The 121,896-nt window shown below is 39.5% G+C and overlaps 3 protein-coding genes across 8 annotated transcripts in view; 2 read left to right on the top strand and 1 right to left on the bottom strand.

The window, feature by feature from the left end:
• Window positions 1-535: 535 nt before the first annotated feature.
• On the bottom strand, window positions 536-22,231 carry LOC133562365 (antizyme inhibitor 1-like). Of its 3 annotated transcripts, none has more exons than XM_061916510.1 (12): window positions 22,037-22,231; window positions 13,383-13,507; window positions 10,164-10,375; window positions 9,858-10,031; window positions 8,910-9,082; window positions 7,200-7,334; window positions 6,580-6,661; window positions 5,764-5,838; window positions 5,490-5,655; window positions 5,241-5,359; window positions 1,445-1,659; window positions 536-1,379 (listed from the first exon to the last, which is right to left on the bottom strand). In XM_061916510.1, the coding sequence occupies exons 3-12, from the start codon at window positions 10,263-10,265 to the stop codon at window positions 1,265-1,267; spliced, it is 1,356 nt and encodes a 451-aa protein (XP_061772494.1). In that variant the 5' UTR covers window positions 10,266-10,375; window positions 13,383-13,507; window positions 22,037-22,231; the 3' UTR covers window positions 536-1,264. The 3 variants fall into 3 exon arrangements, with proteins under 3 accessions (XP_061772494.1, XP_061772493.1, XP_061772495.1); XM_061916509.1 differs by lacking the exon at window positions 22,037-22,231 and adding an exon at window positions 18,696-18,933; XM_061916511.1 differs by lacking the exon at window positions 22,037-22,231 and adding an exon at window positions 18,696-18,932 and having other exon boundaries at window positions 5,241-5,356.
• Window positions 22,232-24,131: 1,900 nt separating this feature from the next.
• LOC133562366 (V-type proton ATPase subunit C 1-A-like) lies at window positions 24,132-71,295 on the top strand. Of its 2 annotated transcripts, none has more exons than XM_061916514.1 (13): window positions 24,132-24,268; window positions 45,146-45,302; window positions 47,654-47,721; window positions 51,917-52,002; window positions 52,164-52,258; window positions 53,860-53,951; window positions 55,666-55,764; window positions 57,230-57,298; window positions 57,495-57,587; window positions 60,491-60,584; window positions 65,005-65,102; window positions 65,221-65,347; window positions 70,472-71,295. In XM_061916514.1, exons 2-13 carry the CDS (start codon window positions 45,171-45,173, stop codon window positions 70,568-70,570), a joined length of 1,152 nt encoding a protein of 383 aa, XP_061772498.1. In that variant the 5' UTR covers window positions 24,132-24,268; window positions 45,146-45,170; the 3' UTR covers window positions 70,571-71,295. The 2 variants fall into 2 exon arrangements, with proteins under 2 accessions (XP_061772498.1, XP_061772497.1); XM_061916513.1 differs by lacking the exon at window positions 24,132-24,268 and adding an exon at window positions 42,321-42,479.
• An 11,024-nt stretch (window positions 71,296-82,319) lies between these two features.
• Window positions 82,320-121,896, top strand: part of spire1b (spire-type actin nucleation factor 1b) — a 106,361-nt gene continuing 66,784 nt past the window's right edge. For all 3 annotated transcript variants that reach the window (XM_061916508.1, XM_061916506.1, XM_061916507.1), the window contains exons 1-2: window positions 82,320-82,836; window positions 99,246-99,274. In XM_061916508.1, the coding sequence (XP_061772492.1) occupies window positions 82,527-82,836; window positions 99,246-99,274 (339 nt within the window). In that variant the 5' untranslated portion in view covers window positions 82,320-82,526. The remainder of the gene's footprint in view (window positions 82,837-99,245; window positions 99,275-121,896) is intronic.

Genomic DNA, 121,896 nt, shown 5'->3' with positions numbered 1-121,896 from the left:
GAAGAAGATTCGATTCAAATTCAAATCGATTTTTCCCCACACCCCTAATAGCAAAGCTGCTTGAGGCTGAGCCAATCAGTGGACACGATACTGAACAGCACACTCTGTTCGGTCTGGTCTTCTCGTGGCCAATAACATGCATTATTATGCTGGAAAATGCAACATTTAGGCCACTAATGTTATAAAAAGGGCTTTAAAAAAGCGATGTTGCGTCTTTAGAAGAAATTTATACTAAAGATGTTAATACTCATTCAGTTTTATATTTAGGACAATATATCCTAAAACATCTACAACCTAGCTTTGTTATTGTAAATTGATGTAACATCTAATATATCATTAACAATTGTACTTTTAGAACATACCAAGGGCTGATAAAAAGAAAAAGCTGCATGGCGCTCATAGCCCCTGATCACACTTTAGACACCCAGTAATACAACATCGTCTGCAAACTGGCTTTAAGTTGACCAACAGTAATTTTCAGCTGTGACGTCAAAGTGCACGTTTGTATGTTATTGACTGAGAATAACACGTTAGGTCTGGTCAATTACGTTTTTATTTCATCTGTAAGCATCAAGCATGGAAACAAGCTATAAACAGGCAGGGAGACAAACAAACACAGCAACTACACATTCTAATTAACTTACACTTATACGTTTAGGCCAAAACACTGAAAACAAAGTGAGATTCCAGGTATTATAAATAACCTATTCCATACTAACAGATTTACCATAAACACTTTGTTTCATGTAGAGCGCATGCTAACAATAGACCTGCTTTTCTAAGTGACATATCAGCGCTTCAGTGTTCTGCGAGGCGGCAAATGGCAGAAGAGAATATTGCACTATTTGACTGGTGTTTCGGCAAACAGTGTACTACTGATTTACAGCATCAAACCCATGACATATACAGCTTCATGTACAAACTTCAATACTTTTTAAGTGAAATGTCAAGAAGTTCTCTTTAAAAGAAAGTTTAACGTACAACTAATTCAATTCATAAATAAAAACAAACTGTAGGTATGGTTTAAATACATTGCTCACAAGACTCACTTTACAACACTATCAGGCAAATCCTTTTTTTTGATTGATATTTTGTCATTACTCAGCATAAAAAGCGGTATAGTAAGAGACTCATCCATGTTGTTGCATCAGAGATTACTTCTGTTATAATTACATAAAGCCCAGGGCACTGATGATTGAGAAGTGCACCCAGCAATGGTCAAATTTATCTTGGTGGGAAGAAACAGCAGAAAAACTGGGACCTGCTAAGCCGGGATAGAGAGAGCAGCTTCTGTTTGGCAGGCATTGAAGAAATAGGGGACCAATGACAAGCTCTTCAGGGTTGCCTCCTGGTTGACACCTGTGTCCTGCATCTCATACCTGGTTGAGGATGGACATGTGTCACACACTGTAAGGATTACATTTCACAACAGTCAGATCCTTACCAGTCTCTGGAGGAGACCACATAGACTACAGTTGGTGTGGAGGAGTCAGAGGTGCCAAGAGGCTGGCCCAGACAGTAGGTTCCTGCGTGGCTGAACAAGAGCCAATCTCCAATGTTGAGCTCAGGCAGAAGGCAGTGATCCATTACCTGGTCCAGATCATCACCAGTGGGACCCCACAGGCTGCTGCTGTACACTGGAGCATCCGCACTAATGTTCTGCCGGCACAAAAATAATAGAAAAGCCACCTTTGTTAAAGGCCTACTGAAATGAGATGTTCTTATTTAAACGGAGATAGCAGGTCCATTCTATGTGTCATACTTGATCATTTTGCCATATTGCCATATTTTTGCTGAAAAGATTTAGTAGAGAACATCAACGATAAAGTTCGCAACTTTTGGTCACAAATAAAAAAGCCTTGCCTTTACCGGAAGTAGCAGACGATGTGCGTGTGACGTCACGGGTTGTGGAGCTCCTCACATCCTCACAATGTTTACAATCATAGCCACCGGCAGCGAGAGCGATTCTGACCGAGAAAGCGACGATTTCCCCATTAATTTGAGCGAGAATGAAAGATTTGTGGATGAGGATAGTGAGAGTGAAGGACTAGAAAAAAAAAGGCAAGGGCAGTGGGAGCGATTCAGATGTTATTAGACACATTTACTAGGATAATTCTGGAAAATCCCTTTTCTGCTTATTGTGTTACTAGTGTTTTAGTGAGATTATAAGGTACCTGAAAGTCGGAGGGGTGTGGCCACGGGTGTGGTGACCGCCAGTGTCTACGGTGGGAGGAGGTAAGAGAGTCCGCAGCTGCAGGAGGACGCAAGCTCCGCTCATGTCTACGGTAAGAGCCGACTTATTACAATAATTTTCTCACGGAAACCTGCGGGTTGACATGTGGTAGAGAACCATGTCCGCTTGAACGCTCTGTTCCATAATAAAGCTTCACCTTCGGGAATGTAAACAAGGAAACACCGGCTGTGTTTATGTTGCTAAAGGCAGCAGCAATACACTGCTTCCCACCTACATCTTTCTTCTTTGACCTCTCCATTATTAATCGAACAAATTGCAAAAGATTCAGCAACACATATGTCCAGAATACTGTGTAATTATGCGATTAAAGCAGACGACTTTTAGCCGTGCACGGTGCTGGAAGAACATGTCTGCTACAACCGGTGACTTCACGCGCACGCGTCATCATTCCGCGATACTTTGCGGGAAATTTAAAATTGCAATTTAGTAAACTAAACCGGACGTATTGGCATGTGTTGCAATGTTAAGATTTCATCATTGATATATAAACTATCAGACTGCGTGGTCGGTAGTAGTGGGTTTCAGTAGGCCTTTAAAAAAACTAAAAACAAAAAACATTTTCTAAAAACGTTTAATCAAAACATTCACTCATGTGGGTTCCACTGTGGACAGTTTTTCCTTGTAAGAAAACTAGAACGTGACGACAAAAGAAAACTAGCCGCCAAACAATACTGTAAAAGAAAGTGGACTCACATTTTAAGTAGAAGAGATTTGACTTTTGTTTTGACTAACAAGTTTAGTGGAATCAATGTTTCTATGACATTCGTTTAGCATGCCGACGGCCACAAAAACATTTGGTGATTCTGTGAGTGTCACTTGTTACAATTTTGTACAATAGATGACATTGTAATGTCGCTTGCTGCAGAAAAAGGTGTATCAGGAGGGATCCGTGTTGCCAATTTAGCAACTTTGTTGCAATATTTTAAGAGTATTCAGACCCGATTCAATTTTATTTTTAAAAAAGACCCCTACCACAAAAAGAAACAGCAAAAGAAAGTTACATTTGTATTTCTAATAACTTTTCAAGGCAAGAAATATAACAAGAACACATTTGGCTAGCTTGTGTTACCATTAGTGGTTTTACCATGAATTGGACCCTGACTTGACTTTTGTTGAAAAACTTATTCAGGTGTTACCATTTAGTAGTAAATTGTACGGAATACGCACTCCATCCCATCCATTTTCTACTGCTTATTCCCTTTAGGGTCGCTGGTGCCTATCTCAGCTACAATCGGGTGGAAAGCGGGGTACACCCTGGACAAGTCACCACCTCATCGCAGGGTCAACACAGATAGACAGACAACATTCACATTCACTCACACACTAGGGCCAATGTAGTGTTGCCAATCAACCTATCCCCTGGTGCATGTTTTTGGAAGTGGGAGGAAGCCGGAGTACCCGGAGGGAGCCCAAGCATTCACAGGGAGAACATGCAAACTCCACACAGAGAGATCCAGAGCCAGGGATTGAACCCTGACTACTCAGGACCTTCGTATTGTGAGGCAGACGCACTAACCCCTAATCCACCGTGAAGCAATTGTACAGAATATGTACTGTACTGTGCAATCTACTAATAAAAGTATCAATCAATCAATCAAACAGTATACATTTGTGTTAAATCGTTCTATATTCCTCCCAAGTCCTTATGTTTGTATAGTAAAAGTTTTTGAGGGCTGACTAAAATGATTGGTGTTTACGGCCACTTACCCTAACTCATCAAAACGTACGCACAGAGAGCGCGTGCACACATACATAAGCAGTCCAAGAGAAGCAACAAACAATTTGCAGTCATGTTTTTTATGATAAAATATACATTCAATGATTTGCTATCCGAATTGCTATTTCTAGCTAACCACACCCAAAGCTAATGCACATGCATGTGTTACATATGTACGTAGTTACGTCATTACGTTCCCGAAGCTGGAAAAGAGGCGGGATGTACGATGCTAAATACATTGAACAGTTAGCGCCCTCTAGACATCTGTGTAAGTGTTGTAAACATCCCCTTTAATGCAAGGTTATAAATCGTGCCTCAAGTAGCAAGCTGGGAAAATTGGTAAAGTTGTAAATTCCACATGCTACATAAAAATCCAGGCCGACTCACGCAGCGGATACAGGCAGCATAAGACCTAACATAGTTTTTTCCCCAGCATTTTCTGTTTGAGAAGTGGTGATTACGTTGAACTTAACATCTCAAAGATCGCACCAGAGCTGAAGGGTATAACCATCCCATCGGTCAGCATCGCAGTGAGAGTAGACATTGTAAGTCACCATTTTATGTTCTTGTTCTGACAATGAAGCGTTTAGCAATAGTGCTAAGTGATACTCCTCCAAGGCTTCCAAAGTCCGCTATGTTTAGTGGTAGCTTTGATTGAAACTTTTATTAGTAGATTGCACAGTTCAGTACATATTCTGTACAATTGACCACTAAATGGTAACACCCGAATAAGTTTTTCAACTTGTTTAAGTCGGGGTCCACGTTAATCAATTCATGGTAAACATGGCTAACACAGAAGGTATATCGAAATGCCTCGGAAAGAAGTTACAGTAATGCTTAAAATGACTAAGTTAACATGAATGTGGCTGTTACTACATCACATACATAAGGGTAAATACAAGTGTTCTTGTTTCACGTTAAGAGTTATGAAAGGCCAAAATTCTCAAAAAAGTGCAGTTTTCTTTTGAATAATATTTTATTGTTTTTCGCAGATTAATTACCATGAATTGATTAACGTGGACCCCGACTTAAACAAGTTGAAAAACTTATTCGGGTGTTACCATTTAGTGGTCAATTGTACGGAATATGTACTGAACTGTGCAATCTACTAATAAAAGTATCAATATATCAATCAATCAATCAATATGACTCAGTAGCTTCTGCTTATAATTTTTGACATATTGTTATAATACAGGTTATGGGGTAGGTGGCATTGTGGTCAAATTGCGAGGTAACACTGTGACTTTTTGTTTTGTGAAACAAACTCACCTTGTGAACAGTTGGAGCAGTGATGTCCGTTTCAGTGAGTTTACAAGCAAAGGATCCATACACTCCTTCATTCATGTAGTAGTGGAACTCAGGCTCATCATTGGGAGACGGATCATCTGCTTAATGGGGTCAAAAGGCGACGGATGCTTTCATTTTACAGTGGTGTTTTATCTATTTAGTCCAAATCTGAACTATGGTCCATCTCTCAGTATCAAATGTTTTATCTTCTGCTAGTATAAGGCTACTGACCATGTGCTTGATCTTGGCAGTCCCGCATCACCACCTCTTTGGAATTGATGTTGGTGACCAAAGTGAAAGCAGTTGACACAAAGTAGCTGCCAGGCTCAGCAATGATGGTAACTCCAGTAGAAGGTGGGAAGTAAAGGTCCAACATAGGCATGACTGCTTTCTTGATCTGCAAGAGAGATCTTTTTTATAAATAGTAGGTTGCAATGTAAAATAAATGTATACTTTTTACACACAATATGGCTGTAGAATAACTAAAAACACAAATTGTACTGACCAATTCCAGCTGGGTGCCTGAACCCCCAAAGACGCCTCCAATGTCCAAGATTTTCATTTTAAAACCAATTTCCTTCTACAAGCAAGAAGATGACTGAGTGTCAAACTAACAGTTATTTCCACAGCACAGAAAATGTTTGAACTGAGCATGTATAAAATCAGATGTTTTGTCAATAATAAGCTAAGTTTGTAACCGCAAATATTTACATTCATAACTAGAAAAGCACTAGGAGAGAACAGATCACCAAGCCCTACCTCTCAATGTTAAAAAAAGTCCTGAATACAGACAGGAAATGTTTGAGCTATGAATAGCAGAAAAAATGGAAGGAACCCTCTTGTCAGTCATCTACTCTCTTTGTGTCTGTTGGTGGAGGCAGGGCCGCATGCAGACACGTTAACGGATTACTTTACTGACAGACAGTCAAACAAAACCCAACGATGACTTAAACTCCTGGCAGAGGTAAAAATGTGTCATTCCTTAATTACTAAACTGGTCGGTTTAGTGTGAAGCTACACCCATAAAATATGACCATACGTGACACATGCTGCAGTATTAGTGTGTGATGCGCTCGTACTTAATTGTGGATTAAGGTCGATGCTGCTTTTTTAAAGGCATTAGGGGCTATTACAGTCACCTCAAAGGCAGACAAGAGCCTTCATGCAGGCTTTTTTAAATTTCAGGTTTATTTGAAGAGAGTGAACAATATTTTTGCAGTAACAAACTGTTGCTATCATTATTTGGATTTCTCTAGGCTGAAAAACTTTTGGGAGATACAAAGTATAGACATAATCATAAATCAAAATGATCTATACTCACCGCCATATCAAAAACACAACGAGCATCAGTGATGGCATTAGTATAAACTTTGTCCTCCTTGCACTTGCGGGGGATTAGGGATCTGAAAGGGACAAAAAAATAGTGGTTTGTAAGAATTTTGAACAAGTAATTTATCTTCCAACCTGATTTTAAACACATACGCTTGAGACAAAATACTGACATTGAAATAATTTAGCCAATTGTGATGAAAGTGGCAAAAGAAAGAGCTTTGCGCAAGTGCGCCATTTTTATTCTGTTGTAGTCAATAAAATCCTTATTTTTCTCTATCCTCTTGTTATTGGGCAGACTGACTCGTACATGCACATGCATGATTAAATCCTCCGCTGTTGCCATTTTTCTTAATAAGAATGAGTGTATAGTTCTAACCTGTGTTAGAATAAGATTATTAACTTATTGTTAATTTTTGAGTGGGCCATGACCCCTTTGTAGGGGAAAAGTTGGGCCCCGAGGTCAAACAGGTTAGAACCTCTGATGTATACCAAAAATAAGTGTTTTAAATGTAAAAAAAAAACCTTTAAAGTAGAGTTGGTGAGTACTGATTGTGGCCATGGGGCAATTAAAATTGTCTACGCATTATTTTAGATTTCTGCAAAGCTCACCTGACCCCGACCACCTGTACACCCAGATCCTTTGCACTCTCCAAAAGATGTCGACAGTCTTTGAGGGAACAACCAAATGACATGCTCAATTCATTGTGCTGGCTTGATGCTTCTGTTGACACTTGAAGCAGTAACCTAAATAAAAGGAAAATGTATGTTTCAATAAAAATATTCCCCCAAAATACCTACATTTCTATTGGCCAAAAAACAAATGATCGTCACATAAGAAAACTAATAGGAAAAAATAACAGTCTTCTGACATGACCTTCTCATTAAGCTTTCACTGTTTCTATCATGTATGTGATATGCATTAAATAATCGTGCTTATAATTTTGCATTTTTCCATGATCCTGTTAATAAATGACTATCACAATAAAGAGCCTATCTTCTTACCATACAATAGGAATACTTCTCTAAGAATGGCACAAAAACAGTCATAAAACGTATAACAGTTGTCTTGGGAAAAATAATTCCTTTTAATGATTCGAATAATCATTTGTGGTTGCCGATACAATTCAGGGACGAGATTTGTTTATTTAGAATGAAAAGATCTGAAAAGACTCAGTGGGTTGAAAACAATTCATTAAGTTCTTAGCCAAAATTTCCACCAGTGTGACTGTGGAATCAATACTAGTTACTGGAAAATGCAGGTAAAGTTTCCTATATTGTTGTTACTTCTTTGAAGAAAATTACATATAAATTAAATATGGACCGAACAATCAAGTGAACAACAAATAATGGTTACTGCGGTCACATTTTATTTGAATTAAGTGCAACAAACCCTTGAAGGTTGAATTAAAAAGAAACCTTTACTGCTTTCATTTTCAGTATTCCAAGAAATGTTCAATGAAAGTACAGTAAACAACATTTTAACAGTAGATTTACCAGCTACTTCTGCTTTTGTTTTATTAAAGATAGAAATAATACAATATTAATTTCAAAAATTAAGTTCAACCAACATTTCTTCAGGTTAGATTAGCAGTAAATGTACCTGCTACGTTTGCAGTTGTTTTTCAACATAGAAATAATACAAATAAAACATTTATTTAAAAAATTCCAACCAAATCTCTTGTGTCTAATAAGCAGTGATTTTACCTGCTACTGCTATCTTTTTTAATAAACAGCAATGCAGTAATATTAAAAAAAAAGTGATGGTAATCAACTAATACTTTGTCCTGCTGCTGCAGCAGAAACGCTGACTGCCAAGCGGAAGGCGTGTGTATAATCATATGGCTCCATCCTAGGTGCTTTGAGAGATTCATCTTGTGGCCATAGTATTTTATCTGACAATTACATATCCCACAAACAGTGAGAGATTTATTAAGAACATCGCTGTCTTTGCAAAAGCCTAAATGTTTCCACATACTGAACCACAATGGTGGCTTGTTAATTTATCATTTATTTGCTTCTCCTCTCTTATCGTTATACTTGTTTTAATGGCATCACAGACGGAAAAACAGACTTACATAACGTTTAACTTCTTCATCATTAAAAGTGCTAAAAAAAACTGTATAAAAAGTATTGCATTCTTGAATAAAATGTTTTCTTTTCTAGTATCGGTAAAATGCTTTTAAAAATTTAGTTGGATCGATATATTTATGGCAGGTCAACTTGCAAAACAGTTTGTTGTAGTTGAATCCTAATATAAATCGATAGAAAGATGTAGTGGACTAACTGTTGTTATTTAATTTTTTTTTGCGAATTACTTACTTGGCATTTGGATGGGAACGTGAAATCTTGCGCAGCTCTGCCTCATTATCACACATCATGAGGTCTATGCCATTCTTTGCAGCGTATTTAATTTGGGACACCTGTTTACAAACTCCACTGTAGATGATGTCTTCTGATGTAATACCATGGCTTTGCACCAGTTCAATTTCAGCCTGAAAACCAGACAAAGACAAGAGTTACTTACTGCAATGTGTGAAATCATATAAATCAATACCCTGTAACAAAGATAATTGGAACCCTTCATTCAGCTAAACACTTCAGACAAATATTTTTGCAACAAATTCCTAAAAAGACTAGAGTGCTGCTGTTGTATGGAGAAACCTGGACAACTCTAAAAACTATGGCAGATCCTTGCATTGATATTCAACCTTGCTAGCAAACAGAACACTGGGGCCAAATTTCTGATGAACATAACTGAGGCATTCTTTAAGGCAAATCCTTCTACTTTTGGCAGTTACATTTTTGTTTGTAATGTGATTTATGTAACTAAGGTATTACTGTAGCCTGTTGACTTCAGATGCAGTCAGTGGTCATTTGTGCAACTCCTTTAGAAATTCTAGTAGTGTTCCTCAAGGTTCCATTTTAGGTTCTCCTTTTTTCATTATTTGGCCATTTCAACAGGTGGCCCACAAGTTCAGTTTCAAAACTTTGGAGACCAAAATATTAACAGGGATTAAATAAATATATATATATATACACTTTGCCTGGCTTTTTTTTGGCAAAAGGTCCTTAAAAACAGCAGACCGTTCCTGAGGACTCTGGTTCTCAAGATCATACAAAATAAAACTAACAGTGAAGGGAAAAGCCTGGCCCTCATGTCCTTAATCTTCTGGAAATGTAGCCCCCACAAACATTGCATTAAACATCCCTGGACTACATATATAGTAAAATGTGTTACCCTCAACAATACTTTACCATGCTAATTACCTTGTTGTTACATATGAAACCAGTGCCAAGTGCCGCTAGCACTTCAATTACACCTGGGTTGCTGTTGCACCTGACAGTATAGAAGGGACGAATTTGGGTCATGTGTGTTCGCCAGCGAACGTGCTGTCTCAATATGACTCCTAGGTCTGCGACAAAGAAGGCTTTCTTCCCAGACTAAGGAAGAAAAACATTTCAGAATCAGAAAATACCTATTGTAAATTCAACAATATATGCAATTTAACATCTTCTAACATCATATTTTGTCAAAGTTGGAGTCATAAATCCATATTTAAAGGCAAAGTTTACCAAAGTTTGTTCATAAATGTGATTGTCAATCACATCACAGAGGGATGTGCCTCCTTCTAGAAGGCCCACTGTAAACTGTGGTTCATCTGAGATTCCTTTCATCCTCTCAACCGTGTTCTGTGTATCCGACAGGCATAAAGAATATGGCTGGTCCGAAGTGATGCTGCTCGCTCTCTCTCTCGAGCCCCCAGGTCCTAGGCTTATGCAACAAACTAGAAGAAAAGGAGAAAGGTTGTGATGATACATCAATTTTTTTAGATAGATTTCTGTAGTGGATTCTTTTAAATCTGTAAGTTAAGTAACAACTTTTCAATATTTCCTAGACAAATAAATACACTAATTTATAATTTAGGCTCAAATGTTAAATAGAAAGAAGTATTGATACATTGCACGTTGTTCTGACTTATAGGTAGTCTTTGCATCAGTTACAAAGCTGCATAGAGGGCGCTAACTTTGAAAGTGCGGCAAGCACTCTATCTGGCCCACTTCTGTTTTTGAATGTATTTATTGTTGAAGAGCTCTCCACAGCTCAAAAGTAATATTTACTTTTGTTTTATTTTTCTCTTTCGTTACTCTGTACAAGACACTGTTTGATTTTGCACGAATGAAAACTTTTATTGAATTTGATTTGTAATTATGAAATGAAAATATGTATTTTTTTTTATCGGTTCTTTTAAACTACTAAAGGTTTCACATGCTCACCAGTGGTGTATTTTTATTTTTAGCCAGTGACATACGGCAGAGTGGAACCTCGATTTACGAACCCCTTATTGCACAAACTTTTCAATCGAGAACAATGCTCTGGTGCGCAAACCTTCTCAGACATACTTGCCAACCCTCCCGATTTTCCCATGAGACTCACAAATTTCAGTGCCCCTCCCAAAAATCAAACAAGGAAGCTCTCTGGCTCTCACAGACCTGTAACTTCTTTAAGCTCTTCTGTCCTCCACTCGTTACCTGTATTAATGGAACCTGTTTGAACTCGTTATCTGTATAAAAGACACCTGTCCACAGTCTCAAACAGTCAGACTCCAAACTCCACTATGGCCAAGACTAAATAGATTTCAAAGGACACCAGGAAAATAATTGCAGACCTGCACCAGACTGGGAAGAGTGAATCTACAATAGGCAAACAGCTTGGTGTGAAAACATCAACTGTGGTGAATGACCTGCAGAGAGCTGGGACCAAAGTAACAAAGGTTACCATCAGTAACACACTACGCCGACAGGGAATCAAATCCTTCAGTGCCAAACGTGTACCCCTGCTTAAGCCAGTGCATGTCCAGACCCGTCTGAAGTTTGCCAGAGAGCACATGGATGATACAGCAGAAGATTGGGAGAATGTCATGTGGTCAGATGAAACCAAAATAGAACTTTTTGGTATAAACTCAACTCGTCGTGTTTGGAGGAAGAAGAATACTGAGTTGCATCCCAAGAACACCACACCTACTGTGAAGCATGGGATTGGAAACATGATGCTTTGGGGCTGTTTTTCTGCTAAGGGGACAGGACGACTGATCTATGTTAAGGAAAGAATGAATGGGGCCATGTATCGTGAGATTTTGAGCAAAAACCTCCTTCCATCAGTGAGAGGTTTGAAGATAAAACGTGGCTGGGTCTTCCAGCATGACAATGATCCCAAACACACCGCCCGGGCAACGAAGGAGTGGCTCCGTAAGAAGCATTTGAAAGTCCTGGAGTGGCCTAGCCAGTCTCCAGACCTCAACCCCATAGAAAATCTGTTGAGGGAGTTGAAAGTCTGTGTTGCTTGGCAACAGCCCCAAAACATCACTGCTCTCGAAAAGATCTGCATAGAGGAATGGGCCAAAATACAGCTACTGTGTGTGCAAACCTGGTAAAGACCTATATTAATCGTTTGACCTCTGTTATTGCCAACAAAGGTTATATTTTACAAAGTATTGAGTTGAATTTTTGTTATTGACCAAATACTTATTCTCCACCATAATTTACAAATAAATTATTTAAAATTCCTACAATGTGAATTCCTGGATTTTTTTTCACATTCTGTTTCACACAGTTGAAGTGTACCTATGATGAAAATTAAAGACCTCTGTCATCATTTTAAGTGGGAGAACTTGCACAATCGGTGGCTGACTAAAGTTTTTTGCCCCACTGTATATAAAATAAAATTTCATCCACCCATTGTGCGCCCGTTAGCACAAAAGTAATGAACAGGTTAAATGATTTCTTTCTGTGTTCTTTCTACAGTATTTTTATAGTTTTGCTACCGCAGTAGCTTTGGACTCCATGGAAAATCGAGGTGTGGTTTCAGGAAGTATTCACAGCGTCGTCCGCACTGTACAACATAATTTGCCATTGGCATTTACAATTAGTCAGTATGCCTGCAGCGTTGTGCAACACTGAAAGAGCATGTTAGAATGTTGATGTCCTAAACATACCAACAAAAACATGTAGTCTAGAACAGTGGTTCTCAAATGGGGGTGCATGTACCCCTGGGGGCACGTGAGATTTTTTAGAAATATTCTAAAAATAGCAACAAATCAAAAATCCTTTATGAATATATTTATTGAATAATACTTCAACAAAATATGTATTTAAGTTCATAAACTGTGAAATGAAATGCAACAATGCAATATTCAGTGTTGACTGATAGATTTTTTGTGGACATGTTCCATAAATATTGATCTCACAGATTTTTTTTTTTTTTTTACTAAATGTTTAGAAATAAGTTCATGAATCCAGATGGATCTCTATAACAATCCCCAAAGAGGGTACTTTAAGATGATGATTACTTCTATGTGTAGAACTCTTTATTTATAATTGAATCACTTGTTTATTTTTCAACAAGTTTTTTGTTATTTTTTACATCTTTTTTCCAAATAGTTCAAGAAAGACCACTTCAAATGAGCAATATTTTGCACTGCTATACAATTTAATAAATCAGAAACTGATGACATAGTGCTGTATTTTACTTCTTTATCTCTTTTTTTTCAACCAAAAATGCTTTTCTCTGATTAGGGGGTACTTGAATTAAAAAAATATTCACAGGGGGTACATCACAGAAAAAGGTTGAGAACCACTTGTCTAGAAAGTACTTTGTACGAGAAATGCTTAAATTAGAATTGCAGAAGCTATATTTAGTACACACACATCAATTGGCATCATACTGCAAGAGTATTTTGATGCACATGTCTGTCCTAGAAATAGATACACAATCTTACAAAAAAAAAAACTCACATGGATGAGTCCTAGGCGGGGGAACTCTTCCACTATCAGCTAGGATCCCAAGGTGGCTCGGAGTTGAAGTCAAATGGCTCCCGGTGTAGGGCCGCCCCTAGGTCCTTTGGATAGTTATTGTACACCTGCAATAATATACAGGAGGACAAGGTGCAATACAATCAGCCAAAGACGGGAACAATTCAGGCCCAATTACCCTGCATAAACATATTTATTAGGGGTGTGGGAAAAAATCGATTCAAATCGTGATTCTCGCGTTGTGCGATTCAGAATCGATTCTTATTTATATAAAAAATATATATTTTTATTTTGAAATTTTTTTATCAATACATTATCATTAGACATTTAAAAAACAACAACAATACTGTCACAATGGTTTACACTTGCATCGCATCTATATTGGGTTGCCCACATATGCGGTTCTCTCCAAGGAATCTCATAATCATCATTGTCGACGTCCCACTGGGGTGAGTTTTTTCTTGCCCTTATGTGGGCTCTACCGAGGACGTCGGCGTGATTTGTGCAGCCCTTTGAGACACTTGTGATTTAGGGCTATATAAATAAACATTGATGGATTGATTGATCTCATAAGCTTGACAACACACTGTGTCCAGTGTTTTCACAAAGATAAAATAAGTCATATTTTTGGTTTGTTTAATAGTTAAAACAAATCTACATTATTGCAATCAGTTGATAAAACATTGTCCTTTACAATTATAAAAGCTTTTTAAAAAAATCTACTACTCTGCTTGCATGTCAGCAGACTGGGGTAGATCCTACTGCAATCCTATGTATTGAATGAATACTAGGGGGGTAACGGTACGTGTATTTGTATTGAACCGTTTCGGTACGGGGCTTTCGTTTCGTAGGTGTACCGAACGACACGGACATATTCAGTAGCGCACCGCACGTTGTGTAAACAATGCACACCGAGGCACCATGAATTGATTAACGTGGACCCCGACTTAAACAAGTTGAAAAACTTATTCAGGTGTTACCATTTAGTTGTCAATTGTACGGAATATGTAATGTACTGTGCAATCTACTAATAAAAATTTCAATCAATCAAAAAAACAACACACGACATGCTAGCAACGACTGGGCTATGATAGACTGACCACACCTTCTCTTTTCAAGGGATATCAATCAATAAATCAATCAATGTTTACTTATATAGCCCTAAATCACTAGTGTCTCAAAGGGCTGCACAAACCATAACACAAACCACTACCACATCCTCAGTGGGCAAGGAAAACTCACACCCAGTGGGACGTCGGTGACAATGATGACTATGAGAACCTTGGAGAGGAGGAAAGCAATGGATGTCGAGCGGGTCTAACATGATACTGTGAAAGTTCAATCCATATTGGATCCAACACAGTCGCGAGAGTCCAGTCCCAAGCGGATCCAACACAGCAGCGAGAGTCCCGCTCACAGCGGAGCCAGCAGGAAACCATCCCAAGCGGAGGCGGAACAGCAGCGCAGAGATATGTCCTCTTTGCGGAGCTGTCCAGGTGGAGTTTCTCAAATGCCTCGAATGTCCGGCATTTTAAGTTAGGGCTGTGTGTATTTTCAATGTACGTTCAGGGTAAAGAAGGGGTTAAAAAAAACAAAAAGTGGTGCGTGCAGCAGCATTCGTGAGGGAGGGGCAGAGACAGAGCGCGAGACAGTTATGATAAACGCGCATGCGTCGCCAGGCTCTGCTTTTAACCCATAGATTTATCAGATTGTATTTTTATTATCTATAGCAGGGGTGTCAAAAGTGTGCGCCGGAGGCCATTTGGGGCCCACAGCTAATGTTTTAAAGGCCCACGGCACATTCTAAAAATACTATTAAAATAAACACAAAACATAAAAAAAAGTGAAATAAAAAAGCTTGAAGGCTAAATGTAATGTAGAAAAATTTGCAACGTTAACTAATAAAACAAAGCCTTTTTTTTTTCTTTCAAACTGTCATTGCTCAAAACATAATATTAAATCAAAATCAATGTTATTGTGAATTATTGACCTATCCAAGTTTCCGATTACTTCACATCAAATATTCCACTAAGAAAAATATTTTTGGTGGACGATTTAGCACGGTGTTGGTGGGATTACTGCGTCTGCCTCACAATACGAAGGTCGTGCAGTCCGGGGTTACACCTGGGGATAGGTTGATTGGCAACACTAAATTGGCCCTAGTGTATGAATGTTAAAAGTTAAAGTTAGAAAGTTAAAGTACCAATGATTTCCACACACACTCTTGGTGTGGCGAAATAATTCTCTGCATTTGACCAATCCGTTTTGATCACCCCCTGGGAGGTGAGGGAGCAGTGGGCAGCAGTGGGCAGCAGCGGAGCCGCGGCCAGGAATCATTTTTGGTGATTTAACCCCCAATTCCAACATTTGATGCTGAGTGCCAAGCAGGGAGGTAATGGGTCCCATTTTTATAGTCTTTGGTATGACTCGGCCGGGATTTGAACTCCCAACCTATCGATCTCAGGGCGGACACTCTAATCCAGGGGTAGGGAACCTATGGCTCTCGAGCCAGATGTGGCTCTTTTGATGACTGCATCTGGCTCTCAGATAAATATTTGCTTAACACGATAAGTAATGAATAGTTCCGCTGGTAATCACAGTGTTAAAAATGACGTTCAAAATATAAAACATTCTTTTGTATTTTAATCCATCCATCCCTCCATTTTCTACCGCTTATTCCCTTTCGGGGTCGCGGGGGGCGCTGGCGCCTATCTCAGCTACAATCGGGCGGAAGGCGGAGTACACCCTGGACAAGTCGCCATGTCATCACAGGGCCAACACAGATAGACAGACAACACTCACACTCACACACTAGGGCCAATTTAGTGTTGCCAATCAATTTATCCCCGGGTGCATGTCTTTGGAGGTGGGAGGAAGCCGGAGTACCCGGAGGGAACCCACGTATTTTAATCCATCCTTCTGTTTTCAACCGCACCTGTTCTAACAGTCACATTATTGGTAGGAAAAATTGTCTTTACTATCGCTTAGCTTGCGAATACCAATGTTATTAAAAAGAATAGGAGACTTATTATACTCTAAAAATGATGGTCTTACTAAAAAATGCACGCATTTAGTTGTATTCATTGTTAGAAAAATATTATATGTCTCTCACGGAAATACATTTGAAAATATTTGGCTTTCATGGCTCTCTCAGCCAAAAAGGTTCCCGACCCCTGCTCTAACCACTAGGCCACTGAATGTGAGTGTGAATGTTGTCTGTCTATCCGTGTTGGCCTTGCGATGATGAGGTGGCGACTTGTCTAGGGTGTAGTCGCCTTCCGCCCGATTGTAGCTGAGATAGGCGCCAGCGCCCCCCGCAACCCCAAAAGGGAATAAGCGGTAGGAAATGGATAGATGGATTTAGCAAAATAGTTAAAAAAAAATAATCAGAAAATTTATATTTTGTGTTCTACATGTGCTTTGTGGACTTGGAGAAGGCATTCGACCGTGTCCCTCGGGAAGTCCTGTGGGGAGTGCTCAGAGAGTATGGGGTATCGGACTGTCATATTGTGGCGGTCCGCTCCCTGTATGATCAGTGCCAGAGCTTGGTCCGCATTGCCGGCAGTAAGTCGAACACATTTCCAGTGAGGGTTGGACTCCGCCAAGGCTGTCCTTTGTCACCGATTCTGTTCATAACTTTTATGGACAGAATTTCTAGGCGCAGTCAAGGCGTTGAGGGGTTCCGGTTCGGTGACCGCAGGATTAGGTCTCTGCTTTTTGCAGATGATGTGGTCCTGATGGCTTCATCTGACCGGGATCTTCAGCTCTCACTGGATCGGTTTGCAGCCGAGTGTGAAGCGACCGGAATGAGAATCAGCACCTCCAAGTCCGAGTCCATGGTTCTCGCCCGGAAAAGGGTGGAGTGCCATCTCCGGGTTGGGGAGGAGCCCCTACCCCAAGCGGAGGAGTTCAAGTACCTAGGAGTCTTGTTCACGAGTGGGGGAAGAGTGGATCGTGAGATCGACAGGCGGATCGGTGCGGCGTCTTCAGTAATGCGGACGTTGTACCGATCCGTTGTGGTGAAGAAGGAGCTGAGCCGGAAGGCAAAGCTCTCAATTTACCGGTCGATCTACGTTCCCATCCTCACCTATGGTCATGAGCTTTGGGTCACGACCGAAAGGATAAGATCACGGGTACAAGCGGCCGAAATGAGTTTCCTCCGCCGTGTGGCGGGGCTCTCCCTTAGAGATAGGGTGAGAAGCTCTGCCATCCGGGAGGAGCTCAAAGTAAAGCCGCTGCTCCTCCACATCGAGAGGAGCCAGATGAGGTGGTTCGGGCATCTGGTGAGGATGCCACCCGAACGCCTCCCTCGGGAGGTGTTTAGGGCACGTCCAACCGGTAGGAGGCCACGGGGAAGACCCAGGACACGTTGGGAAGACTATGTCTCCCGGCTGGCCTGGGAACGCCTCGGGATCCCCCGGGAAGAGCTAGACGAAGTGGCTGGGGAAAGGGAAGTCTGGGTTTCCCTGCTTAGGCTGTTGCCCCCGCGACCCGACCTCGGATAAGCGGAAGAAGATGGATGGATGGATTTATATTTTGTTGTTTTCTTACTGTACCGAAAATGAACCGAACCGTGACCTCTGAACCGAGGTACATACCGAACCGAAATGTTTGTGTACCGTTACACCCCTAATGAATACAGAATCGTTTTAAATCGGAAAAGTATCGTTTTTGATTAGAAAATCGCGTCGAATCGAAAAAAATCGATATATAATCGAATTCTGACCCCAAAAATCGAATCGTGGGACACCCAAAGATTCGCAGCCCCAATAATTATCTTCATCAACTCCATGCAGGCTGAGTGATTTTACATACCAAGCTACAGGATAACATTTAGGTGGTGTCATAATATATAAAAAAAAGATACTTTACGTAATCTGAAGGTGTTGATTTTCGAGGGGTAGATTTAATCTGGCTAATCTCGATAGTAAGTGACGCATCATGCCTGTCGTGGCCTTGAATGGTCTGTAATAGATAGCCAGCCCCCCCAGCAGTCACAGTGACGTCAGAGCAAGCTTCAAGTTCACCCGCACAAACATTTCAGCTGACTTCTTTTGACGTCAAGCATGTTAGCACAACAGGTTAGCATTGGCTATCTGGAGACATAAAACGCAGGTTACGTATTACGAGCGACAAACATGGCACACATTAAACCGGGATAATACTTAAATAATGTGTTCATTTAGTCAGTATTTAATGGTGACAAGCAAACCACGCTGGCGTTATGTGGCGGCTTCATTCAAACGCATGTGTGCTAACTAGCTGGCTAGCGAGCAACAACGCAGGTCTACTTACGTCTGGAGAAAATCCGAGAGAGGGGCCGGAACGCTTTTTCCTTTTAGGCGGAATTTTTAACAAGTGGTGGGGTAACTATGAGAGAAAATAAATAATGTCATGCTAGGACTCAAAGTAAAAGAAAGAATAATTATAATCCAGTCAGCTTTGGTCGGTGTAAATTTCGACACATTCGTGAGGACTCCGGACGTCGACCGTGGCGGAAGTGTCTGCCTCATATCCGGTTAAAGTCTACAACAATAAAACAACTTCTGCTTGAGAAAATAAATACAATTTCGGACATTCGGTTTTACCGTATTTCTTGGAATTGCCGCCCGGGCGCTAGTTAATTTAAAACCTATTCTCACTCCTGCGCTTACCATGAATTGATTAACGTGGACATTGACTTAAACAAATTGAAAAACTTATTCGGGTGTTGACCACTAAATGCATTTAGTGGTCAATTGTACGGAATATGTACTGAACTGTGCAATCTACTAATACAAGTATCACTCAATCAATCAAAAACCAAAGGCATGCAGTAAAAGTAAGCGTGTGCTAATTATTATAAAACCTTTTCTCACTCTGGCACTTACCAAAGGCATGCAGTAAACATTTGAGTGTGATGTAAATCCTACTGAATAGCTCTAATCTTCTTCCCTTTATGCAATTTCAAATTACCGGTATTGAACTCAGCCTCCTCCATTTTGAAAATGATGACGGGGGAAGTGTCACTCGTGACGTCACAAGTTTGACCAGGCGGTAATACTACGCACGCGCTAATTATTTTGCGAAGTGAGTTTGACCCGGCAGTAATTCAAGGCAGGAGCATATATCATATGACTTACGTCAATTCAAGGAAATATGGTATAACAAATTTTTGTTTTCATCTAAACATTTGTTATCATGGACTGTCACGTTTGTGTTGGATCCACTATGGATTGAACTTTCACAGTATCATGTTAGACCCGCTCAACGTCCATTGCTTTCGGTCCCTTGGAGGGGCGGGGGTCGGGGTGGGGGTTTGCCCACAAATGCAGTCCTCTCCAAGGTTTCTCATAGTCATCATTGTCACTGTCTTCTGACGTTCCACTGGGGTAAGTTTCCTTTGCCCTTATGTGGGCTCTACCGAGGATGTCGTTGTGGTTTGTGTTGTGGTTTGTGCAGCCCTTTGAGACACCATTGATTTAGGGCTATATAAATGAACATTGATTGATTGATTATCATACGTTGATTGATAATTTTATAATGGAAGTACAGTTTACACTGGAATTTATTCAATCCACACTTTGATTGATTGATTGAAACTTTTATTAGTAGATTGCACAGTTCAGTACATATTCTGTACAATTGACCACTAAATGGTAACACCCGGATAAGTTTTTCAACTTGTTTAAGTAAATAAATTCATGGTACACAAACTCCATCAATTGCAATTTTCAACAGATGAGAAATATTTCTATCCTATTTACTAAATATGTATTGTATATACCAGAGGTTCTTAACCTTTTTGTCCTCAGGGCCCAACTTTTTCACTAAAGACTGCGCCCACTCAAATATTAACACTGAATTAGCAATTTTACTCTTTTGATTTTAATCGTATTGAATAATTACATATAACCTGCTTACAGTTTAACAGGTTAACAACTTTGTCAAATAATATTAAACAATGTGTTTATCATAAAGATTATTATTTATTTAACACATAAATCTTAGGCTGAGGTCAGTCTGATCACAAAATAAGTGCTAAACAAATATACTCCATAAGAAGGGACAAATACATAACTGATGAAAAATAAACTATGTAATGCTAAAATAAATAGGAAAAATAAGTAAATAAACCAAATTATTAATAATAACTAACAATACATATGTTTCTTCAAATAAAAGTACAGCTTCTTCACTTTAGTCATATTTTTTGCGCTTTTTAAACTTATCCACACAAACTCCATAAATTACAACCTTTAACAAATGAGAAATATTTCTTTGTTTCTGTCCTATTTACTAAATATGTATTGTATATAACAGAGGTTCCTAACCTTTTTGACCTCAGGACCCAACTTTTTCACTAAAGACGGAGGCGACTCAAATATTAACACTAAATTAGCAATTTTACTCTTTTGATTTTAATTGTATTGAATATTTACATATAACCTGCTTACAGTTTAACAGGTTAACAACCTTGTCAAATAATATGAAACCATGTGTTAATCATAAAGATTATTATTTATTTAACACATAAACCTTTGGCTAAAGTCAGGCTGATCACAAAAATAAATACTAAATAAATATACTCCATAAGAAGGGACTAATACATAACTGATGAAAAATAAACTATGTAATGCTATAATAAATAGCTAAAATAACTAAATTTACTAAATTATTAATAATAAATAACAATAAATATGTTTCTTTAAAAAAAAGTACAGCTTCTTTACTTTAGTCATATTTTTTGCGCTTTTTAAACTTATCCACACAAACTCCATAAATTACAACCTTTAACAAATGAGAACTATTTCTTTGTTTCTGTCCTATTTACTAAATATGTATTGTATATGACAGAGGTTCTTAACCTTTTTGACCTCAGGGCCCAACTTTTTCACTAAAGACGGAGGCCACTCAAATATTAACACTAAATTAGCAATTTTACTCTTTTGATTTTAATTGTATTGAATAATTACATATAACCTGCTTACAGTTTAACAGGTTAACAACCTTGTCAACTAATATTAAACCATGTGTTAATCATAAAGATTATTATTTATTTAACACATAAACCTTAGGCTTGAATCAGGCTGATCACAAAAATAAATACTAAATAAATATACTCCATAAGAAGGGACTAATACATAACTGATGAAAAATAAACTATGTAATGCTATAATAAATAGCTAAAATAACTAAATTTACTAAATTATTAATAATAAATAACAATAAATATGTTTATTTAAATACAAAAACAGCTTCTTCACTTTAGTCATAATTTTTGCGCTTTTTAAACTTATCTATGACTTGAGCTTTGTTTGAGATTGTCATTACTGCCACAAGTGGTAGAAGAGTGAATTACAACTAAGTACCACCAAAGCTGAGAAACAAATATTGAATGTGTGCTCGCAGCCCATCAATTGACCCCTGCCCTATGGTTAAGAAACACTGACTATACATTGTAATTAAAGTTAGTAATAATTTGGGTGCCATGGCTGGTTTACTCATGTTACTACAGTATCAAATATTTAAAACCTAATAATGAACTGTCAATCTATATCTTTTGACTCAAAAATCCATTATTACTGCAGAACAATAAAATGCATCATTTGATGTAGTATTTAACTTTATATAAAAATATTACCAGAACAAATTACCTTAATTGTGTCTTGATTTTGTATCCCATGCCTTTTTGATGAAGGTAAGATGCTGTCCAAATAAAGTTGACTTTTTTTCCCAGAAGTCAGAACAAACACTTTCAAATAATCAATCCACTAAGTTCCAATAATATGGATCAGTGTTTTTGTCATGTGCAAAATCAATCACTTCTCCTGGTTTTGTTGTGTCTTTGGTGAGTTGTGCTGATGTCTGAGCATTCAGACGTCTGGGAGCACTCTGTGTTTTTAAGGAGGTCAATTTGCATATGTCCCTCCTCAAAGGGAGAATGCCAAAGGGAGCTTAACTACTTGCTGAACATGACAGAAGTTTTTCTGGTGCTGTCGTCACTAGACAAGGTGCCCACGCGCACACACACATGCAAACACGCGGAAATTAGAGCAGTCCAACAGAGTGTCCAAAGTGAGGCCCGGGGGCCATTTGCAACCTGCAGCTTGTTTATTATCGGAGCATGCAGGAGAAGTGTAATAAAAACAAATTAAAGGTTGTTACTAATAACTACAGCTGTCAGAGGTAACTCATTAAAGGCCTACTGAAATTAGATTTTCTTATGTAAACGGGGATAGCAGGTCCATTCTATGTGTCATACTTTATCATTTCGCGATATTGCCATATTTTTGCTGAAAGGATTTAGTAGAGAACATCGACGATAAAGTTTGCAACTTTTGGTCGCTAATAAAAAAGCCTTGCCTTTACCGGAAGTATCAGACGATGTGCGCGTGATGTCACCAGTGTGAGGGCTCATCACATCCTGACATTGTTTATAATGTGAGCCACCAGCAGTAAGAGCTATTCCGACTGAGAAAGCGACGATTTCCCCATTAATTTGAGCGAGGATGAAAGATTCATGGATGAAGAAAGTTATAATGAGGCACTAAAAAAAAAAAAAAAAGTGACAACTCCGGGCGGCGGCAGTGGTAGCGTTTCAGATGTTATTAGACACATTTACTAGGATAATTCTGTAAAATCCCTTATCTGCTTATTGCAACCATGCAGGAGAAGTGTAGTAAAAACAAATTAAAGGTTTTTACTAATAACTGCAGCTTTGTAACTTATTAAAGGCCTACTGAAATGAGATTTTCTTATGTAAACGGGGTTAGCAGGTCCATTCTATGTGTCATACTTGATCATTTCGCGATATTGCCATATTTTTGCTGAAAGGATTTAGTAGAGAACATCCACGATAAAATTTGCAACTTTTGGTCGCTAATAAAAAAGCCTTGCCTTTACCGGAAGTATCAGACGATGTGAGCGTGATGTCACCAGTGTGAGGGCTCCTCACATCCTCACATTGTTTATAATGTGAGCCACCAGCAGTAAGAGCTATTCCGACTGAGAAAGCGACGATTTCCCCATTAATTTGAGCGAGGATGAAAGATTCATGGATGAAGAAAGTTATAATGAGGCACTAAAAAAAAAAAAAAAGCGACAACTCCGGGCGGCGGCAGTGGTAGCATTTCAGATGTTATTAGACACATTTACTAGGATAATTCTGGAAAATCCCTTATCTGCTTATTGCAACCATGCAGGAGAAGTGTAGTAAAAACAAATTAAAGGTTTTTACTAATAACTGCAGCTTTGTAACTCATTAAAGGCCTACTGAAATGAGATTTTCTTATGTAAACGGGGATAGCAGGTCCATTCTATGTGTCATACTTGATCATTTCGCGATATTGCCATATTTTTGCTGAAAGGATTTAGTAGAGAACATCCACGATAAAATTTGCAACTTTTGGTCGCTAATAAAAAAGCCTTGCCCTTACCGGAAGTATCAGACAATGTGCGCGTGATGTCACCAGTGTGAGGGCTCCTCACATCCTTACATTGTTTATAATGTGAGCCACCGGCAGTAAGAGCTATTCCGAATGAGAAAGCGACGATTTCCCCATTAATTTGAGCGAGGATGAAAGATTCATGGATGAGGAAAGTAATAATGAGGCACACAAAAAAAAAGGAAAAAAAGCGACGGCTCCGGGCGGCGGCAGTGGTAGTGTTTCAGATGTAATTAGACACATTTACTAGGATAATTCTGGAAAATCCCTTATCTGCTTATTGTGTTAATCGTATTTTTGTGAGATTCTAAAAGTCATACCTGAAAGTCAGATGGCTGCGGTGAACGGCAGAGTCTCAGAGAGAAGCCATGGAGGAGCCAAGCTCACAGCTGCTTTTTTGACAGCTGCTGCAGGATGTCCCATAATCCACTGAAGTCTCCGGTAAGAGCTGACTTAATATCACAATTTTCCCATCCCAAAACTTGCTGGTTGACGTAGAGAAACATGTGTGCTTGACCGCTCTGTGTTAAAGCTTCACGACAAACAAAGAAACACTGGCTGTGTTTCGGTGCTAAAGGCAGCTGCAATCCACAACTTTCCACCAACAGCATTCTTATTTATAGTCTCCATTATTAATTGAACAAATTGCAAAAGATTCAGCAACACAGATGTCCGAATTATTGTGTAATTATGCGATGAAAAGAGACGACTTTTAGCCGAAAGTGGTGCTGGGCTAATATGTCCCCTCCAACCAATAACGTCACAAACACGCGTCATCATTCCGCGACGTTTTCAACAAGAAACTCTGCGGGAAATTTTAAATTGTAATTTAGTAAACTAAAAAGGCCGTATTGGCATGTGTTGCAATGTTAATATTTCATCATTGATATATAAACTATCAGACTGCGTGGTCGGTAGTAGTAGGCCTTTAACGCGTGTGATTAATCACAAAAATATTGCATTCATCATCTATAAACGCAGATTAATCACACAATTTATTTTGATTAATTATACTCCTTTTACTCAAGGATGGAGCAGATTTTTTGTTTGTCCAGCAGATGGCGCTATTATGAAACACAAAAACAGCATCAGTGCAGTGTCAATACAGCTAGTGAGTGTGCCACACACTTGCTGAATGGGAAGAATTTAGCGCAATTTTAAAACATTTTCTATCACAGTTATAATATACACACAGTTGAGTTTACTCAAAAGAAGGGAAAACATCTCCAAATATTTTTTGCATTAATACTTGTTTTTCAATTCTAGTTATATCAGGCACACATATTTTACTCCACCGCATCTGAAAAAATATACATACTTTTTTACATCAATATATGTTTTCCTGTTACAGGTATGTAATGAACACAGTCATGTCTTACTCTGCCAATAAAAAAAACAATAAAAAAAATAAGTGCAAAAAAATGTAATAATTTAATCTGTTAGAAGCACAAAAAAAACATTCTCTGTTTGAAGGGAAATAACTACAAATATTGTTTGTATTAATCATTGTTTTTCTATTTTAGTAAATAATCAACACATGCAGTTATATTTTACTTAACAGTATATGAAAGGAATACTGGAAAACATATTTTTATGACAGTTATACAATGCAGACTGTTATATTTTATTCTGTCATTTATTCCGTCAAAAAAATTAAATGAATGAATATTTTGGCATTAATAATTGTTTTTTTTTCTTGTAATGATATTATGTTTCAGTTTTAATGCTTCAATTTTAAGATAGGGACAGTGCACTCTAATGAAAATCGATATTTACTTATTGTCAGGCTTGTCCCTAACAGTTTGGTCTATTTCTTAGTTTTTCCTCTGCATTTGTCTTTGTTTCCCGTCTTTAGTTCCTGTCAGCACTCTTATTTTGGTTGTGTTTCCTGTTTTTCTCCCTGAGTGCTGTGTCCCCTCAGCTGTGGCTGATTGGACCTGGCCACACCTGGTGTCAATCAGCCACTATTTGAACCTGTTTCTTCCTCCAGTCAGATGCTGGATTATTGTCGTGCCGTGTCGCGTCGATGTCACCACTACCCGTCTTGTCGCTTGTAGCTTTGTCTACATCTGTTCACTCTGCTTATGCCATAGTTCCGTCGTGTCACAAGTTTGTTATCCGCCTCGTGCGCGCCTTTTGTTTGTACCCTTTTGGTTTGTTCTTGTTTTAGTGTTTAATTAAATCATGTTTACCTGCAAAATGCCTGCCGCCTTCTCTGCATCTTGGGGTTCGTCACCAACATACTCTGACACTTGTGTCTGTAAACATGCCGGATTATGGCTAAACTGCTATAACGCACATATGCAGTCGTATTTTACTCCACAGTGTTTAAAAGGAAAAAGATACAAATGTTTTTTGCGTTAACATTTTTTTTAATACAGTTATATAATGCACACAGTTAAATTTCATTCTGTAAAAACATACGAGTATTATAATATAGTTATATTTTACGCCACAGTATCTGAATCCTGCGATAAGATGGCGACTTGTCCAGGGTGTACCCCGCCTTCCGCCCGAAACGCAGATGAGATAGGCTCCAGCGACCCCCCGAGACCCCGAAAGGGACAAGCGGTAGGAAAATGGATGGATGGAGAATCTGAATTTTTTTTTCTGTCACGGTTATAAAATGCACTCAGTTACATTTCACTGTAGTTTAAAGGCCTACTGAAATTAGATTTTCTTATTTAAACAGAGACAGTAGGTCCATTTTATGTGTCATACTTGATCATTTTGCGATATTGCCATATTTTTGCTGAAAGGATTTAGTAGAGAACATCGACGATAAAGTTCGCAACTTTTGGTCGCTAATAAAAAAGCCTTGCCTGTACCGGAAGTAGCAGACGATGTGCGTGTGACATCACAGGTTGTGGAGCTCTTCACATCTTCACATTGTTTACAATCATGGCCACCAGTAGCGAGAGCGATTCGGACCGAGAAAGCGACAATTTCCCCATTAATTTGAGCGAGGATGAAAGTTTTGTGGATGGGGAAAGTGACAGTGAAGGACTAGAAAGAAAAAAAAGATGAGGGCAGTAGGGAGCGATTTAGATGTTATTAGACACATTTACTAGGATAATTCTGGAAAATCCCTTATCTGTTTATTGTGTTACTAGTGTTTTAGTGAGATTATATAGTCGTACCTGAAAGTCGGAGCGGTGTGGTGACCGCCAGTGTCTCCGAGGGAAGCCACGTTTCTCGACAAGGCAAGGCAGCCGGGCTGGGATTTTTTTTTTTTCCCTCCACGGAGTAAGCATCCGACGGTCGGTGGCGGCCGGTGGGAGGAGGCAAGAGAGTCCATAGCTGCAGGAGGAACGACGCAAACTCTCCGCTCATGTCTACGGTTGGAGCCGAATGTAAACAAGTAAACACCGGCTGTTTTTTTGTTGCTAAAGGCGGCCGCAATTCACCGCTTCCCACCTACATCTTTCTTCTTTGACATCTCCATAATTTGTGAAAAAATTGCAAAAGATTCAGCAACACAGATGTCCAGAATACTGTGGAATTATGCGATTAAAGCGGACCACTTATAGCCGTGATCGGTGCTGGATCAAAATGTCCGCTACAATCTGTGACGTCACGCGCACGCATCATCATACGCGTCATCATTCCGCGACTGTTACGATCCACTGCTCGGATCTGTACATACTCTGGTTTATTGTTCCATTTTTATATCACTCTGTTGTTTGACGTCTTTATTTCCTGTTTAGTCTGTCACCATGGTAGCTCATTAGTTCACCTGCCCCTTATCTATGCACACCTGTTTCTTCTGATCACCTCCCTTATTTAAGCTCGCCCCTTTTCGTTATTCATTCTGGGATCCTAATTTGCCTTCGTGCAACAGAGACGACATTTTGTATGTATATTCCTCTTTTCACGCTACGCTTGTACTTCTATTTCCAGCTCTCACGCTGATGATTTTGTTTTTCCTTTTTGCCGATTGTATTGTACCGTATGTCCCGGCAAGAAATCTGCGTTCAAAAGACTCCGGCTTATTAGTGATTCCTAGAGCTCAAAAAAAGTATGCGGGCTATAGAGCGTTTTCCGTTCGGGCTCCAGTACTCTGGAATGCCCTCCCGGTAACAGTTCGAGATGCTACCTCAGTAGAAGCATTTAAGTCTCATCTTTAAACTCATCTGTATACTCTAGCCTTTAAAAACACCTCCTTTTTAGACCAGTTGATCTGCCGCTTCTTTTCTTTCTCCTATGTCCCCCCCTCCCTTGTGGAGGGGGTCCGGTCCGATGACCATGGATGAAGTACTGACTGTCCAGAGTCGAGACCCAGGATGGACCGCTCGTCGGGACCCAGGATGGACCGCTCGCCTGTATCGGTTGGGGACATCTCTACGCTGCTGATCCGCTTGAGATGGTTTCCTGTGGACGGGACTCTCACTGCTGTCTTGGAGCCACTATGGATTGAACTTTCACAGTATCATGTTAGACCCGCTCGACATCCATTGCTTTCGGTCCCCTAGAGGGGGGGGGTTGCCCACATCTGAGGTCCTCTCCAAGGTTTCTCATAGTCAGCATTGTCACTGGCGTCCCACTGAATGTGAATTCTCCCTGCCCACTGGGTGTGAGTTTTCCTTGCCCTTTTGTGGGTTCTTCCGAGGATGTTGTAGTCGTAATGATTTGTGCAGTCCTTTGAGACATTTGTGATTTGGGGCTATATAAATAAACATTGATTGATTGATTGATTGATGGTGTGCCTTCGTGCCAATTTTAGTTTTCTGTTTGCTATTCCTAGCTTTTATGCTAGCGTCCTTTGTTTGTTTATCTATTAGCTCCAGTATTTTTTTTTCATTAGCTCCCCTTTGTTACTTTAATAAATTCATCATACCTTACCTTACCCTTTGTTCATTGTCAACGCATCCCTGGAAAATCGAACCCGGCAACAACATGCCTCGTAGTCGTTTCAGCGATGTTTTCAACAGGATACTTTGCGCAAAATTTAAAATTGTAATTTAGTGCCGCATTGGCATGTGTTGCAATGTTAATATTTCATCATTGATATATAAACTATCAGACTGCGTGGTCGGCAGTAGTGGGTTTCAGTAGGCCTTTAAGGGAGGAAAAATTTGTCACATAAATATAACTTTCTTGAGGACTCTTTGTAAACGTTTTCTCGGACGGTGTAACACAAAAGCTGCTCCGTGTTTTGATTTTTTTTTCGTCCACTAAACAAGCCTCTTTATGTGTACCTCCAATCACACATAGCATCTAACGCTGCACAATGTTTAATTTCCATTGTTTGCTGCATAATAGGCATCACAGCCACTGGGTATGCAAGCCATGTGTAACACCCACTGCGAGGGGAAACACTCAGTAGCTGCACTGTGCAGATGGAATTTGTATTTGAAGATATTCCAAACAGATTACCTCAGCCTTCCCAGAATGCCTAAAAACCACCAAGAATCAGTAAGACGCCTAAGATTAATAATCTTAATATATTTCCACTTGTGCCTGTACAGAGTTATTTGACCGTTTCATGGTATGGACGTGACTAACAAGCTAAAGCTGTCATATTGTGTGGTCTTACGTAAGTGAATGTAGTGTCCTTTAGTCACTCAGCATCAGCAGAGGTGTTGCTAAGTAGAAGGAACCCGAACAAATGTTTCCTTTGACTCGTCTGAATATTAAGCAGGACTGTGTAAAGACATTCGCTCCAAGTGCATGGCAGATATTACAGAGGAATATTTACTCTATCCCAACAACGGCCTTTTGTGAGATTACTCTTACATGCTAGGAAAAAAATCCAATCATAAACATGTTTTAAAGCAGTGGATCTCAAATGGGGGTACGTGTACCCATGGGGGTACTTGAAGGTATGCCAAGGGGTACGTGAGATTTTTGAAAAATATTCTAAAAATAGCAACTATTCAAAAATCCTTTATAAATATATTTATTGAATAATACTTCAACAAAATATGAATGTAAGTTCATAAAATGTGAAAAAAATACAATGCAATATTTAGTGTTGACGGATAGATTTTTTGTGGACATGTGCCATAAAGATTTCTTTTTTGGGAAGAAATGTTTAGAATTAAGTTCATGAACCCAGATGGATCTCTATTACAATCCCCAAAGAGGGAACTTTAAGTTGATGATTACTTCTATGTGTAGAAATCTTTATTTATAATTGAATTACATGTTTTTTTTCCAAATAGGTCAAGAAAGACCACTAGAAATGAGCAATATTTTGCACTGTTATACAATTTAATAAATCAGAAACTGATGACATAGTGCTGTATTTTACTTCTTTATCTCTTTTTTTTTTAACCAAAAATGCTTTGCTCCGATTAGAGGGTACTTGAATTAAAAAAAATGTTCACAGGGGGTACATCACTGAAAAAAGGTTGAGAACCACTGTTTTAAAGAATATCTGAGTCATAAAGTCTATCCATCCATCCATCCATCTTCTTCCGCTTATCCGAGGTCGGGTCGCGGGGGTAGCAGCCTAAGCAGGGAAGCCCAGACTTCCCTCTCCCCAGCCATTTCATCTAGTTCTTCCCGGGGGATCCCGAGGCATTCCCAGGCCAGCCGAGAGACATAGTCTTCCCAACGTGTCCTGGGTCTTCCCCGTGGCCTCCTACCGGTTGGACGTGCCCTAAACACCTCCCTAGGGAGGCGTTCGGGTGGCATCCTGACCAGATGCCCGAACCACCTCATCTGGCGCCTCTCGATGTGAAGGAGCAGCGTCTTTACTTTGAGTCTCTCCTGGATGACAGAGCTTCTCACCCTATCTCTAAGGGAGAGCCCCGCCACACGGCGGAGGAAACTCATTTCGGCCGCTTGTACCCGTGATCTTATCCTTTCGGTCATAACCCAAAGCTCATGACCATAGGTGAGGATGGGAACGTAGATCGACCGGTAAATTGAGAGCTTTGCCTTCCGGTTCAGCTCCTTCTTCACCACAACGGATCGGTACAACGTCCGCATTACTGAAGACGCCGCACCGATCCGCCTGTCGATCTCACGATCCACTCTTCCCCCACTCGTGAACAAGACTCCTAGGTACTTGAACTCCTCCACTTGGGGCAGGCACTCCACCCTTTTCCGGGAAAGAACCATGGACTCGGATTTGGAGGTGCTGATTCTCATTCCGGCCGCTTCACACTCGGCTGCGAAGCGATCCAGTGAGAGCTGATCTGGCCGGGATCATAAAGTCTAATAGACTGCAAATCGGTGGTTGTCCAAAATGTGGCCCACAGCTCGGTTTTTACATTGTAAAAATAGACATTAATTAATTTCTATTGAGATACAGTACAGGCCAAAAGTTTGGACACACCTTCTAAATTCAATGCGTTTTCTTTATTTTCATGACTAATTTACATTGTAGATTGTCACTGAAGGCATCAAAATTATGAATGAACACATGTGGAGTTATGTACTTTTAGGGGCGGTATAGGGTAGAGCAGCCGTGCCAGAAATCTGAGGGTTGCAGGTTTGCTCCCCGCCTCTTGGCATCCAAATCGCTGCTGTTGTGTCCTTGGGCAGGACACTTCACCCTTGCCCCCGGTGCCGCTCAAACTGGTGAATTAATTATAGGTTTGATTGATTGAAACTTTTATTAGTAGATGGCACAGTACAGTACATATTCCGTACAATTGACCACTAAATGGAAACACGCAAAAAAGTTTTTCAACTTGTTTAAATCGGGGTCCACGTAAATCAATTCATGGTGGTGGTTGGAGGGGCCTTAGGCTCAAACTGGCAGCCTCGCTTCCGTCAGCCTACCCCAGGGCAGCTGTGGCGCAAATGTAGCTTACCACTAGGTGTGAATGAATGATGGGTTCCCACTTCTCTGTGAGCGCTTGGAGTGTCTAATAATTGAAAAGCACGATATCAAATCTAATCCATTATTATTATTATTTACTTAATAAAAGAAGGTGAAATAACTAAAACCATGGTTTATATTCTAGTTTCTTCAAAATAGCCACCCTTTGCTCTGATTACTGCTTTGCCCACTCTTGGCATTCTCTTGATGAGCTTCAAGCACACCTGTCTAGTGAAAGCCATTTCAGGTGACTACCTCTTGAAGCTCATCCAGAGAATGCCAAGAGTGTGCAGAGCAGTAATCAGAGCAAAGGGTGACTGTTTTGAAGAAACTGGAATATAATACATGTTTTCAGTTATTTTACCTTTTTTTTGTTAAGTACATAACTCCACATGTGGTCAGTGACAATTTACTATATAAATTAGTCATGAAAATAGAGAAAACACATTGAAAACAAAGCTAAGATTGGAATTTTAGTTTGGATATTTTAGTACATATTGACCTACATTGGATTGTTTTGAACATTTTAATGCACTCAACGTATCAAAGTGGTCTTGTCGCATCCTTCAGTTTAGACCTATCTGCAGTAGATTGACTAAAATACACGTTTATAAGCTCAATTACTTGCCAACAAAGTGTATTGTTTGTGAGCTGCTTCAGTTTTTCAAAACTTTTAATACAATTTAACTTTTTTGAAGATGACTTAAAGCAAGAAATGTTACATATTAAAAAAATAAAATAAAATTACACCATTATTGTGAATATTAGTTTATCAATGCAACATTTTTGAAAGTATCTGACCAATGTGTTCGGGGGTCTGAACTAAAGTAGGGGTTCTTGACTCTGCAAAATGCAGGTCATTAAGTCCCGAGTCTCGACTCACTTTTTCTTGAAGTCAAACCAAACAAATACAATTGTTTTTTTTTAAATCACTTGTATCAGCTTTGATTACACATAATTACACATGCACATTTAGAGATGGGTACCTTTTATATTTTTACAATAAATTCCCGCTACCTCGAAATCGATATTGGTAGTCAACAGTGCCAATTTTTGGTACTTTTGTGATGAACATATGGTAATCAAAATTTTCTTTTAAAATGATAAAATCTCATTTTATTTTTCCAACATTTAACAGTGAGTTGAAGATGATAACTGTGCTGTGCAGTTGTTATATCTTATTTTCTTACACTTCTGACTATCAATGATTTCAGTTTGTCCTACAGTAGCATTGTCAGAAAGTAGTCTCTGCCATTAAGTTGAGTGTCAAACCCGTCTTTTGTCACCGTAAAATATTGTACTTGTTATACATCAGCTGTTTGATTCTAACATGGATCTTAGTCGTAGTTTTCATTACAAAATGTAGCATTTGCCACGTAAAACCAAAAATGCTATTCAGTAGCAATGCATATGGCATATCCAATGTAAGTTAGCATCGAGCTAGTGCATTTTGAAAAGTGTAACCTTATTTTAGAGCGCTTTCTATCAGGCATGCTTGCTTTGTTGACATTTATAATGACATTACCTAAAGGCAGTCCACTATCAATACGCCTGTTTAACTGCCAAGTGTTTGAGCCGGTGCCAAGCCAGCGATCGAACGTGACATCAAGTGCAACAAAGGTATCAAAATATTTGATTTTACGTGTATCTCTAGCCATTCGTATCGACGGGATTCAGTCGGTACCTGTAAAGCATGCATACAATTACTGCACAAAATTAGACTTAAACCACTCAAACTACAAAATCAGATATTCCACTTTTATGAACATACGGTGAGAATATGACTACAATATTGTTACATTTTGGATGAAGTATCTTGTTTTTTTTATTTCTACAACATGCCTCTGGGCTTTTCCTTCATGGACATTGTAAGAACACTTTAACAATTGTATCAGAGCGCTGTGGAGATACACCAAGATTGATTGTTTTGAAAATAACATAACAATATCCCTATCTAGAAATGATGAATGGTTCGTCATTTTCTCCCCCCGTCAAGATAATGAGGATTTCTTGGATGTAATAACTTCATAAATATGACAGAGTCTTAGACAATTTACAAGAAAAATGTTTGTATTGTTTCTGGAAAAAAAATAGGTTATACCTTCTTGTATTTTTACTTCAGTTAAATTAACAATTATTATTTCAAGTGTGAAAAACAAAAACATAATTTGGACTGAATAAGTAACCTCTAACCCAGAGAAGTCCAAAGTGCGGCCCGGGGGCAATTTGCGGCCTACAGATTGTTCTTTTTTGGCCCATGCTGCATGGAAAAAGTTTGGACACCCCTACTCCAACCAGAGAAAAAAAAAGGCAAACACAGCTCTGTAGCATCACTATCTAAATTTTAATTGTCCAAAACAGTGCTCATGTGCAGTGGTCTTGTTTTCTTATGAAATACAAAAAAGGAAATAAATAAATAAAAAATATATAGATATTTACAAAGAAAGCTTTGTGCACATGAAAATATTTAATTAATTACATCCATTAATCTAATTATTGTAATTATGTTTTCTTTAATGCTGTGTTTAATATCCATAGGGCTGCTATAGCAAGCGCCCCCTACAGGGCTGCCAAAAAATATCTGTCATGGTCTGTATGGGCCATAGCTGTACTCAGTTGTAATACTCTTTTTCACCACTGGTGGAAGTAATGGCAATAAAGTCATAAAGAAGTTTCTTAAGCGCAAAATTTATGACTAAAGTGGTGAAGCTGTTTTCATTTGCCCTTAATTTTTTATTGAATGTTTAGTTTATGTGTTTTCATTTTATTATTACATTTTTTTAACTTATTTTAGCACAACATAATTGGATGTAGTTTCTATCTATGTAAAATAATTTACCTTCTTATATAGTATATTGTAATCAGCCTGAGGTTAAGGCTGAAATTGATGTGTTAAATAAATACTAGTCTTTGTGATTAACACAGTCTTTCATATCATTTGGTTGTAAACTGTTTAGATAAAATGATTGAAACTGTTAAAAATCAAAAATAAAATTAATAATTCCGTGTTAATATTTGGTTGGGCCCTGGGCTCATCTGTAGTGGGAAAGTTGGGCCTTGAGGTCAAAAAGATTAAGAACGCTTATTTTGATGCAAATACGAATTTATTTATAAAGTTTTTTCTTGGTTGCTACAAAAAAAAACATACTGTCTATTATGTGTACTGTTCATATATTTCAAAGAAGGTAAACTTACATTTGCAGGGGATTAATTATTATTTTTTCCACATATATACACATGTATTTTTAAATCTCAAGTACTCCCTGCAGAACCTTCAAGTACCACATAGGGTACTGGAACCCCAGTTTAAGAACCATTCTTGTAAAAACTGTATGGTTGCTGTGTGAATTTTCAGGAAGTATGGTGTTGGTTTCCTAAAATATGTAAAAGCGACAGATTTCAAATTTAACCTCAATTGAAAAGTAATTGAAAAGTAGATAATTGATGAGCCTTTTGTCAGCTTTTGTGTATTGCTGCACCGTGTTGGGGTCGTTCGAGACTGCAGTTGTCTGTGGCTTCATGTCAATATTTGCCTGTATTTATTTGACTGATGCCATTTTTTCTAGTTTAAACAGTTAAAGTACCAAAGATCGTCACACACACACTAGGTGTGGTGAAATCTGTCCTCTGCATTTGACCCATCCCCTTGTTTACCCCCTGGGAGGTGAGGGGAGCAGTGGGCAGCAGCTGTGCCACGCCTGGGAATCTTTTTTTGGGGACTTAACCCCCAATTCCAACCCTTGATGCTGAGTGCCAAGCAGGGAGGTAATAGGTCCCATTTTTATAGTCTTTGGTATGACTCGGCCGGGGTTTGAACTCACAACCTACTGATCCCAGGGCGGACACTCTAACCCAGGGGTAGGGAACCTATGGCTCTAGAGCCAGATGTGGCTCTTTTGATGACTGCATCTGGCTCTCAGATAAATCTTAGCTGACATTGCTTAACAAGGTAAGTAATGAATAATTCCGCTGGTGTTAAAAATAATGTTCAAAATATAAAACATTCTCGTGCATTTAATCCATCCATCCATTTTCCACCCCACCTGTACTATAAGTCGCAATAATGGTTAGAATTATTTAATTTATTATTGGTTAGCTTCAGGATAACAATGTTATTAAAAAGAATAAGAGACTTATTATACTCAAAAAATGTTGGTCTTACTTTAAAATGCACGCATTTAGTTGTATTCATCCATCCATCCATCCATTTTCTACTGCTTATTCCCTTTGTGTCGACTTGTCCAAGGTGTACACCACCTTCGGCCATGTTGTAGCTGAGATAGGCACCACCGCCCTCCAAACCACAAAGGGAATAAGCGGTAGGAAATGGATGGATGGAAAATATTATATGGCTCTTACGGAAATACATATTAAAATATTTGGCTTTTGGGGCTCTCTCAGCCAAAAAGGTTCCCGACCCCTGCTCTAATCACTACTATTTTATATATCATTTTTGTGGGTTACTTGTTTGGAGGGGAGTGGATTACATTTGGACATGTGTTTGATTGTATATCTAGACCAGGGGTCATCAACGCGGTGCCCGCGGGCACCAGGTAGCCCGTAAGGACCAGATGAGTCGCCCGCTGGCCTGTTCTAAAAATAGCTCAAAGATCAGCACTTACCAGTGAGCTGCCTCTATTTTTAAACATGTATTTATTTACTAGCAAGCTGGTCTCGCTTTGCTCGACATTTTTAATTCTAGGAGAGACAAAACTCAAATAGAATTTGAAAATCCAAGAAAATATTTTAAAGACTGGGTCTTCACTTGTTGAAAAAAAAATCATAATTTTTTTTACTTTGCTTCTTATAACTTTCAGAAAGACAATTTTAGAGAAAAAATACAACCTTAAAAATGATTTTAGGATTTTTAAACACATAAAACTTTTTACCCTTTCAATTTCCTGACAATTTTAATCAATGTTCAAATATTTTTTTTGTTTTATTGTAAAGAATAATAAAACATTTTTAATTGAATTCTTAATTTTAGCTTCTGTTTTTTCGACGAAGAATATTTGTGAAATATTTCTTCAAATTTATTGTGATTAAAATTCAAAAAGAATATTCTGGCAAATCTAGAAAATCTGTAGAATCAAATTTAAATCTTATTTCAAAGTCTTTTGAATTTCTTTTAACATTTTTGTTCTGGAAAATCTAGAAGAAATAATGATTTGTCTTTGTTAGAAATATAGATTGGTCCAATTTGTTATATATTCTAACAAAGTGCAGATTGGATTTTAACCTATTTAAAACATGTCATAAAAATTCTAAAATTAATCTTAATCAGGCAAAATTACTAATGATGTTCTATAAATTCTTTTTTTTTATTTTTTCAAAAAGATTCCAATTAGCTAGTTTTTCTCTCCATTTTTTTCGGTTGAATTTTGAATTTTAAAGAGTCGAAATTGAAGATAAACTATGTTTCAGAATTTAATTTTCATTTTTTTCGTGTTTTTTCCTCTTTTAAACCGTTCAATTAAGTGTTTTTTTCATCATTTATTCCCTACAAAAAACCTTCCGTAAAAGGAACAAAAATGTACGACGGAATGACAGACAGAAATACCCTTTTTTTTAAAATATATATACAGATTTATTTATCAAAGGTAAATTGAGCAAATTGGCTATTTCTGGCAATTTATTTAAGTGTGTATCAAACTAGTAGCCCTTTGCATTAATCAGTACCCAAGAAGTAGCTTTTGATTTTCAAAAAGGTTGGTGACCCCTGATATAGACTGTATATGTCAAAAATAGATGAGGTGGTTTGGGCATCTGGTCAGGATGCCACCCGAACGCCTCCCTAGGGAGGTGTTTAGGGCACGTCCAACCGGTAGGAGGCCACGGGGAAGACCCAGGACACGTTGGGAAGACTATGTCTCCCGGCTGGCCTGGGAACGCCTCGGGATCCCCCGGGAAGAGCTAGACGGAGTGGCTGGGGAGAGGGAAGTCTGGGTTTCCCTGCTTAGGCTGTTGCCCCCGCGACCCGACCTCGGATAAGCGGAAGATGATGGATGGATGGATGTCAAAAATCCAATAAACAAATGTTTAGAAAAATGCACAAGTTATGTATGTCTGCTGTCAACTTATATATGTTATAACCACACACACACAAAAAAATATTTTTTGGAGACCCCACCTTTATAATAAATGTATATATTGCATGATAGCATTAAGTCACCATTTTTACTTCACACTTTGCTTTAAGATTGGAGACTTTTACTTCCCCCCAAAAAATCTTTGGGCAAGTATTTTAGATACATTTGGAGCAATTGTGAGTACTGGAATGACCGTGACAGCTGCGTAAATCCTTGCACAGACATTGAGCGCAATGATTCTATAGCAGAAGACTAATCATTCATGTATTCTGTTTTTGACTATGAATATTAAGACTCTCAGCAGCAGTTGTGCTCCAAGAATAAGCGAGCGTGTCCTGATAACATCCCAGCAGACTGGAAGTAAGCCAGCCCTGGGCAAACTTACCCTGCTGTTTGATGTGCAGGGTTGGCTCCAGGCGGACCAAGCATTGTGTACCAAACAATGAACCCCAGACCCACTTAACTATAAACATGTCCTTTTGGGGGCGTTTTCCTTAGATTCTGTACTGGAGACACCCAATGTCAGGAAACCTGAGGCGACTCTTCTAAATTTAGTATCTATAAGAATTTGAATGCTGCTGACATGCATTCCAAGATTGCTGCTCGACTTTTACAATTAATGATGCACTTGGAATGTTGCTGAAGTCTGGGGTGGCGGTGTCATTGTTTTGTAATGCCGGGAATTCAGTTTATGTACTCATTGCAAAACAAAAGTTTTGGTTGGTAAATTATGACGTAATTTAATATACAGTATGATATGAAATTCCTAAAGATAGAATATCCATCCATCCATCCATCTTCTTCCGCTTATCCGAGGTCGGGTCGCGGGGGCAACAGCCTAAGCAGGGAAACCCAGACTTCCCTCTCCCCAGCCACTTCGGGGAGAGGCGTTCCCAGGCCAGCCGGGAGACATAGTCTTCCCAACGTGTCCTGGGTCTTCCCCGTGGCCTCCTACCGGTTGGACGTGCCCTAAACACCTCCCTAGGGAGGCGTTCGGGTGGCATCCTGACCAGATGCCCGAACCACCTCATCTGGCTCCTCTCGATGTGAAGGAGCAGCGGCTTTACTTTGAGTTCCTCCCGGATGGCAGAGCTTCTCACCCTATCTCTAAGGGAGAGGGAAACTCATTTCGGCCGCTTGTACCCGTGATCTTATCCTTTCGGTCATGACCCAAAGCTCATGACCATAGGTGAGGATGGGAACGTAGATCGACCGGTAAATTGAGAGCTTTGTCTTCCGGCTCAGCTCCTTCTTCACCACAACGGATCGGTACAACGTCCGAATTACTGAAGACGCCGCACCGATCCGCTTGTCGATCTCACGATCCACTGAAAGATAGAATAGTAAAACAAAATATAATACAAATTATATAAAATATATAAGGAAGGCTCCAGCACCCCCCGCGAACCCAAAAGGGACATGCGGTAGAAAATAGATGAAGGGATATAAGGAATAGTAGTGGTTGTCTTTCGTCGCATTATTTGTGTGGCTTAGCTTAAAAATATTAATTACGAAAAATAGTATCCCACCTGACATTATTACATTATGGATAACACACTGTGATAGGCTTACCTGTTAACATACACTATTGCGTATCATTTCGGACACAATAAACCAAAAATACTCATTAATTTATTAGTTTATTCTAATAATAAAAAAACAAAACAAGAGTGAGCCATACTGTAAATTGCAAAAGTAATATTAATAGAGTTATCAAAGCTAACGCATACGATTAATCACAAAAACTTGTCGAATTTATCATGTATAATTGCAGATTAAACACATAATTTATATCGATTAATATATCTTAACTGGGCATGGACAATGGTCAATACATACGCCAGTGCAAAGATTAAGATCAAATAAAAATAAAAGAAAGATAATTTGCATATCTTGCAGCGATTAATTATTCATGACATTCTCAACATAAAAATTGCGTTTGTGTCAAAATATTGGGGTCTTTTTTTAGAGTTAATTTAAATAATGCAAAAAAAAATAAATAAATACCTGCAAGTGTGATTAATCTGTTTTTTAAGAAAATTAAAACATTTTTAAGAAATTAAATGTTTGAAAGTACGAATTATAAATGAAGTTGAGTGTTATCCCGGTTTTGGAAAGTCCCATAAGATGAATGACTAATGAATAAAAACTGATTAAAATGTAAATCCAATTAATCCATATACGCAACCAAAATATCAACATAAATACTCATTAATTTATTTGTCTATTCTAATAAAAAAAAAAACAAGAGTGAGCAATATTGTGAATTGCAAAACTATTATTAATAAAGTAACCAAAGCTAACGCATACAATTAATCACAAAAAATGATCGAAATCATCACGTATATTTATACATGATAATTTCAATCATTATTAAACAAGTATTTTATATCAATTAATAAAACTTAACTGGGGATGGACAATTGTCAATGCATACGCCAGTGCAAAGATTACGATAAAGTAAAATAAAATCTAGGTAATTTGCATATCTATTATTTAAGAGCATAAAATTGCATTTGTGTCAAAATATTGGGGTATTTTTTAGAGTTGATTTTAATTATGCAAACAGATCATTAACTGCAAGTGTGATTAATCTGTTTTTAATAAAATATTTTTTTAATAAAAATAAAAGTTTGAAAGCACTAATTGTCAACAAAGTACAGTGTTATCCTGGTTTTCAAAAACTTCCCATAAAATGAATTAAAAATGAATAAAAAAAAAACAATTACAATGTAAATCCCATTAATCCATATACACAACCAACATGTCAACATAAATACTCAAGAATTAATGAATAGCTTATTTTTGAAGCTTATTTTAAATAGTTAATTTTTATTATTACAAGATGAATACATGAATGAGTAGTTATGTTGATATTTTTTTTAACTCAACACAAAGGTATTTTTTTATTCTAAATTATAGTAGATACAAAAAAAATTCAAATATGAATGAATAAATAGCTTATTTATTTAAGTTTATTTTAAATAGTACATTTTTATTATTACAAAATAAATGCATGACTATTTGACTATTTTCTGGTATATTTTATACTTTAGAAGAAGAAATAAATACCTTTCTGTGTTGAGTTGATGTATCTCAGGGGTCACCAACGCGGTGCCCGCGGGCACCAGGTAGCCCGTAAGGACCAGATGAGTCGCCCGCTGGCCTGTTCTAAAAATAGCTCAAATAGCAGCACTTGCCAGTGAGCTGCTTCTATTTTTTTTTATATTTTATTTATGTATTAGCAAGCTGGTCTCGCTTTGCTTGACATTTTTAATTCTAAGAGAGACAAAACTCAAATAGAATTTGAAAATCCAAGAAAATGTTTTGAAAACTTGGTCTTCACTTGTTTAAATAAATTTATTCTTTGCTTCTTATAATGTTCAGTAAGACAATTTTAGAGAAAAAATACAACCTTAAAAATGATTTTAGGATTTTTAAACACATATGCCTTTTTATCTTTTAAATTCCTTCCTCTCCTTTCCTGACAATTTTAATCAATGTTCAAGTACATTTATTTTTTCAATTGTAAAGAATAATAAATACATTTTAATTTAATTCTACATTTTAGCTTCTGTTTTTTTGACAAAGAATATTTGTGAAATATTTCTTCAAACTTATTATGATTAAAATTCAAAAAAATGATTCTGGCAAATCTAAAAAATCTATAGGATCAAATTTGAATCTTACTTCAAAGTGGATTTTAACCTATTTTAAACATCCATCCATCCATCTTCTACCGCTTATTCCCTTTTTGGGGTCGCGGGGGGCACTGGCACCTATCTCGGCTACAATCGGGGGGTAGGCGGGGTACACCCGCAGGGCCAACACAGATAGACAGACAACATTCACACTCACATTCGCACACTAGGGCCAATTTAGTGTTGCCAATCAACCTATCCCCAGGTGCATGTCTTTGGAAGGGGGAGGAAGCCGGAGTACCCGGAGGGAACCCACGCATTCACGGGGAGAACATGCAAACTCCACACAGAAAGATCCCGAACCTGGGATTGAACCCAGGACTGCAGGACCTTCGTATTGTGAGGCAGACGCACTAACCCCTCTGCCACCGTGAAGCCCTATTTTAAACATGTCATCAAAATTTTTAAATTAATCTTAATCAGCAAAAATTACTAAAGATGTTCCATAAATTCTTTTTTTAATTTTTTCAAAAAAGATTCAAACTAGCTAGTTTTTCTCTTCATTTTCTTCGGGTGAATTTTGAATTTTAAAGAGTCGAAATTGAAGATAAACTATGTTTCAAAATGTAATTTTAATTTTTATGTGTTTTCTCCTCTTTTAAACCGTTCAATTTAGTGTTTTATTCATCATTTATTCTCTACAAAAAACCTTCCGTAAAAGAAAACATTTTTTTAGCCGGAATACCCATTTTTATACATATATATAGATTTATTTATTAAAGGTAAATTGAGCAAATTGGCTATTTCTGGCAATTTATTTAAGTGTGTATCAAACTGGTAGCCCTTTGCATTAATCAGTACCCAAGAAGCAGCTCTTGGTTTCAAAAAGGTTGGTGACCCCTGCTGTATCTTCTGCAATGGACTCACTACTGCAGTAACCCCAGCCACCAGCTATTGGCGCTCGCGAGTCTTGTTGTATGTTGCTGAGCACTTCCGCTTCCGGTTCCTTCTGGCTGGTCAGCTGACTCTGACTGATGCTGTCAGGAGACTTCATCAACTGTATGGCAACGATGAGAGTATCATTTAACATTCAGTAATACGCTACTAAGGTTACATTTTTCTGCCAACGACCACAGTTTAATTCATAGGTAAGTGAAATATTACTCGACAAAATCGACCGTCAGTTTGTTCCGGTGTTTTTCAGCACAGCACATATCGTGCGGTGGCGATTCTGTAATATTTTATTTCCTATTGTTGATTTTGTGCGTTTTATTTGATTACTAACATTTAATATTATATCTAAATTCAAGTAATATTTATCTTCCAATACCTGTAGTTCGTCATTTTAGGGTGGAACGTCATCCCTTACTAAATCTTATGATATTGTGTTGTGACGCGACAAATGTAACTTCGAAATAATGTGGCGCAACAAATGAAGTAGTCACGTGACACAGACCTTGTTTTCTGTTTAAACATTCAAACAAATGTGGAGAAAATACACCCTTAAAGAAAAATCTTATTTAAAACGTGTGTGCTCGTACAAAATTGAAAACATTTAGCATGTCTGTATGTGGAATGAAATCATGGAATGGATTAACCAAACACATCAAACAAAGCACCAATATGATTCAGTTTTAACCTTGAGACCTCCGATTTCGGGAGGTGGGGGCGTGGTTAGGGGCGGGGCGTGGTGAAGAGGGGAGGGGTATATTTACAGCTGTTGTGTGCAGTTGTGCACTGCACTCTCTAAAAAAGCCGTAGATGTTATTGTCACATATGCATGATTGTTTGATTGATTGAAACTTTTATTGGTAAATTGCACAGTACAGTATATATTCCCTACAATTGACCACTAAATGGTAACACCCGAATACATTTTTCCACTTGTTAATCAATTCATAGTTCAAATATATACTATCAGCATAATACAGTCAGGGCTTCACCGTGGAAGAGGGGTTAGTGAGTCTGCCTCACGATACGAAGGTCCTGAGTAGTCCTCGGTTCAATCCCGGGCTCGGTATCTTTCTGTGTGGAGTTTGCATGTCCTCCCCGTGAATGCGTGGGTTCCCTCCGGGTACTCCGGCTTCCTCCCACCTCCAAAGACATGCACCTGGGGATAGGTTGATTGGCAACACTAAATTGGCCCTAGTGTGTGAATGTGAGTGTGTATGTTGTCTGTCTATCTGTGTTGGCCCTGCGGGTGTACCCCGCCTACCCCCCGATTGTAGCCGAGATAGGTGCCAGTGCCCCCCGCGACCCCAAAAAGGGAATAAGCGGTAGAAGATGGATGGATGGATGTTTAAAATAGGTTAAAATCCACTTTGAAGTAAGATTCAAATTTGATTCTATAGATTTTTTAGATTTGCCAGAATCATTTTTTTGAATTTTAATCATAATAAGTTTGAAGAAATATTTCACAGGTGGCGACTTGTCCAGGGTGTACCCCGCCCTTCACTCGATTGTAGCTGAGATAGGCACCAGCTCCCCCCGCAACCCCAAAGGGAATAAGCGGTAGGAAATGGATGGATGGATATTACAGTCATCACACAAGTTAATCATCATAGTATATACATTGAATTATTGACATTATTTACAATCCGGGGGGTGGGATGAGGAGCTTTGGTTGATATCAGTACTTCAGTCATCAACAATTGCATCAACAGAAATGGACATTGAAACAGTGTAGGTCTTACTTAGTAGGATATGTACAGCGAGCAGAGAACATAGTGTGTTCAGATTGCCTAAGAACAAGTATATAAGTTAGAAATAGATTTGATTATTTACGTTAGGTTATTTAAAATCTGGGGAGATGGGATGTGAATGGAGGAGGGTATTAGTAAATAGTTGAAGTCGCCTGGAGGTGTTGCCTGGAGGTGTTTCGGTGCATGTACAGTAGATGGCAGTATTGTCCTGTTTAAGAGTGTCACAACATTGCTGTTTACGGCAGACGGACTGCTTTACGGTAGGCGAAAATGTGACTGCTGTTGTTGTGTGTTGTTACTGCGCTGGGAGGACGTTAATGAAACTGCCTAACAATAAACCCACATAAGAAACCAAGGACTCACCCTCGATCATTCTACAGTTATAACATCATTGGGCAAACACGCTCTTTATGTTGTGGGAAAGCGGACGTGAAAACAGGATGTCCTCACTCAGGTCCGCATGGATCTGGAGGGGGCGTGGCCTTTAGCTCCGCCTGAATTTTGGGAGATTTTCGGGAGAGGCGTTGAATTTCGGGAGTCTCCCGGAAAATCCGGGAGGGTTGGCAAGTATGGTTTAAGAGACTGTTAAAACTAAAAGTGTTCACAAAGTACACAGAACAAGAATTATGATGAACATCTTAAATCTTTTTTTTAAATTGAGACAATGATTATCCATCCATCCATTCATTTTGTACTGCTTATTCCCTTTGGGGTCGCGGGGGGCCCTGGTGCCTATCTCAGCTACAATCAAACGGAAGGTGGCGTAAACCCTGGACAAGTCGCCACCTCATCGCAGGGCCAACACAGATAGACAGACAACATTCACACGCTTATGTATTTAATATTTGTTTGCCTACTACGGTATTTTATTTATTTGTTAACTGTTCTGTTACAGAGAACAAGGAAATTGGATAAAATTGCTATTGTATGAAAAGGATTAGTATTAAATAAGCTGTGCTTCTTCCTACTCCTTTTCGGACGTGCTCTAATAAAACAATTGGAAATGGGTGATGCATTACATTGTATCGTATGCATGTTCGACATAAACTGAAACTGAACTGAACCGAATGTTATTCCGCTTACATTTCAAAATACACATATTTCCCCCTCAGATTGGTCTCTAGTCCAAGCAGGATCATGACTGAGTTTTGGTTGATCTCTGCTCCGGGAGAGAAAACCTGCCAGCAAACATGGGACAAAATGATGACGGCAACCACGCGCACTAATAATCTTTCTACCAACCACAAATTCAGCATCCCAGACCTGAAGGTTAGTGTGGATTCCTTGTTTTAATTATTTGTCATCTATTGACTCACAATGCCATCAGATGCACCAACTTCAGATTAAAGCAGTTGCACACACCGGCTTGAACGTAAGGTAAAGCAATGGTTGTCATTAGGTATACTTTCATTAGGTTTAAAATGTTCTTAAACCCCCTTTAGTTATAGTTAAGAAATTGGTTTAGGCATGTACAAATCAGCGAGAATATAGAATAAGTGTTGTTAGAAGCAATCACATTGAATCCGTGCTGAGCTGTCATATTTGACAAGTATTTTGAACTAAGCTACTTTTGCCGAAAAAAATTAAATCAGTGAACCAAACCATTATACTGGCGTCTGTTTAATGGATGAGATTTAATGTATATGCACAAAGACAAATACCTGTAGTAGGACCAAATAAATAGCTTAATTTTGCAATAAACATGCAAGAAGATAGAGGGTAAATATTAAACAGTGTTTTGGATTTTTAGATTCATTGCCATTTGTTTGGACTAATTTTTTATTTTTTTCTAATATAAAATTGACAGGGAAAAGAAAAATTAGCAGTCTGGGGCATGCATTCCTTGACGTTCATTTAGTTGCTAAACAGCTCCCTATCTTTCGAGCTTTGTGACCTCCTTGGGTAGAACTGTATCTAGTAGGGATGTCCAAATCAACATTTTTGGCATCCAATCCCAATCCAATTCTTTGGCTGGAGAGCTGATTCGATTTTGAGTACTTTGACAACAGATTATAGAACTGAAAATGTTTTATAGCAAGTAACTTAAGTAAACGCAATAACCCACTCTTATAAAGATTGATTGAGACTTTTATTAGTAGATTGCACAGTACAGTACATATTCCGTACAATTGACCACTAGATGGTAACACCCGAATAAGTTTTTTTAAACTTTTTTAAGTTGGGGTCCACGTTAATCAATTCATGGTAAACCAAAAGCTTATCTTATTAAATGTATTCATTCTCAGTATTGTTGTTTATCAGATAAAATATTGAATTTGTGGTTTTGAAGTCGGCATACAATTTGTTTAACTAAATAATAGCAAAAACTACTTTTGGTGCCAATTTAAATTATTTGGAGTTTCCCCTCAAAGTCTTCTTGTATCCAGAGACTTACTATGTGAGTTTGTATACAAAAACAACCAAAAACATGATTTTGCAATAAGAACAAGAAAAAAAAATCTACTACTTCAGTATCGTTTATATACTGATACTATACTGGGTATTGATTGTGGTTTGCTCGGTGTGTGCGTGTCCAGCATGCTTCACCATTTATTTCCTCCTGTGATAATTAAACTTAGTTTATTTTCTGCCATAGTGGTGAGGATTAGTACCTTTAGAAGCGTCTTCACACTGTGGATAGACGGAGCGTTCGTTGCAGCTTGCCCTCAAACTGCAGCCGGTGTTCTGGCAAGACACGCAGCCTCCTAGAATTCATGCAACTCCTGCATTTGTGTAACAAGGAATACGGAAATGTAATTGATTCTCTGAGCGTGCATCCCTTTTGAAAGTATCTTCCAAGTGAGTACAACTTCTAGCCATGCAAACACTTGGACACAGCTGTGGTAGAGATCATCATCCGATCGCCGATCCATTAAAAAAAGGCCTGATCTGATCCCATGATCAGGATAGGGCCATTTTTAGTATCAAGTAATCTGTTTAAAGCCGAGTTCAAACTGACAAATTCTCTCACAATCACAACAAATCTGCCTACTTATCTTTGTTAGGTAGAATGCATTATACAAGATTATGTGCCAGATCTTTGTGATTAATTGTCTAATCTAAAAATATGCTATATTTATTTTTGAAAAAATGTTGCCATACCCCTCTTCATCAATCATTTGTTTTTTCTATATGTACTCGTTTTTTTTACTTATGGAATAATTACTTGTTATTTATTCATGAAATGTGAAAAATTGCGCTGAATCCAATACACTCACCTTAAAAATCCTCTGTCAAGAATAGGCAGCCTCTGTGAATGGGAAGCCACCTTTAAAGAGAGCTGTTGTTTGCATGTTGAAGTGTTGATTGGGTTTTTCATCCAAAGCAGCTCAACTTGTCTGGTTGGGGTCCTCTCTGTGCTGAAGGTGAAGTAACCCCGTTGATCTTGATGCCACACATGGTTGAAACAGGCTTCTGGAACCTTTAGTAATGCATGAGTGGCTCAGGACAACGAGGCGCCATCCTAAGTACACAGCGCCCCTTGGTTGTCCCTGTAGGCCGACTGGACCCCACAAGCCACCGTTTAAACACAACCTGCCTGACTCCCACCTCTGTCTAGACTCATGTTATTATTGATAATGTGACAATGTTTTTTTTTGTGTTTTTGTGTCTGCAAACAGGTTGGAACACTCGATGTTTTGGTTGGGCTTTCGGATGAATTAGCCAAATTAGATTCTTTTGTTGAGAGGTAAGATATTTGCACAGTCATGGTTGGATTATCGAACCAATGCAGGTTCCACAATTCTTTGTGACAGATTTGGTTTTATAAATATGAAGTGGTTCATTGATAGCTTTGTGTCCTGGTAAATCGCTAACGCTTAATACCATTTATTATTTGCAAAAGTGAGCCATATTGTTAATCGTAAAATTATTATTAATAGAGCTGGCGAAGTTTATGCACTAACGCACACAATTACACACCCCAAAACCAGTGAAGTTGGCACGTTGTGTAAATCGTAAATAAAAGCAGAAATCAATGATGTGCAAATCCTTTTCAATCTACATTCAATTGAATAGACTGCAAAGACAAGATACTTAATGTTTGAACTGGAAAACTTCGTTATTTTTGGCAAACATTAGCTCATTTGGAATTAAATGCCTGCAACATGTTTCAAAAAAGCTGGCACAAGTGGCAAAAAGACTGAGAAATTTGAGAAATGCTCATCAAACACTTATTTGGAGCATTCCACAGGTAAACAGGCTAATTGGGAACAGGTGGGTGCCGTGATTGGGTATAAAAGCAGCTTCCATGAAATGCTCAGTCATTCACAAACAATGATGAGGCGAAGGTCACCACTTTGTGAACAAATGCGTGAGCAAATTGTCGAACCGTCTAAGAACGATATTTCTCAATGAGCTATTGTAAGGAATTTAGGGATTTCACTATCTACGATCATCAAAAAGTTCAGAGAATCTGGAGAAATCACTGCATGTAAGCGATGATACTACCGAACTTAGATACATCAGGCGGTACTGCATCAAAAAGCGGCATCACTGTGTAAGGATTTCACCACATGGGCTCAGGAACACTTCAGAAAACCACTGTCAGAAACTACAGTTTGTCGCTGCATCTGTAAGTGCAAGTTAAAACTCTCCTACGCAAAGCGAAAGCCATTTATCAACAACACCCAGAAACGCTGCCGGCTTCGCTGGGCCCGATCTCATCTAAGATGGACTGATGCAAAGTGGAAAAGTGTTCTGTGGTCTGACGAGTCCACGTTTCAGATTGTTTTTGGAAACTGTGGACGTCGTGACCTCCGAGCCAAAGAGGAACAGAACCATCCGGAATGTTATAGGCGCCAAGTTCAAAAGCAAGCATCTGTGATGGTATGGGGGTGTATTAGTGACCAAGGCATGGGTAACTTTCACATCTGTGAAGGCACCATTAATGCTGAAAGGTACATACAGGTTTTGGAGCAACATATGTTGCCATCTAAGCAACGTTATCATCGACCCCCTTACTTATTTCAGCAAGACGATGCCAAGCAACGTGTTACAACAGTGTGGCTTCTTAGTAAAAGAGTGCGGGTACTAGACTGGCCTGCCTGTAGTCCAGACCTGTCTCATTGAAAATATGTGGTGCAATATGAAGCCTAAAATACCACAACAGAGACCCTGGACTGTTGAACAACTTAAGCTGTAAATCTAACAAGAATGGGAAAGACTTCCACCTAAAAGCTTAAAAAATTGGTCTCCTCAGTACCCAAACGTTTACTGAGTGTTGTTAAAATGAAAGGCCATGTAACAGAGTGGTAGAAATGCCTCTGTGCCAACTTTTTTGCAATGTGTTGCTGCCATTAAATGTTAAATTAATGATTATTTGCAAGAAAAATGTTTTTCAGTTTGAACATTAAATATATTGTCTTTGCAGTCTATTCAATTGAATATAAGTTGAAAAGGATTAACAAATCATTGTATTCTGTTTTTATTTACAAATTACACAACGTGCCATCTTCATCCTCATTTTAATAAGGTGGTCTGGACCACTTTTCAATTGCACACAGTGTTAGTAGACCACACACAACACCCCCACTAATAGTATACACTTTGCTATAGATTGTACATGCTGTTTACCGTGTGGTGTTTGGGTCTTCGTAAATCAGGCCGTTAGTTATTTCCTGAACTTGGTAATGTTTTTCACTTTCTTTACTGAAGTGCTGGCACTCACGTTATATCTAAAGATGCACAGACATTGACTGTGGGTCTCGTCCCGCCCTAGTTGTCCTTTCCAGGATTTAAACCAATGACCGCTGATTGAGAGGCGAGAACAGTCGGCAATGGTAAATTCTTAAAAGGTCAGGGAGTGTGGTATACACAAGTACTTTTGCACAGCCAATCCAACCGCCTGGTCCAGCCCCTCCATCCCTCCCAGGGTTTGAACCCTGAGAGACGAGAGTGCATCAAGTTAAAAGCCCGAGCTTTTGGCTCAGTGTTCAGTACAATCTCTTAAAACCACACAAGATACGCAGTGCTTTACGGCACAACACTTCACACTGTCGGGACTCCTCAACCCTCCATCGAAATGCAACGCATGGCATGCTTTGTTCGATATGCGGGCAGACAAATATGTTTATTAAAACTGGGGCAAACCCAGTTGGCAAATATTTTCCGTCAAAAAAACGAATCATGCATAAAAAATGGTGCCATGGTAATACATTCTATAACATTATTGCTAAATGTTAACAAATTAGATAACGTAAGTATAAAAATTACTAAACTTTTAATAAGGGCAATCTTAACTTAGATGAAAAAAGTCAGGGTTTTTTCCTCATAGTTGGTGCCTATTTCAATCAATCAATCAATCAATGTTTACTTATATAGCCCTAAATCACTAGTGTCTCAAAGGGCTGCACAAACCACTACGACATCCTCGGTAGGCCCACATAAGGGCAAGGAAAACTCACACCCAGTGGGACGTCGGTGACAATGATGACTATGAGAACCTTGGAGAGGAGGAAAGCAATGGATGTGGAGCGGGTCTAACATGATACTGTGAAAGTTCAATCTATAATGGATCCAACACAGTCGCGAGAGTCCAGTCCAAAGCGGATCCAACACAGCAGCGAGAGTCCCGTTCACAGCGGAGCCAGCAGGAAACCATCCCAAGCGGAGGCGGATCAGCAGCGCAGAGATGTCCCCAGCCGATACACAGGCAAGCAGTACATGGCCACCGGATCGGACCGGACCCCCTCCACAAGGGAGAGTGGGACATAGAAGAAAAAGAAAAGAAACGGCAGATCAACTGGTCTAAAAAGGGAGTCTATTTAAAGGCTAGAGTATACAAATGAGTTTTAAGGTGAGACTTAAATGCTTCTACTGAGGTGGCATCTCGAACTGTTACCGGGAGGGCATTCCAGAGTACTGGAGCCCGAAATGAAAAAGCTCTATAGTCCGCAGACTTTTTTTGGGCTTTGGGAATCACTAATAAGCCGGAGTCCTTTGAACGCAGATTTCTTGCCGGGACATATGGTACAATACAATCGGCAAGATAGGATGGAGCTAGACCGTGTAGTATTTTATACGTAAGTAGTGAAACCTTAAAGTCACATCTTAAGTGCACAGGAAGCCAGTGCAGGTGAGCCAGTACAGGTGTAATGTGATCAAACTTTCTTGTTCTTGTCAAAAGTCTAGCAGCCGCATTTTGTACCAACTGTAATCTTTTAATGCTAGACATGGGGAGACCTGAAAATAATACGTTACAGTAGTCGAGGCGAGACGTAACAAACGCATGGATAATGATCTCAGCGTCTTTAGTGGACAGAATGGAGCGAATTTTAGCGATATTACGGAGATGAAAGAAGGCCATTTTAGTAACGCTTTTAATGTGTGCCTCAAAGGAGAGAGTTGATCATAACATCATTCTTGTCCTATTATTTGCAGCATTTCCCAGCTCCTTGGTGGCACTGATATATTCCCAAACCTTCTCTTGTAACAATGAGGAATTTCACATGCTCCTGAGTCTAGCTTTGCGGTGTGGTGGCACACCAACAGCACCTTCATTAGTCATATTTATAGCCAGTGACTTACTGTATGTTCTGCAAGTATCTTGGGCTGTCCCTTATAGTCCTTTGGAAATACTGACGTTTTAATCTCACACTCAGCGAGTACCGTCATTTCCCTGCTTTGCTTTCTCACACATTTCCAAGAATGTGTGAGAAAACTCAACCTCACAACTTGTTTTAACTTAAACCTGCCTTTAAGTAAGTTCCCTGTTGTAATTGCTATCCAACATATGGAAATGTATTCTTTTGTGAGTGCGCTTGTAGACTATTTGGAGGATCACTTCTTAGAATGCATGGAGAGTGAATGTGGGATTTAGACTGGCTTTGTGCACACAGTTTGTTTTGGCATCACATGTTGTGACTACTCTTGGCTCATCACAGTGTGGTGAAGAAGGTGGCTCAGTACATGGCCGACGTGCTGGAGGACAGTCGAGACAAAGTGCAGGAGAACTTGCTGGCCAACGGAGGTACAGTGATTGTTCTAATTTTAGTTTTAGTAGCCAAAATTATTATGTGTGACTAACCAGTAATAATTAACAGAATCATCTCAGATGGATGTTTTATCCTTTAGATTTTAAATCAGCATTATTATAATGGCTGCTTGACAAGTCCATATTTTTTTTTTCAGTTGATCTCGTCACCTACGTCACACGGTTCCAATGGGACATGGCCAAGTACCCCATCAAGCAATCACTGAAAAACATTTCTGAAATCATCTCAAAGGTAGTAATGTTGGCAAATATGGCGAATAACAGGTTGACATTTTTATTTGTTTATTTTTGAGCATGTTATTTTGAAGAACTAAGTCAGGATATATTGCATAGTTCTGCAACAGTGTGCTTGCTGCATTAAAGGGGAACTGCACTTTTTGGGGAAGTTTTGCCTTTCGTTGACAATCCTAATGAGAGAAAAATACTTTTTTTTAAAATGTATTCTAATAATTGGCTGGTTGTAGTTAGCTAGCAATGCTGCTAATAGGAACAATCCATTTTGCCTTTAAATCACTCTAAAAAGGCATCCAAAACCCACCAACAATTCTTCATTACATAACCTGTATAATAACCAAGCAATCACGACATTGTTATTGTAAGAGCAAACACTGCAGTACTGTTTTTCTAGTGTAATAACCCTTCACCCTGCGACGGCACGCTACGGCATTAGCCGTAAGCCAGCTACTAAGTCAGCAGCTGAGTGGCTTTTGAGTTTGTAATACTCAACACGATGCGATAGGACACCAACCTTACTGACTGAAAAACATGAACAATCATATTACAGTGTCTGTTAAGTATTCACCCACATTTTATGTATTGTTTGGACATAGCCAGCTTGACAGGGCATGTAGTTGTACTAACAAGGGTTATGTGCTGCATGCATCATGATCAATATTAAAGACTCACTTGATAGACATTTGCCTGTTTGGTCAAGCTGGCCATGGATATTTTTGGGGAGTTTATTTTGGGTATGCACTTAATTTCTGTCGGCATAGCTTGGCTCCAAGCTCCACATTTTCACCCGTCAAGTAACACCAGTCCTGGCTCTCTTGGCTTACGTTTCCTCCAACATTTCACCCTCTCTTCGTGGTCACTAAGCTTTTATAACCAGCAGGTGATCCTCTATATATCCAGGTTCAAAAAGATAAGATTGTGAAACCTCATTTGTCCATAATTCGCCATCTTCGTCGTCTATTACCAAGTCTCTCATGATTAGACTTTGCGTTTGTTGCCGGAAGTAGAACACACGTTTGTTTCCTGAAGAAAGAAGTGTGTTGCGATGGGCCCTGAAATAAATGCCATTAATCCATACATTTTCTACTGAATTCCCTTGTGGGGTGGCGTTGGGGTGTTTGGAGCCTATCCCAGCTGCACTCAAGCGAATAACAGGGTACACTCTGGACAAGTCGCCACCTCATCGCAGAGCCAACAAAGATGGACGGACAAACATTCACACCCACATTCACACACTTGGGACAATTTAGTGTTCCGCCCAGGAAATTACCAAAATACGGGATATATTGTGCATATTACGTATTAGTATGAACATGTCTTTCACTACATTATATACATACTTACAGCGTGTAAACAAAACGTTAATGGAGGGTTTTGAAGTTTGTTTTTCAGGGCTTTGAAAGCTACAACGGTGACTCACTTTAGCTGCACCTTTCAAGCATTTAAAACATTTTTAGAATCCTAAAAAAAGACATTTGTGTTCTTGTCTCTCATAATGATTGTGAACGATAGGCAAAATTCCAAAAAACTGCAGTTTCCCTTTATGGTCAATAAGTGTAGGATTAATGAATTTCTGTTTTTGTGGTGTGAATTTTACAGCAAGTCATGCAAATTGACACCGATTTGAAGAGCAGAGCATCAGCTTATAACAACCTGAAAGGAACCCTACAGAATTTAGAAAGGAAGAACGCGTAAGTGAAAAGCGAATTAGAGCTGTCCAAATTAAGTTTAATCTACATCAGGGGTGTCAAAGTCTAGACCTGCGGGCCAGATAAGGCCCACGAAAGAATGATCTATGACCCCTGGGATGATATTTGATTAGTATTAGAACCGGCCCGCAGTCCACAGTCGCCTTATGCTGTTTTGCATGTGTTGGTGCTACAAATTTTCCAAATGGGGTCCACATCATGTCATAAAAAGGGGGCCCCACGGTAAATTTGGGGGGTCCAACTTTTTTGTAACCGTTTTGAAAACAAACGATAAATGTATGCATTATCCTGTTATATCTCACATTTGATGTTTTGGAAAAAGGTTATCATAAACGTTACTTAATTCATGAAAAACCCCCCGAAAAAAACACATTTTTATGCATAAGTATTTAGTTACCGGTAGAAACATTCATTCACTTTCTTCTTTCCTTCATGGATCTAAACTTTACTACTGCCGGGTATTTTTTTCTATATTTTTATTGTAATATTTTTAGAATGTGTTTGTTCTATTTTGGGCCAAAGTTCGACAAATAAAACAATCTGAAGTTGTTTATAAAGTTGTCTTTATTTTTTAGTTTTAATGCCATAATTTTAATAGTCCGGCCCGTTTGTGCACAGATTTTCCTCCATGCGGCCCCTGAGCTAAAATGACGTTGACATCCCTGGTCTAGATCAATTCATTTGCATGATTAATTGAATTAAACATTGTTTCGCTTTGCCAGTTGCATCTCAATAAGCATTGCATTGAGGCCCTGATCAACCGAAAAAACAACAAAATAGCGTTTTAATGGGTATTAATTATGATTCATGTTAGTTAAAATATAATCATGCTTTAATTTTTGACAACCCTATAAGTAACATAGATGATTAAATAATATTAAAATGATTAGGCGCAAAAGTAATTAGACATATGAGCACCATACCTACAGGATGCAAAAACGGCAGACATGATGGAGTTGATTATATTCTATGTGCTCTCTCCAATTTAATAGATTGAGCTTTAGCATTACAAATTTACGGTTTTAAAAATAAATTCAAATAGATCAGAAAGGAGGCATCTTGGTTTATTTTTTATTAGGGCTGTCAGCATGAACAAGTTAACTCATATAATGGATCACAAAATGTTATTATTGCATTAATGTGCACACTTGGATTAGTCATGCAATTTATTTTGAGTTCTTTTACCTTAACTGCTGTATGGTCAGTGATTAGATCAATGCATACATCAGTACAAAAATGAGTGAGGAAACTCTGACTGGTGTGCTTGTTGGCAAATTTCACTCCTACAACCTGAAAGAACTTCAGATTTAACTGTCACCAAGTTGTGTGCAAATAAATTACATAAATTTAGGTAAAATGTTCAAAAAGGTTCCTGGATGACATTCTGACAGTAAGATTGGATTTGTGTACAAATATTTAGGTCTTTTATTGAGCAAATTTTAATTATACATGGAAATAATCACCTACAATTAATCATGATTCATCCAAATTCCAAATTGTGAATAAAATGATTAGAATAAATTATTTGGCAGCCCTAATTTTATTTGTAACCAATACTTATTCATAGGTCAAGCTGCAAGGATGATTGACTTTGCGTGACCATGACAGCGTTAGCACAACTCTGAAATGCTTTGTCAGCATTGACCTCTCCTCTGGGTTAAAGCCATGTTTTAGTAGTACATTTGTCTGCCCACAGGGGGAGCCTGCTGACCAGAAGCCTGGCTGACATTGTTAAGAAGGAGGACTTTGTTCTTGACTCTGAGTACCTTATCACTCAGCTTGTCGTGGTCCCAAAGTGAGTATTTATCGCCACTTTAGAGTACATTTAAATGTATGGTGGTTTAGCAGGAAATTGAATCAATCAATCAATCAATCAATGTTTGCTTATATAGCCCTAAATCACTAGTGTCTCAAAGGGCTGCACAAACCACCACGACATCCTCGGTAGTTTATGCAATTCTTTAGTAAGAAAATTGAAGTCATTAGAAAGGAGATTAAAGACAATGCATCCCAGCTACAACGGGGTTCTATTAACACTGACACGATTGTATATACGGCGGATACTGCCCTCCAAAATAGTTTCTCTCGTTTTGAGGAAATAACATTAGAGGAATTGTTACAACGTGTAAATGGAATAAAACAGACAACATGTTTACTTGACCCTCTTCCTGGGAAACTGATCAAGGAGCTCTTTGTATTATTAGGTCCATCAGTGCTAAATATTATAAACTTATCACTCTCCTCGGGCACTGTTCCCCTAGCATTCAAAAAAGCGGTTATTCATCCTCTTCTTAAAAGACCTAACCTCGATCCTGACCTCATGGTAAATTACCGACCGGTGTCTCACCTTCCCTTTATTTCAAAAATCCTTGAAAAAATTGTTGCGGAGCAGTTAAATGAACACTTAGCGTCTAACAAGCTATGTGAAACCTTTCAATCCGGTTTCAGGGCAAATCACTCCACGGAGACAGCCCTCGCAAAAATGACTAATGATCTATTGCTAACGATGGATTCTGATGCGTCATCTATGTTGCTGCTCCTCGATCTTAGCGCTGCTTTCGATACCGTCGATCATAATATTTTATTAGAACGTATCAAAACACGAATTGGTATGGAGTCTATTTAAAGGCTAGAGTATACAAATGAGTTTTAAGGTGAGACTTAAATGCTTCTACTGAGGTGGCATCGCGAACTGTTACCGGGAGAGCATTCCAGAGTACTGGAGCCCGAACGGAAAATGCTCTATAGCCCGCAGACTTTTTTTGGGCTTTGGGAATCACTAATAAGCCGGAGTCCTTTGAACGCAGATTTCTTGCCGGGACATATGGTACAATACAATCGGCAAGATAAGATGGAGCTAGACCGTGTAGTATTTTATACGTAAGTAGTAAAACCTTAAAGTCACATCTTAAGTGCACAGGAAGCCAGTGCAGGTGAGCCAGTACAGGCGTAATGTGATCAAACTTTCTTGTTCTTGTCAAAAGTCTAGCAGCCGCATTTTGTACCAACTGTAATCTTTTAATGCTAGACATGGGGAGACCCGAAAATAATACGTTACAGTAGTCGAGGCGAGACGTAACAAACGCATGGATAATGATCTCAGCGTCTTTAGTGGACAGAATGGAGCAAATTTTAGCAATATTACGGAGATGAAAGAAGGCCGTTTTAGTAACGCTTTTAATGTGTGCCTCAAAGGAGAGAGTTGGGTCGAAGATAATACCCAGATTCTTTACCGTGTCGCTGCTCTGTTTTATTTTCAGAACATCATATGCTGACTGGCAGAAAACATATGAAAGCCTTGCTGAGATGGTGGTGCCTCGATCATCCAAGTAAGACAATGTCACAAAGTCTGAAATATAAACGTTTTTCACATTGAGAAACCAGATTAAGTGTTTGTGTTGGTTGCACGGTTGTTTTATTTCTACTTGTACTTTTTTGTCGTATACTTTCAAAATTCTCAGAAACACATTTGTATGTTTCTTTTTCTTTGTGCAGATCAATAACACATTTATCTTTTTTTTCTAGTCTTCTTTTTGAAGACAATGAAAGTGGATTGTTCAGCGTGACCTTATTCCAGAAAGCAATTGATGACTTCAAACACAAAGCCAGAGAGAATAAGTAAGATGTTTTTCTTCATATAGCACTGATTCATCACAAAAATTATCTCAAGGTGATTTACATATGGAGCAGGTCTAGAACCACGCTCCTAATGTATTAAGGAGAACTGACTCTAGGAAAGACAAAACTCGAAGAAAGACAAAACAAGTATGGGATTGTATCAGTTTGCATCTAAAATCTCTGATATACTGTAGAACAGACCTGGGCAAATTGTGGCCCGGGGGCCACATGCTTTTAAAAACGGCCCGCCGGACATTCCTTTTTTTTTTTCTTCTTTTTTTTTTTTTATTGCCATCCAGCATCAGACATTCCCATCCACTACATCATATTCACATACTTCACACATCTGTTGTCTTCTCTGAAATATCAAAATATTTTTTGTTTATATCCCAACCCACCCCCAAAAAAGAAAGAAACAGCAGAAAAACAAAGTCATATTTGCAAATAAATAAATTAAATAAGGAAAAAAGAAATAATAATACATTATTAATAATAATATATATATATATATATATATGTATATATATATATATATATTATTTATTACTTTGGTACTCTTGTCTTGTTCTGTATATTGTACAGTATTTTGTACTTCTATAGTGTTTTGTATATTGTACAGGATTGCTTATTATTTTTATTGGATAGTAGGCTGTTTATTTCAATTGTTAGTTTTTCCTTTTTACCTCTTATGTCATTTATTTCACTCCATATTTGTTCCCACTACCGCACCTTAAGGTGGAGTCTTTAATCTCGTTATATGCAAATATAATTACAATAAAGTTCATTCTATTCTATTCTATTCAGTCGTGTGTGGAACTGTCTGTTTGCACGTCTTTCTGACCCGTGCTAAATAAAAGGCCAAATACTGTCACCAAAACGGTGATGTGTGTTGATAAATCACATTGTGCATGCTAAATAATTATATTTGCATATCTTCTTCCAAGTATTGTTGGCATTTTGATGATCAACATCAATTTTGCATATTAATGCAAAATTTATTGGACGCCTTATTCTGCTCACTTAACAGACGCGATCCAGTTTGTATACATTTAGCAGATCAGTAGATGCGTGTGCTGTTAAGTTTGCACATGTTTTAGTACAGGCAAACTTTTAGTAAATGAGGCCCTAACCATCCAAATCGCCATCATTAGCTTGCAACACCCAAAGCTAATGCGTGTTACGTAAGTACGTAGTTATGTCATTATGTCCTAAAAGATGTAAGAGGGCGAGATATATCATTTAAAACACATTAGAAATGTATCGCCTTCTAGGCATCTGTGTAAATGTTGCAAACAGCCCTTTCAATAGCTAAATGTCCTCCAATAACCAGACCAGGTTGGTAATTCCTTGCATTTTAGTGAAGTCCTTTACAAAAGGTAAACATGGTAGTGTATAATCTACACAGAGCTAGCAGCTACACAACAACTAAGCATACAGTAGCACACAAACCAGACGTACGCGATAATTGAACAATATTGCAGTCCCAAACACAACATTTGTCATTACAGATATAAATAATTTATAGTTACATACTACATACAGATACAAAGTCTCCAAAGCAGAAGTGTATGAGAAAGTATCCAGTAACAAGCGTGTCCGCATCATTAAATTTTTTACTTAATGAGTTATTGTGGCCGAGAGCTGTTGCCAAAATACAATTACCACTTCAACTTAAAAACAGCATAAGTCTACTACAGACAGTTAGTAATAAATAGGTTAGTGCTTTTCATACCTACCAATATTCTCTATTTGAGTAATTTCACTTTGTCAAACTTTTTCTCACATTCTACACTACAAAATAATACAAGTATCGGAAATTTTAAGTTGTATCGGGACACTCCTATTAGATTGTATAGATTAAGAACAAGATCAGTGGTTCTCAAATGGGAGTACGCGTACCCCTGGGGGTACTTGAAGGTATGACAAGGGGTACGTGAGATTTTTTAAAAATATTCTAAAAATAGCAACAGTTCAAAAATCCTTTATAAATATATTTATTGAATAATTCTTCAACAAAATATGAATTTATGTTCATAAACTGTGAAAAGAAATGCAACAATGCAATATTCAGTGTTGACAGCTAGATTTTAAATATGAATATTGATGTTAAGGATTTATTTTTTTGTGAAGAAATGTTTAGAATTAAGTTCATGAATCCAGATGGATCTCTATTACAATCCCCAAAGAGGGCACTTTAAGTTGATGATTACTTCTATGTGTAGAAATCTTTATTTATAATTGAATCACTTGTTTATTTTTCAACAAGTTTTTTAGTTATTTTTTATATCTTTTTTTCCAAATAGTTCAAGAAAGACCACTACAAATGAACAATATTTTGCACTAATATAAATGGGTTATACTTGTATAGCGCTTTTCTACCTTCAAGGTACTCAAAGCGCTTTGACACTACTTCCACATTCACCCATACACACACACATTCACACACTGATGGCGGGAGCTGCCATGCAAGGCCCTAACCACGAACCATCAGGAGCAAGGGTGAAGTGTCTTGCTCAAGGACACAACAGGCGTGACGAGGTTGGTAGAAGGTGGGAATTGAACCAGGAACCCTCAGGTTGCTGGCACGGCCACTCTCCCAACCGCGCCACGCCGGTTGGGAGAGTAAATAAATCAGAAACTGATGACATAGTTCTGTATTTTACTTCTTTATCTCTTTTTTTTCAACATTAGGGGGTACTTGAATTAAAAAAATGTTCACAGGGGGTACATCACTGAAAAAAGGTTGAGAACCACTGATCTAAAATGTCAGAATCTAAATCAAAAAGTGGGGGTTCATCAAACAGACCAAAAGCACTTCGACCAGCTTGATTTTCACACAGCAAATGTTGAAACCAAATACATTTATTGAATATTAATATTGTCCAACTCCACTCTGCTCGCAGGTTCTCTGTGAGAGACTTTCAGTACAATGAAGGGGAAATGAAAGCAGATAAAGAAGAGATGACTCGGCTGTCTACAGACAAAAAGAAGCAATTTGTAAGTGTTTAGAAGCGTGCCTGTGAATATTCTCACTCTTCCAGGTCGTTGTATTCTCAGGGCATTCAATCCATCACAACTCGACTTTTCGGATTGTTTTAGAAAATGGACAATCCGAGAATGTCATTTCATTCTAATCTTAGAAAAAGGGATTCTGAACAGATTGGTTGTAATCAATGCAGAGCTGTAAGAATTAATGTTTAGAAAGTAATTGCTTGGAAATTAAATAATGTTGGCCTTATATTGGAGGCGGTATAGAAACTTGAGGGTTCCAGGTTTAGCTCTAGCTTTTTGCCATCGTAGCGATGGCTGCTGTGTCCTTGGGCAAAACTCTTTGCCGTTTCTCCTTATAGGTCATGGTTAGCATCTTGCATGGCAGCATCCGCCATCAGTGTGTGAATGTATGTGTGAATGTGTTGTATAATGAAAAGTGCTTTGGGTATCATTCCAGGTATAGTAAAGCGCGATATAAATACAGACCAGACCATTAATGACAGAAGTTAAATGTTTTCTTCTGTCAGTTGTGACAACTCCAGTAAATGATGCTACAATAAGTCTTGTTAAGGAAAAAGATTAAATTGCAGCTGAATTTTGATTTCCATGCACTATTGAGAACCTGCTCATTGGCCTTGTGGTTAGAGTGTCCGCCCTGAGATCGGTAGGTTGTGAGTTCAAACCCCGGCCGAGTCATACCAAAGACTATAAAAATGGCACCCATCACCTCCCTGCTTGGCACTCAGCATCAAAGGTAGGAATTGGGGGTTAAATCACCAAAATGATTCCCGAGCATGGCCACCGCTGCTGCTCACTGCTCCCCTCACCTCCCAGCGGGTGGAACAAGGGGATGGGTCAAATGCAGAGGACAAATTTCACCACACCTAGTGTGTGTGTGTGTGTGTGTGTGTGTGAGACAATCATTGGTACTTTAACTTAAACTGAATATTAGGGGTGTAACGGTATGTGTATTTGTATTGAACCGTTTCGGTACGGGGGTTTTGGTTCGGTACGAGGGTGTATCGAACGAGTTTATAACCTAAAGTCTTAACAAGCTGCTCTGCAGCTGCCTCTGTCTGAGCAGTGAGCACCCAGCAATTTCCCGCCCACACAACCATCTGATTGGTTACATACAAAGCCAATCAGCAGTGCGTATTCAGAGCGATGTAACAGCCAATCAGCAGGGCATATTCAGAGCGCGTGTTGTCAGTGCTTTGGCGTCTAGATGAGCAGGTATGTGTTTAGCAGTTGAGGAGCTGACATCGTACACTCACCAAATTATAAAAAAAACACTTCCCAGTCACAACTATTAGAAACATCACAATGAGCCTTCTAGACCTTCTAAAAACTTGAACTGCAGCTCAGCTCTCTCATAGTTCTGGGTTGAGGTGAACGCTAATTAGCTTTTAGCGTTACGTTAGCTCATTTTGCTGTGTGTGTCTGCGTGCGTGTGTGTATAATGAAAGTCAACTACAGGCTTCCCAAATGCTGTAATAAATTAAGCATGATGAGTTGACTTGAAACTGTTTAATGTTGCACTTTTTATATGTAGAAGAAAAGTTTTGTAATTTTATTTAATCAAAACAACAACTTGAGGCAGTTTAATGTTGATTAACGTGGGCGGAATTATTATAGTGTTCCCAATGTTAAAAGGATAAAGACATTGTTTACAGATATGGTAAATAAATAACCAAAAAATTTATATTTTGTTGTTTTCTTACTGTACCGAAAATGAACCGAACCGTGACCGCTAAACCGAGGTGCGTACCAAACCGAAATTTTTGTGTACCGTTACACCCCTACTGAATATATATAATTTTTTCACGCAAGCACACTTTCCTCTGTTTTATTTGAACTAGTTTCGCACTTTGGACACCCCTGTGATGCAAGATAGAAGATAATTTTCTTTTCACGTCCTCCTAAAGCGCATCGAGTTATTTGCTTGTGTCCGTAAAATCATTAAATCATCAACAAAGGACTGTTTCATTTTACATTCTTAGGCCCACTGCTGACCGATAAGAGAAGAGAGTGACATCACATGTCTTGCCGTGACTTGGAACTTTCAGCATGTGAGCTGGAACCGCGTCGGGCGAGAGGGACAATTACCAAACACATCAACTGATTTGGACCAGAGAGAGCGGCCTATTGATATTCTGACATCAGCCACTTAATACTTGCACATATCACATTAGCCTGTATTAACCAGGGATCTCATTTATTAGTGTGTGTGTCTGCACACCGGCCTCTTTCTCTCACACCTTGCTGAAAATAATTAGGTAGTAATTTGTGGTATTTTTTTCAGCCTGCAGTATTGTTTGATCATGAGGGGTTTTACTCAGTGGTTAGAGTGTCCGCCCTGAGATCGGTAGGTTGTGAGTTCAAACCCCGGCCGAGTCATACCAAAGACTATAAAAAAAATGGGACACATTGCCTCCCTGGTTGGCACTCAGCATCAAGGGTTGGAATTGGGGGTTAAATCACCATAAATGAAATCCGGGCGCGGCACCGCTGCTGCCCACTGCTCCCCTCACTTCCCAGGGATTGATCAAGGGTATGGGTCAAATGCAGAGGACAAATTTCACCGCACCGAGTGTGTGTGTGACAATCATTGGTATTTTAACTTTAACTTTAAATTGATTATAGTGACGATATTGTTTGTAATGAATGAAATATTGTTGACAGTCCATTCTGCATACCTTTTGATTGATGCTAACGCTATTAGATGTGGTGTCATGTAATATTTCCGAGACAAATACGATGATAATGTGATGCTTCGCAAACTATTGTCGTTCTTTTGAAATTCAAATGAGAGTCCATCCATCCATTTTCTACCGCTTATTCCCTTTTGGGGTAGCGGGGGGCGCTGGCGCCTATCTCAGCTACAATCGGGCGGAAGGCGGGGTACACCCTGGACAAGTCGCCACCTCATCGCAGGGCCAACACAGATAGACAGACAACATTCACACACTAGGGCCAATTTAGTGTTGCCAATCAACCTATCCCCAGGTGCATGTCTTTGGAAGTGGGAGGAAGCCGGAGTACCCGGAGGGAACCCACGCATTCACGGGGAGAACATGCAAACTCCACACAGAAAGATCCCGAGCCTGGATTTGAACCCAGGACTGCAGGACCTTCGTATTGTGAGGCAGACGCACTAACCCCTCTGCCACCGTGAAGCCCTTCAAATGAGAGTGTTTGGTTTTATGAAGGCATGAATCATGTGTGTGGTTTTGCGATAGAGCAGCGCTATAATTAGGATTGATCGGTGCAATGGATGCCGAGTGGATACGGTTACTAATGTGAGAGTCCAGTCCATAGGGACCAGCAGGGGATCCTCTTGTATGTAGACATAGTTATATATGTGAGTCATGGAGCTTCACTTCACACTTTCGCAGGTGTAAAAAGTGGTCCCATAGTGCATCCAGAAATAATTCACAACACTTCACTTTTTCCACATGGTGTTATGTCAGGGGTAGGGAACCTATGGCTCTAGAGCCAGATGTGGTTCTTTTAATGACTGCATCTGGCTCTCAGATAAATCTGAGCTGACATTGCTTAACATGATAAGTAATGAATAATTCCACTTGTAATAAGTGTTAAAAATAATGTTCAAAACATAAAACATTTTCATGCATTTTTAGTCCATCCATCCGTTTACTACCGCACCTGTTCAAGAAGTTGCATTAAGAAGTAATTTATTTATTATTGGTTAGTGTGGGGCTTGTCCTCCTGGGGGTTCTTCAGACCACTAAGCACTGACACGAGAGCCCGTTTCAGGGTTACACTATTGTTTTATTTTTCAATAAGTCTCTCAGTTGCTTTCCAGCAATTGTATTTTTATCTATCGTTCTCGCTAGCGCTCTGGCTCCAGCCTCAACCCCGTCTCTCTTCCTGGCTGCTGCTTATAACAGAGCGACAGGTGATTAGATAACAAGGCTCAGGTGGGCCATCTACGCAGCTCTCGCTGATTTAGAGGCCGTTCCTGGCACACCCCAGTTTGCTGCAGGCCCACGGGCCACGCCCCTCCACAGTTAGCTTCAGAATAACAATGTTATTACAAAGAATAAGAGACCTATTATACTCTAGAAATGTTGGTCTTACTTAAAAATGCACACGTTTAGTTGTGTTCAGTGTTAAAAAAAATATTATATGGCTCTTACGGAAATACATTTAAGGTTTCCGACCCCTGTGTTATGTTATAGCCTTATTCCAGAATGGAATAAATTCATTTTTGTTCTCAAAATTCTACCAACAATACCCCATTAAGACAGTTATTTATTTATTTATTTTTAATTTGGCAAGTTTATTAAAAAAAACAACTAAACTGTGAATACTTTCCAGATGCACTGTTTGAAACTTTCAGGCTCTGTTTTGTGCAAATATTATACTGTAAATAAGACTCCTAACCTGTGTTTTGTTGGTGCAGGGCCCACTTGTTCGATGGCTCAAGGTGAACTTCAGTGAGGCCTTCATCGCATGGATCCACATTAAAGCCCTAAGGGTTTTTGTTGAATCTGTTCTAAGGTGCCTCTACCTGCTTATTTTAGATTCACATTCTTTTTCAATTATGTGTTGCGCACTGCTTCATAAGTGAGGTACTTTATTAATTGAGGAGTAACTAGCAAATGTGGGGGCTTTTCAGATACGGACTGCCGGTGAACTTTCAGGCCATGCTACTGCAGCCGAGCAAGAAGACTACAAAGAAGCTGAGAGAAGTGCTCAATGAGTTGTACAAACATCTGGACAGCAGCGCTGCAGCAATTATTGATGTGAGTACCTAAAACAGCATTTGTACAGACGATTCCACTGTATCAAGAAAAGCCACTACAATATGTAAACGAGGGTTGTCAAAAGACTCGGTGCTTCGATAGGAATATGCAAAAAATGACATCGATACTATAGGTACTCAAAAAAATCGATTCACATTTAAATTGCAATTTTTAATTATTCCGATTCTAAATCGATTCATAATTTCTAAGAATCGATTTCAATTTCTTAGAAATTCTTCCTCCAAACACGACGAGTTGAGTTTATACCAAAATGGATACATGGATGATACAGCAGAGGATTGGGAGAATGTCATGTGGTCAGATGAAACCAAAATAGAGCTTTTTGGTATAAACTCAACTTGTCGTGTTTGGAGGAAGAAGAATACTGAGTTGCATCCCAAGAACACCACACCTACTGTGAAGCATGGGGGTGGAAACATCATGCTTTGGGGCTGTTTTTCTGCTAAGGGGACAGGACGATTGATCCGTGTTAAGGAAAGAATGAATAAGGCCATGTATCGTGAGATTTTGAGCCAAAACCTCCTTCCATCAATCAGAGCTTTGAATGGTTGACCAAATACTTATTTCCCACCATAATTTACAAATGAATTCTTTAAAATTCCTACAATGTGAATTGCAGGATTTTTTTTCCACATTCTGTCTCTCATAGTTGAAGTGTACCTATGATGAAAATTACAGACCTCTGTCATCATTTTAAGTGGGAGAACTTGCACAATCGCTGGCTGACTAAATACTTTTTTGCCCCACTGTGTATGTATATATATATATATTTGTATTTTTTATTTTTTTATAAATATATATATATATACACACACATATACATACATACATATACATATATATATATATATATATATACATATATATAAATAAATATACATACATACATACATATATATATATATATATAAACAAACAGTATGTACAAACATATGTAAGCATCTATATAGCACATTTATTTATTGTCATTTTTTGGTTTAAAGAACCAACTATTATTTAAAGTATTATAATTATTGACATTGTTGCTTTGATATTATTTTGGTTTTCCTTTTTTTAGTATTGTCTTTGATAAGTATTGTATTTTTATGTATTTTCAATTGCTTTGTAAATTACTATACTAAGTATTGTAAAGCTGGGTTTGGGTTGGAGTTGAGTTTTCTTTTATTAGCTCAACATTCTGTGATTTCTTTAAATAATACTTTTAAAATAACATTTTTTAAATACGTTTTCAAGCCAACACTGTCAGCGGCAGCTGTAAGGGGTTTTGTAACGTGAAACATGTTTTTAAAAAGTTTTAATTATAATTTAAAGTTTATGTACCATACATAAAGAGAATCGTATTAATCGATAATAGATTCTGAAGCGAATCGTCAGCCCAACAATTGGAATTGAATCAAATAGTGAGGTTCCTAAAGATTCGCACCTCTAAAGTTTAGTACCAAATACTGGGCAACACTTTTTCCGTTGCGAGTCGCGCCAATTTTTGGCATGTAAGCACTGGGTCAACGCCTGCTGTCTTAAAAAATTTGCCAGTGTTTCCAATATATTTACTTATTCGTGGAAGTCTGTCACTAATGCGGATTCGCCGCTTCCGATTTGTCCTTGCTCATAAACATATTATAATGGGACTTTGGAAGAATGCGTTGTAATTTGCATCGTACACTTTATAACACACCTGATTCGCCAGAGAAAGACTTGGCAGAAGGTGATCCCTGTCACCACTTTATTGAGGTGACTTAAAAGTTAAACAAGAAAAGGAAGTGACGTAGTAGAGCAGGGGTGTCAAACTCAAATACAGAGTGGGCCAAAATTTTAAACTGAACAAAGCCGCGGGCCAAGGTTGAACAAATTAACCTTTTAATAGGGACCCAAACAAGTTTTGCATTGAATATTGAACGAGCAAGGCTTGTATAACTTTATAGTGACATGCAAAATCGATTTTCAAATATTGTAGCATCCCGGAAGAGTTAGTGCTGCAAGGGGTTCTGGGTATTTGTTCTGTTGTGTTTCTGTTGGGTTACGGTGCGGATGTTCTCCCTAAATGTGGTTGTCATTCTTGTTTGGTGTGGGTTCACAGTGTGGCGCATATTTGTAACAGTGTTAAAGTTGTTTATACGGCCACCCTCAGTGTGACCTGTATGGCGGTTGACCAAGTATGCATTGCATTCACTTGTTTGTGTGTAAAGTCCGCATATAGTATGTGACTGGGCCGACACAACGTTTGTATGGAGAAAAAGCGGACGGGACGACAGGTTGTAGAGGACGTTGAATGCAGCGCCTTTAAGGCACGTCCCCAATGATGTTGTTTGGGTGGAAATCGAGAGAAATTCGGGAGAATGGTTGCCCTGGGTGAATTTCGGCAAGGGCACTGAAATACGGGAGTCTCCCGGGAAAATCGGGAGGGTTGGTAAGTATGAGTATTAGCGGTGAATGCGGTGTTATAATACCGGCGGGCCAGCTCTAATGTTAATTTGATATTGCCTCAAGGGCCAAATTAAATTACACGGTGGGTGGGCCAAATTTGGCCCGCGGGCCAGAGTTTGACACCCATGTAGTAGAGTGTGTCTTACGTCATGCATTTGTTCACTAATCAAATAAAAGCGGTCAGGTATTTGCCGCACAAGTGATAGTGTAGATCCGCCACCACAAGCCCAGGGAGTTTGCTGTACATGTGCAGAAAACCCCCACAAAGTTGCTACCCAACCTTTATCACTTCTTCTATAAGTTCTAAGAAGACAGCTTAATATATGTAAAACTGTGATGTTTAAAATGTGGCCTTTGGGCCACTTGCAGAACACAGCTTTTTTTTTTTTTTACAAACCAGTGGAACAGCGTAGAACTTAAATGAACAAAAATACAAGTAAAAAGAGAAAACTAACAAATAGAAACATAATAATAGTGTAGTTTAAATAGTTTAAAAATGTGTTTTAGACTTTTTATTACTTTGACTTCCACCTTAAGTGATGGAATATTAAGAACATTATTTTGTTTTATATACTTGAATGTTTCACGCCACTGCTGTTCTTTTTAGAATGTAAAATTGTTGGCTATTGTTGTTAATTATGAGCATATTAATTAGCAAAATTTTGTTTGTTTTGATATACTTGTAGACTATTGGCCACTGCTGTTCTTATATGAATGTAGTGTTACCTCTTAGCACAGGGGTAGGGAACCTATGGCTCTCCAGCCAGATGTGGCTATTTTGATGACTGCATCTGGCACTCAGATAAATCTTAGCTGACATTGCTTAACACGATAAGTAATGAATAATTCCACTTAAAAATAACGTTCAAAATATGAAACATTCTCATGCATTTTGATCCATCCATCCGTTTTTCTACCGCACCTGTTCAAGAAGTCGTATTAATGTTAAGAAGTATTTTATTTATTCCATCCATCCATCCATCTTCTTCCGCTTATCCGAGGTCGGGTCGCGGGGGCAACAGCCTAAGCAGGGAAACCCAGACTTCCCTCTCCCCAGCCACTTCGTCTAGCTCTTCCCGGGGGATCCCGAGGCGTTCCCAGGCCAGCTGGGAGACATAGTCTTCCCAACGTGTCCTGGGTCTTCCCCGTGGCCTCCTACCGGTTGGACGTGCCCTAAACACCTCCCTAGGGAGGCGTTCGGGTGGCATCCTGACCAGATGCCCGAACCACCTCATCTGGCTCCTCTCCATGTGGAGGAGCAGCGGCTTTACTTTGAGTTCCTCCCGGATGGCAGAGCTTCTCACCCTATCTCTAAGGGAGAGCCCCGCCACACGGCGGAGGAAACTCATTTGGGCCGCTTGTACCCGTGATCTTATCCTTTCGGTCATGACCCAAAGCTCATGACCATAGGTGAGGATGGGAACGTAGATCGACCGGTAAATTGAGAGCTTTGCCTTCCGGCTCAGCTCCTTCTTCACCACAACGGATCGGTACAACGTCCGCATTACTGAAGACGCCGCACCGATCCGCCTGTCGATCTCACGATCCACTCTTCCCCCACTCGTGAACAAGACTCCTAGGTACTTGAACTCCTCCACTTGGGGCAGGGTCTCCTCCCCAACCCGGAGATGGCATTCCACCCTTTTCCGGGCGAGAACCATGGGCTCGGACTTGGAGGTGCTGATTCTCATTCCGGTCGCTTCACACTCGGCTGCGAACCGATCCATTTATTATTGGCTAGCTTCAGAATAACAATGTTATTAAAAAGAATAAGAGACTTATTATACTCTAAAAACGTTGGTCTTGCTTAAAAATGCACGCATTTACTTGTGTTCAGTGTTAAAAAATATTATATGGCTCTCACGGAAATACATTTTAAAATATTTGTTTTTTTATGGCTCTCTCGGCCAAAAAGGTTCCCGACCCTTGTCTGAGCAGCTGCTACTACAATTTGTATTCTGGGCAAAAACATGCCGAAGTACAGTGATCTTAAATACTTAACAGTTTGAAACAGATTTTGATAAAGTAGTGAATTTGAAAGTATTTGGGTTAAGTTTTATTTTTTTCATGGTACCGAATAAGTATCAAAAAAAGTGAAAATTCACAGTTATTGTTGACTGAAATTCTGGTATTGTTACAACCCTCATCAAAACTAAAGTCAAGAGAACCAGGTTCTCTGGTGAGAACTTTGCTTACTGAGAGAACCTTACAAAGTAGTGAAGTGTGAAGTGAATTATATTTATATAGCGCTATTTCTCAAGTGACTCAAAGCGCTTTACATAGTGAAACCCAATATCTAAGTCACATTCAAACCAGTGTGGGTGGCACTGGAAGCAGGTGGGTAAAGTGTCTTGCCCAAGGACACAACAGCAGTGACTAGGTTGGCAGAAGCGGGAATCGAACCTGCAACCCTCAAGTTGCTGGCACGGCCACTCTACCGACCGAGCTAAGCCGTATGTGCAAGCTGCACTTTGATTTTTTTCGGGTGCATCTTTCAACCTCGTCCTTGTCAATACCAGTTGCTGATACTTTGTCCATTTTGTGATTCTGAGGCCTTGGAGGTGTTTCCATTTTGTAATGGAAGCAGTCACCTGCTACAATGATGATGACTTACAGGAATCTGAGAATATGCTAAGTTTTCCCAAACACATGCCTGCATATTTCTTCTGTCTTTTCCAGTCAGCGATGGATATTCCAGGGTTGAATTTGAGCCAGCAAGAGTATTATCCTTACGTGTACTACAAGATTGACTGCAACCTTCTGGACTTCAAAGTGTAAAACTTTGCCACACTCTTCATGGTAATGATTCAGTGCAGTTTTTTTTCATGGAACATCCTCACTTGCTCCCCCGTTCCTGGAGTCTCCTCACTTCCACTCTTTAATGACGCGCACTGAGCGAGAATAATGCATGTTCATTCCTTGTGGTTACAGCAGGCTTCTACGTACCACTTATAAAAGGTACTTTTTAGAGAGGCCCCACCATACCTTCTCAGACTTATGTTTAAAAATCTTCTTATTCTGCATGATGTGGAAGGGCCATATCATGATGTTGGTATGTTTACCTACCACTGGTTCAATTATCATGCCCCTCCTAAATCGACCGAACAGGGGAATTTCCTGAGATTTTCACAAATTCTTATAAATTGCTCTCGTCACAACCAGTACTCAGTGCTGTTTTTTCTGGAACACGTCAGCCACAAAGGTTTTTTCGGGATGCGCAAATATTGCATCAAAACCAGAATAAGGCAGCAATGGTAAGATTTGTGGTTATCAAGTAGCTGAAGAGCTAACGCACAGACAGCTATTTTATGAACTAAGCACAGTTTCATGTTGGATTTTCACAACAGTTCTCCAATATTTACCAGCATATTATCAAAATAAATGCTTGGATCCACTATCATTTTAAAAGCTCTTGAAATGAAAGGCCATGGGCTTGAAAGACTTTTGTTTACAGTTTATTCTAAATACCAACATTGTGAAATAATAGAATTAAAGATGTTGAATGTTGTATGTTTATTTAGCATGTTTTTAAAAAAGTATATATATATATATATATATATATGTAGGTGTGGGAAAAATTACAAGACTACTTCGTCTCTACAGAACGGTTTCATGAGAGGTTCCCTCAATCATCAGGAGATTGAGGGAACCCCTCATGAAACCGTTCTGTAGAGACGAAGTAGTCTTGTAATTTTTCCCACACCTACATATTGCGCTCTACCACTATTCTCTGGATAATCCAATCAAGACATATATATATATATATATATATATATATATATATATATATATATATATATATATATATATATATATATATATATATGTGTGTGTGTGTGTGTGTGAAATAATATAATTAAATATGTTGAATGTTGTATGTTTATTTAGCATGTTTAAAAAAAAGTATATATATATATATATATATATATATATATATATATATATATTATGTATCCTATGTTGTTGTTTTTTTAAGATCTGTGTTACATTATGTGTTCACTATTTGTGGCAACCAGACCATTATTGTGTGTGTTTGTGAGAAGATTGCTGAATTGTGTATAATATTTAGTTTTGTGTATAATATTGTGTATCATATTTTCCAATTAAAATACAGCTGAGCATTATGAAAGTCATTGATTAAATTTGTTGAAGATCACTCCTTACTAATGGTCTTAATTACCAAATGAAGGTTCGCAACAATTCCAACATTTTTTACACTGATTACAGGACACATAAAGGCAAACAATCAATGCACCTGTGTGCTATTATTCATCTAACATGTTTGCTTTTGGACTGGGAGGGGAAGCCAGAATGCCAAAATACAATAGAATAGGACGGAATAAACTAACCATCTGTTAACAAACAATTTTTTTGCAGAGACATTTAATGTATTTTTAGACAGGTACCGTTTTAACTAAGGCTGGGCAACGATTAAAAAATTTAATCGAAGTTAATCACATTATTTCTCTGATAAATCGCGATTAACTGCATTGTATACGCAAAGCCCAATAATGAATTCAAAAGTAGTGTGTAGTGCACCTTTATTGGAATATTCTCCCACACGAACAAAAGCGCCAAAACATTTGTTGTGCAAACACAATTCAAATCAGTCCTTGTTAAACAGTAGCAGTTAAATAGCATATTTTATGAAAATCAACTCAAAAAATGTAAATACAAACATTTAAGCTTATTGCCACTGCCAGGGTATTTAAGTTATCCTGTTTGTTATGGAAAATAAATATAATCTACATACAAATCTCTGAGCCACAATCATAACATCTGAACAGGCAATTTCTGAGGTAACAGCAGAAACATTTTTTTTTTTATCAGGGATCTTATGTTTAAAAAAACTATATTACAGGTAGTGGGCTGTTTTAGGGAATTTTTGATCAAATTATCCGTAGTAGCAATATTAATAATGTTGTGTTTATCTGCGTAGTGCACTTAAAATAATTATGACCATATCTAGGAATTGATATGATGGGAATTTTCCGATTGTTTGCTTGGTGCTTTGATAAACTGAACGCATATACATGGTACTATACTGTGATGTTATGAGCCAGGGAATAAAAGAACTACCCTACCCAGCATGCAACAGGAGTGACGAGCATGCGCGGTAGCCCGGTATAGGTTGTGTCGCCATGACGGCATCTTGTATGTTGTGATATGCACGCTCTGAAAGTAAACGTTAAGAACTCAGCCAACACTCCTGGTCTGCATTATTCATAAATAGACAGACAACACAAATACTCCGCTGCTTCACAAGCCGCTGGATGTAGCCGGCAAAGTATTCCCATGCTAGCTAGCCGGTCTAGCAAGCACGCGTCATTCAGTCCAAAACGGCCCGATCTATCCACATCCAGAATTGTCTGGCGGTCGTAAGTGATCCCGGAGTGACCACGCTGTAAGCCAGCCATGAAATTTGCAGAATTGTCCGGTATTTTTGCCAAATGTTCCATCTTTACCAAGAGCCCCTCGACGCCGAAGCTTATCCGGGCGACGCCATCTTGTTAAGAAAAGGCGTTAACAAAATAAAAGCATGTAAACAACATAAGCAAATGTGCGATAAAATAAATGTCGGCGTTAATAGATTGATGAGTTAACTCATAATTAACGCATTAATTTGCCCACCCCTAGTCATAAGATGATTTAAATGAGTGAACATATAACAGTACACTATTAACTCACGTTAATGAGGGGAAATGTCAGTTTAAAGTCCATCCATCCATCCATCCATCCATCATCTTCCGCTTATCCGAGGTCGGGTCGCGGGGGCAACAGCCCAAGCAGGGAAACCCAGACTTCCCTCTCCCCAGCCACTTCGTCCAGCTCTTCCCGGGGGATCCCGAGGCGTTCCCAGGCCAGCCGGGAGACATAGTCTTCCCAACGTGTCCTGGGTCTTCCCCGTGGCCTCCTACCGGCTGGACGTGCCCTAAACACATCCCTAGGGAGGCGTTCGGGTGGCATCCTGACCAGATGCCCGAACCACCTCATCTGGCTCCTCTCGATGTGGAGGAGCAGCGGCTTTACTTTGAGTTCCTCCCGGATGGCAGAGCTTCTCACCCTATCTCTAAGGGAGAGCCCCGCCACACGGCGGAGGAAACTCATTTCGGCCGCTTGTACCCGTGATCTTATCCTTTTGGTCATGACCCAAAGCTCATGACCATAGGTGAGGATGGGAACGTAGATCGACCGGTAAATTGCCTTTTTCTCGACCATCCCCAGGTTAGGGTTACTGTTGCCATTAGTAGTATTATTTTTGAGCAGAATCAGTGTGAATGTTACACTATTTTGATGAGTTAATTGATCGCTTGACTTTGCACACGTTCGGTAGAGCATCTCAATAAGTTAAAGTCATATCTTTAAAAAAATCATTCATTTCAAAAAGTGTAACTCTTATCTTTTATAGATTCACTCAACACAGAGAGACATTTTTCAAGAATGTATTTATTTTTTCCTAATTTGAATGAAAACCTCTGAATTCAGTACAACTGTAATCTGGAAAAAAAAGTGCAAAAATGTATGTTTTGTGAACTATAGGTTTATGTTTTATTCAGCAAATGAACTACAACATTTTCCCCACCCATAAATTGGTATTTTGGTTCAAGTGGAATTCATGAAATCAAGTAACTTATTTTTTTTTAATTGCACCTGCATGCACAGCACTAATAGGAGTATGCCATACTGTACATTCTAGTTTCCATTTGGTACAAAGGAAATACATTAGGGCTGCGAATCTTTGGGTGTCCCTCGATTCGATTCAATATCGATTCCTGGGGTCGCGATTTGATTATATATCGGTTTTTTTTTTTCGATTCAACGCGATTCTGGATTCAAAAACTATATTTTTCCGATTCAAAAGGATTCTGTATTCATTCGATACATAGGATTTCAGCAGGATCTACCCAGTCTGCTGACATGCTAGCAGAGTAGTAGATTTAAAAAATATATATTTTATAATTATAAAGGACAATGTTTTATCAACTGATTGCAATAATGTAAATTTGTTTTAACTATTAAACGAACCAAAAATATGATTTACCGTATTTCCTTGAATTGCCGCCGAGTCCCTAATTAATATAAAACCTCTTCTCACTCCTGCGCTTACCAAAGGCATGCGGTAAAAGTAAGCATGCGCTAATTATTTTAAAACCTCTTCTCATTCCGGCACTTGCCAAAGGTATGCAGTAAAAATTTGAGTGTGATGTAAGCTTGGACCTTAAATCCTACTGAATAGCTCTTAATCTTCTTCCCTTTATGCGATTTCAAATTACCAATATTGAAATCAGCCTCCTCCATTTTGAAAATGATGACAGGGGAATTTGGACACGCCTTCTCATTCAATGCGTTTTCTTTATTTCCATGTCTATTTACATTGTAGATTGTCACTGAAGACGGCTTCACAGTGGCAGGGGGGTTAGTGCGTCTGCCTCACAATACGAAGGTCCTGCAGTCCTGGGTTCAAATCCAGGCTCGGGATCTTTCTGTGTTAAGTTTGCATGTTCTCCCCGTGAATGCGTGGGTTCCCTCCGGGTACTCCGGCTTCCTCCCACTTCCAAAGACATGCACCTGGGGATAGGTTGATTGGCAACACTAAATTGGCCCTAGTGTGTGAATGTGAGTGTGAATGTTGTCTGTCTATCTGTGTTGGCCCTGCGATGAGGTGGCGACTTGTCCAGGGTGTACGCCGCCTTCCGCTCGATTGTAGCTGAGATAGGCACCAGCACTCTTCACGACCCCAAAGGGAATAAGCGGTAGGAAATGGATGGATTGTCACTGAAGACATCACAACTATGAATGGGAACGTGGAGTTATGTACTAGACATAAAAAGGTTAAATAATTAAAATCAATCATCAATCAATCAATGTTTATTTATATAGCCCCAAATCACAAATGTCTCAAAGGACTGCACAAATCATTACGACTACAACATCCTCGGAAGAACCCACAAAAGGGCAAGGAGAATTCACATTCAGTGGGACGCCAGTGACAATGCTGACTGAGAAACCTTGGAGAGGACCTCAGATGTGGGCAACCCCCCCCTTATATTCTAGTTTCTTCAAAATAGCTGTCACTCGTGACGTCCAGAGTTTGACCAGGCGGTAATTCTAAGCATGCGCTAATTATTTTGGGAAGCAAGTTTGACCCGGCAGTAATTCAAGGCAGGTGCATACTATAAACCCTGCGGCAATTCAAGGAAATACGGCATTTTATCTTTGTGAAAATATTGGACACAGTGTGTTGTCCAGCTTATGAGATGCGATGCAAGTGTAAGCCACTGTGACACTATTGTTCTTTTTTTTTATTTTATAAATGTCTAATGATAATGTCAATGAGGGATTTTTAATCACTGCTATGCTGAAATTATAACTAATATTGATACTGTTGTTGATAATATTCATTTTTGTTTCACACTTTTGGTTTGTTCTGTGTCGTGTTTGTGTCTCCTCTCAATTGCTCTGTTTATTGCAGTGTTGCTGGGTCAGGTTTGGTTTTGGAATTGGATTGCAATGTTATGGTATTGCTGTGTAGTGGTTTGTTGGATTGATTAAAAAAAAATTGTTTAAAAAAAAAAGATAATCGATTCTGAATCGCACAACGGATTCGATTCGAATCTATTTTTTTCCCACACCCCTAAAATACATGTACTGTATTTGTGTGTTTGTGGAAGCGTATGCACCTATGTTTGCGCGTATGTATGCATATATGTATGACTCTAGTACAGTATTGCAGAAACTGATATATTTTATGTCTTAAGATCATTGAGCAATTTTGCCTTTAATTTGTTAATCTTGGTTATAATCAGAATAAAACAAACAGCAAAGAACATTTTAAGCAGAAAAGTCATTTCATGAACACACTTAGTTGAGAGCCATTTAACAACGTGTAAGCACTAAGAAAGTGTTACAATATCAACAAAATAAAATAATTCCCTTATCTCAGTTTTCTTAAATAGTGGAGCGGGCCCCTCCAGGGAACATACTTTATCAGTATCATGCAGTATTATGCTTTTAACTCAACCTTGAAATCCTGTGCAATACAAAATGTGCTCATTGTATTAGAGCAAAAAAAAATGCACAATCCACTTAATGACTTATTTCGTAATATTTTTCAGTATCAAATGGTTCAAGTCAGTCAAAACATTTAAAAGTTTGAATAAGGATACTTCTTATTTAGTTTCAGGCAAATTGATGCACTTTAATTATTGGTAATAAATTATTCTTTGTTAATTGATTTATTTCTTATTTTTGTTGTCTTTAATGTTAAGGATAGAATTTTATGCACAGGTGTACTTGTAACAATTTATAAACAAATTATACTATTCATTAAGGATGTAAAAAAAAAAAATTTCGAAAAAATTGTGACTTGTAAAAATTCTTAATCGATTAGTGTTGATTAAAAAAAAATATATATTTTTTTAAGCTGTTCGGTCCAGCCACTCAGGGAAATTATATTGTTGATGTATCTGCTGTACATATTTACTTTATAATTATCTTGTTGCCTTATTTGTATTAGACTTGATTAAATGTTTGGGTAGAGTTTTATTAAACAAAACCAGTTTTCTTTGAAGTAATATATACATGTAACAGAGCTGTTATCTCTTGTATGGAGGAATGTATAGTTGATCATAAAACTGACATCCAATGTTATAAAAAGAGTATGGATTTTCAATCGAGAATCATTTTGAATCAAGAATCGATTGAGTGGATGGTGAGATCGACAGGCGGATCGGTGCGGCGTCTTCAGTAATGCGGACGTTGCACCGGTCCGTTGTGGTGAAGAAGGAGCTGAGCCGGAAGGCAAAGCTCTCAATTTACCGGTCGATCTACGTTCCCATCCTCACCTATGGTCATGAGCTTTGGGTCATGACCGAAAGGATAAGATCACGGGTACAAGCGGCCCAAATGAGTTTCCCTCTCCCTTAGAGATAGGGTGAGAAGCTCTGCCATCCGGGAGGAACTCAAAGTAAAGCCGCTGCTCCTTCACATCGAGAGGAGCCAGATGAGGTGGTTCGGGCATCTGGTCAGGATGCCACCCAAACACCTCCCTAGGGAGGTGTTTAGGGCACGTCCAACCGGTAGGAGGCCACGGGGAAGACCCAGGACACGTTGGGAAGACTATGTCTCCCGGCTGGCCTGGGAACGCCTCGGGATCCCCCGGGAAGAGCTAGACGAAGTGGCTGGGGAGAGGAAAGTCTGGGTTTCCCTGCTTAGGCTGTTGCCCCCGCGACCCGACCTCGGATAAGCGGAAGATGATGGATGGAATCGATTCTGAATCAAATCGTGGTGCCCAAAGATTCACAGCATGTACCATTTATAGCAGAGCCGGCAAATATTTTAGAGAAAAAAATGTGTCTGAGGGGGGCCGATGTGTACACATTTAGCTATAAAAATCGGTTGTGTAGTGTCTGTGTTTGAGTCCTTTTTTTTTCAGGAAAACTAATACTAAAAGTCACAAGGTCCAATACAATTATTAAAAAGTTATCACAGCCCACCTCAAAAATACGTAATGGAATTTTATGTTGTAAACAAAATGGAACCAAAGCCATTGGTGGATCTACACTTAACATTCACTGTAATGATACCAAGTACAGTAGCGTATCTAGTTGATACTACAATGATTACATCGATATTCTTTTGCATCACATCATCGTCATTGTTTTTTTGGGTTTTTTTTTTAATTATGTTTATGAACTCAGGAAATATGTCTCTGGACACATGAGGACTTTGAATATGACCAATGTCACTACTTGGTATCAGATTGACACCCAAATTTGTGGTATCATCCAAATCTAATGTAAAGCATCCAAACAACAGGAGAATACGTGATTATTACATTTTAATAAAAGTGTGGATGGATCATGTTAAAACAGGAAATAAGCAGATATTTGTCACGGCCCGGGCACATCCCAATGCGCACTCATCTGCTCGCTCTGATGAGCGCACCTCCAAGAACACACCTGCGCGCGCCAATCCTGCAGAAGCTACGCAGGTGCACAGCTGCAAGCAATCACCGGCAATTGGCACACCTGAAGCTGATCATCAGACCTGCCTTCATAAGCCTGCACAACCTGCTATCCTGCGCCAGAACGTAGCGACCTGTCCTGTACAGTAAGCCTACCAAGTCGAGCTCTATGCAAACTCTCTCTCTGTGTTTTCCTTCCGTGTTGATTGTCTCGTGTTTTTCTTGTCGGTCCATTAGCCTCCCTCCGTTCCTGCGTTACGAACTGTGCGTCTCGTCTCCCCAGCGTTTCCTCTGCTTCCCTGACTGCCGCTTGGATCTCGACCACCCGCCTGCACACGGACCATCTACGCCTCGCTATAGCCCGCAAATACCTGCTTGTATCATGGATCTACGAGCCTGTCCTGCCCCTTTTGGACTTGCCTCTCGCTCAACACTCCGGTAACACTCTACAGCTAATCTCCACACATAGTCTCACACACACACACACACACACACACACACACACACACACACTTTTTGAAATTGTCACACTCCATTTCCCTGGTTTATTTATATTCTATCTATCCATTTTCTACTGCTTGTCCCTTTTGGGGTGGCGGGGGGTGCTGGAGCCTATCTCAGCTGCATTCGGGCAGAAGGCGGGGTACACCCTGGTCAAGTCGCCACCTCATCGCAGAGTCAACACAAATAGACAGACAACATTCACACATTAGGGCCAATTTAGTGTTGCCAATCAACCTATCCCCAGGTGCATGTCTTTGGAAGTGGGAGGAAGCCGGAGTACTCGGAGGGGACCCACGCAATCACAGGGAGAACATGCAAACTCCACACAGAAAGATCCCGAACCCGGGATCGAACCCAGGACTACACCGTATTGTGAGGCACATGCACTAACCCCTGTTCCATCGTGCTGCCCGTTTATTTATATTATTATTTGTTATTTATACATAGCAGGGGTCTCAAACACGCGGCCCGCGGGCCAATTGCGGCCCGCACCTTAATAAGAAAATTTAATGTTGGTACGGCCCGCGAGTTTTATATGACGAATGGCGCTTTACAGCGTAATACTGCCTCGATTTTTCCGGGAGACTGCAAATTTTCAGTGCCTCCCCAGGAAAGATCATTCTCCCAAATTTCACCCAAAGAACAATATCAAGGGGGCACCATGGAGGCACTGCCTTTAACATCCTCTACAACCTGTACAAAGAGCGTTCAAGCTCAGCCACATGATGTATTTGACATATGTAGACGCAATTGGGGACTGAAAGACATGCTTGATCAACAGCCATACAGGTCACACTGAGGGTGGCCGTATAAATTTTTTTGAGACTGTTACAAATATGCGCCACACTGTGAACCCACACCAAACAAGAATGACAAACACATTTTGAGGGGGAACATCCTCACTGTAACACAACATAAACACAACAGAACAAATACCCAGAATCCAATGCAGCCCTAACTCTTCCGGGCTACAATATACACCCCCCCAACCCCGCCCCCTATTGTAGCCCGGAAGAGTTAGGGCTGCATTGGATTCTGGGTATTTGTTCTGTTGTGTTTATGTTGTGTTACAGTGAGGATGTTCCCCCCTCAAAATGTGTTTGTCATTCTTGTAAGGAAGGGACTGCAAGGCATACTTGGTCAACAGCCATACAGGTCACACTGACAGTGGCCGTGTAAATAACTTTAACACTGTTACAAATATGCGCCACACTGTGAACCCACACCAAACAAGATTGACAAACATATTTTGGGAGAACATCCGCACCGTAACACAACATAAACACAACAGAACAAATACCCAGAATCCAATGCAGCCCTAACTCTTCCGGGCTACAATATACACCCCCCCAACCCCGCCCCCTATTGTAGCCCGGAAGAGTTAGGGCTGCATTGGATTCTGGGTATTTGTTCTGTTGTGTTTATGTTGTGTTACGGTGCGGATGTTCTCCCAAAATATGTTTGTCAATCTTGTTTGGTGTGGGTTCACAGTGTGGCGCATATTAGTAACAGTGTTAAAGTTATTTACACGGCCACTGTCAGTGTGACCTGTATGGCTGTTGACCAAGTATGCCTTGCAGTCCCTTCCTTGATTCTGCAGAAATCTCTTGCAATTCGTGAATGGGCCGGCATAATGTTTGTACGGAGGGAAAGTGGACGTCAAAGGCAGTGCCGTCACGGCATGGCCTTAAAATTGTTGTCCGGATGAAAACCCGTAGAATGTCTACCCCAGGAAATTGTAGGTAGGGGCACTGATTTTCGGGTGTTTCCCGGAAAAGTCGCGAGTGTTGGCAAGTATATTGCTAGGGCGGGAAAGTCATTCAAAGAAGGTCAATGATTAAAAAGCGCATGTTCAATTTTTGTAAAGAAATCTTTGCTTGTGACCCAGCCTCACCCAGTTTCTGCATCCAGTGGCCCCCAGGTAAATTGAGTTTGAGACCCCTGATATATAGTATATATCTAATAAACCATAGAGCTAAATACTACGTTGTCTGTGTCGTCTACTCCCCCTGTATGTAACAATATAAACAATAAATGAACAAGTACATTAATAATCCATTTTTATAGTTTGGCCCTCATAATGTTGACAAAATAATAGAATAATAAATGGCACAATTTGTTACTGCCTACATCAGCAGACTAATTAGAAGCCTTTGTTTGTTTACTTACTACAAGTTGTGTAATTCACTATTTTAATTAAGGGCAAACTTGAATTGAATTACGTGGAGCCCGACTTAAACAAGTGGAAAAACTTATTGGGGTGTTACCATTTAGTGGTCAATTGTACGGAATATGTACTGTACTCTACAATCGACTAATAAAAGTTTCAATCAATCAATCAATGCAGTAATAAACACATGTTTAATGTACCCTACGATTTTTTGTTAAAATAAAGCCAATAATGCCTTTTTTTTGTGGTTTCTTAATTTAGAAAAGTATCTAAATAATATTGGTACCAGTACCAAAATATTGTTATCGGGACAACACTACTCTCATTCAATTTCTTTGGCTTTTTGCTTCCAAAGCCCTCTTGTGTCCAAAAAGCTATTTTCTAAATAACCCTAAATTGGAAAAAAAACTTTGAAGATAACTGAAATATCCCTCTGGTATCGACCCCATACTAAAATTATATTGTTGATGTATCTGCTGTACATATTTACTTTATAATTATCTTGTTGCCTTATTTGTATTTGATTTGATTAAATGTGTGGGTAGAATTTTCCATCCATCCATCCATTTTCTACCGCTTATTCCCTTTCAGGGTCGCGGGGGGCGCTGGCGCCTATCTCAGCTACAATCAGGCGGAAGGCGGGGTACACCCTGGACAAGTCGCCACCTCATCGCAGGGCCAACACAGATAGACAGACAACATTCACACTCACATTCACACACTAGGGCCAATTTAGTGTTGCCAATCAACCTATCCCCAGGTGCATGTCTTTGGAAGTGGGAGGAAGCCGGAGTACCCGGAGGGAACCCACGCATTTTATTAAACAAAACCAGTATCGCTGGTATCGACCCCATACTATAATATTATCCCTTGTTATCGACACTGCCGATGTCGGGCTCGATCCGCCCACCCGCTAACGGAGGTCTACAGTCACACGTCGTCTCGTGATCCTCGGCATCAGAACCCCTGAGCGGGCCGAGAAGCTCCACAGTCACATCCGGCAGGAGGACGCGAGTGAACATCTATGTCTTCCCCAGGTTAGCTCCCCCCTCCATCGGCTCGGCCTGCCCTCCCGCTATCGAGATAATGAGAGGATGGCGGAAGACGGAAGCGGGCAGCTCGGACTGACGGACGCCGGTGAGCATCAGCACCACAGCGCCATGGCTTCCGCCGAGGATCTGTCGCTGGAGGAGATCCTCCGGCTTTACGGCCAGCCCGTCAACGAGGAGCAGGCTTGGGCCGTGTGCTACCAGTGCTGCGCCACGCTGCTCCAGGAGCACCGGGGGAGGCGGAGAGGCTCCGATGCTGCCCCCACGCAAACATACCCGACCAGGATAGCAGGACCCGGCGATGTTCGGATTGCCAAAGACGGATCTGTGAGGCTGCACCACCAGAACTGTGAAGGTAAACACTGCCTTCTAAAAACACTTTTCTCGCAAGGATGTGGAGATACTAGTCGTACTAAGTAGAATAACAATATACATAAGTCCGCCTCCACATGACCGGTGACACACAAAGGAACCCTCAGGTGCAAGTCTTTAGTATGAGGAACATACTCACCATTAATTAGTTGCATATTCACCATTAATTAGTTGCATATTCACCATTAATTAGTTGCATATTCACCATTAATTAGTTGCTTAATAAAGCAACAAAGAGTTATTTGGACACCAGGGGAACATATAAGGGTTAGGGTTATTTATATTTATATATAGGGGCGGCATAGTTGGTTGGTAGAGTGGCCGTGCCAGCAACTTGAGGGTCGCAGGTTCGATTCCCGCTTGTGCCATCCTAGTTACTGCCGTTGTGTCCTTGGGCAAGACACTTTACCCACCTGCTCCCAGTGCCACCCACACTGGTTTAAATGTAACTTAGATATTGGGTGTCACTATGTAAAGCGCTTTGAGTCACTTGAGAAAAGCGCTATATAAATATAATTCACTTATAGTGGGGCAAAAAAGTATTTAGTCTGCCACTGATTGTGCAAGTTTTCCCACTTAAAATGATGACAGAGGTCTGTAATTTTCATCATAGGTACACTTCAACTGTGAGAGACAGAATGTGGAAAAAAATCCAGGAATTCACATTGTAGGAATTTTAAATGATGGTGGAAAATAAGTATTTGGTCAACCATTCAAAGCTCTCACTGATGGAAGGAGGTTTTGGCTCAAAATCTCACCATACATGGCCCCATTCATTCTTTCCTTAACACGGATCAATCGTCCTGTCCCCTTAGCAGAAAAACAGCCCCAAATCATGATGTTTCCACCCCCATGCTTCACAGTAGGTATGGTGTTCTTGGGATGCAACTCAGTATTCTTCTTCCTCCAAAGAGGACAAGTTGAGTTTATACCAAAAAGGATACATGGATGATACAGCAGAAGATTGGGAGAATGTCATGTGGTCAGATGAAACCAAAATAGAACTTTTTGGTATAAACTCAACTGTTCTTTTTAGAATGTAAAATTGTTTGCTATTGTTGTTAATTATAAGCATTTTAATAAGCAAAATATAGTTTATTTTTTATATACTTGGAGACTATTGGCCACTGCTTTTCACATATTCACCATTAATTAGTTGCATATTCACCATTAATTAGTTGCTTAATAAAGCAACAAAGAGTTATTTGGACACCATGGGAACATATAAGGGTTAGGGTTATTTATATTTATATATAGTGGGGCAAAAAAGTATTTAGTCAGCCACCGATTGTGCAAGTTCTCCCACTTAAAATGATGACAGAGGTCTATAATTTTCATCATAGGTACACTTCAACTGTGAGGGACAGAATGTGAAAAAAAAATCCAGGAATTCACATTGTAGGAATTTTAAATGATGGTGGAAAATAAGTATTTGGTCAACCATTCAAAGCTCTCACTGATGGAAGGAGGTTTTGGCTCAAAATCTCACGATACATGGCCCCATTCATTCTTTCCTTAACACGGATCAATCGTCCTGTCCCCTTAGCAGAAAAACAGCCCCAAAGCATGATGTTACCACCCCCATGCTTCACAGTAGGTGTGGTGTTCTTGGGATGCAACTCAGTATTCTTCTTCCTCCAAACAGGACAAGTTGAGTTTATACCAAAAAGGATACATGGATGATACGGCAGAGGATTGGGAGAATGTCATGTGGTCAGATGAAACCAAAATAGAACTTTTTGGTATAAACTCAACTGTTCTTTTTAGAATGTAAAATTGTTGGCTATTGTTGTTAATTATAAGCATTTTAATAAGCAAAATATAGTTTATTTTTTATATACTTGGAGACTATTGGCCACTGCTTTTCACATATTCACCATTAATTAGTTGCATATTCACCATTAATTAGTTGCTTAATAAAGCAACAAAGAGTTATTTGGACACCAGGGGAACATGTAAGGGTTAGGGTTATTTATATTTATATACAGTGGGGCAAAAAAGTATTTAGTCAGCCACCGATTGTGCAAGTTCTCTCACTTAAAATGATGACAGAGGTCTGTAATTTTCATCATAGGTACACTTCAACTGTGAGAGACAGAATGTGAAAAAAAAAAATCCAGGAATTCACATTGTAGGAATTTTAAATTATGGTGGAAAATAAGTATTTGGTCAACCATTCAAAGCTCTCACTGATGGAAGGAGGTTTTGGCTCAAAATCTCACGATACATGGCCCCATTCATTCTTTCCTTAACATGAATCAATCGTCCTGTCCCCTTAGCAGAAAAACAGCCCCAAAGCATGATGTTTCCACCCCCATGCTTCACAGTAGGTGTGGTGTTCTTGGGATGCAACTCAGTATTCTTCTTCCTCCAAAGAGGACGAGTTGAGTTTATACCAAAATGGATACATGGATGATACAGCAGAGGATTGGGAGAATGTCATGTGGTCACATGAAACCAAAATAGAACTTTTTGGTATAAACTCAACTGTTCTTTTTAGAATGTAAAATTTTTGGTTATTGTTGTTAATTATGAGCATAGTAATAATTTTTGATATAATTGGAGACCATTTACTGTTAATATCTGCTTACTTTCTATTTTGACACGTTCTATCTACACTACAGTTCAAATGTAATAATCACTTATTCTTCTGTTGTTGGATACTTTACATTAGTTTTGGATGATTCCACAAATTTAGGTATCAATCAGATACCAAGTAGTTACAGGATCCTACATTGGTCATATTCAAAGTCCTCATGTGTCCAGGGACATATTTCTTTCACTGCAAAGACTGAAATCTAAGTAAGATTAAATATCTCAAATAAGGGTGATATTTGCTTATTTTCTGTCTGATAAGATCATTCTTCTCACTAAGCAGATTTTATGTTAGGTTTTGGTCCTATGGGTAAATGTGGAAGTAGTGTCAAAGCGCTTTGAGTACCTTGAAGGTAGAAAAGCGCTATACAAATACAACCCATTTATTTATTTTATTTAAATGATCTAATTAAGACATTACAGCTTGTTGCTGAGATTTTAGGATCTATATAGAAGTGAAGTGAAGTGAATTATATTTATATAGCGCTTTTCTCTAGTGACTCAAAGCGCTGTACATAGTGAAACCCAATATCTAAGTTACATTTAAACCAGTGCAGGTGGCACTGGGAGCAGGTGGGTAAAGTGTCTTGCCCAAGGACACAACGGCAGTGACTAGGAGGGCGTAAGCGGGAATCGAACCTGCAACCCTCAAGTTGCTGGCACGGCCGCTCTACCAACTGTTGCAAAGCCGTGTCATCAACACTCACAAGTATAAAACTACTTTTTTCAAGTAATAATTTCTTATGTCAAGCATGAAAAAAAAAAATCATGGCTTTGACACAATTGTGTCTCATAATTAAAACAGATGACTGCCAAATGGATTTTGCTGTTTTATTTTCAATAAAACAATAGAAAATGCGTACTCATACAGTAGCATGGTTGTTATTAGTGAGAATATACTTATTTTAAGTTATTTTTGGGTTCATTAAGGTTAGCTAATTTGACCTGTTTTGGAAAGCCAAATTTTGTTGTTCTATTGGCAGATAATTTTGCTTAGTTCAAATAAAATACCCCTAATTTTTGTGTATTTTTTCATTCTTGTTATTGAACACTGACTTTTTGCAGTGTGATTTTATCGACATGACATACAGTAAATTAAAAAAAAAACAACTAAAGATTTTGTGATGCTAAAAATATTGATGTAATCATAGTAGTATCGACTTGATTGAGGGGGTGTGAGAGTCAGTGTTAGCAAAGAACTATTTTGACACATACAGATGAAAAAAAATAAACATTAACTTCAGGGGGGCATGAAAACATTCTGTTCCCTGGGGGTGGGAAACAATGTTTTACTTACCAGCGCTGGATTAGTGCGTTTTGTCAGCGCGCGCGAGTTATTTTGCTGCCGCTATGTACTAATCTTATGCCATCCAAGTAAATAATTACATTATTTGACCTGCACGCCACCCTCTGTCTCTGCATCCTAGTACCAAGTCATCGGTCGACTTGCGCCACCCTGACAACTACGACGTAAAAAAAATTGTGTTGACATTACTGTACCTGCTCCTTTTCTTTTGTCTTTTCCCATTCCTGACTGCCTTAATCTTTCAGACATTGGGATTATGCAATACTAACAAGGTGTTGACACAATAACTGACTTCAAATAAGATTGTAAATAATCCACAAAGTCAGGGAAATTGCAGGAATAGTATGAGCACCGACCAGCGGGGCTATGAATGGACTTAGGCCTCTAGTTCCCTTTATGTCATCCATTCAGATTCAATCTAACGCGCTTATTGACCCCTATGCCAGTGGTTCTCAAACTTTTTTTCACCAAGTACCACTTCAGAAAACATTCAGCTTTTCAAGTACCAACCTAATGACCAACATTAAAGGCCTACTGAAATGAGATGTTCTTATTCAAACGGGGATAGCAGGTCCATTCTATGTGTCATACTTGATCATTTCGCGATATTGCCATATTTTTGCTGAAAGGATTTAGTAGAGAACATCGACGATAAAGTTCGCAACTTTTGGTCGCTAAAAAAAAAGCCTTGCCTTTACCGGATGTAGCAGACGATGACGTCACCGGTGTGAGGGCTCCTCACATCCTCACATTGTTTATAATGTGAGCCTCCAGCAGCAAGAGCTATTCGGACCGAGAAAGCGACGATTTCCCCATTAATTTGAGCGAGGATGAAAGATTTGTGGATGAGGAAAATTAGAGTGAAGGACTAGAAAAAAAAGTTTTAAAAAAAGTTAGGGACCGATTCAGATGTTTTTAGACACATTTACTAAGATAATTCTGGGAAATCCCTTATCTTTCTATTGTGTTGCTAGTGTTTTAGTGAGTTAAATAGTACCTGATAGTCGGAGGGGTGTGTCCACGGGTGTGTTGACGCCAGTCTCTGAGGGGAAGTCACGAAGCTGCAGCAGGACAGAAGCTCCACTGATCTCCGGTAAGAGGCGACTTTTTACCACAATTTTCTCACCGAAAACTGCCGGTTGACATGTAGTCGGGAACCATGTTCGCTTGACCGCTCTGATCCATAGTAAAGCTTCACCTCCGGGAATTTTAAACAAGGAATCACCGTGTGTTTGTGTGGCTAAAGGCTAAAGCTTTCCACCTCCATCTTTCTACTTTGACTTCTCCAATATTAATTGAACAAATTGCAAAATATTCAGCAACACAGATGTCCAGAATACTGTGTAATTGCGCGATAAAAAGAGACTAATTTTAGCCGCTAGTGATGCTGGGCTAATATGTCCCTTCCAACTAATAACGTCACAAACATGCGTCATCATTCCGTGATGTTTTCAACAAGAAACTCCGCGGGAAATTTAAAATTGTAATTTAGTAAACTAAAAAGGCCGTATTGGCATGTGTTGCAATGTTAATATTTCATCATTGATATATAAACTATCAGACTGCGTGGTCGCTAGTAGTGGGTTTCAGTAGGCCTTTAATGTGCAGTAGCAGAGTAAGCCTATGTATTCATTAAAAACAAGGCATAGGTTTTACTAAACATGTTCATTTGATATATTTGGCCACTATAACATTACACACAGTTTGAACAGTAACACTGTTTAAATATAGGAAAATAAAACACTGTATCAATCAATCAATCAATGTTTATTTATATAGCCCCAAATCACAAATGTCTCAAAGGACTGCACAAATCATTACGACTACAACATCCTCGGAAGAACCCACAAAAGGGCAAGGAAAACTCACACCCAGTGGGCAGGGAGAATTCACATCCAGTGGGACGCCAGTGACAATGCTGACTATGAGAAACCTTGGAGAGGACCTCAGATGTGGGCAACCCCCCCCCCCTCTAGGGGACCGAAAGCAATGGATGTCGAGCGGGTCTAACATGATACTGTGAAAGTTCAATCCATAGTGGCTCCAACACAGCCGCGAGAGTTCAGTTCAAGCGGATCCAAGACAGCAGCGAGAGTCCCGTCCACAGGAGACCATCTCAAGCGGAGGCGGATCAGCAGCGTAGAGATGTCCCCAACCGATACACAGGCGAGCGGTCCATCCTGGGTCTCGACTCTGGACAGCCAGTACTTCATCCATGGTCATCGGACCGGACCCCCTCCACAAGGGAGGGGGGGACATAGGAGAAAGAAAAGAAGCAGCAGATCAACTGGTCTAAAAAGGAGGTCTATTTAAAGGCTAGAGTATACAGATGAGTTTTAAGGTGAGACTTAAATGTTTCTACTGAGGTAGCATCTCGAACTGTTACCGGGAGGGCATTCCAGAGTACTGGAGCCCGAACGGAAAACGCTCTATAGCCCGCAGACTTTTTTTGGGCTCTAGGAATCACTAATAAGCCGGAGTCTTTTGAACGCAGATTTCTTGCCGGGACATATGGTACAATACAATCGGCAAGATAGGCTGGAGCTAGATCGTGTAGTATTTTATACGTAAGTAGTAAAACCTTAAAGTCACATCTTAAGTGCACAGGAAGCCAGTGCAGGTGAGCCAGTACAGGCGTAATGTGATCAAACTTTCTTGTTCTTGTCAAAAGTCTAGCAGCCGCATTTTGTACCAACTGTAATCTTTTAATGCTAGACATGGGGAGACCCGAAAATAATACGTTACAGTAGTCGAGGCGAGACGTAACAAACGCATGGATAATGATCTCGGCGTCTTTAGTGGACAAAATGGAGCGAATTTTAGCGATATTACGGAGATGAAAAGGCCGTTTTAGTAACGCTTTTAATGTGTGACTCAAAGGAGAGAGTTGGGTCGAAGATAATACCCAGATTTTTTACCGAGTCACCTTGTTTTATTATTTGGTTGTCAAATGTTAAAGTTGTATTATTAAATAGAGGTTGGTGTCTAGCAGGACCGATAATCAGCATTTCCGTTTTTTTGGCGTTAAGTTGCAAAAAGTTAGCGGACATCCATTGTTTAATTTCATTAAGACACGCCTCCAGCTGACTACAGTCCGGCGTGTTGGTCAGCTTTAGGGGCATGTAGAGTTGGGTGTCATCAGCATAACAGTGAAAGCTAACACCGTATTTGCGTATGATGTCACCCAGCGGCAGCATGTAGATGCTGAAGAGTGCAGGGCCAAGGACCGAACCCTGGGGAACTCCACACGTTACCTTAACATAGTCCAAGGTCACACTGTTATGGGAGACGCACTGCATCCTATCAGTAAGATAAGAGTTAAACCAAGACAGGGCTGAGTCTGACATACCAATTCATGTTTTGATACGTTCTAATAAAATATTATGATCGACGGTACTTTAATGAAGTAAGTCGTACCACAGTTTGGGAATCCCTGCCCTATGCCATTGGTACAGTGCAATAAAACAGCCAGCGACTTATTATTAAATGATGTTGCTGTGGGTTTATGTGATATTTAAAAAAAAAAACAAGTTTAAACAACATTTTAGATGGCGCCCCCTAACATTTGTCCATACTGGCAATACCCAGAGCCTCTAGAGACATGTACTTACTGTATCGTCGACATATTCCAGATGATGTCCAACTGCAAGTCTGTCATGCTTATGCTTTATTGGTTAGTGGTAATAGCTCACAAGCTAAGTGCTAAGAGCTGCCTGACTAATTGCCTATCTATCTATCTATCTATCTATCTATCTATCTATCTATCTATCTATCCGTCTGTCATGGATGCCCAAGGGAAGTATAAAGAGTAAGCGCCCCTACACACACATACTGTAGATGTGATGATGCAGCTCATATACTCTACCAAATTTAAGCCTTTGCAAAAATAATAGTGCTCATTTCGACTGACCTTACCAGAATGTATTCCTTTAAGAATGTTTGTCATTGTGAATGTCGTTGGCAGCTGTTCGAACTGCACTGCATCATATTCAGAGCTGTTTGTAATACAGTATTTTGCTTGCGTCATCATATTAGTGACATGAGCAAGGAAAATCCAAATAATGCACACAATAGTACACAGTTTTGTTGAATGAACCTTTAACTGATTGTCCAAACATACAACCCTTGGATTTGATCTATGTTTGTAGTTTTAAGTCCGTTTATAACAGTGGTGTGTTGTCAGGGCCAGGAAGGCCTTCTCTGCTGGCCTAACATGATCATAATTAAAGATACAATTATCATTTAATTTGCTTTCCCTAAATATCTAAAAGTATTCATATTCTCTTTATGCTCCTTCCAGTGCTGCTGTTTTTAGTTTTAGTTTGTATCCAATCAGAATTCAGCCAGCTTATGTTGCCATGCTGTACCAAATCTGCCAGAGGCCTTCCGCATCTCTCCCGTCCAAAGGCAAAACCTAGTAACTCACTTCTAGCTGATTTTGAGAAAACAACGGAAAACCAATCTATCTTGATGCTGTCTTACAAAGATCTACAAAGTCATCAAACGTATAGATGTTTTCTTGAGCTTTCATTGTCTTGCCGATCGAGCCATGGATTGAATCTGCTCTCATGAACGTGTGCCCTTTCTCCAGATATTTTATCATAATCTCGGGTGGGCCCCATTCTGCGTTTGCACATTGGGCAAGAGCCGTGTACAGCGTCCAGTTTTTATTTTGACCTCCACAGTTATCTGCCCAAAAGAGTATGCAAGGGGAAGAATCAAGAACAATACATTTAATGAAGGTGCTTGCAACGTCCTGGGCCAATCTTCCAAATATCCCCTCGTGCCATAATATCACATAATCAGGTTGACCGTCGGCCCCCATTCGTGCAAATGTCTCATTAAAGACAATAAGGCGACTGACAAAGAAGCTTCGATTGGTCCCTTGAGATACTAGGTTTTTCTGTTGTATCTACGCGGTTATGTGGTAGTTGCTAGGTCCTGCCATGCGCGTTACAGCTTACTTACGGAACAAATTACAATATCGCATACACTAATGTAAAGCATATCACCTAGGAACTCCAAAATTATTATCAGCTCAGTTTTGACCAACATTGAGTTACTGGGTTTTGCCTTTGGACAAGAGATCTGCGGGTGTCCGTGCACTGTAAGCGATCGGGGACATACAGTTGATAGACAGTTGCGCTAGCCAATCAGATCACAACTTGTTGTCAGTAAGGCCTTCTAGCTGGCCTCATGTTGAACGTGACATTTACGCATCCTGTGATGAGATATTCATCAGGACCGTTAGCGGATGAATTTCAGAACACATAGAGTTGAGAGACAGTTGCGCTAGCCAATCAGATCACAAGTTTCAATTTAGCAGGAAGCGGGAAGTGTTGTGCCGTAGCTGTCAGGCTTGCCTCTGACAGTTTGACTATGTTTTAGTTTTTTTCCTCTGCATTTGTCTTTGTTTCCTCTGTGTGTGTGTAGTGTTTCCTGTCAGCGCTCTTATTTTGTTGGTTTCCTGTCTTTCTCCCCGAGTGCTGTGTTCCCCCCAAGCTGCGGCTGATTGGCACCTGGCCACACCTGGTGTCAATCAGTCCTTCCTATTTAGACCTATCTTCCCATCCAGTCACGGCTGGATTATTGTATTGCATGTCGCTCTTGTCGTCGCTACTTGTCATTGCTACCTGTCGTGTCGTAACTTGTCGTGTCAACGCAGCGTTGCGGTAAGCTATGTTTGATAGCGGTTTTTAGCTTACTGTCTTTTGTTCCCTGCTTCCAGTTTGTTTTCTTATTACAAGTACGACTTCTGTTTTCTTGTTAGATACCTGCCAGCTTCCACGCTAGGCCTTTTTGTTTGTTGTCCGCCCACGTGCGCGCTTTTTGTTTATACCCTTTGTTTGTTTTTTGTCTTAGTGTTTTAAATTAAATCATGTTTTCCTGTTCAATGCCTGCCTCCGTCTCTGCATCTTGGGGTTCGTCATCAACTAACTGTGACAGTAGCCAGACCGGGATAGCAGAGAAGGAGAACAAAACGTACCTCTGGATTGGCAGACCGGGGTGGTGGTCCCTCTCTTTAAGAAGGGGGACCGGAGGGTGTGTTCCAACTATCGTGGGGTCACACTCCTCAGCCTTCATGGTAAGGTTTATTCAGGTGTACTGGAGAGGAGGCTACGCCGGATAGTTGAACCTCAGATCCAGGAGGAACAGTGTGGTTTTCGTCCTGGTCGTGGAACTGTGGACCAGCTCTATACTCTCGGCAGGGTTCTTGAGGGTGCATGGGAGTTTGCCCAACCAGTCTACTTTGTGGACTTGGAGAAGGCAATCGACCGTGTCCCTCGGGAAGTCCTGTGGGGAGTGCTCAGAGAGTATGGGGTACCGGACTGTCTTATTGTGGCGGTCCGCTCCCTGTATGATCAGTGTCAGAGCTTGGTCCGCATTGCTGGCAGTAAGTCGGACACATTTCCAGTGAGGGTTGGACTCCGCCAAGGCTGTCCTTTGTCACCGATTCTGTTCATAACTTTTATGGACAGAATTTCTAGGCGCACCCAAGGCGTTGAGGGGTTCCGGTTTGATGGCCGCGGGATTAGGTCTCTGCTTTTTGCAGATGATGTGGTCCTGATGGCTTCATCTGACCGGGATCTTCAGCTCTCACTGGATCGGTTCGCAGCCGAGTGTGAAGCGACCGGAATGAGAATCAGCACCTCCAAGTCCGAGTCCATGGTTCTCGCCCGGAAAAGGGTGGAGTGCCATCTCCGGGTTGGGGAGGAGACCCTGCCCCAAGTGGAGGAGTTCAAGTACCTAGGAGTCTTGTTCACGAATGGGGGAAGAGTGGATCGTGAGATCGACAGGCGGATCGGTGCGGCGTCTTCAGTAATGCGGACGTTGTATCGATCCGTTGTGGTGAAGAAGGAGCTGAGCCGGAAGGCAAAGCTTTCAATTTACCGGTCGATCTACGTTCCCATCCTCACCTATGGTCATGAGCTTTGGGTCATGACCGAAAGGATAAGATCACGGGTACAAGCGGCCCAAATGAGTTTCCAGGTCTCTCCCTTAGAGATAGGGTGAGAAGCTCTGCCATCCGGGAGGAACTCAAAGTAAAGCCGCTGCTCCTTCACATCGAGAGGAGCCAGATGAGGTGGTTCGGGCATCTGGTCAGGATGCCACCCGAACGCCTCCCTAGGGAGGTGTTTAGGGCACGTCCAACCGGTAGGAGGCCACAGGGAAGACCCAGGACACGTTGGGAAGACTATGTCTCCCGGCTGGCCTGGGAACGCCTCGGGATCCCCCGGGAAGAGCTAGACGAAGTGGCTGGGGAGAGGGAAGTCTGGGCTTCCCTGCTTAGGCTGCTGCCCCCGCGACCCGACCTCGGATAAGCGGAAGATGATGGATGGATGGAGAACAAAACGTTAGGTGGCAAATATACTGTATATTTACAAGTCCATTTTCAAGAAAGATATTTAAAGAGAAACTACATCAAGTGAGATAATGTTGGCCAACCCCGGAAGTTAGCTCAGCTATTCTGGCGATTAAATGGGGAGCGGCGTCGAATAGGTCCACCTAATTGTGGGTTCAAATATTTTATTATTTCACTTTTAAAATGTTTGTTGCAATTTTAATCATGACGGTACCACATAAGGTATGTTTTCATTGCTGATGCGTTTTAATTGATTTTTAAATGTGCCAGAAAATAACCCGTTTCCTAAACTGGTGATGTGATCCAATGTCTAGTAAATGTATTTCCGTATAGTATTTCTCCAGCAATGGTCATGAGGTGACATCAATTATGGCATTTTGAGAGGTAATCTTTGAGGTCGGACATCACTGAAGGCCTAGGTGCGAAACGCACGGCCCGCCACTGGTTTATACATGTCTATACTCGATTATGGGACAGGAAGTAAAGTGAGAAAAAAAAGCATCCTGGCTTAATTTAAGATCATCTTATTATACAAGCACATAACACAGGCAGGATAACTGTAGACTATATAGACCAATAGCATTCAGGGTTCCCTCGAAACTACCAAGATACCTGTGGCGTTAGGGGTGTAGTCATGGGCGTGGTCACCATGGTGTCATATCATTTGCATAATTTGATATTAGGATGGTTTTCTTTAAAAAGGTCAAATGTACACATACGTTGAAAAACAAATCTCTTATTATTCAAAAGTAATAACATATATATTTTTTAATTGTTTTGCCATATTTTCAATGGTGGCTGCTTTTAGTACAATGTACTTTGCAAGTGTTCAAAGACTTTTAGTGCATTTTTAAAAAAATAAAAAAACACTAGCAACAAATTTATCATCTTTTTCTGGTGTTATTATAGAAGGTACTCGTGTTTAGAGACTCTTCCATTCTTTCCTTCTATGTCCCTAACGAAAGAAGCAAGCATGGCGTCACACTTGCTTCGTGCCGTTGCTCCCGTTGGACTTTATCTTCTTAAAATCTGTCACTGTCCTCTTAAAAATTACACATTTTGTGGACTTCTGTCTGTACATATCCGCAAAACACTACAATTACTGCACATCCACGTTGCAGACATGCTGACAACACTCCAGGCAATGGAGTGCGTTTTGTTTATGTCCGGTTTCGGTAATAAAAGTCTTTTTTTTCAGTGGTCAAATTTTCCGTACATCACTTGTCAACAGTATTCAAATAATAGGCAATATATGTCCATTCATACTATAACGACCAGCTGGTGTTAATGTTTGATGTTCGTGTGGCCTGGATTTTATGTCAGTTTTTCCAATGCCGGCAAACACACCGTTCGTGATTGACCGAGAATGAGGAAGCACAGACTCACAGAGACGAAAGTTTTTGTACGGCATGTAAAACCTGTGGGAATTGTGCCGTTTGTTATCATAAGATTGGTAATAAAAGTTAAAAATAGCGTCAGACTTTGTGTGATTTTTTTGTGTGGGAGCTACAATATATTCTATATTACTTTACTTTGTTTTCAAGTTAAAAAAACTACTTAATTTTCAAGGTTTGGCGGTAATGAAAATGCTGTGGTGGTGCGTCACATTCAATTACATTAAGGGGGAACCCTGGCATTTATTACAGGTGGGAATCTTTGGGGACCCCACGATTCGAGTCTAGATTTTAGTGTGACTATTCCATCCATTCAGTAAGGCTTCACGGTGGCAGAGGGGTTAGTGCGTCTGCCTCAGAATACGAAGGTCCTGCAGTCTTGGGTTCAAATCCAGGCTCGGGATCTTCCTGTGTGGAGTTTGCATGTTCTCCCCATGAATGCGTGGGTTCCCTCCGGGTACTCCGGCTTCCTCCCATCTTCCAAAGACATGCACCTGTGGATAGGTTGATTGGCAACACTAAATTGGCCCTAGTGTGTGAATGTGAGTGTGAATGTTGTCTGTCTATCTGTGTTGGCCCTGCGATGAGGTGGCGACTTGTCCAGGGTGTACTCCGCCTTCCGCCCGATCTTAGCTGGGATAGGCGCCAGCGCCCCCGCGTCCCCAAAAAAGGGAATAAGCCGTAGGAAATGGATGGATAGATTTTTAATATATATTATTTGGCATATAAATCATAATAAAACCTTTTCTCTAGGTTGCTGACTTAGGCGGTGTTGGCCTAAAAAACGTCTTCGTAAAAATATACTTTTAAAAATATTATTTACAAAAACCACAGAATGTTAATTCATCTAAATAAAAGAAGAGAGCAATCCCAACTCCAATCTAATCCAAGCTTCATAATACTTAGGACAGAAATGTACCTAGCCATTGAGAACACATACAAATACAATACTTATTAAATATAATACAAGCAACATGGGAGTTTGCCCAACCAGTCTACTTTGTGGACTTGGAGAAGGCAATCGACCGTGTCCCTCGGGAAGTCCTGTGGGGAGTGCTCAGAGAGTATGGGGTATCGGAATGTCTTATTGTGGCAGTCCGCTCCCTGTATGATCAGTGCCAGAGCTTGGTCCGCATTGCTGGCAGTAAGTCGGACACGTTTCCAGTGAGGGTTGGACTCCGCCAAGGCTGTCCTTTGTCACCCATTCTGTTCATAACTTTTATGGACAGAATTTCTAGGCGCAGTCAAGGCGTTGAAAGGTTCCGGTTTGGTGACCGCGGGATTAGGTCTCTGCTTTTTGCAGATGATGTGGTCCTGATGGCTTCATCTGACCGGGATCTTCAGCTCTCACTGGATCGGTTCGCAGCCGAGTGTGAAGCGACCGGAATGAGAATCAGCACCTCCAAGTCCGAGTCCATGGTTCTCGCCCGGAAAAGGGTGGAGTGCCATCTCCGGGTTGGGGAGGAGACCCTGCCCCAAGTGGAGGAGTTCAAGTACCTAGGAGTCTTGTTCACGAGTGGGGGAAGAGTGGATCGTGAGATCGACAGGCGGATCGGTGCGGCGTCTTCAGTAATGCGGACGTTGTATCGATCCGTTGTGGTGAAGAAGGAGCTGAGCCGGAAGGCAAAGCTCTCAATTTACCGGTCGATCTACGTTCCCATCCTCACCTATGGTCATGAGCTTTGGGTCATGACCGAAAGGATAAGATCACGGGTACAAGCGGCCGAAATGAGTTTCCTCCGCCGTGTGGCGGGGCTCTCCCTTAGAGATAGGGTGAGAAGCTCTGCCATCCGGGAGGAGCTCAACGTAAAGCCGCTGCTCCTTCACATCGAGAGGAGCCAGATGAGGTGGTTCGGGCATCTGGTCAGGATACCACCCGAACGCCTCCCTAGGGATGTGTTTAGGGCACGTCCAGCTGGTAGGAGGCCACGGGGAAGACCCAGGACACGTTGGGAAGACTATGTCTCCCGGCTGGCCTGGGAACGCCTCGGGATCCCCCGGGAAGAGCTAGACGAAGTGGCTGGAGATAGGGAAGTCTGGGCTTCCCTGCTTAGGCTGCTGCCCCCGCGACCCGACCTCGGATAAGCGGAAGATGATGGATGGATGGATGGACAAGCAACATTATCAATGACATCAATCATAATAAATTGATTGTTAAAAAAATTAATATTTAAAAACTTTTTTAAACGATTCTTGAAAATGATAAAAACATCGAGACTCTGTATGGATAAATAATCGCGATTCAGATGCGAATCAATTTTTTGAGCACTACCAATGTTAAGATTTTTGACATAGTGTTGGCTTAATATAATCAAGACATGAATGCTATCTTTGGTTGTTTCTAATGCCACATTTTATTTTCTTATGTTTGATTGAAACATCTCAAAACTCTTTGGTACATTATATTTAACAGTGGCCATAAAACATGACGCGGCAGCCCCGGTGAAACTACTAGAACAGCTTAAGACAGGGGTCGGGAACCTTTTTTGGCTGAGAGAGCCATGAACGCCAGATATTTCAAAATATATTTCCATGAGAGCCATATCATATTTTTTAACACTGAATACAACTAAATGCCTGCATTTTTAAGTAAGACCAACATTTTTAGAGTATAATAAGTCTCCCTTTCTTTTTAATAACATTGTTATTCTGAAGCTAACCAATAATAAATAAAATGTCATGTCGGTTGATCATGTTTTTGTTTGGCCATGTGCTGTTTGTCCTTTGGACTCTTTACCTTCCTTTTTTTTCCCACTCTCTTGTCTGGTTTCCTTGGTTACTCATTTTGTCCACTTGTCTCTGGTGGACAAAATGCCCGCTCACCTGCTTCCCGAGCACTAATCAGAGGCAGTATTTAAGCTCGTCTTTGCCAGTCAGTCGCCCTGTGCTGACTTGTTTCATGCCTTGCCATAGTTTCGTGCTTCATGCCATGCCAAGTAAGTTTTGTTTGATTTATGTTCATAGTCTGTTTATGCGTTGGCTTTGTTCCTTAGCCCATCTTGTGCCTCCACTGTGAGCGATTTTTGTTTGTATCTTTTTTAAGTTTAAATTAAATTATGTTTTTACCTAAATGCTATGTCCCGAGCAGTCCGTCTGCCTTCCTGGGCGAACGACCCTGCAGCAAGCTGCGACCCCCCCCCATCGTGACATACAATACTTCTTACCATTAATGCGACTTCTTGAACAGGTGCGGTAGAAAACGGATGGATGATTTGAATGCATGAGAATGTTTTATATTTTGTACGTTATTTTTAGCTCTGTGATTAGCAGCGAAATTATTCATAATTATCACGTTAAGCAATGTCAGCTAAGATTTATCTGAGAGCCAGATGCAGTCATCAAAAGAGCCACATCTGGCTCTAGAGCCATAGGTTCCCTACCCCTTGGTTAAGAGATAATACAAAAAAAAAAAAAAAAACACTTATTTTGCTTTAGAGATCTAGACCAGTGTTTCTAAACCACGGGTCCATGACAAATAACCGTATTTCCCTTAGATGTTTTTTTATTTTGATGATGTGCCATGAAATTGTTCCAATGTCAAATATGTGCCTTGGCTTAAGGAAGATTAAGAAACACTGTGATTGTGATCCAGACCATTGAATCAATCAATGGTAGATTCTCAAGGCTTAGACGTCATCCACAAGGCTAAAATCCTGCACATATTTGTCTATGCTTTACTCAACGTAAATCTCCTGCTTAAAACGTGACAACCCTTCTTTTTTGTTCCCCTGCAGGTAAATACAACGTGTGCACACAAACGGAGGTGAGTAACTCAGCTGTTTTAATTGCATAGTAATTAGCCTTACATAGGGAATCTGGGTTTCTGTCATCTGTGCTGGCTGGCCTTTTACGTAAGGTCATTAAATGCAATTAAACTATTTTTTTAAGGAAAGAAAAATGGTTTTGTAGATCATTTGAAAAAGTTAAATTCTTCTAATTGAAGAGAAACATGTTAATATTTTAGTTTGTGTGTATTTTCTTATGTTACAGTAGGAAGGGGATTCGTATGCCCCCATTCGTCGCAGTTTTCCTGATACTTAGACTTAGACTTAGACAAACTTTAAAGATCCACAAGGGAAATTGATCCACACAGTCGCTCAGGTACAATGATGGAAAGTGTAAGGTTGGAAAGGACAATACAGGTATAAATATACTAAATATAGCGATGTAAAATATAAAATGTGTACGTAATATTTACATAATATATGTACAATATAGGCTTCACGGTGGCAGAGGGGTTAGTGCGTCTGCCTCACAATACGAAGTTCCTGCAGTCCTGGGTTCAAATCCAGGCTCGGGATCTTTCTGTGTGGAGTTTGCATGTTCTCCCCGTGAATGCGTGGGTTCCCTCCGGGTACTCCTGCTTCCTCCCACTTCCAAAGACATGCACCTGGGGATAGGTTGATTGGCAACACTAAATTGGCCCTAGTGTGTGAATGTTGTCTGTCTATCTGTGTTGGCCCTGCGATGAGGTGGCGACTTGTCCAGGGTGTACCCTGCCTTCCGCCCGATTGTAGCTGAGATAGGCGCCAGCGCCCCCCGCGACCCCAAAAGGGAATAAGCGGTAGAAAATGGATGGATGGATGGATGGATGTACAATATATTATATATACAGATATATAATATTATATTATGTCTATATCATATATACAATATATAACAAAGACCATGTAGCTTATTACGGTATATGAAACATGACAAATTTTTGCGTGCACTATTCACCTTAGTCACCAGATAGCAGTAGTGTTGAAAATCTTTAAAATGTGTTCTGTGGCAATTCCAACTTTGACCACAGCGTCGGTTGCTATGTATAGTGGCGCTTTCTATCATTTTCAGCAGAATGCATTGCAAAATCCAATCCAAGATCCACCCAGGAATGGGGCCATATGAATCACTACTGTAGTTAGGTTATTTTCTGATTCGCTAAGAATGACGTAAGATTACATAAAATATGTATTAGGCAGATTTAAATTCTGCTCAACATGTGCTATTCCATTACAAAGTTTTATTCAAATCTGTATTTAATATTTTTTGTCTGCGGTCTTTAGTTAGCCTGACTTATGTCTACATAGAAGGTTGTCAACATCGCCATAGTCGAAACTGACATCAGCCATTGCTTTCGCCACAAACATAGAGTGACTAGGCTAATAAAAATGTTTTTTAATCTAGGACAGTTTGATGTTCTTGACTTGTCCAGGGTGTACCCCGCCTTCCGCCCGATTGTAGCTGAGATAGGCGCCAGCGCCCCCCGCAACCCCAAAAGGGAATAAGCGGTAGGAAATGGATGGATGGATAGAGTTTGACGTTCTTTTATTTGTGCAGATTTTTATTCTGTTTTCCTATTTTATACATATTTCATATTTTGGACAAATATGATTCGATAGTTTAGTTGTATGTCTCTGGTAAATGTAACTTCAGTTGATGAACAGTCTAAGAAAAATAAAACAACATTTTGTTAATTGCTGGGGAAGAATTCCGGTTTATATAGCCATGCTTTTATTTTGAAGCTTATTTTGTACTGAATGGGAAGCGTGTAGACCAGGGGTCACCAACGCGGTTCCCACGGGCACCAAGTAGCCCGTAAGGACCAGATGAGTAGCCCGCTGGCCTGTTCTAAAAATAGCTCAAATAGCAGCACTTACCAGTGAGCTGCCTCTATTTTTTAATTTTTTTTTTATTTACTAGCAAGCTGGTCTCGCTTTGCTCGACATTTTTAATTCTAAGAGAGACAAAACTCAAATAGAATTTAAAAATCCCCAAAAATATTTTAAAGACTTAGTCTTCACTTGTTTAAATAAATTCGTTAATTTTTTTACTTTGCTTCTTATAACTTTCAGAAAGACAATTTTAAAGAAAAAAATACAACCTTAAAAATGATTTTTTGGATTTTTAAACACATATATATTTTCTTATCTTTTAAATTCCTTCTTCTTCTTTCCTTACAATTTAAATCAATTTTAAAGTATTTTTTTTTTATTGTAAAGAATAATAAATACATTTTAAATTCTTCATTTTAGCTTCTGTTTTTTTGACGAAGAATATTTGTGAAATATTTCTTCAAACTTATCATGATTAAAATTCAAAAAAATTATTCTGGCAAATCTAGAAAATCTTTAGAATCAAATTTAAATCCTATTTTAAAGTCTTTTGAATTTCTTAAAAAAAATTTGTTCTGGAAAATCTAGAAGAAATAATGATTTGTCTTTGTTAGAAATATAGCTTGGTCCAATTTGTTATATATTCTAACAAAGTGCAGATTGGATTTTAACCTATTTAAAACATGTCATCAAAATTCTAAAATTAATCTTAATCAGGAAAAATTACTAATGATGTTCCATAAAAAAATTTTTTTTTAATTTTTTCAAAAACATGCGAATTAGCTAGTTTGTCTCTTCTGTTTTTCGGTTGAATTTTGAATTTTAAAGAGTCGAAATTGAAACACAAACTATGTTTCAAAATGTAATTTTCCTTTTTTTTTCGTGTTTTCTCCTCTTTTAAACCGTTCAATTAAGTGTTTTTTTCATCATTTATTCTCTACAAAAAACCTTCCGTAAAAAAAAAAAAAATGTACGACGGAATGACAGACAGAAATACCCATTTATATATATATATATATATATATATGTATATATATATATAGATATAGATATGTATGTATATATATGTGTGTATATATATATATATATATATATATATATATACACATATGTATATATATATATATACACATATGTATATATATATATATATATATATATTTATTTATTAAAGGTAAATTGAGCAAATTGGCTATTTCTGGCAATTTATTTAAGTGTGTATCAAACTGGTAGCCCTTCGCATTAATCAGTACCCAAGAAGTAGCTCTTGGTTTCAAAAAGGTTGGTGACCCCTGGTGTAGATGTTTATTGCTTATGTAACTAAACAACCGTCAGGTTTAGGTTGCTTCTTAGTGATAAATATGAGCGTCACAATACTCCCAACACATGAACAGACCCTTTTTACAGAAATTAACCCTTTGCTTCTCAAATTTTATGCCGGTCAAAGCGGTTGGTCATGTACAGTATGTCAACAATAACTTGAGCCGGCACTTTTTAGTAATAAGAATAACATGGCACACTGGAATTTATTGAGTTGGTCTCCGTAAAAGATTAAAATATTGATATGGCAATACACCACAAAACTTGTAACAATATTAAATTGATCTTTAATGTCTTGATATCATTTAAAAAATGTTTTTTAAAGTTTTGTGCTGATTGTAACTCAAGTCTCTAAAAAAGCAATGTTGCTGTAGTGTTGAGCAAGGCCGTACAAAAAGTCGACAGTTGTGAAGTAAAGGGCATTTTTTTTACATTCAAGTGGAGAAAAACTTGATCCATTGCAACAAATTGAAGTGGATTCATTTGAATTTAATTGTTTTTTTGACTCTTTTTTTTTTTTCCGCACACTCTTGGCATTCTCTCGATGAACTTCAAGAGGTAGTCACCTGAAATGGATTTCAAGTTTCAAGTTTATTGTTCTTCGGTCAATGGTCAACAAAGCAAAAAAACAGTTGTACATTCATAGATTGAAAATAAAAAATGTTACAGACCGAAAGGGTTTAGGCTGAAATTAAACACTTATTGCGCCTAACCCTATAAACAATTTCAAGTACATAATAAACTTCCGAAAGTTATAAAAAGTCCTTTGCACAACTTATTATAAATACACATTATAAACAACATGAAGATAGTTCAATTTTATACACAGTACAGGCATGTGAAATATCCCTGTGTGCATATAAACCTTTGCACTAATTATATATACAATATATACAAACAATTGTACTTCTATTATTATTTATATCTCATGTTTAGTTTTTAATTAACATTAATCATAGTATTAACTACAATGTTAATTCAAGAGTGATATATTTTTTCAAGACATTGGTCTTAAAGTGCTTTTTAAATGTTTTGTAAAAAACTCACTTCACAGGTGTGCTTGAAGCTCATCGAGAGAATGCCAAGAGTGTGCAAAGCAGTAATCAGAGCAAAGGGTGGCTATTTTGAAGAAACTAGAATACAAAACGTGTTTTCAGTTATTTCACTTTTTTTTGTTAAGTACATAACTCCACATGTTCATAGTTTTGATGCCTTCAGTGATAATCTACTATGTAAATAGTCATGAAAATAAAGAAAACGCATTGAATGAGGAGGTGTGTTCAAACTTTTGCCTGTACTGTATATTAAAAATATATTTTAAGCTGCATTTTACACTTATCAACTATGTAAAATATCGCAATATATTGCCATTTCACAATATCCCAATACTGTATTGTATCGTGATCAGTATCGCATCATGAAGTCCTTGCCAACCCAGCCTTAATAAACACGTCGTTTATTGTGGGTTTCATTGTAATGAAGTAACTGCTATCAAAAGTATACCTTATGTCTTCATTCTTTCGCACTTGACATACGTAACAAATTCCCGCAGACTTTCTGGTTGAACTTTGCCCTTGACAGAGTGTCAATACATCCAGTGTAGCCCGAACTCCACTATGAATAAATATCACATTGTGTGCACTCGACCTCAAAGCATGTGAACTGTATAGAGTTGTGTATATCAGATGATGTTTTTGTGTCTCAGAGGCAATTCCACAGATTTCACTGCAAATTGTGAGCCTACACAGTTTGTTCACATGCCAGTCTGTTTGTGTGAATAATATCTTGCAGACCATTAAAAGTGCGCCTTGGATGTGGATTATGTTTAGATGTTGAGAATTGAGTGGATAGATGTTTAGATGCTTCCTACATGGCTTCTGTGTGCAGGAAAAGGACTGTTGTTTTCCTTAACTTCGTCTGAACTAAACAGATTGTAGAATTTATAGGGAAGGACCTATACTAAGATTTAAACATTTGTCAGCTGAAAAATCATCCATCCATTTTCTACTGCTTGTCCCGTTCAGGGTCACGAGGGGTAGTTGAAAAATCCATCCATCCATCCATCCATCCATCCATCCATCATCTTCCGCTTATCCGAGGTCGGGTCGCGGAGGCAGCAGCCTAAGCAGGGAAGCCCAGACTTCCCTATCTCCAGCCACTTCGTCTAGCTCTTCCCGGGGGATCCCGAGGTGTTCCCAGGCCAGCCGGGAGACATAGTCTTCCCAACGTGTCCTGGGTCTTCCCCGTGGCCTCCTACCAGCTGGACGTGCCCTAAACACATCCCTAGGGAGGCGTTCGGGTGGCATCCTGACCAGATGCCCGAACCACCTCATCTGGCTCCTCTCGATGTGGAGGAGCAGCGGCTTTACTTTGAGTTCCTCCCGGATGGCAGAGCTTCTCACCCTATCTCTAAGGGAGAGACCCGCCACACGGCGGAGGAAACTCATTTCGGCCGCTTGTACCCGTGATCTTATCCTTTCGGTCATGACCCAAAGCTCATGACCATAGGTGAGGATGGGAACGTAAATCGACCGGTAAATTGAGAGCTTTGCCTTCCGGCTCAGCTCCTTCTTCACCACAACGGATCGATACAACGTCCGCATTACTGAAGACGCCGCACCGATCCGCCTGTCGATCTCACCATCCACTCTTCCCCCACTCGTGAACAAGACTCCTAGGTACTTGAACTCCTCCACTTGGGGCAGGGTCTCCTCCCAACCCGGAGATGGCACTCCACCCTTTTCCGGGCGAGAACCATGGACTCGGACTTGGAGGTGCTGATTCTCATTCCGGTCGCTTCACACTCAATCAAACCAAAATGATTAACTATTGAGGATGTCAGGACCTGTTATACAGTCCTGGCTCTATTTTGTATTTTTCTGTGTTTGGTGTTAAGTTCCTTTCCAGCGCTCTTATTTTAAAATTATTTTTTGTGTTGTACTGCAATGACTTTATCCCTGCCTCTGAGCGCTGTTTTCCTCACCTGCTAAACATTGTTTTTCTTTTTTTTTAATCTATTCTAAGTCATAAATAAATAAATACAAAAAAAGTCTGCTAAGAATGTAGTCAACGGGGGCTCTCTATTTTGCTCACAAAACCCTCTAAAAAAACATCCAAAACCTGCCAATATTGTGACCTGAATATCTACCAAATATTAGCAATGTTGTTATTATAAGCGTTAACGCAGACAGACAATGACACAAACAGCTAAGTGGCCCTTAGCTGTCTTTACTGTGAGCCAGCCTCGATGTCTTGCTGCTCCCACATCACATCTCGGCTCATCAAAGTTATACTAGATCAGGCGTGCCCACGCCTTTTCTGCAGGCGAGCTACTTTTCAATTGACCGAGTCGAAGGAATCTACCTCATTCATATCTATAATTTATATGTATTTATTTAAGAAAGAGACATTTTTGTTAACACGTTAAAGGTTTTAATGATAACACTAGCATGTTTAACACATATAGATTTATTTAGTTTCATGAAGACAAGAATATAAGTTGGTGTATTACCTGATTCTGATGACTTGCATTGTTTGGAACCAGACAGTAATGCTGATAACGTCCACATTTTCGAATGGAGGAGAAAGAAGTCCTCTTCTCAGTCCAATACCACATAAAAGTGGTTAGTTTTTGCCGTCTTATTTGTCCAGCTTCCATACTCGTTTTTATACATTTTGCGAGAAATACATTGACGGCCAACTCCGTTGCTTGCTAACTTTCTGAGACTCTTATTTTGTTAGCGCAGGCAGGATGAAGCAGGGCTTTTTATTGTGAAGACAGCAACTATGCAGTCTGTCTTTAGGGTTTTGACAGCTGGTACGGTGCGAGAGTGTTGAAATAAAAAGTGTTTCTCGCCCTCCTCTCGATCATATTTTCTTAATGATGATCTCGCAGCAGCCAGCGTCATCTCAGAAAACCCTCGGGGGCCGTGAATGTCAATCAAGGGACAAAAGTGACGTCGTAGTAAAGATTGATGATCACAAATGTTTAGGTTTATTTTTTTAATGCTTGGTTTGCGATCGACTGGCAGACCCTCCACGATCGACCGGTAGCTCGCCATCAACGTAATTGGCACCCCTGTTCTAGATCTTAAATCATGTCACTCATCTGGATATTAGGAGGATTCAGCCATACATCTAGAAGTTGTTCATCTGTGACATTCAATGTATACATTTGAGATGGAGACAAACACACACAATCGAAGACAGTGTCTGCAGGGAGACTTTTCCTTGTTAACCCTTCGTGTGCATCATCATTAATTATTCATATAAACTGAAAGATATGGACATCATATCAGTCGTCATCAATTAAGAGCAGAAATTGTACATAAAGCTATCGTTTTATTATGTTTGTAGTTTGTATTTCTTCTTTAGTGTTAGCAATACTGCTACATGTTGCTTAGTGTTTCACTAAAGCTGGATCTGTTTAGCAGAGCTTCTAAAACTTGTAGCTCATCCTCCTTATATTTAGGATCAAAAATATAAGGTTCTGGATCATAATTTTTCCAATTTCATTGATTTGCATTGTTGTTGGTGGGGAAGGGATCTGCGCTCCCTAACTCTAGCCAGTCCTGCGATCATGTGACTGGCTTCCTCATTATCTCCCAAAATGGCTCAGGAATCTCCGAGAGATTGATACTATATTTATTATATCTATTTACTCGCAAACCTTGTAAGTCTTTGGATGTCATACATCAGATATATATGATAATAGTTTTTACCTACAAGCAGTTTGTGTTTCCACCATACTGGTACTTTAAAGAGTTGTGATTGAATACATTCCGAACTTGTCCCCACCCATCGACAAGACGGAATTAAAATTAGTGTGTCTGCCTCACAATACGAAGGCCCTGGGTTCGATCCTGCACTCGGGATCTGTCCGTGTGGGGTTTGCATGTTCTCCCCGTGACTGCGTGGGTTCCATCCGGGTACTCTGGCTTCCTCCCACCTCCAAAGACATGCACCTGGGGATAGGTTGATTGGCAACACCAAATTGGCCCTAGTGTGTGAATGTGACTGGTAATGCTGTCTGTCCATCTGTGTTGGCCCTGCGATGAGGTGGCAACTTGTCCAGAGTGTACGCCGCCTTCCGCCCGATTGTATCTGAGATAGGCTCAAGCGCCCCCCGCAACTTTGAAGGGAATAAGTGGTAGAAAATGCATGGATGGATGGATTTAGTCTCTGTCCACATATTTTTATAATTTGTGTTAACACGTTTAAGTAATTATTTCAAGAACTTTGATAACAATTAGGGGCCGGTACTGTAGGAGCCTAAATGCTGTTTAAGTAATTTACATTTCATGGAAGGAGGAGTTCAAGTACCTACGAGTCTTGTTCACGAGTGGGGGAAGAGTGGATTGTGAGATCGACAGGCGGATCGGTGCGGCGTCTTCAGTAATGCGGACGTTGTACCGATCTGTTGCGGTGAAGAAGGAGCTGAGCCGGAAGGCAAAGCTCTCAATTTACCGGTCGATCTATGTTCCCATCCTCACCTATGGTCATGAGCTTTGGGTCATGACCGAAAGGATAAGATCACGGGTACAAGCGGCCCAAATGAGTTTCCTCCGCCGTGTGGCGGGACTCTCCCTTAGAGATAGGGTGAGAAGCTCTGCCATCCGGGAGGAACTCAAAGTAAAGCCGCTGCTCCTTCACATCGAGAGGAGCCAGATGAGGTGGTTCGGGCATCTGGTCAGGATGCCACCCGAACGCCTCCCTAGGGAGGTGTTTAGGGCACGTCCAACCGGTAGGAGGCCACGGGGAAGACCCAGGACACGTTGGGAAGACTATGTCTCCCGGCTGGCCTGGGAACGCCTCGGGATCCCCCGGGAAGAGCTGGACGAAGTGGCTGGGGAGAGGAAAGTCTGGGCTTCCCTGCTTAGGCTGCTGCCCCCGCGACCTGACCTCGGATAAGCGGAAGAAGATGGAGATGGCGATGGAGAGACATTTCATGGAAGGTGCTTTATGTTTACTCAGTCAAAAGTGGACTATTTACTTTATTTGCATAATACGAAAATGTATATGTTGAATGCTTAGAAAAATTATTAGGCTCACTTTATTTGTAATTATTACATTTGTCTAAATAATTTGATGACGTAACTGTTTTAATTGCACATATGACGGAAGCACCTGTGTGGTAAGAGGGTTTTTGACTAAACTATAGATTCCTAATGAAGCCTTAGCTTGACGCGCCTGTACTTTCTCGTGCTCCCTTGCTGCGGCAACAACAAAACAAAACTCCGTTTTGTATAGTTTACTTATCAACTTCAAAAACGTAAAACAATAACGATGTGGGAACAAATAAATGGCAAAATGAAGCTAGTTTGTTACAGTAACGAAGAGTAAGAAAAAGTAAGAGTGAGGTCAAAAAACTATGTGGCTCGATTTCACCGCACCTGACTGCCATTACCCATAACACCTTGCGTCAAAAACGCCTTTACCAGAGATCCTTCCGCCATATACCGTATTTCTTTGAATTGCCGCAGGGCATATACGTAGTATGCGCCTGCCTTGAATTACTGCCGGGTCAAACTCGTGACGTCACGAGTGACACTTCCCCTGTCATCATTTTCAAAATGGAGGAGGCTGATTTCAATACTGGTAATTTGAAATCGCATAAAGCGAAGAAGATTAAGAGCTATTCAGTAGGATTTAAGGTTCAAGCTTACATCACACTAATTTTTTACTGCATACCTTTGGTAAGTGCCATAGTGAGAAGAGGTTTTAAAATAATTAGCGCATGCTTACTTTTACTGCATGCCTTTGGTAAACGCAGGAGTGATAAGAGGCTTTAAATTAATTAGCGCCCCGGCGGCAATTCAAGCAAATACGGTATGCAATTACAACAGTTATGTCATCATATTATTTAGACAAATGTAATAATTACAAATAAAGTGAGCCTTATAATTTCTCTAAGCATTCAATAAATAAATTGTTGTATTATGCAAATAAAGTAAATAGTCCCCTTTTGTCTGAGTTAACATAAAGCACCTTCCATAAATTGTAAATGAACTTAAGCAGCATTTAGGCTCCTACAATGTCAGTTTAATTGTGTTATCTTCTTATTCAATGTGCCTCACAGGGACAAGCGGTAGTAAATGGATGGATGGATGGACTTTACTTTACCTGCGCTGATGTAAAAAAACAAAACCCAAATAAAATAAACACCATCCAGCCCAGGACGGGCTCAGCTTACTCTGACACATGGACTGCTTCTACGGTTGTCGTGAAACCTGTTTAGCTGTTCCTCGTCCTTCAATAATAATGGTACTTGTAAGAAATATAGTTTGGCGCCATGGAGGCGAGAATTGCTGACTTAAAAGCAGCTTTGCACTGTTGAGGGACATTAGCCACTAGCTGATTGATTGATTGATTGATTGAAACTTTTATTCGTAGATTGCACAGTACAGTACATATTCCGTAAACTGCAAAAAGTCAGTGTTCAAAAACAAGAAAAATAAAAATACAAAGTTGAGGGGTATCTTATTTGATTTAAGCAAAAGTATCTGCCAATAGAACAAGAACATTTGGCTTTTCAAGACTTTCAAAAACAAGTAAAATTAGCTGACCTCAATGAACCCAAAAATGCCTAAAAATAAGTCCCGGGATACCCAAAATGTCCATAACACACCCAGCCTAGTCCCACAGGGAGGAGGGGTTAAAAGTTGGAAAAGTTGGCAAAAGTCCCAAACATGTTCAAAATACCGACCCAGGTTCGAGTCCAACCAGTCCCACCGCCGGCCGCCCAAGTCCCGGGATGCCCAAAATGTCCATAACACACCCAGCCTAGTCCCACGGGGAGGGGGGGTAAAAGTTGGAAAAGTCGGCAAAAGTCCCAAAAATGTTCAAAATACCTACCCAGGTTCTAGTCCCACATGGATTTTGAATCATTCTTCTCACTAAGCAGATTTTATGTAAGAGTGTTTTACTTGTTTTAAGGGTTTAGGTCCTAAATGATCTGAGTAAGATATGACAGCTTGTAGCTGAGATTTGACGACCTATATTGAGTAAAACATGCTTGAAACTATTTTTGTCCAAATGTCCAAAACATATCCAGCAATGGTGCACAGGAAGGTGTCAAAAGTCCCAATTTTGTCCAAAATACTTCCCCGGGTTCCAGTTCCATGAGTTCCGCCGCCGGCCGCAGAGGTCCCAGGAGGCAAAAAATGTCCAAAACGCACCCGGCAAAGTCCCACGGGAAGTGGGAGAGAAAAGTGAGAAAAGTCCCAAAAATGATCAAAATACCGACCCAGGTTCTAGTCCTACGAGTCCCACCGCCGGTCAGGATGCCCAAAGTGTCCAAAACACACCCAGCGGGGAAAAAAAGTGAGAAAAGTCGGTAAAATGTTCAAAAATCCATGTGGTACTCGAACCAGGGTAGGTATTTTGAAAATTTTCGGAACTTTTGCAGACTTTTCCAACTTTTATCCCCTCTCCCCGTGGGCCTCGGCTGGGTGTGTTATGGACATTTTGGGCATCCTGGGACTTGCACGGCCAGCAGCAGGACTTGTGGGACTCGAACCTGGGTCGGTATTTTGAACATTTTGGGGACTTTTCTCACTTTTCTCTCCCACTTCCCGTGGGACTTTGCCGGGTGCATTTTGGACATTTTTTGCATCCTGGGACCTCTGCGGCCGGCGGCGGGACCCATGGAACTGGAACCCGGGGAAGTATTTTGGACAAAATTGGGACTTTTGACGCCTTCCTATGCACCATTGCTGGATGTGTTTTGGACATTTGGACAAAAATAGTTTCAAGCATGTTTTACTCAATATAGGTCATCAAATCTCAGCTACAAGCTGTCATATCTTACTGAGATCATTTAGGACCTAAACCCTTAAAACAAGTAAAACACTCAAATCTGCTTAGTGAGAAGAATGATCTTATCGGACAGAAAATAAGCAAATGTCACCCTAATTTGAGATATTTCATCTTACTTAGATTTCACTTTTTGCAGTGTACAATTGACCACTAAATGGTAACACCCCAATAAGTTTTTCAACTTGTATTAGTCGGGGTCCACGTTAATCAATTCATGGTAGCTCTCATGCTACAGTGCTCTAAGGACGCCTTCATTTGCCGGTCGCTGTCCAATTTACTGGACACAGCTCTAATGTGTCATCAGCATGCATTATCACGATAAAACCATTGTAGTAAAAGCTCTGTGGTTGGCCAGATTCATGTGATTTATATCATATATTGTCTATACCAGGGGTCACCAACGCGGTGCCCACGGGCACCAGGTAGCCCGTAAGGACCAGATGGGTAGCCCGCTGGCCTGTTCTAAAAAATGCTCAAATAGCAGCACTTACCAGTGAGCTGCCTCTATTTTTAAACATGTATTTATTTACTAGCAAGCTGGTCTCGCTTTGCTCGACATTTTTAATTCTAAGAGAGACAAAACTCAAATAGAATTTGAAAATCCAAGAAAATATTTTAAAGACTTCACTTGTTTAAATAAATTATTATCATTTTTTTTTACTTTGCTTCTCATAACTTTCAGAAAGACAATTTTAGAGGAAAAATACCACCTTAAAAATGATTTTAGGATTTTTAAACACATACCTTTTTACCTTTTAAATTCTTTCCTCTTCTTTCCTGACAATTTAAATCATTGTTCAAGTACATTTATTTTTTACATTTTAATTTAATTCTTCATTTTAGCTTCTGTTTTTTCGACAAAGAATATTTGTGAAATATTTCTTCAAACTTATTATGATTAAAAATCAAAAAAATTATCCTGGCAAATCTAGAAAATCTCTAGAATCAAATTTAAATCTTATTTCAAAGTCTTTTAAATTACTTTTAACATTTTTGCTCTGGAAAATCTAGAAGAAATAATGATTTGTCTTTGTTAGAAATATAACTTGGTCCAATTTGTTATATATTCTAACAAAGTGCATATTGGATTTTAACCTATTTAAAACATGTCATCAAAATTCTAAAATTAATCTTAATCAGGAAAAATTACTAATGATGTTCCATAAATTATTTTTTAAATGTTTTCAAAAAGTTTCGAATTAGCTAGTTTTTCTCTTCGTATTTTTCGGTTGAATTCTGAATTTTAAAGAGTCGAAATTGAAGACAAACCTTGTTTCAAAATGTAATTTTCTTTTTTTTCCGTGTTTTCTCCTCTTTTAAACCGTTCAATGAAGTGTTTTTTTCATCATTTATTCTCTACAAAAAACCTTCCGTAAAAGGAAAAAAAATGTACGACGGAATGACAGACATAAATACCCATTTTTTTTTATATACTATATAGATTTATTTATTAAAGGTAAATTGAGCAAATTGGCTATTTCTGGCAATTTATTTAAGTGTGTATCAAACTAGTAGCCCTTCGCATTAATCAGTACCCAAGAAGTAGCTCATGGTTTCAAAAAGGTTGGTGACCCCTGGTCTATACTGTGCAAGCCAAACGTGTACGTTTTTCTAGATATCTTGATATAAGGTTAGGTGTTTTCCGCAAGCAGAAGTAGACATGCTCGTCTTATGACTGTCAGCTATCGAAGCACTGCAGTCAGGCATGTGATTATTCTTAGAAAATAATCTCCTTGAACAATTTGCCTGAGGCAAATACTTCTCCTTATTCTGTCTCATGATGAATAAAATGAATGAAATATTTGTAAACAACTTTAAAAAAAAGTGTCTATTACCATGAAGTCGTAAGACAGGGGTGCCCACACTTTTTCTGCAGGCGAGCTACTTTTCAATTGACCAACTCGAGGGGATCTACCTCATTTATATATATCATTTATATTTATTTATTTATGAAAGAGACATTTTTGTAAACAAGTTAAATGTGTTTAATGATAATACAAGCATGTGTAACACATATAGATGTCTTTCTTTCACGAAGACAAGAATATAAGTTGGTGTAATACCTGATTCTGATGACTTGCATTGATTGGAATCAGACAGTAATGATGATAACGCCCACATTTTCAAATGGAGGAGAAAAAAAGTTGTCCTTTCTGTACAGTACCACATGAAAGTGGTTGGTTTTTGGCATCTAATTCATCCAGCTTCCATACACTTTACAAGAAAAACATTGGCGGCAAAAATCCGTAGCTTGCTTGATTGACATTCACGGCACCCGAGGGTCTTGTGAGATGACGCTGGCTGCTGCCAGTTCATTATTATGAAAAAATGACTGAGAGGAAGGCGAGAAACACTTTTTATTTCAACAGACTTTCGCGCCGTCCATTCCGTCAAAACTTTAAAGGCCGACTGCACATTTCCTATCTTCACAATAAAAGCCCTGCTTCATGCTGCCTGCGCTAACAAAATAAGAGTCTCGGAAAGCTGGCGTGCACAAGTGATGTGCACGCCAGCTTTCTGAGGGATCGCTTGTGCACGCCAGTTTTCCGAGACTCTGTATTTAGTTAGCGCAGGCAGCATGAAGCAGGGCTTTTATTGTGAAGATAGGAAATGTGCAGTCGGCCTTTAGAGTTTTGACGGAAGGTACGGCGCGAGAGTCTGTTGAAATAAAAAGTGTTTCTCGCCTTCCTCTCGGTCATATTTTCATAATAATGATCTTGCAGCAGCCAGCGTCATCTCACAAGACCCTCCGGTACCGTGAATGTCATTTAAGTGACGTCTTGGTGAAGATTGATGATCACTAGTTTTTAGGTCTATTTTTTTTAAAAGCCTGGCTGGAGATCGACCGACACACCCCCCGCGGTCGACTGGTAGCTCGCGATCGACGTAATGGGCACCCCTGTCGTAAGAGATATGTAAGGCTGCAGCTATCGATTATTTTGGTAATTGAGTATTTCTACGTATTTCAGAGGAAAAAAACAACAAGTAACACATTTAAATATTGTGTTGATATTGTTCAACTGTCAACAGCACTCACTTTAAGTAAATTAAAAAATGCACAGTTCTGGGTATCACTCCATCTTATCTATCTTGTCTTTTAACAAAGAAAGCAAGGAAGTCAAAATGTTCGTTCAATGAATGTTCTGCAATTTGTCGTCTCCGAAGTAAGAACTGAACCGGCCAAGAAAGCATTTAGGTTTGGGCTTGGAATAACCTACAATCGAATATTCAACTTCGAACCCTTCTTACATTGAATGAGTTTAAAGCTTCTGTGAAAGGATTGCAGTCTACCTTGTCTGAATGCACTTGTATAATGTGAGCAAGTTTTAGTGTTGTAAAGTTGATGTTTTATGTGTTGTTTACTGTTTTTAATGTAACCTTGCTGCTGCCCTCTTGGTAAGGTCTCTCTTGGAAAAGAGATCTTTGATCTCAATGGGATTTTACCTGGTTGAATAATGGCTAAATAAAAAACAGTTGATAGATGTGATCAGTATCAGCATTGTATCGGCCAATCTCACTCATGGAGGATCGGTATCGGCATCATAAAACCTTGATCGGAACATCCCTACTTTTGCCAGCATTACCCCTTCTTCATTTCCTCTTCAGCCCATCATTATGCTTGGTTGCTTGGAAGCCTGGGAACCAATTCAAGGAGGCTGATATGCATGGTTGGTCAGCCTTCATGTTCAGATGCCTCACGAGGAAGGTTCATTGTCAGAATCAAGTGAACTATAACTTATTCTCTTTTAAAATGGAACTTAAATGGGATTTTCCAAATTTATTTTTCGAACAAATGAAAAAAAAAACATGCTTAAAATAAATTCTTTACTTGTACTTGAAAAAGCTAAAAAAGTTACCATTTGGACACAATGAAATAGATTTTTTAATTTTAGTTTTACTTACACAAACAAACACTGCCATGACAGCTAACACTCGCCATACTATCATTCATCAGCTGGTGGGAGAAGCGATCGCAAGTATTTATTGACTTTTCCCTTGACTTGTCTTTATTATTTTCGTGAATGTATTTTGGAATGAGCGATAGACTTGATAGATCAGTGTTTTTCAACCTTTTTTGAGCCGAGGCACATTTTTTGCGTTGAAAAAATCCGGAGGCACACCACCAGCAGAAATCATTAAAAAACGAAACTCAGTTGACGATAAAAGTTGTTGTCGCAATTGTTGGATATGAGTTTAAAGCATAACCAAGCATGCATCACTATAGCTCTTGTCTCAAAGTAGGTGGACTGTCACCACCTGTCACATCACGCCCTGACTTATTTTGAGTTGTTTGCTGTTTTCCTGTGTGTAGTGTTTTAGTTTTTGTCTTGCGCTCCTATTTTGGTGGCTTTTTCTCTTTATTTGGTATTTTCCTGTGTGAAGTGAAGTTAAGTGAATTATATTTATATAGCGCTTTTTCTCTGGTGACTGAAAGCGCTTTACATAGTGACACCCAGTATCTAAGTTACATGTAAACCAGTGTGGGTGGCACTGGGAGCAGGTGGGTGAAGTGTCTTGCCCAAGGACACAACGGCAGTGACTAGGATGGCGGAAGCGAGAATCGAACCTGCAACCCACAAGTTGCTGGCCCGGCCACTCTACCAACCGAGCTAAACCGCCCCGAAACTGTAGCAGTTTCATGTCTTCCTTTAGCAATATTTCCCGCATCTACTTTATTTTCGCAATTAAGAATATTTTATTGTTTTTGTCCTTCTTTGTGGGGACATTGTTCATTGTCATGTCATGTTCGGATATCTTTGCTCCAGAGTAAGTCTTTGCTGTCGTCCAGCATTCTGTTTTTGTTTACTTTGTAGCCAGTTCATTCTTAGTTTCGTTCTTCAAAGCCTTCCCTAAGCTTCAATGCCTTTTTTTAAGGGCACTCGCCTTTTGCTTATTTTTGGTTTAAGCATAAGACACCTTTTTACCTGCACGCTGCCTCCGACATCTACAAATCAATTATCTACCTGCTGCCACCTACTGATACACGGTTACTCTCCCGAGCTTTAGACAGCACCGACCACTCAACAACAACACATCATTTGCAGACTATAATTACTGGTTTGCAAAAAATATTTTTAACCCAAATTTGTGAAACTAGATAATCTCGCACGGCACACCAGACTGCGTCTCACAGCACAGTAGTGTGCCGCGGCACAGTGGTTGAAAAACACTGTGATGGATTAGTTTGTCTTTCATTTCTTTTTATAAACTCACTCATCAACTGTACTTCCGGGATTTTGCACTATGGCTATGGCCAGGGGCGTCAAACATGAAGGGAAAGTGGGGAGGTTTGAATATTATTTTCTGTCATTTAAAAATAGAAGTTGTAACATAGATATAAATGTTAAGATAAAATAATTATAACCTTATTTTGAACAATGTCAAATGTTCTAATGTTAAATTAAGCATATCTAAGTCTACCCATACCCCCTACAAAAATACTATATGGTTCGTTTCACTTAAATAGTGGCAAACCTCGCCCTCGAACACCATCATAACGTCATCAAAGATCACCTTCATAGCGTTCTTTCACAGCACCAACATTTTGGAACAAGGATGAGGTGATAGAAGAAAGGTCAAAATATAACACATTTATCAGTGACAGCAAAGGAGAAAGTTATGTACACATTTCACATTTGCATTTCAGTGCACCTAACTGTGGTGCGTTCAAGGACCCTTGATTAAAGTTACCAAAAGGAGCGGCATTCATTATTAAAGATAGGGGGAGGCCTAAACCCCAGATAATGCACTAATAACAATATATGATGATGATAATAATGATATATTATTATGATTTATACTGTATTACCCAGTGATGATCATCTCTGGGTAATACTGGTATAAGCTCATCTCTATTTTCACCAAACTTGACATATTTGTAATCATATTGAAGTGTATATGAATATTTAAATGTATATTCTGGCCTCTTTATATTACATGTTCGGCATCTTTTGTAAAAAACACACAAAAAAAACATCTTTCAAAATAATTTAAAAAAAAAACAAATGTTCTCAGAATGTTATTCCCATCTTTTCAAGTCAAAAATCTAATTAAGGTTTTTACATGAGTTTTGCAAAGCTAGTTTTGACCAAATAATGCAACAATTACTTTTTTAGTGCATGTTAGAGTTTAGGAGGGTGTGGTGGGGGCCCCTTAAGGAGTCTTGTGTATGCTTAGCCCAGAATTTGGTGCGACGCCCTTGTTTATGGCAGTGGTTCTCAAATGGGGGTACTTGAAGGTATGCCAAGGGGTACGTGAGATTTTTCAAAAATATTCTAAAAATAGCAACAATTCAAAAATCCTTTATAAATATATTTATTGAATAATACCTCAACAAAATATGAATGTAAGTTCATAAACTCTGGAAAAAAAATGCAACAATGCAATATTCAGTGTTGCCAGCTAGATTTTTTGTGGACATGTTCCATAAATATTGATGTTAAAGATTTCTTTTTTTGTGAAAAATGTTTAGAATTAAGTTGATGAATCCGGATGGATCTCTATTACAATCCCCAAAGAGGGCACTTTAAGTTGATGATTACTTCTATGTGTAGAAATCTTTATAATTGAATCACTTGTTTATTTTTCAACAAGTTTTTAGTTATTTTTGTATCTTTTTTTCTAAATAGTTGAAGAAAGACCACTACAAATGAGCAATATTTCACACTGTTATACAATTTAATAAATCAGAAACTGATGACATAGTGCAGTATTTTACTTCTTTATCTCTTTTTTTCAACCAAAAATGCTTTGCTCTGATTAGGGGGTACTTGAATTAAAAAAAATGTTCACAGGGGGTACATCACTGAAAAAAGGTTGAGAATGGGGGTACGCGTACCCCTGGGGGTACTTGAAGGTATGCCAAGGGGTACGTGAGATTTTTCAAAAATATTATAAAAATAACAACAATTCAAACATCCTTTATAAATATATTTATTGAATAATACTTCAACAAAATATGAATGTAAGTTCATAAACTGTGAAAAGAAATACAACAATGCAATATTCAGTGTTGACAGCTAGATTTTTTTGTGGACATGTTCCATAAATATTGATTTTAAAGATTAATTTTTTTGTGAAGAAATGTTTAGAATTAAGTTCATGAATCCAGATGGATCTCTATTACAATCCCCAAAGAGGGCACTTTAAGTTGATGATTACTTTTATGTGTAGAAATCTTTATTTATGATTGAATCATTTGTTTATTTTTCAACAAGTTTTTAGTTCAATCAATTATCAATATTCATTTATATAGCTCTAAATCACTAGTGTCTCAAAGGGCTGCACAAACCACAACACAAACCACTACGACATCCTCGGTAGGCCCACATAAGGGCAAGGAAAACTCACACCCAGTGGGACGTCGGTGACAATGATGACTATGAGAACCTTGGAGAGGACCACATATGTGGGCAACCCCCCCCCCCCCTAGTTATTTTCATATCTTTTTTTACCTATAGTTCAAGAAAGACCACTACAAATGAGCAATATTTTGCACTGTTTTACAATTTGATAAATCAGAAACTGATGACAGGGGGTACATCACTGAAAAAAGGTCGAGAACCACTGGTTTATGGTATAAGATCCAGAATAACAAAAAGACCACAGGAAACGTCTTTAATAAAGAGTCTCATGGTTATGAAAATAATATTCTGTAACGATGTGATTTCTTTGCCCAGAGAATTGCAATCTTGCTTCTAAACAAGAAAATAATAGTTTACATTTTGTAGAAATGTGCGGCTTGGAAAAATAACCTTGAAAATGTTCTCCGTCGGGCAAAGCAACATAATTCATACCTGTCAGCGTTCTGCACAGCCCGAGTTCATAGCAGGGATTTTGGGATATTTTTTAATAGTTTCTGTACATATGTTTGGTGAGGACTTAGGCTCTAACTAGGAAGTGGCACTCAGCCATACCCCCTGAAGATCCTCAGCTCTAATGCACGGATGGAGATACAAAGGAAAACTACACGTTGGAATTCTCTACCTTTCTGACCTCTCTCATCATTCGTATCTACTCATTCATTTCTTTGTTCCACCCCCACCTCCTAAATCATCTCTTTTTACCTCCATTCTTCCCTTCTTCCCTCATTCATCCATGCTGCCACTTTAGATCACTTATTCGTGCAGTCCGGCCTGCTGCTCTCTCTCTCTCTCTCTCTCTCTCTCTCTCTCTCTCTCCCTCTCTTTCTTTTCTCAGTGCTCAGGCAAGCAGATTAATCCCCTGTGTGATTTCTCACTCTTCTACTTTGCCTGAGCTGTACTTGGCATTGCGGGTTTTATCAGCCGTGACTCTCCGGTTCCACATTCATATGGTACAAACATGCTGAACAGAGGCAAATGAAGCCGTATAAATTTAAGGGATTAGCAATGGTATGCACCGTCACCTTACCCGAGACCCTAATGAGGACAAGTGGTATGCGAGTTTGAACTCTTTGTCAGTCATAGTGTGTATTGTACACCCACTCCGACAGCATTTAATATGATGCCATTTACCATATTTTGGGACGGCGTGGCGCAGTGGGAGAGTGGCCGTGCGCAACCCGAGGGTCACTGGTTCAAATCCCACCTAGAACCAACCTAGTCACGTCCTTTGTGTCCTGAGCAAGACACTTCACCCTTGCTCCTGATGGGTGCTGGTTAGCGCCTTGCATGGCAGCTCCTTCCATCAGTGTGTGAATGTGTGTGTGAATGGGTAAATGTGGAAGTAGTGTCAAAGCGCTTTGAGTACCTTGAAGGTAGAAAAGCGCTATCCAAGTACAACCCATTTATTTATTATTTATTATTTTCCGGACTATAAGGCGCACTTAAAATAATTTTTTTCTCTCTCAAAACTCGACAGTGCGCCTTATAACCTGGTCCGCCTAATGTGGGACGGCGTTGCACAGCGGGAGAGTGGCGGTGCGCAACCCAAAAGGTTCCTAGTTTAATCCCCACTTAGTACCAACCTCGTCACGTCCTTTGTGTCCTGAGCAAGACACTTCACCCTTGCTCCTGATGGGTGCTGGTTAGCGCCTTGCATGGCAGCTCCCTCCATCAGTGTGTGAATGTGTGAGTGGGTAAATGTGGAAGTAGTGTCAAAGCGCTTTGAGTACCTTGAAGGTAGAAAAGCGCTATACAAGTACAACCCATTTATCATTGATCATTTATGTACGGAATAATTTTGGTTATGCTTACCGACCTCGGAAGCAATTTAATTTGGTATTATAAGTGTGACCAAAAATGTTATATGAGAGGAATAACATTATAGAGAATGGGGAGCAAAAGCTTATAATGCAGTGATGCAGAAAAATAGGGGAAAAAAGTTAACAATTAGTTGTTGTTTTTATTAAATAGGTTAGAAAATACACATACACACACGCTTATATATACATAACAGATGTGAAGTAAATAGAGGAATACAAATCTGACAGACCCGTATATAACGTGTAGACACATACAACACGTATAATGCATCAATCAAATAATAGAATACATGTCAAATAGAAGAATAGAGATGGTAACATGATAAATGAATAACATATTTCAACTAGAACCTTTGTTATAGTGTTGTCAAACAAGAAAAACAAAGAACAAAAATACTGACTGCTTTACAATCTTATTAATGTGCCATCACAATAGCAGAACACAAGACAATAACACCAAATCCCATGACCTAGAGTTGATTGTGCAAAAATATGTGACGGCAGCAGTGCAAATATGCAAGTATGAGTGCATTTATGTAATATTTCAAGGCGGGCTTGGAGTCGGGGTCATTGGCCTTGTGGAGTTTCATGCATGACTTGAGATGATTAATAGAAAACAGTTTTTGTTACTTAAGTACACTTTGTTTTAAATGAAGAAATGTTGTGGGGAAAAAATACATCCAAATATTGCTGCTGTGTAATCTTTTCACAACAGTGTAGCTTAACATTGCTGTGTGCATGTAGGCCAGGCGTGTCCAAAGTGCAGCCTGAGGGCCATTTGTGGCCCCCAGCTAATTTGTTAATGGCCCCCGGCCCATTTGAAAAAATACTATAATAGAAATTTTAAATATAAAATAGTGTAATAAAAGAGTAAACAGTGACATGTAACAAGAAAAAGTTGCAGTGTTGACACTAATAACACAAAGCTGCCATGCGGACTGTTATTGACCGGCTGAAGGCTCCAATTACTTCATCCATCCATCCATTATCTACCGCTTCTTCCCTTTTGGGGTTGCGGGGGGTGCTGGCGCCTATCTCAGCTACAATCGGGCGGAAGGCGGGGTACACCCTGGACAAGTCGCCACCTCATCGCAGGGCTCCAATTACTTCACTGGAAGAATTTCACTTTTAAATATTTTGGAGGGATAATGTTTCATATTTTGTGCGAAACAAAGTTTTCTTTCACAAAAAGGGCATCAAACAAACAAAAAAGTATGAAAAAAATTATAAAATCTTATAATCAAGAGATCTACAGACTTAAGCGTTAAAAGTAAAAAAATATGAATATACATTTGGCTTATTTTCAACACTTATTCTTTTTTTATTGCTATGAATTATTGACCTATTTAGGGTTCCATTTACTTCACGTCAAATATTCCACTTTGAAACGTTTTGGGGGAAAATGTTGCATAGTTTGTGTGTTTGCCATATAAATAAGGGTTTTGACATAAAGGCCATAAACATAAA

The sequence above is a fragment of the Nerophis ophidion genome, linkage group LG11 (genome assembly GCF_033978795.1).
Source record: "Nerophis ophidion isolate RoL-2023_Sa linkage group LG11, RoL_Noph_v1.0, whole genome shotgun sequence".
Classification (NCBI taxonomy): Eukaryota; Metazoa; Chordata; class Actinopteri; order Syngnathiformes; family Syngnathidae; genus Nerophis; species Nerophis ophidion.
Note: the sequence above shows the minus strand (reverse complement) of the source record. Positions and strands in the feature narration are given on the sequence as shown.

Excerpts from the sequence above, each read along its gene's own strand:
- LOC133562365 (XM_061916510.1), bottom strand. The coding sequence starts at position 10,265 with ATGAAAGGAATCTCAGATGAACCACAGTTTACAGTGGGCCTTCTAGAA. Across the intron at positions 6,662-7,199 it reads GTACAGGTGGTCGGGGTCAG|ATCCCTAATCCCCCGCAAGT; the intron begins GTGAGCTTTGCA and ends TGTCCCTTTCAG. Across the intron at positions 5,656-5,763 it reads CAGGCACCCAGCTGGAATTG|ATCAAGAAAGCAGTCATGCC; the intron begins GTCAGTACAATT and ends TCTCTCTTGCAG.
- LOC133562366 (XM_061916514.1), top strand. The coding sequence starts at position 45,171 with ATGACTGAGTTTTGGTTGATCTCTGCTCCGGGAGAGAAAACCTGCCAG. Across the intron at positions 47,722-51,916 it reads TTAGATTCTTTTGTTGAGAG|TGTGGTGAAGAAGGTGGCTC; the intron begins GTAAGATATTTG and ends GGCTCATCACAG. Across the intron at positions 65,348-70,471 it reads GCGCTGCAGCAATTATTGAT|TCAGCGATGGATATTCCAGG; the intron begins GTGAGTACCTAA and ends TGTCTTTTCCAG.